The 144,179-nt window shown below is 44.8% G+C and overlaps 2 protein-coding genes across 6 annotated transcripts in view; one reads left to right on the top strand and one right to left on the bottom strand.

Annotated features, from left to right (window-relative positions):
- Positions 1–38,452: 38,452 nt before the first annotated feature.
- Positions 38,453–93,150, bottom strand: LOC110504540 (BTB/POZ domain-containing protein KCTD16). Its single transcript, XM_021583303.3, has 3 exons — positions 91,622–93,150; positions 38,840–39,058; positions 38,453–38,697 (listed from the first exon to the last, which is right to left on the bottom strand). The coding sequence occupies exons 1-3, from the start codon at positions 92,448–92,450 to the stop codon at positions 38,453–38,455; spliced, it is 1,293 nt and encodes a 430-aa protein (XP_021438978.3). The 5' UTR covers positions 92,451–93,150.
- A 12,228-nt stretch (positions 93,151–105,378) lies between these two features.
- Positions 105,379–144,179, top strand: part of LOC110504536 (glucocorticoid receptor) — a 71,847-nt gene continuing 33,046 nt past the window's right edge. The window contains exons 1-4 of one of the 5 annotated variants that reach the window (XM_090220057.1): positions 105,388–105,687; positions 106,573–106,881; positions 111,059–112,020; positions 112,766–113,176. In XM_090220057.1, the coding sequence (XP_090076183.1) occupies positions 106,582–106,881; positions 111,059–112,020; positions 112,766–113,090 (1,587 nt within the window). In that variant the 5' untranslated portion in view covers positions 105,388–105,687; positions 106,573–106,581 and the 3' untranslated portion in view covers positions 113,091–113,176. Of the gene's footprint in view, positions 105,688–106,572; positions 106,882–111,058; positions 112,021–112,765; positions 113,177–144,179 lie in introns of those variants that run through there. The other 4 variants (XM_036970518.2, XM_036970517.2, XM_090220056.1 and 1 more) reach the window with 4 other exon arrangements.

Genomic DNA, 144,179 nt, shown 5'->3' with positions numbered 1-144,179 from the left:
TGTTCACATACAGACTGTATTCTTCACAGTAGCTGCTAATGGTGCTAGCATGCAGTTGTTCACATACAGACTGTATTCCTCACAGTAGCTGCTAATGGTGCTAGCATGCAGTTGTTCACATACAGACTGTATTCTTCACAGTAGCTGCTAATGGTGCTAGCATGCAGTTGTTCACATACAGACTGTATTCTTCACAGTAGCTGCTAATGGTGCTATCATGCAGTTGTTCACATACAGACTGTATTCTTCACAGTAGCTGCTAATGGTGCTAGCATGCAGTTGTTCACATACAGACTGTATTCTTCACAGTAGCTGCTAATGGTGCTAGCATGCAGTTGTTCACATACAGACTGTATTCTTCACAGTAGCTGCTAATGGTGCTAGCATGCAGTTGTTCACATACAGACTGTATTCTTCACAGTAGCTGCTAATGGTGCTAGCATGCAGTTGTTCACATACAGACTGTATTCTTCACAGTAGCTGCTAATGGTGCTAGCGTGCAGTTGTTCACATACAGACTGTATTCTTCACAGTAGCTGCTAATGGTGCTAGCGTGCAGTTGTTCACATACAGACTGTATTCTTCACAGTAGCTGCTAATGGTGCTAGCGTGCAGTTGTTCACATACAGACTGTATTCTTCACAGTAGCTGCTAATGGTGCTAGCGTGCAGTTGTTCACATATTCCTCACAGTAGCTGCTAATGGTGCTAGCATGCAGTTGTTCACATACAGACTGTATTCTTCACAGTAGCTGCTAATGGTGCTAGCATGCAGTTGTTCACATACAGACTGTATGCTTCACAGTAGCTGCTAATGGTGCTAGCGTGCAGTTGTTCACATATTCCTCACAGTAGCTGCTAATGGTGCTAGCATGCAGTTGTTCACATACAGACTGTATTCTTCACAGTAGCTGCTAATGGTGCTAGCATGCAGTTGTTCACATACAGACTGTATTCTTCACAGTAGCTGCTAATGGTGCTAGCGTGCAGTTGTTCACATATTCCTCACAGTAGCTGCTAATGGTGCTAGCATGCAGTTGTTCACATACAGACTGTATTCTTCACAGTAGCTGCTAATGGTGCTAGCGTGCAGTTGTTCACATACAGACTGTATTCTTCACAGTAGCTGCTAATGGTGCTAGCATGCAGTTGTTCACATACAGACTGTATTCTTCACAGTAGCTGCTAATGGTGCTAGCGTGCAGTTGTTCACATACAGACTGTATTCTTCACAGTAGCTGCTAATGGTGCTAGCGTGCAGTTGTTCACATACAGACTGTATTCTTCACAGTAGCTGCTAATGGTGCTAGCATGCAGTTGTTCACATACAGTAGCTGCTAATGGTGCTAGCATGCAGTTGTTCACATACAGTAGCTGCTAATGGTGCTAGCATGCAGTTGTTCACATACAGACTGTATTCTTCACAGTAGCTGCTAATGGTGCTAGCATGCAGTTGTGCAACACTCCAATATGGTTCGTTATTTGTTATTGATCCGGGGTCGTATTCTGACCATAGATATAGCAGGAGAGGAACCTGAACCCGGAAATAATTAGCCTGCATTGGAGGAAGTGGATGGAAACCATTTGATCCAATCCAATTTAAACATATACATACCGATACATATCAAGTTAAATTATATAAACCCCTTAGTACATGTGCAAATAAGTAATGACTGTTTACCATTATGTGAAGATATGAAATCAACACATCTCACAACATCCCATTCAGTTCACAAGGGAGGTTATGTACAATGTACACATCGTCATGTAAAAATGCTGACATGATAGTTACAACGTGAAATATAAAATGTGAATTACATCCAACGTATTTATCTCGTTGTTTGTTACTGTCACGTCCTGACCTCAGTTCCTTTTTTATGTCTCTGTTTTAAGTTGGTCAGGGCGTGAGTTGGGGTGGGCATTCTATGTTTTGTTCTATGTTTGAATTTCTATGTGTTTGGCCTGGTATGGTTCCCAATCAGAGGCAGCTGTCAATCGTTATTTCTGATTGAGAACCACACTCAGGTAGCCTGTTCCCACCTGGTGTTTGTGGGGAGTTGTTTCCTGTCTTTGTGTGTCTGCACCAGACAGAACTGTTTCGTTTGTGCCACTTTGTTGGTTTTTGTTCTAGGGTTCTAGTGTTCTAGTGTTCTAGTGTTTCTTTATTAAATTCACCATGAACACGTACCACGCTGCACCTTGGTCCTCTTCACCTTCTTCCACCTACGACAACCGTTACAGTTACTGAGGAAAAAAAACAGGTATTCGTAATGATTTCTCCTGAGAGACTGTTGGTCCTGTGTGTAAGAGAGGCAACATGACGGGATAATAAGAGTATTGACAGTGTAGCTGCTGGATAGAACCTTCTACTACAGTCTACAACAGGAAGTAGGACGGAGAGACAGAAAGAGGCTTCAGAAATACATATGGGCTTTTCAGTAGCATTCATAGAAAATAATGGAAACTATAATAAGGTGACTTTCTGTTCCTGTTTCCCAGCTACAGGAGCGGTTTCTCCATTCTGGGTAACAACGTCATGCAAAACCCATATCTGGTCATGTGTTTTAGACCCCAATAAACTTCAGGTTCCATGTTACATTTTACAAACTTACAAAATCTGAATGAACAAGCCTCTATAATATGTTACATATGGAGTCAACATGAATGTGTTGAAAATCCCAAATTGTTTGCATAGTCAACTTACACACAGCTCTGACACACACACTTACCCCACCAGACATTTTCACAGTCCCCAAATCCATAAGAAATTCCAGAGAGTGTACAGTATTATATAGAGCTATTACTGCATGGAACTCTGTTCCGTCTCATATTGCTCAAATAAACAGCAAACCTGATTTCAAAAAACAGATAAAGCAACACCTCACGGCACAAAGCCTCTCCTCCATTGGACCTTGATCGTTTGAGTATTTATTGATATGTAGGCTACGTGTGACTTTAAAAATGGTTTTATGTAGTTCTGTCCTTGAGCTCTTCTTGTCTATTAACGTTCTGTATTATGTCATGTTCTGTGTGGAACCCAGGAAGAGTAGCTACTGCTTTTGCAACAGCTAATGGGGATCCTAATAAAATGCCAAAATACCAAAATACCCTCTAAACCTAAATGATAGTTTGATATGAGGAGGCCAGCCATTGACTCATTTCAATTGGAGACCCACCCTCGTCATGTGACCAGTGTGAAGGATTTGTTTTAATTAAACCTGAGACTTTTTATTTTATTTTTTTATTTATAAAATGCTCTCACGCACACACACACATATGTGCGCGCGCACACACACACACACACACACACACACACACACACACACACACACACACACACACACACACACACACACACACACACACACACACACACACAGAGAGAGATCCTTAGTGGCAGGTGCCAGTCCCGTGCTGACCTCAGCAGGTGTTAAGTACTCTGTGGTCTCCTCTCTTCCACTCTGAGGCGCCACATCTCCTCCTCTCTTTTCCTCCCCTCCTCCTCCTCTCCTCCTCTCCCCCTGCCTCTCCTCTCCTCCTTTCCTCCTACCCCTCACAACTCTCCTCTAGCTCTGTGTCAACATTTCTTCTCTTCTCCTCACCTCCCTCCTCTCCTCCGCTCTCTCTTCACTTCCTCCCTTCCTCCTCTCCTCTTCTCCTCACCTCCCTCCTCTCCTCCGCTCTCTCTTCACTTCCTCCCTTCCTCCTCTTCTCTTCTCCTCACCTCCCTCCTCTCCTCCGCTCTCTCTTCACTTCCTCCCTTCCTCCTCTCCTCTTCTCCGTGTCTGATGGCGGCACTAGGCAGCCAGAGCTAAATGCATGATAGATAGCAGACAGACGCTCACTATGAGGGCTTAGACAGCCAATCACTGTATTGTACTATACTGTAGTACGCAGCCAGTCAGCTGCAACAGGAACAGTAGACCACTACAGTCTATACACTGTTTATACAGACAGAACTATTGTAGACTACTACAGTCTCTAAACTGTTTATCCAGACAGAACTAAAGGTAAGACAGACAATCCCTCAGCCAACTGTACTGTCCATGGCTGATCGGAGATAGCAGTATTAGGTGAACAGGAGTCTTCTAGAGTTGTAGCCTCTAGACTTCTGATCCTGGAGATTCTGTAAGACTCCTGCAGAGCAGAAAGCTGCTCCGAATCAAGGTGAGACAAAATGCCCTTGAATCCTGGGAAAATACCCCTTCTCTCACCTGGGGGGTGGGGGGGGGAGCTCTATCTACAGCTGGCTCTCTGTCGGGGAGGAGGAGCTCTCTGAAGGGGAGGAGGGAGAGGGGGAATAAGAGAGAGCTCTATCTACAGCCAGCTCTCTGAAGGGGTGATGGGAGAGGGGGAATAAGAGAGACCTCTATCTACAGCCAGCTCTCTGAAGGTGAGGAGGGAGAGGGGGAATAAGAGAGAGCTCTATCTACAGCCAGCTCTCTGAAGGGGAGGAGGGAGAGGGGGAATAAGAGAGACCTCTATCTACAGCCTGCTCTCTGAAGGGGTGATGGGAGAGGGGGAATAAGAGAGACCTCTATCTACAGCCAGCTCTCTGAAGGGGAGGAGGGAGAGGGGGGGAAAGAGGAGTGCGATGTGATTTAGAGCCCTAGTGTCTTAGCCTCCTAATTTTCCCCCTCATTACCTGGTCCTTTCTCAAGGACTACCCTGGGGAATATACTGGCTCAATTAAGCCTTCTGACTACAAATCCCTCTGCTCATAAATCACCTCCAAGAGCTACTGATCAGCACTGTCATGGCTCACCATATATTCACACACACACGCAACACACACACACACACACACACACACACACACACACACACACACACACACACACACACACACACACACACACACACACACACACACACACACACACGCACATACACACACACACACAAACAGCTCCCTGTATAAGAATGAGCACACGGTGCATTATAAACCAGGGGGTAGAGTACAGAGGTCACGGTGCATTATAAACCAGGGGGTAGAGTACAGAGGTCACGGTGCATTATAAACCAAGGGGTAGAGTACAGAGGTCACGGTGCATTATAAACCAGGGGGCGGAGTACAGAGGTCATGGTGCATTATAAACCAGGGGGTGGAGTACAGAGGTCACGGTGCATTATAAACCAGGGGGTAGAGTACAGAGGTCACGGTGCATTATAAACCAAGGGGTAGAGTACAGAGGTCACGGTGCATTATAAACCAGGGGGTGGAGCACAGAGGTCACGGTGCATTATAAACCAGGGGGTGGAGTACAGAGGTCACGGTGCATTATAAACCAGGGGGCGGAGTACAGAGGTCACGGTGCATTATAAACCAGGGGGTGGAGTACAGAGGTCACGGTGCATTATAAACCAGGGGGTGGAGCACAGAGGTCACGGTGCATTATAAACCAGGGGGTGGAGTACAGAGGTTGCAACCCTACTTTTGACTAGGGCACTACATAGGGAATAGGGTGCCATTTGAGCTGCAAGCATTACAGAGTGTAACGTCAGGAGAGGAAAATATAGCGGAACACCACTGGGCCATCAATATAGAATGAATCACTGTGGTTGTCGACGACAACACCCTATGATATCAGGTCATGAATATAGAATGAATCACTGTGGTTGTCGACGGCAACACCCTATCATATCAGGTCATGAATATAGAATGAATCACTGTGGTTGTCGACGACAACACCCTATGATATCAGGTCATGAATATAGAATGAATCACTGTGGTTGTCGACGGCAACACACTATGATATCAGGTCATGAATATAGAATGAATCACCGTGGTTGTCGACAACAACACCCTATGATATCAGGTCATGAATATAGAATTATTCACTGTGGTTGTTGACGGCAACACCCTATGATATCAGGTTATGAATATAGAATGAATCACTGTGGTTGTCGACGGCAACACCCTATGATATCAGGTTATGAATATAGAATGAATCACTGTGGTTGTCGACGGCAACACCCTATGATATCAGATCATGAATATAGCCAGGACAGGACAGGAATACAGACAGGACAGTAATATAGCCAGGACAGGACAGGAATACAGACAGGACAGTAATATAGCCAGGACAGGACAGGAATACAGACAGGACAGGACAGGAATACAGACAGGACAGTAATATAGCCAGGACTGGACAGGAATACAGACAGGACAGTAATATAGCCAGGACAGGACAGGAATACAGACAGGACAGTAATATAGCCAGGACAGGACAGGAATACAGACAGGACAGGACAGGAATACAGACAGGACAGTAATATAGCCAGGACTGGACAGGAATACAGACAGGACAGTAATATAGCCAGGACTGGACAGAGAATCAACGAAGGTAGTCGGCCATGCGAAGGGGAAACTTGGGCCTATAACCTTTTGATTGTATGTAAGTAGCTAGTCCTTCAAGATTGGATGAACTGGAAATGTTTTGATTCACCTCATCATTATTTTTGCGATAGCGTGTGTGTGTGTGTGTGTGTGTGTTATATTGGTACCCACAACCAAATCAGCTACTAGATTTGTTGACATATGAATGTCAAGGCTCTGATGAGTGAGAGACTGTATGTGTCACTCTCGCTCTCTCTACCTGCAGCTGTTCTCTGGTATATTCAGTGTTACTGTCTCTCTCTACCTGCAGCTGTTCTCTGGTATAGTCAGTGTTACTGTCTCTCTCTACCTGCAGCTGTTCTCTGGTATAGTCAGTGTTACTGTCTCTCTCTACCTGCAGCTGTTCTCTGGTATATTCAGTGTTACTGTCTCTCTACCTGCAGCTGTTCTCTGGTATATTCAGTGTTACTGTCTCTCTCTACCTGCAGCTGTTCTCTGGTATATTCAGTGTTACTGTCTCTCTACCTGCAGCTGTTCTCTGGTATATTCAGTGTTACTGTCTCTCTACCTGCAGCTGTTCTCTGGTATATTCAGCTGTGGGACATCCCACCATGCTGGCTTCAGACAGTTTTTTTTTTTTGGGGGGGGGGTAATTGTGACATTCCTCTATCCCTCTATCCCTCCATCCCTCTCTCTCTCTATCCCTCTCTCTCTCTCTATCCCTCTCTCTCTCCATCCCTCCCTTCCTCTTTCCCTCCATCCCTCTATCTATCCATCCATCTATCCCTCTCTCTCTCTATCCCTCTCTCTCTCATCCCTCCATCCCTCTCTCTCTCTCTATCCCTCTCTCTCTCCATCTCTCCATCCCTCCATCCCTCTCTCTCTATCCCCCTCTCTCTCCATCTCTCCATCCCTCCATCCCTCTCTCTCTCCATCCCTCCATCCCCCTCTCTCTCCATCCCTCCATCTCTCTCTCCATCCCTCCATCCCTCTCTCTCTCCATCCCTCTCTCTCTCCATCCCTCCATCCCTCTCTCTCTCTATCCCTCTCTCTCTCCATCCCTCCATCCCTCTCTCTCTCCATCCCTCCATCCCTCTCTATCCCTCCATCCCTCCATCCCTCTCTCTCCATCCCTCCATCCCTCTCTATCCCTCCATCCCTCTATCCCTCCACCCCTACATCCCTCCCTCTATCCCTCCACCCCTACATCCCTCCCTCTATCCCTCACCCATACATCCATCCCTCTATCCCTCCACCCCTACATCCCTCCCTCTATCACTCCACCCCTACATCCATCCCTCTATCCCTCCACCCCTACATCCATCCCTCTATCCCTCCACCCCTACATCCCTCCCTCTACTCCTCCACCCCTACATCCATCCCTCTATCCCTCCACCCCTACATCCATCCCTCTATCCCTCCACCCCTACATCCATCCCTTTATCCCTCCACCCCTACATCCATCCCTCTATCCCTCCACCCCTACATCCCTCCCTCTATCCCTCCACCCCTACATCCCTCCCTCTATCCCTACACCCCTACATCCCTCCCTCTATCCCTCCACCCCTACATTCATCCCTCTATCCCTCCACCCCTACATCCCTCCCTCTATCCCTCCACCCCTACATCCCTCCCTCTATCCCTCCACCCCTACATCCATCCCTCTATCCCTCCACCCCTACATCCCTCCCTCTATCCCTCCACCCCTACATCCCTCCCTCTATCCCTCCACCCCTACATCCATTCCTCTATCCCTCCACCCCTACATCCCTCCCTCTATCACTCCACCACCACATCCATTCCTCTATCCCTCCACCCCTACATCCCTCCCTCTATCCCTCCACCCCTACATCCCTCCCTCTATCCCTCCACCCCTACATCCATTCCTCTATCCCTCCACCCCTACATCCCTCCCTCTATCCCTCCACCCCTACATCCATCTCTCTATCCCTCCACCCCTACATCCCTCCCTCTATCCCTCCACCCCTACATCCATCCCTCTATCCCTCCACCCCTACATCCATCCCTCTATCCCTCCACCCCTACATCCCTCCCTCTACCCCTCCACCCCTACATCCATCCCTCTATCCCTCCACACCTACATCCATCCCTCTATCCCTCCACCCCTACATCCCTCCCTCTATCCCTCCACCCCTACATCCCTCCCTCTATCCCTCCACCCCTACATCCCTCCCTCTATCCCTCCACCCCTACATCCCTCCCTCTACCCCTCCACCCCTACATCCATCCCTCTATCCCTCCACCCCTACATCCATCCCTCTATCCCTCCACCCCTACATCCCTCCCTCTATCCCTCCACCCCTACATCCCTCCCTCTATCCCTCCACCCCTACATCCCTCCCTCTATCCCTCCACCCCTACATCCATCCCTCTATCCCTCCACCCCTACATCCCTCCCTCTATCCCTCCAGTCCATCCATCCATTCCTTTATCCGTCCAGTCTTATTTGTGTCATTTCCACATCTGGTCTCATTTTAATCCCTTCCGTTGATATGTTCACACATCTGACTTGGCAGAATAAGGCCACTGTAAAGCCCCCATAGTGCCCACAGGCTGTGGTTCTGATCCTGCCTGTCTCAGGCTGTGGGTCTGATCCTGTCTGTCTCAGGCTGTGGTTCTGATCCTGCCTGTCTCAGGCTGTGGGTCTGATCCTGCCTGTCTCAGGCTGTGGTTCTGATCCTGCCTGTCTCAGGCTGTGGGTCTGATCCTGCCTGTCTCAGGCTGTGGGTCTGATCCTGCCTGTCTCAGGCTGTAGGTCCTATCCTGCCTGTCTCAGGCTGTGGGTCTGATCCTGCCTGTCTCAGGCTGTGGGTCTGATCCTGCCTGTCTCAGGCTGTGGGTCTGATCCTGCCTATCTCAGGCTGTGGGTCTGATCCTGCCTGTCTCAGGCTGTGGGTCTGATCCTGCCTGTCTCAGGCTGTGGGTCTGATCCTGCCTGTCTCAGGCTGTCTCAGGCTCTAGGTCCTATCCTAGCTGACCATCTCCATCCTAGCTGACCATCTCCATATCGCTAACCATCTCCATATAGCTAACCATCTCCATATAGCTAACCATCTCCATATAGCTAACCATCTCCATATAGCTGACCATCTCCATATAGCTAACCATCTCCATATAGCTAACCATCTCCATATAGCTGACCATCTCCATATAGCTGACCATCTCCATATAGCTAACCATCTCCATATAGCTAACCATCTCCATATAGCTAACCATCTCCATATCGCTAACCATCTCCATGTAGCTAACCATCTCCATATAACTAACCATCTCCATATCGCTAACCATCTCCATATAGCTAACCATCTCCATGTAGCTAACCATCTCCATATAGCTAACCATCTCCATATAGCTAACCATCTCCATATAGCTAACCATCTCCATATAGCTAACCATCTCCATATAGCTAACCATCTCCAACCATCGCCATATAGCTAACCATCTCCAACCATCTCCATATAGCTAACCATTTCCATATAGCTAACCATCTCCGTATAGCTAACCATCTCCATATAGCTAACCATCTCCAACCATCTCAATATAGCTAACCATCTCCATATAGCTGACCATCTCCATATAGCTAACCATCTCCATATAGCTAACCATCTCCATATAGCTAACTATCTCTCCACTGCTTCCTCCCTAGAGGAGAAAAGAGCATCGCTATCCCTTCACATCTGTCAGTCCCATTATCTCTGCTCAATTTTAATGGGACTTAGACACTTTTTCTGTCAAAACAAATGAACTGATATAATCTGGAAAAGGTTTTCGGATGCAGGGAAATATACCAATGATTCCTCTCTTAGTCATAGTGTGTGTTTCAAATGGCTCCCTCTTCCCTATTCCCTATTGCTACTTTGGACCATGGGCCCTATTGGGGTACCACACTATGTAGGCAATAGGGTGCCATTTGAGACGTATGCAAAGTCATCCTTCGTGTGAAATGTTCATTTTCTGTGTGTGAAGCAGTCCCCTATAGGCTCTGGAACCATCTCAAATTAAATGATCGTACACAAAAAACAACACACACACATACACACACACACACACACAAACACACACACACACACACACACACACACACACAGTGTATACACACATCAGTCATCTAAAATGTGATGATTGAGCATCAAAACAACATGTTGGTTATATCTTGCCTTGTCCCAAATGGCTCCCTTTTCCCTATATAGTGCAGTACAATTGACAAGAGGCCATAGGGCATAGTGTTCCACTTGGGAAGCAGTCTTTGTTCTTTTTCTGTCCATCTGCTGCAGGCTACAGGCCCTCTCCTCATCATCCAGTCAAGACTCAACATTAAAGAGTTTTTTTTTTTTTTTTTTTTACAGCCCAAGTACACATATTACATAACTCTTCAGCTGATCTGTTCGCAGCCTCTGTCATGTGTTACCAACAGTTGGGTCGTACCACCAACAGTTGGGTCGTACCACCAACAGTTGGGTCGTACCACCAACAGTTGGGTCGTACCACCAACAGTTGGGTCGTACCACCAACAGTTGGGTCGTACCACCAATTCGGTGCCTTTTAAGAAGTGTAACTTGCTCTCCCCCCAAAAATATTTTGATTTCACCTAATTGTAACTTTCTGTCATAAAAAGCACATATTCCCTTTCATAAAACGCCTCGAGGTTAAAAGACAATAGTAAAGCCTATTACCGTTTTTGGCTCCTTTCACTTTGGCTCTTAACATTCTCTAAACTGTAAGTGCAATTGTCAACACTGTTTTATGGGACATCACAACTCTATTGCAAGTCTGCAAAATGTAGTAAGTCACCCAAAACATTTCATTCATGCTTCGAAACCTAGTTTTAATGTCAGTAAACTGGCCAATGCCACCAAAATGAAACGTTTTTTTTTTGTCATTGTGTGAGCCGTATTGATGTTTTTTCACCATGGCAGACTCTCCTCTATCCTTCATGTCTCTCTATTCCAGGCCTGGGTAACACTTTTTATCCTCCCAGCCCCAGTTAACACACCGAACTCCAATAAGCAGCTAATCGTGTTCTTTAGTTAAATATGCAAATAATTTAAAAATCAGGTGTGTTTGAATGTTTGTTATTTACACACGTCAGTTTTGTTCTACTTTTTTTGTAGACACTGACTGTTTACTGTGTTATACCAGAAGGTCAGTTTTGTCTAGCTGAATGCTATTGTGTATCACACTGAGCTTTTTAGATTTAAAAGTTTTCTGGGAAAAGTCAATACTGTACAATACTGTAGTACACAGAAAAAGGATATGCACATTTGTATGTATACAGTACATTTATCTTTGTAGCAATGTGTTACATGTAAACAGAAAATTCACATTTGCGTGTCCATTTTTACATATTTCTTACATGTAAAGTCATATGTAGTGAACAGAAAATTTGACACAAAATGACATCCGTGCCCCCAAATACACCCTGCAACTAACAATGAAAAAACATGAGGTAGTTCTGTAAAAAAACTATAAATTATACCTCCTCACAGTACGTCACACTACAAGTCCCCATCTTCTTGGTGGACATCCTGTCGCTCTTGTTGGTCTGGCCAGAGATTGTCATCAACGTTACATGTTATGTTTTCCCTTGTGATGCGCCGGGGTGAAAAACAATCTCCTTGCTTGGCGCGACCATCCCCTGCAATGATCCCCTGCAATGATCCCCTGCAACCATCCCCTGCAATGATCCCCTGTGATGATCCCCTGTGATGATCCCCCTGCAACCATCCCGGGCAATGATCCACTGTGATGATCCCTTGCAATGATCCCCTGCAATGATCCCCTTCAATGATCCCCTTCAATGATCCCCTGTGATGTCCTCACAAGCAGCATTCATGGCATCTAACAGAGACATTTGATCTTGTGCCCGATTTATACGTTAGACCAAAAAAACTCTTCTATCTGATTCAGGAAAGGGGAGGATGGTGGAAGAACTCCATTGTTATCCTTTCATGCACAGCAAACCTTTCCCTAACAATGTTGGTTCGGTGGAAGCTGACATTATCCCACACAATTACAGAATTTGGCAAATCTGGTCTAAGTAAACCTCTTTGGTGTTCTGGTATTATGTCTCTGTAAAGTGTATTTAGGAAGGCCAGGAGAAGTTGGGGTGTTATAGGACCCAATGTGTGGAATATGTGTGCTCACACCAGTCTCAGAAATGGCAGCACACATTGTAATATTGCCCCCACGTTGGCCTGGTGTGCCAGTCGTGGCTCAGTGGCCAATGAGGTTGCGGACACGTCTCCTGCCTTTGGCCAGATTGAACTCAGCCTCGTCCACAAAAACAAGACTGTGGGTCATTTCATGTCCTTCCAGCTCCATTATTCTCTATATAGTAACACAGAAACTAAATATAAAGTTAGTTTTACATAGCCTATTCTAGAATCAGACAGTTTAGTATAGTATAAATGTTTACTGTTCTTATGGGTATCTACAACTTCAAGAAGCATATACAGGCATCATTGAAGTACAGTAAAACTCCCTGTACAATATACCATGTGCACACCAATGGTTTCCCAGGACACCCTGGTACCACAGCTCCTACCAGGACATACTGGTACCTGGACATACTGGTACCTGGACATCCTGGTACCTGGACATACATCCCAGAGAAATATGAAGGGACACCATCCAAATGCCGTGGCTTCCTCCTTCAGTGCTCCCTCTATTTCGCACATCAGAGGGGAGCTCCCATCACCGAGAGGTCTAAGGTTGCCACGGTTATTTCTCTGCTGACTGGGTGTGCATTGGAATGGGCTACGGTCGTCTGGGAGAGAGGAGAGGGGGAGCTTGAGTCTTATGAAGGGTTCATTGTAACGGTTTTCTTCCGCTGAAGGAGAGGAGGACCAAAATGGCAGCGTGGTTAGTGTTCAACATCTTTAATATTTACGATAAACGAGAACACTACAAAATACAAAACAACAAAAGTGAAAACCGAAACAGTCCCATCTGGTGCAAAGACACAAAGACAGAAGACAACCACCCACAAAATACCCAAAGAACATGGCTGCCTAAATATGGTTCCCAATCAAAGACAACGACAGACAACTGCCTGTAATTGAGTACGAGAAAGGAAACAACCCCATAAACATACAAAGCCCCTAGACCAGACAAAACAGATCAATCCCCCATGTCACACCCTGACCTAACCAAAATAAATCCATGGCTTAATCCTTCTTGGACTAGCAAATTTTCCTCACGGGGTGAGGATGGAGGACAAGAAGGTAGATGCAGTAAAGTCATGGCCAGTCCCAACCACAATCAAGGGGTTATAACGGCTTTTGGGGTTTGCCAACTTTTTACCGTGGCTTCATCAGGGACTTCAGTGCCATCGCCGCTGTCGTGACGTTGTATTAGTTAATGTGACGACTGTTGCTCATCGAATGATTACAAGTCTCTAATTCTGTGATTAACTGAATCAAGCAATTTATAACTCATTAACCTGGGGCACCATGGGAAAACTAGTTTTTATGGAGTTTCTATTTCCCAAATTAACTCAAAGAATAACAGAATATCAATTTTACAACAGCTGCTAATTAACCAGTTACCTCTACCAATCTCGTTCTGAACGTCGTATAGCCTGTGAATCTGCACGGACCCGGGTCTCACCAATGAGTTCGGACCCGGGTCTCACCAATGAGTTCCTACCACACCAATCTTAGTTGAATATTTATTTACTAAAAAGCTAAAATGATGATAAAAGATACACATAGACAAAACACATCATAGGCTATTGATTATAACTTAGTATTACGGGTCAACAGACTATGGCACGTGTTACCCAAAATGGGGATTTCAAAGAGAGAGAGAAAAAAATAAAGTACACGAGAGAAATATACATTTGGGTGAATTTGTCAGCTATGCTATTCTAACCCTAGCCTTGCCCCAAACTGCTGCTCTTATGGGTCAGAATATAATGATGTAATTACGTGGGGATGACCTCCGAGGACTCTCTGCGTGGACCGTTCAGGCTGCTCGATGACACACTACTCCGGCGCACTTCTCTGATCGTCCTCCCGATATCAGTGTCCTTTTGGCTTAGGAGTCTGTTCCCTCACCCTTTGCTCTGGAAGGGGTCTTCTGAGGACAGACAGCTCTGTAGCTCAGAGCTCACAGCATAGGAATGAAACCCTTTAGATACCACGGTTCGCTGGGATTGGATGCAAAGGGGTCCAGCTTGAATTCACCCACTTAGACACAGCTACTCATCCGTACCTTGGGTAGAAAATGATTTTTTTGTCTTCAAACTTGTGTTGCGTTCTGGGTTCGTTTACTTTTTAGACCTTGGCTGCAGCTTGGGTCACGTAGTCTTCTCTGTAAATTCTATACTCACAGGTTTTATACCCTTGGGTCAGAAGTGGGCGTAACCGCCTTTAGGGAAGTTCTCTAAGCGTACCAAGTTAATGAGGGAAAGGTCTAGATTTCACTCAAATCCAATTTTAGACAACTAACTTAACATTTCATCTTTACCAAAACATTCCCTTTGATTTGGACATTTTCCACACAACGTACAATGTATAAACATCAAACATATACTAGGAAAACTCTTCACTTTACAATGTTTTCGTAATAACGTCATCCATTAACCTTTAATAACAAAACAAAAATTACATACATTTTAATATTCCATCTATCGTCATGACCACCATTGTGGCTGACGAAAACCATAGTTTTTCCTAGCCACCGTGCTTCTACACCTGCATTGCTTGCTGTTTGGGGTTGCTGTTTAGGTTTTAGGCTGGGTTTCTGAACCTTGAGGGGAGCCCTGCGTACCCGGTCGGATCCCTACTGGTCGGCTCCAGTATCTGGTGGACTGGGAGGGGTATGGCCCGGAGGAACGATGTTGGCTTCCGGTGGAGGACATTCTGGACCAACATCTGTGATTTCCACCTTCGCCACCTAGACCGACCCTCTCCACAGGGTCGTCCCCCTGGTCAGCGTCGTCCTGCGGCTAGTGCCGCACATCAGGGGGGGGGGGGGGGGGGGGGCACTGTCACGTCTGCTCCCGCTCCTCCCCTCCAGCATACAACGTTGCAAGAGTACTTGGGATTCATCATTACGCACACCTGGCAGTCATCATTACGCGCACCAACGAGTCATTTCCTCCCCTTTATATGTCACTCTCCCAGGTTCACTCACCAGTTGGTATTGTTCTTGTGTATTGGCGTTCTGCCTTATGTTCGTGTCGTGTTCTTGGTTTTGTTGTTTTATTTAAAACGTTGCACCTGCTTGCGACTCACCGCTCCATCGTTACACTAACGCCACCACCACGCATTCTTACACATCTTCTTATTTCTCTTCCACGAGCATGTAGCTGCTGTTAAGGGTTGTGATGTTCCTCCATGTTCAAAAATGTGTGGGCAAGCTCCATTGTGCTGTGGGCAAGCTCCATATATATTATTGATTGTGATTCCTATTTCATTACTATGTCAGCTGGCAGGTAATTTGCCACCAAATTAGCAGACATCACAAACATTCCATGTCACAGATATTTATGGAATATACATGTACAGTTGAAGTCGGAAGTTTACATACACCTTAGCCAAATATATTTCAACTCAGTTTTCACAATTCCTGACATTTAATCCTTGTAAAAATTCCCTGTCTTAGGTCAGTTAGGATCACCACTTTATTTTAAGAATGTGAAATGTCAGAATAATAGTAGAGAGAATGATTAATTTCAGTTTTATTTCTTTCATCACATTCCCAGTGGGTCAGAAGTTTACATACACTCAATTAGTATTTGGTAGCATTGCCTTAATTGTTGAACTTGGGTCAAACGTTTTGGGTAGCCTTTCACAAGCTTCCCACAATAAGTTGGGTGAATTTTGTCCCATTCCTGACAGAGCTGGTGTAACTGAGTCAGGTTTGTGGGCCTCCTTGCTTCCACATGCTTTTTCAGTTCTGCCCACAAATGTGATGGCCACTCCAATACCTTGACTTTGTTGTCCTTAAGCCATTTTGCCACAACTTTGGAAGTATGCTTGGCGTCATTGTCCATTTGGAAGACCCATTTGCGACCATGCTTTAACTTCCTGACTGATGTCTTGAGATGTTGCTACAATATATCCACATCATTTTCCTTCCTCATGATGCCATCTATTTTGTGAAGTGCACCAGTCCCTCCTGCATCAAAGTACCCCCACAACATGATGCTGCCACCCCTGTGCTTCACGGTTGGGATGGTGTTCTTTGGCTTGCAAGCCTCCCCCTTTTTCCTCCAAACATAATGATGGTCATTATGGCCAAACAGTTCTACTTTTGTTTCCTCAGACCAGAGGACATTTCTCCAAAAAGTATGATTTTTGTGCAGTTGCAAACCATAGTCTGGCTTTTAAATTTTTTTTTCTGAGGTCTTGGCTGACTTCTTTTGATTTCCCCATGATGTCAAGCAAAGAGGCACTGAGTTTGAAGGTAGCCCTTGAAAAATATCCACAGGTACACCTCCAATTGACTCAAATTATGTCAATTAGCCTTTCAGAAGCTTCTAAAGCTATGACATCATTTTCTGGAATTTTCCATGTTGTTTAAAGGCACAGTCAACTTAGTGTGTGTAAACTTCTGACCCACTGGAATTGTGATACAGTGAATTATAAGTGAAATAATCTGTCTGTAAATAATTGGTGGAATAATTACTTGTGTCATGCACAAAGTAGATGTTCTAACTGACTTTCCCAAACTATAATTTGTTATCAAGAAATTTGTGGAGTGGTTGAAAAACGAGTTTTAATGACTCCAACCTAAGTGTATGTAAACTTCTGACTACAACTGTATGTCTGAGAGATTTTGAAAAATTGAATGGATCATGGTGCATGTGACGGCTCACACGATGAAATAATGTTTAGAAGTTGTGAAGAATATGATCATTTCACTGAGAATCAACTCAGCAGTTTTGATCAGCCATGCATGTAGTTATTGTTATTGTTTATTGTTATTGTTTACTCTTTTGCACATGTGCCAAAACACATGCAATTTGCTTAAATTAATAAGAAATTCAAATCTGGTGTGAACAAAACTAATTGTTCAGAGATTTGAACTTATTGTTTTGAGAATTATTCTCAATCGAGAATTGAGCCAAAGCGATTGAGAAAAAAACTAAGTGCCAAATAAAGTAACAGGATTGAGCGTAACAGACCACAGGGTGACAGATACTGTACCTTTGCATCCTTGAGGAGCCTAGAGGATGTTGGCTGTCGACCATGTGTGAAGACTGGGAGGCTGTCTGGAGCTCCAGGCAGGTGTCCAGTCTATAGACCAGTCCCAAACGGCACCCTATTGCCTATTTAGTGCACTACTTTAAAAGAGTTTGGTCCACTGTAGTGATCTATACTGGTAATAAACCCTGTAGAGCGGGAGGGGAGGGGAGGGGAGAGGGGCGGCCATGAACCTGGGGCTGGGGGTCAGATGGGTTTGTGGGATCGGCCGGTAGGGCCATCAGGGGCCAATATTATCAGCCAGGCAAATGGTGCGACCAAGGCCATGTGTTTGATGCTGGTAGCCGATATGCAAAATCAGATGCATCGATTTGTCATCACTGTATTAGAAGGTTGAGGACATGCTAAGAGCTGGGTTAAGATGCCATGTGATGGGTGGATGGGGATCCGGTGTCAAAGATGAGAAACATAAGTGTTGGGTTTCGTTCTGAGGTTTCCCTCTGGGATTCTATTGAATAGAGGTGTGGAGGCTGAAGAGATAGAGACTGCTTCGCAGCCAGGAGAATAACATTCAATACTCTTTTTTAAAATCCAGTTTAATAGTCAGTCTTTAGACAGATTTTCTTCCACTGGAGGACACAATGCCCTCTCCCCGTATTTCAGCTTCTTATATCCAGTTTTGTTTAGTTATAATCTATATTTCGACACAAGTTCCCAAGCTCAACTGGGAGAATTAAGTCCTGAGAATATAGGAGATGATTTTCACATTTTCCTTCGATGCTGCCGCTGCATATACAATAGATGGATGTCAATCCTTGGTCTTTAGTGACGTGGTTTATGTTGCTCCATTCATAATAGTTCAAGTGAAAGAAAAGTATTTCAAAAAAAATATATATATTTTAAGTATGAAAAAGTCCCTTTTTCGTTTGTCTGTTGGTTTTGTCTTATTAGTTTCACCTGTGTGTATTTTGGTTTAAATTAGCTTCCCTATATGCAGTAGTTTGACCCGCCCTTGTTTTGTGCGGGATTGTCTTCATGTTACGTGTGTACATATTAGGTCGTGGTGTATTTTATTTTCTATACTGGACACCCTGTGGTTTTGGGTTGTCTGGTATAGTGTCCTGCGCCCTGTATTGTATTGGGCTTATCAGTTTGGTGTGCAATAGTAAAGCACTTTACTCCATTACTCTCTCTCTCTCTCTGCGTCTGATTCCTGCACACACACCTAGTCCCGCGTGACAAACTCTTATTCTCTGCACAATACTACACACAGTCTAGCTTGTATACTACACAGCCCAGCTTGTATCCAGTGGTGTAGAGTACATAAGTAAAAATACTTTAAAGTATTACTTAAGTAGTTTTATGGGGTATCTGTACTTTATTTTACTATTTATATTTTGGGCAACTTTTACTTTTACTACAATACATTCCTAAAGGAAATGTACTTTTTACTCCCTACATCTTCCATGACACTCAGAAGTACTCATTACATTTTGAATGCTTAGCAGGACGGGAAAATGGTCTAATTCACGCACTTATCAAGAGAACATCCCTGGTCATCCCTACTGCCTCTGATCTGGAGGACTCACTAAACAGAGAACATCCCTGGTCATCCCTACTGCCTCTGATCTGGCGGACTCACTAAACAGAGAACCTCCCTGGTCATCCCTACTGCCTCTGATCTGGCGGACTCACTAAACAGAGAACATCCCTGGTCATCCCTACTGCCTCTGATCTGGCGGACTCACTAAATGCAAATACATCTTCTATAAATGCTGTCTGAGTGTTGGAATGTCTGAGTGTCGGAGTGTGCCCCTGGCTATCCGTAAATTCTAAAAACAAGAAAATGGTGCTGCTTTGCTAATAGAAGGAATTTGAAATGATCCCGAAAGCCAGCCGCACCAATGTGTCGGAGGCTACACCGTGCACCTGGCAACCTTGGCTAGCGCGCACTGCGCCCGGCCCGCCACAGGAGTCGCTGGTGCGCGATGAGACAAGGAGATCCATACCGACCAATCCCTCCCTTACCCGGACGACGCTAGGCCAATTGTGCGTCGCCCCACGGACCTCCCGGTCGCAGCCGGTTACGACAGAGCCTGGGCACCAGAAATGTGTGGAGTTGTTGAAAAACAAGTTTTAATGACTCCAACCTAAGTGTATGTAAACTTCTGACTTCAACCGTAAGTATATTTTGAACCAAATACTTTTAGAATTTTACTCAAGTCGTATTTTACTGAGTGACTTCCAGTTTTATCTATACTTTTACTCAAGTATGACAATTGGGTACTTTTTCCACCACTGCTTGTATACTACACAGTCCAGCTTATATACGCAGTCCAGCTTGTATACTACACAGTCCAGCTTGTTTACTACACAGTCCAGCTTGTATACTACACAGTCTAGCTTGTATACTACACAGTCTAGCTTGGATACTACACAGTCTAGCTTGGATACTACACAGTCTAGCTTGGATACTACACAGTCTAGCTTGGATACTACACAGTCTAGCTTGGATACTACACAGTCTAGCTTGTTTACTACACAGTCTAACTTGTTTGCCCGTTAGTAGCAACAAAACTTGAACTATCAAGACCCAGCAGTATACCTTCAGTTCATAAGACTATGGAAACACTGTTATTCTGTACTATAGGCCTATACATTACCCAGTATTAGAAACACTGTTATTCTGTACTATGGCCTATACATTACCCAGTATTAGAAACACTGTTATTCTGTACTATAGGCCTATACATTACCCAGTATTAGAAACACTGTTATTCTGTACTATAGGCCTATACATTACCCAGTATTAGAAACACTGTTATTCTGTACTATAGGCCTATACATTACCCAGTATTAGAAACACTGTTATTCTGTACTATAGACCTATACATTACCCAGTATTAGAAACACTGTTATTCTGTACTATAGGCCTATACATTACCCAGTATTGTGCGTCCTTTAGTAGCTACAAAACAAATAGCTTTTTCCAGTGAACTTGTTGGAAGACAAACATCGTCATCGTTCCCCCAAGAGAGAGACAGTTCTTCATCCATCACACACACACACACACAAACACACAAACACACACACACACACACACACACACACAAACACCCACACGCTCCATCCATCACACACTCTCTGTTTTTGGGGTTGTGGTTCTGTGGTCCCTGAGCATCTTCCTAAGCGGATGTAATGTGGTGACACTGCAGAATCTATTTCTAGCTGTTCTGTCCTATAACTGGGGCTTGTGAAGCATAGCTATGACTACATCCCAAATGGCACCCTATTACCTATATTCTGAACTACCTTCTCTCTAGTTAAAAGTAGTGTACTATGAAGGTAATTGGGTATCATTGGGGATGTAGTCATAGCTATGCTTCACAAGCCCCAGTTATAGGACAGAACTATTTTCAGCTAGAAATAGATTCTGCTGGGAAAAAAAGAAGCCTATGTTTCTTCTTCACGTTTCTCTGAGAACCTCTCAACAGGAAGCTATCGATACATTAAGACATCAGCTTCTTCTTCACGTTTCTCTGAGAACCTCTCAACAGGAAGAGATCGATACATTAAGACATCAGCTTCTTCTTCACGTTTATCTGAGAACCTCTCAACAGGAAGAGATCGATACATTAAGACATCAGCTTCTTCTTCACGTTTCTCTGAGAACCTCTCAACAGGAAGCTATCGATACATTAAGACATCAGGACTCTTTTCACTTCTTCTAAACTCAAAAATGTTTGGCAAGAGTGCAAGACTAGGGAGTGTGGGAGGACGAAAGTAGTGGTCGTGTCTGAAAAGGTCCCCGATTCACTACTGTGCACTACTTTTGATGAGGATCAATAGGACTTTGGTCCAAAGTAGTGCACTATATACATGGAACGTGTATAAGATGAAAAAGGGAGGAAGATTTTTGACGGGAATCCAATGGAGCGACATCCCGAGAAATTAGGCATAAACTCTCCAAACTCTGCCTCATTGTCAGGGAAGAAGCCTACTGAATCCTCTTTGGATAATTTCGTATCATCCCAAGCTAATAATATTTAATTCTGTCAACTCAACTCAGTGAGAGGGGTAGCATGAGGATCAGAGGGAATATAACCCTGAAAATAACTTCTGAAATAAATTAGACCTGTGCTGGGAAAAGACACCCTATTCCGCAATACTTCAGACAAGACTAGTCAACAATAGTGCACTACAGAGGGAATAGGGTGTCATAGTGCCCTATAGAGGGAATAGGGTGTCATAGTGCACTGCAGAGGGAATAGGGTGTCATAGTGCACTACAGAGGGAATAGGGTGTCATAGTGCACTACAGAGGGAATAGGGTGTCATAGTGCACTACAGAGGGAATAGGGTGTCATAGTGCACTACAGAGGGAATAGGGTGTCATAGTGCACTACAGAGGGAATAGGGTGTCATAGTGCACTACAGAGGGAATAGGGTGTCATAGTGCACTACAGAGGGAATAGGGTGTCATAGTGCACTACAGACGGAATAGGGTGTCATAGTGCACTACAGAGGGAATAGGGTGTCATAGTGCACTACAGAGGGAATAGGGTGGCATAGTGCCCTATAGAGGGAATAGGGTGTCATAGTGCACTACAGAGGGAATAGGGTGTCATAGTGCACTACAGAGGGAATAGGGTGTCATAGTGCACTACAGAGGGAATAGGGTGTCATAGTGCACTACAGACGGAATAGGGTGCAATAGTGCACTACAGAGGGAATGGGGTGTCATAGTGCCCTATAGGGGGAATAGGGTGCAATAGTGCACTTCAGAGGGAATAGGGTGCCATGGTGCACTTCAGAGGGAATAGGGTGCCATGGTGCACTTCAGAGGGAATAGGGTGCCATAAACCAAATAAAATACAATTTTATTTGTCATATACACATGGTTAGCAGATGTTAATGGTCACATACACATGGTTAGCAGATGTTAATGCGAGTGTAGCGAAATGCTTGTGCTTCTAGTTCCGACAATGCAGTAATAACCAATGAGTAATCTAACCTAACAATTTCACAACAACTACCTTATACACAAGTGTAAAGGGATAAAGAATATGTACATAAAGATATATGAATGAGTGATGGTACAGAACGGCATAGGCAAGATGCAGTAGATGGTATAGAGTACAGTATATACATATACATATGAGATTAGTAATGTAGGGTATGTAAACATTATATAATGTGGCATTGTTTAAAGTGGCTAGTGATACATCTTTTACATACATTTCTATTATTAAAGTGGCTGGAGTTGAGTCAGTATGTTGGCAGCAGCCACTCAATGTTAGTGGTGGTTGTTTAACAGTCTGATGGCCTTGAGATAGAAGCTGTTTTTCAGTCTCTCGGTCCCTGCTTTGATGCACCTGTACTGACCTCGCCTTATGGATGATAGCGGGGTGAACAGGCAGTGGCTCGGGTGGTTGTTGTCCTTGATGATCTTTATGGTCTTCCTGTGACATCGGGTGGTGTAGGTGTCCTGGAGGGCAGATAGAAACTTACTACCCTCTCCACTACTTTCCCGTCGATGTGGATAGGGGGGTGTTCCCTCTGCTGTTTCCCTATGGGGGAATAGGGTGCAATAGTGCACTATAGAGGGAATAGGGTGTCATAGTGCCCTATAGAGGGAATATGGTGTCATAGTGCCCTATAAACGGAATAGGGTGCCATAGTGCCCTATAGAGGGAATAGGGTGTCATAATGTCCTATAGAGGGAATAGGGTGTGTTAGTGCCCTATAGAGGGAATAGGGTGTCATAGTGTCCTATAGAGGGAATAGGGTGTCATAGTGCCCTATAGAGGGAACAGGGTGTCATAGTGTACTATAAACGGATAGGGTGTCATAGTGTCCTACAGAGGGAATAGGGTGTCATAGTGTCCTATAGAGGGAATAGGGTGTCATAGTGTCCTATAGAGGGAATAGGGTGTCATAGTGTCCTATAGATGGAATAGGGTGTCATAGTGCCCTATAGAAGGAATGGGGTGTCATAGTGCCCTATAGAGGGAATAGGGTGTCATAGTGTCCTACAGAGGGAATAGGGTGTCATAGTGTCCTATAGAGGGAATAGGGTGTCATAGTGTCCTATAGAGGGAATAGGGTGTCATAGTGCCCTATAGAAGGAATAGGGTGTCATAGTGTCCTATAGAGGGAATAGGGTGTCATAGTATCCTATAGAGGGAATAGGGTGTCATAGTGTCCTATAGAGGGAATAGGGTGTCATAGTGCCCTATAGAGGGAATAGGGTGTCATAGTGTCCTACAGAGGGAATAGGGTGTCATAGTGTCCTACAGAGGGAATAGGGTGTCATAGTGCCCTATAGAGGGAACAGGGTGTCATAGTGTCCTATAGAGGGAATAGGGTGTCATAGTGTCCTATAGAGGGAACAGGGTGTCATAGTGTCCTATAGAGGGAAAAGGGTGTCATAGTGTCCTATAGAGGGAACAGGGTGTCATAGTGTCCTATAGAGGGAACAGGGTGTCATAGTGTCCTATAGAGGGAATAGGGTGTCATAGTGTCCTATAGAGGGAACAGGGTGTCATAGTGTCCTATAGAGGGAATAGGGTGTCATAGTGCACTACAGAGGGAATAGGGTGTCATAGTGCACTACAGAGGGAATAGGGTGTCATAGTGCACTACAGAGGGAATAGGGTGGCATAGTGCCCTATAGAGGGAATAGGGTGTCATAGTGTCCTATAGAGGGAACAGGGTGTCATAGTGTCCTATAGAGGGAATAGGGTGTCATAGTGTCCTACAGAGGGAATAGGGTGTCATAGTGTCCTATAGAGGGAATAGGGTGTCATAGTGTCCTATAGAGGGAATAGGGTGTCATAGTGCCCTATAGAAGGAATAGGGTGTCATAGTGTCCTATAGAGGGAATAGGGTGTCATAGTATCCTATAGAGGGAATAGGGTGTCATAGTGTCCTATAGAGGGAATAGGGTGTCATAGTGCCCTATAGAGGGAATAGGGTGTCATAGTGTCCTACAGAGGGAATAGGGTGTCATAGTGTCCTACAGAGGGAATAGGGTGTCATAGTGCCCTATAGAGGGAACAGGGTGTCATAGTGTCCTATAGAGGGAATAGGGTGTCATAGTGTCCTATAGAGGGAACAGGGTGTCATAGTGTCCTATAGAGGGAATAGGGTGTCATAGTGTCCTATAGAGGGAACAGGGTGTCATAGTGTCCTATAGAGGGAACAGGGTGTCATAGTGTCCTATAGAGGGAATAGGGTGTCATAGTGTCCTATAGAGGGAACAGGGTGTCATAGTGTCCTATAGAGGGAATAGGGTGTCATAGTGCACTACAGAGGGAATAGGGTGTCATAGTGCACTACAGAGGGAATAGGGTGTCATAGTGCACTACAGAGGGAATAGGGTGGCATAGTGCCCTATAGAGGGAATAGGGTGTCATAGTGCACTACAGAGGGAATAGGGTGTCATAGTGCACTACAGAGGGAATAGGGTGTCATAGTGCACTACAGAGGGAATAGGGTGTCATAGTGCACTACAGAGGGAATAGGGTGTCATAGTGCACTACAGAGGGAATAGGGTGGCATAGTGCCCTATAGAGGGAATAGGGTGTCATAGTGCACTACAGGGGGAATAGGGTGTCATAGTGCACTACAGAGGGAATAGGGTGTCATAGTGCACTACAGAGGGAATAGGGTGTCATAGTGCACTACAGAGGGAATAGGGTGTCATAGTGCACTACAGAGGGAATGGGGTGTCATAGTGCACTACAGAGGGAATAGGGTGTCATAGTGCACTACAGAGGGAATAGGGTGTCATAGTGCACTACAGAGGGAATAGGGTGTCATAGTGCACTACAGAGGGAATAGGGTGTCATAGTGCACTACAGACGGAATAGGGTGTCATAGTGCACTACAGAGGGAATAGGGTGTCATAGTGCACTACAGAGGGAATAGGGTGGCATAGTGCCCTATAGAGGGAATAGGGTGTCATAGTGCACTACAGAGGGAATAGGGTGTCATAGTGCACTACAGAGGGAATAGGGTGTCATAGTGCACTACAGAGGGAATAGGGTGTCATATTGCACTACAGACGGAATAGGGTGCAATAGTGCACTACAGAGGGAATGGGGTGTCATAGTGCCCTATAGGGGGAATAGGGTGCAATAGTGCACTTCAGAGGGAATAGGGTGCCATGGTGCACTTCAGAGGGAATAGGGTGCCATGGTGCACTTCAGAGGGAATAGGGTGCCATGGTGCACTTCAGAGGGAATAGGGTGCCATAAACCAAATAAAATACAATTTTATTTGTCATATACACATGGTTAGCAGATGTTAATGGTCACATACACATGGTTAGCAGATGGTAATGCGAGTGTAGCGAAATGCTTGTGCTTCTAGTTCCGACAATGCAGTAATAACCAATGAGTAATCTAACCTAACAATTTCACAACAACTACCTTATACACAAGTGTAAAGGGATAAAGAATATGTACATAAAGATATATGAATGAGTGATGGTACAGAACGGCATAGGCAAGATGCAGTAGATGGTATAGAGTACAGTATATACATATACATATGAGATTAGTAATGTAGGGTATGTAAACATTATATAATGTGGCATTGTTTAAAGTGGCTAGTGATACATCTTTTACATACATTTCTATTATTAAAGTGGCTGGAGTTGAGTCAGTATGTTGGCAGCAGCCACTCAATGTTAGTGGTGGTTGTTTAACAGTCTGATGGCCTTGAGATAGAAGCTGTTTTTCAGTCTCTCGGTCCCTGCTTTGATGCACCTGTACTGACCTCGCCTTCTGGATGATAGCGGGGTGAACAGGCAGTGGCTCGGGTGGTTGTTGTCCTTGATGATCTTTATGGTCTTCAAATCAAATCAAATCAAATCAAATTTATTTTATATAGCCCTTCGTACATCAGCTGATATCTCAAAGTGCTGTACAGAAACCCAGCCTAAAACCCCAAACAGCAAGCAATGCAGGTGAAGAAGCACGGTGGCTAGGAAAAACTCCCTAGAAAGGCCAAAACCTAGGAAGAAACCTAGAGAGGAACCAGGCTATGTGGGGTGGCCAGTCCTCTTCTGGCTGTGCCGGGTGGAGATTATAACAAAACATGGTCAAGATGTTCAAATGTTCATAAATGACCAGCATGGTCGAATAATAATAAGGCAGAATAGTTGAAACTGGAGCAGCAGCACAGTCAGGTGGACTGGGGACAGCAAGGAGTCATCATGTCAGGTAGTCCTGGGGCATGGTCCTAGGGCTCAGGTCCTCCGAGAGAGAGAAAGAAAGAGAGAATTAGAGAGAGCATATGTGGGATGGCCAGTCCTCTTCTGGCTGTGCCGGGTGGAGATTATAACAGAACATGGCCAAGATGTTCAAATGTTCATAAATGATCAGCATGGTCGAATAATAATAAGGCAGAACAGTTGAAACTGGAGCAGCAGCACAGCCAGGTGGACTGGGGACAGCAAGGAGTCATCATGTCAGGTAGTCCTGGGGCATGGTCCTAGGGCTCAGGTCCTCCGAGAGAGAGAAAGAGAGAAGGAGAGAATTAGAGAACGCACACTTAGATTCACACAGGACACCGAATAGGACAGGAGAAGTACTCCAGATATAACAAACTGACCCTAGCCCCCCGACACATAAACTACTGCAGCATAAATACTGGAGGCTGAGACAGGAGGGGTCAGGAGACACTGTGGCCCACTCCGAGGACACCCCCGGACAGGGCCAAACAGGAAGGATATAACCCCACCCACTTTGCCAAAGCACAGCCCCCACACCACTAGAGGGATATCTTCAACCACCAACTTACCATCCTGAGACAAGGCTGAGTATAGCCCACAAAGACCTCCGCCACGGCACAACTTAAGGGGGGGGGGGGGAGCGCCAACCCAGACAGGATGACCACATCAGTGACTCAACCCACTCAGGTGACGCACCTCCTCCAGGGACGGCATGAGAGAGCCCCAGTAAAGCCAGTGACTCAGCCCCTGTAATAGGGTTAGAGGCAGAGAATCCCAGTGGAAAGAGGGGAACCGGCCAGGCAGAGACAGCAAGGGTGGTTCGTTGCTCCAGAGCCTTTCCGTTCAACCTCCCACTCCTGGGCCAGACTACACTCAATCATATGACCCACTGAAGAGATGAGTCTTCAGTAGAGACTTAAAGGTTGAGACCGAGTTTGCGTCTCTGACATGGGTAGGCAGACCGTTCCATAAAAATGGAGCTCTATAGGAGAAAGCCCTGCCTCCAGCTGTTTGCTTAAAAATTCTAGGGACAATTAGGAGGCCTGCGTCTTGTGACCGTAGCGTACGTGTAGGTATGTACGGCAGGACCAAATCAGAGAGATAGATAGGAGCAAGCCCATGTAATGCTTTGTAGGTTAGCAGTAAAACCTTGAAATCAGCCCTTGCTTTGACAGGAAGCCAGTGTAGAGAGGCTAGCACTGGAGTAATATGATCCAATTTTTTGGTTCTAGTCAGGATTCTAGCAGCCGTATTTAGCACTAACTGAAGTTTATTTAGTGCTTTATCCGGGTAGCCGGAAAGTAGAGCATTGCAGTAGTCTAACCTGGAAGTGACAAAAGCATGGATTCATTTTTCTGCATAATTTTTGGACAGAAAGTTCCTGATTTTTGCAATGTTTCGTAGATGGAAAAAAGCTGTCCTTGAAATGGTCTTGATATGTTCTTCAAAAGAGAGATCAGGGTCCAGAGTAACGCCGAGGTCCTTCACAGTTTTATTTGAGACGACTGTACAACCATTAAGATTAATTGTCAGATTCAACAGAAGATCTCTTTGTTTCTTGGGACCTAGAACAAGCATCTCTGTTTTGTCCGAGTTTAAAAGTAGAAAGTTTGCAGCCATCCACTTCCTTATGTCTGAAACACATTCTTCTAGCAAGGGCAATTTTGGGGCTTCACCATGTTTAATTGAAATGTACAGCTGTGTGTCATCTGCATAGCAGTGAAAGTTAACATTATGTTTTCGAATAACATCCCCAAGAGGTAAAATATATAGTGAAAACAAAAGTGGTCCTAAAACGGAACCTTGAGGAACACCGAAATTTACAGTTGATTTGTCAGAGGACAGACCATTCACAGAGACAAACTGATATCTTTCCGACAGATAAGATCTAAACCAGGCCAGAACTTGTCCGTGTAGACCAATTTGGGTTTCCAATCTCTCCAAAAGAATGTGGTGATCGATGGTATCAAAAGCAGCACTAAGGTCTAGGAGCACGAGGACAGATGCAGAGCCTCGGTCCGATGCCATTAAAATGTCATTTACCACCTTCACAAGTGCCGTCTCAGTGCTATGATGGGGTCTAAAACCAGACTGAAGCATTTCGTATACATTGTTTGTCTTCAGGAAGGCAGTGAGTTGTTGCGCAACAGCCTTTTCTAAAATTTTTGAGAGGAATGGAAGATTCGATATAGGCCGATAGTTTTTTATATTTTCTGGGTCAAGGTTTGGCTTTTTCAAGAGAGGCTTTATTACTGCCACTTTTAATGAGTTTGGTACACATCTTCCTGTGACATCGGGTGGTGTAGGTGTCCTGGAGGGCAGATAGAAACTTACTACCCTCTCCACTACTTTCCCGTCGATGTGGATAGGGGGGTGTTCCCTCTGCTGTTTCCCTATGGGGGAATAGGGTGCAATAGTGCACTATAGAGGGAATAGGGTGTCATAGTGCCCTATAGAGGGAATATGGTGTCATAGTGCCCTATAAACGGAATAGGGTGCCATAGTGCCCTATAGAGGGAATAGGGTGTCATAATGTCCTATAGAGGGAATAGGGTGTGTTAGTGCCCTATAGAGGGAATAGGGTGTCATAGTGTCCTATAGAGGGAATAGGGTGTCATAGTGCCCTATAGAGGGAACAGGGTGTCATAGTGTACTATAAACGGATAGGGTGTCATAGTGTCCTACAGAGGGAATAGGGTGTCATAGTGTCCTATAGAGGGAATAGGGTGTCATAGTGTCCTATAGAGGGAATAGGGTGTCATAGTGTCCTACAGAGGGAATAGGGTGTCATAGTGTCCTACAGAGGGAATAGGGTGTCATAGTGCCCTATAGAGGGAACAGGGTGTCATAGTGCCCTATAGAGGGAACAGGGTGTCATAGTGTCCTATAGAGGGAATAGGGTGTCATAGTGTCCTATAGAGGGAACAGGGTGTCATAGTGTCCTATAGAGGGAATAGGGTGTCATAGTGTCCTATAGAGGGAACAGGGTGTCATAGTGTCCTATAGAGGGAACAGGGTGTCATAGTGTCCTATAGAGGGAATAGGGTGTCATAGTGTCCTATAGAGGGAACAGGGTGTCATAGTGTCCTATAGAGGGAATAGGGTGTCATAGTGCACTACAGAGGGAATAGGGTGTCATAGTGCACTACAGAGGGAATAGGGTGTCATAGTGCACTACAGAGGGAATAGGGTGGCATAGTGCCCTATAGAGGGAATAGGGTGTCATAGTGCACTACAGAGGGAATAGGGTGTCATAGTGCACTACAGAGGGAATAGGGTGTCATAGTGCACTACAGAGGGAATAGGGTGTCATAGTGCACTACAGAGGGAATAGGGTGTCATAGTGCACTACAGAGGGAATAGGGTGGCATAGTGCCCTATAGAGGGAATAGGGTGTCATAGTGCACTACAGGGGGAATAGGGTGTCATAGTGCACTACAGAGGGAATAGGGTGTCATAGTGCACTACAGAGGGAATAGGGTGTCATAGTGCACTACAGAGGGAATAGGGTGTCATAGTGCACTACAGAGGGAATAGGGTGTCATAGTGCACTACAGAGGGAATAGGGTGTCATAGTGCACTACAGAGGGAATAGGGTGTCATAGTGCACTACAGAGGGAATAGGGTGTCATAGTGCACTACAGAGGGAATAGGGTGTCATAGTGCACTACAGACGGAATAGGGTGTCATAGTGCACTACAGAGGGAATAGGGTGTCATAGTGCACTACAGAGGGAATAGGGTGGCATAGTGCCCTATAGAGGGAATAGGGTGTCATAGTGCACTACAGAGGGAATAGGGTGTCATAGTGCACTACAGAGGGAATAGGGTGTCATAGTGCACTACAGAGGGAATAGGGTGTCATATTGCACTACAGACGGAATAGGGTGCAATAGTGCACTACAGAGGGAATGGGGTGTCATAGTGCCCTATAGGGGGAATAGGGTGCAATAGTGCACTTCAGAGGGAATAGGGTGCCATGGTGCACTTCAGAGGGAATAGGGTGCCATGGTGCACTTCAGAGGGAATAGGGTGCCATAAACCAAATAAAATACAATTTTATTTGTCATATACACATGGTTAGCAGATGTTAATGGTCACATACACATGGTTAGCAGATGGTAATGCGAGTGTAGCGAAATGCTTGTGCTTCTAGTTCCGACAATGCAGTAATAACCAATGAGTAATCTAACCTAACAATTTCACAACAACTACCTTATACACAAGTGTAAAGGGATAAAGAATATGTACATAAAGATATATGAATGAGTGATGGTACAGAACGGCATAGGCAAGATGCAGTAGATGGTATAGAGTACAGTATATACATATACATATGAGATTAGTAATGTAGGGTATGTAAACATTATATAATGTGGCATTGTTTAAAGTGGCTAGTGATACATATTTTACATACATTTCTATTATTAAAGTGGCTGGAGTTGAGTCAGTATGTTGGCAGCAGCCACTCAATGTTAGTGGTGGTTGTTTAACAGTCTGATGGCCTTGAGATAGAAGCTGTTTTTCAGTCTCTCGGTCCCTGCTTTGATGCACCTGTACTGACCTCGCCTTCTGGATGATAGCGGGGTGAACAGGCAGTGGCTCGGGTGGTTGTTGTCCTTGATGATCTTTATGGTCTTCCTGTGACATCGGGTGGTGTAGGTGTCCTGGAGGGCAGATAGAAACTTACTACCCTCTCCACTACTTTCCCGTCGATGTGGATAGGGGGGTATTCCCTCTGCTGTTTCCCTATGGGGGAATAGGGTGCAATAGTGCACTATAGAGGGAATAGGGTGTCATAGTGCCCTATAGAGGGAATATGGTGTCATAGTGCCCTATAGAAGGAATAGGGTGTCATAGTGCCCTATAAACGGAATAGGGTGTCATAGTGCCCTATAGAGGGAATAGGGTGTCATAGTGCCCTATAGAGGGAATAGGGTGTCATAGTGCCCTATAGAAGGAATAGGGTGTCATAGTGCCCTATAAACGGAATAGGGTGTCATAGTGCCCTATAGAGGGAATAGTGACACCCTATTCCCTCTATAGGGCACTATGACACCCTATTCCGTTTATAGGGCACTATGACACCCTATTCCTTCTATAGGGCACTATGACACCCTATTCCCTCTATAGGGCACTATGACACCCTATTCCCTCTATAGTTCCCTATAGAGGGCATTGGGTGTCATAGTGCCCTATAGAGGGAATATGGTGTCATAGTGCCCTATAAACAGAATAGGGTGTCATAGTGCCCTATAGAGGGAATAGGGTGTCATAGTGCCCTATAGAGGGAATAGGGTGGCATAGTGCCCTATAGAGGGAATAGGGTGGCATAGTGCCCTATAGAGGGAATAGGGTGTCATAGTGTCCTATAGAGGGAATAGGGTGTCATAGTGTCCTATAGAGGGAATAGGGTGGCATAGTGCCCTATAGAGGGAATAGGGTGGCATAGTGCCCTATAGAGGGAATAGGGTGTCATAGTGTCCTATAGAGGGAACAGGGTGTCATAGTGTCCTATAGAGGGAACAGGGTGTCATAGTGTCCTATAGAGGGAATAGGGTGTCATAGTGCCCTATAGAGGGAATAGGGTGTCATAGTGTCCTATAGAGGGAATAGGGTGTCATAGTGCCCTATAGAGGGAATAGGGTGTCATAGTGTCCTATAAACGGAATAGGGTGTCATAGTGCCCTATAGAGGGAATAGGGTGTCATAGTGCCCTATAGAGGGAATAGGGTGTCATAGTGCCCTATAGAAGGAATAGGGTGTCATAGTGCCCTATAAACGGAATAGGGTGTCATAGTGCCCTATAGAGGGAATAGGGTGTCATAGTTCCCTATAGAGGGCATAGGGTGTCATAGTGCCCTATAGAGGGAATATGGTGTCATAGTGCCCTATAAACAGAATAGGGTGTCATAGTGCCCTATAGAGGGAATAGGGTGTCATAGTGCCCTATAGAGGGAATAGGGTGTCATAGTGCCCTATAGAGGGAATAGGGTGTCATAGTGCCCTATAGAGGGAATAGGGTGTCATAGTGTCCTATAGAGGGAATAGGGTGTCATAGTGTCCTACAGAGGGAATAGGGTGTCATAGTGTCCTACAGAGGGAATAGGGTGTCATAGTGCCCTATAGAGGGAACAGGGTGTCATAGTGTCCTATAGAGGGAATAGGGTGTCATAGTGTCCTATAGAGGGAACAGGGTGTCATAGTGTCCTATAGAGGGAATAGGGTGTCATAGTGTCCTATAGAGGGAACAGGGTGTCATAGTGTCCTATAGAGGGAACAGGGTGTCATAGTGTCCTATAGAGGGAATAGGGTGTCATAGTGCCCTATAGAGGGAATAGGGTGTCATAGTGTCCTATAGAGGGAAAAGGGTGTCATAGTGTCCTATAGAGGGAATAGGGTGTCATAGTGCCCTATAGAGGGAATAGGGTGTCATAGTGTCCTATAGAGGGAGTAGGGTGTCATAGTGTCCTACAGAGGGAATAGGGTGTCATAGTGTCCTACAGAGGGAATAGGGTGTCATAGTGTCCTATAGAGGGAACAGGGTGTCATAGTGTCCTATAGAGGGAATAGGGTGTCATAGTGTCCTACAGAGGGAATAGGGTGTCATAGTGCCCTATAGAGGGAATAGGGTGTCATAGTGCCCTATAGAGGGAATAGGGTGTCATAGTGCCCTATAGAGGGAATAGGGTGTCATAGTGTCCTATAGAGGGAATAGGGTGTCATAGTGCCCTATAGAGGGAATAGGGTGTCATAGTGCCCTATAGAGGGAATAGGGTGTCATAGTGTCCTATAGAGGGAATAGGGTGTCATAGTGTCCTACAGAGGGAATAGGGTCCATTTCAGACCAAACCCTGTACTTATTTAATTCATTTGATCCTGGAAACACAACTGCACAGTCAACCGGTCAAAGAGTCAGTAGAGTCCCACAAGTAATTGCATTTTCAACTCATTTAATAGATTTTTTAGCACACTTACAATCGGGGGGGTATTCTTTGAATACCCATCAGCATTACGTTCTGCAGCCTACCTACATATTTTCCTATGCTACACACACATGACATTTTGACAAATTCAGACAAGAATGTTTACAATAGCAAATGGAAAATCTAGGCAGTGCTCTCATAGACGTAGTTGGCCTCACTTAAGTCCCCACGACATAGAGTATTGAGTGTGTCCCCAAATGGCGCCCTATTCCCTATATATAGTGCACTACTTTTGAAAAGTAGTGCACTATATAGGGAATATAATGTTACTTCGGATGCACCCTTGGATTTATATACCACACATAATAAATGAACAGCATCTAATGATGTGAGTCTCAGACCATATTACCGACACTATAGTCTAATGATATGAGTCTCAGACCATATTACTGACACTATAGTCTAATGATATGAGTCTCAGACCATATTACTGACACTATAGTCTAATGATGTGAGTCTCAGACCATATTACTGACACTATAGTCTAATGATATGAGTCTCAGACCATATTACTGACACTATAGTCTAATGATATGAGTCTCAGACCATATTACTGACACTTTAGTCTAATGATATGAGTCTCAGACCATGTTACTGACACAATAGTCTAATGATGTGAGTCTCAGACCATATTACTGACACTTTAGTCTAATGATATGAGTCTCAGACCATATTACTGACACAATAGTCTAATGATGTGAGTCTCAGACCATATTACTGACACTATAGTCTAATGATATGAGTCTCAGACCATATTACTGACACAATAGTCTAATGATGTGAGTCTCAGACCATATTACCGACACTATAGTCTAATGATGTGAGTCTCAGACCATATTACTGACACTATAGTCTAATGATGTGAGTCTCAGACCATGTTACTGACACTATAGTCTAATGATGTGAGTCTCAGACCATATTACTGACACTATAGTCTAATGATGTGAGTCTCAGACCATATTACCGACACTATAGTCTAATGATGTGAGTCTCAGACCATATTACTGACACTATAGTCTAATGATGTGAGTCTCAGACCATGTTACTGACACTATAGTCTAATGATATGAGTCTCAGACCATATTACCGACACTATAGTCTAATGATGTGAGTCTCAGAACATATTACTGACACTATAGTCTAATGATGTGAGTCTCAGACCATATTACTGACACTATAGTCTAATGATATGAGTCTCAGACCATATTACCGACACTATAGTCTAATGACATGAGTCTCAGACCATATTACTGACACAATAGTCTAATGATGTGAGTCTCAGAACATATTACTGACACTATAGTCTAATGATGTGAGTCTCAGACCATATTACTGACACTATAGTCTAATGATATGAGTCTCAGACCATATTACCGACACTATAGTCTAATGACATGAGTCTCAGACCATATTACTGACACTATAGTCTAATGACATGAGTCTCAGACCATATTACTGACACTATAGTCTAATGATGTGAGTCTCAGACCATATTACTGACACTATAGTCTAATGATATGAGTCTCAGACCATATTACTGACACTATAGTCTAATGACATGAGTCTCAGACCATATTACTGACACTATAGTCTAATGACATGAGTCTCAGACCATATTACTGACACTATAGTCTAATGATGTGAGTCTCAGACCATATTACTGACACTATAGTCTAATGATATGAGTCTCAGACCATATTACCGACACTATAGTCTAATGACATGAGTCTCAGACCATATTACTGACACAATAGTCTAATGACATGCAGTTGTGTTGTTGTAGTACAATAAAGAGATGTGACATCTTCTGTGATGGTTCTGCCTGACACAGAACCATTCTGATACATCCACAGACATAGTGCTTTCCTTCTGTACAGAACCCCATACAAACTGACACATCCATAGAAAACACCGCAATGTGGCGACTGACTCGTTCCCTATCAAGCACTAGCGAGCTGTAACTGAACGTGTGGGATGGAGCTTGTGATGAGGATGGATCTTAGAGCTGATTACGGTGTATCCCATTGCCCCTGAGGTTGGTTCTTGGCTTGAACAGGTGAAGTAGCCTTTAGCTCAACAGGCTAATCATGACTTTCTCCACAGGGAGTGTGGCTATAGTGTCCCTTGCAGTGACCGGGATTTGAACAGCAACAGGAGTGACCTGGTTAACACGCGTGCCTATCACAAAAAGACACTGTGCACACATCACAAACCCTTGACAAATGTGGCCTCGTTTTGTGCTAGATTCACTGTGCTTTGCTATGCATGCTGGCAATACAGTGTCCTTGATTTCTTCAATTTCTCTAATATAGTACATGATTGTCTTTGAGAGTGTTGCAGTCTATTAGTCTTTAGCGAATACCCTGCAAGGAAATTGAGCCCTCCATCCATCCCTCCCTCAACTACCTCATACCCTTCATCCATCCCTCCCTCAACTACCTCATACCCTCCATCCATCCCTCCCTCAACTACCTCATACCCTCCATCCATCCCTCCCTCAACTACCTCATACCCTCCATCCATCCCTCCCTCAACTACCTCATACCCTCCATCCATCCCTCCCTCAACTACCTCATACCCTCCATCCATCCCTCCCTCTTTCTTTCTCTCTTCCTGTGCCTTTGTTTATAGCCTCATTGTTTTAATCATGTTACTATTTCCTGTGTTACTTTTTTTTTTATTACCTAGTCACTTTAACCCCTACCCACATATATATACTGTATTACCTCAATTACCTCAACTACCTCATACCCTTGGACATTGACTCAGTACTGGTACTCGTTGTATATAGTCTAGTAATTACCTCAACTACCTCATACCCCTGGGTATTGACTCAGTACTGGTACTCGTATCAAGTCTAGTAATTACCTCAATGACCTCATACCCCTGGGTATTGACTCAGTACTGGTACTCGTTGTATATAGTCTAGTAATTACCTCAACTACCTCATACCCCTGGGTATTGACTCAGTACTGGTACTCGTTGTTTAAAGTCTAGTAATTACCTCAATGACCTCATACCCCTGGGCATTGACTCAGTACTGGTACTCCTTGTATATAGTCTTGTAATTACCTCAACAACCTCATACCCCTGGGCATTGACTCAGTACTGGTACTCCTTGTATATAGTCTAGTAATTACCTCAACGACCTCATACCCCTGGACATTGACTCAATACTGGTACTCCTTGTATATAGTCTAGTAATTACCTCAACGACCTCATACCCCTGGACATTGACTCAATACTGGTACTCATTGTATATACACTACCGTTCAAAAGTTTGGGGTCAAATGTTTTTGAAAGAGTTCCTCTGTCCGGTGTCTGTGTTCTTTTGCCCATCTTAATATTTTTTTTTAATTGGTCAGTCTGAGATATGGCTTTTTCTTTGCAACTCTTCCTAGAAGGCCAGAATCCCGGAGTCGCCTCTTCACTGTTGACGTTGAGACTGGTGATTTGTGGGTACTATTTAATGAAGCTGCCAGTTGAGGACTTGTGAGGCGTATGTTTCTCAAACTAAACACTCAAATGTACTTGTTCTCTTGCTCAGTTGTGCACCGGGGCCTCACACTCCTCTTTATATTCTGGTTAGAGCCAGTTTGCGCTGTTCTGTGAAGGGAGTAGTACACAGCGTTGTACGAGATCTTCAGTTTCTTGGCAAATTCTCGCATGGAATAGCCTTCATTTCTCAGAACAAGAATAGACTGACTTTCAGAAGAAAGTTCTTTGTTTCTGGCCATTTTGAGCCTGTAATCAAACCCACAAATGCTGATGCTCCAGATACTCAACTAGTCTAAGGAAGGCCAGTTTTATTGCTTCTTTTATCAGTACAACAGTTTTCAGCAGTGCTAACATAATTGCCAAAGTGTTTTCTAATGATCAATTAGCCTTTTTAAAATGATAAACTTGGATTAGCTAACACAACGTCCCATTGGAACACAGGAGTGATGGTTGCTGATAAAGGGCCTCTGTACGACTATGTAGATATTCCATAACAACATTAACAATGCCAACATTATTTCTGATCAATTTGATGTTATTTTAATGGACAAAAAAAATTGCTTTTCTTAAAAAAAACAAGGACATTTCTAAGTGACCCCAAACTTTTGAATGGTAGTGTCGTGTAGTTATTACCTCAACTACCTCGTACCCCTGGGCAGTGACTCAGTACTGGTACTCCTTGTTTATAGCCTCGTTATTGTTTTTATTGTGATATTATTTCCTTTTGTTGTGCAAATATTTGTCTTACTTTTTAACTCTGCACTGTTGGGAATGGGCTTTATCCCTCCCTCCTTCCCTAACTCCCCGCCTCCCTCCTTCCCCCTCCCCTTCTTCCCCTCCTCCCTCCCTCCCTCCCACCCCTGCCTTCCCTTTCCCTCCCTCCCACCCTTCCTCTCCCTCCCTCCCCTGCCTTCCCTTTCCCTCCCTCCCACCCTTCCTCTCCCTCCCTCCCCTGCCTTCCCTTTCCCTCCCTCCCACCCTTCCTCTCCCTCCCTCCCCTGCCTTCCCTTTCCCTCCCTCTCCCTCCCACCCCTGCCTTCCCTTTCCCTCCCTCCCACCCTTCCTCTCCCTCCCACCCTCCCCCTCCTTCCCCTCCTCCCTCCCTCACCCTCCCCATCCTTCCTCTCCCTCCCTCCCTCCCCTGGCTCCCCTCCTTACCCTCCCTCCCTCCCTCCTTCCCCCTCCCCTCCCTCCCTCCCTCCCTCCCTCCCTCCCCTTAGAGACGGTACTTCCTCAGCAGTTCTTGTTGCCACATGTACTTCCTCTCCGGGAAGCGTTCAGGAATCCTGATCCTGTGGAAGTCCTGGATGCACCTCTCCAGCTCCTGCTCCGGTGTTAACTTCTCCTTGTTGGCCTTCCTCTTGGCTGCAGCGTCCCGGTGCTCCCTGATCCCCATGGTCCTCACACGGAGCAGGTCCGTCTTCCTCCTCACCTCCGACGGCTGGAGCAGCTGAACGGGACCTTTATTGAGGAGGGGGGAGTAGAAGAAGAAGAACAAGAGATTTTATTTGACAGATGCCTTTCAAAACACCCAAGGTCACCCAAGGTCACCCAAGGGGAAAGGTGTAAAACAGGAGGTACAAGAGGAGAGGTACACCCACACCTTTCTTCAGTGGCCGTTCCAGGGTCTGGGCGATGGGGTGAGGCTGTCGGCTGACCGAACCACAGATGACAGTGCCCTGAGGGGAGCTGGCTTCTGATTGGGTCTCGGAACAGGAAGTAGAGAGCTCGTTCAAAGAAGTGCCGCTCTCTCCCTCACGCTCGCTCCTGTGGCTCTTGCAGCAGCAGTCGCAGTGGGACGAGGACCACCTGGATGGGCCACCTGGAGAAGACAGGTGTGTAGACACGCAGACACACAACATTGAGTTTCATCTTGAATGACACCTGATTTCCATAACTGAAGTGACAAAAGAAGATAGAGACTGCAGGCTATAGTTCACAAATGACTCACATATTGAATTCATCAATTATCATAGAAGTGAGTAAATGTGAGGGAATCCTCACACAATACGTCATTATTAGTTAACGAGCTCTCGGCCTACACTGACAGATGTATAATCAAACAGACCAGTTACTAAACAGACAAATCCTGACAAATGACCATAGCCCAATGTCATCAAGACATCTTCAATAGGAAGCATCACTGACCTTTCCTTACTGAGCCTCTGAGTGTGTGTGTGTGTGTGTGTGTGTCTGCTGGATGAACTACACATTACTAAAAGTATTTGGACACCTACTTGTCGAACATCAACCAATCAAATTAATTTATAAAGCCCTTTTTACATCAGCCGATGTCACAAAGTGCTACACAGAAACCCAGCCTAAAGGCGCTCTTTAGTCCAGAGGCGCTCTTTAGTCCAGAGGCGCACTTCAGTCCAGAGGCGCCCTTCACTCCAGACTCGCCCTCCAGTCCGGAGCCTGCAGTGCAGCCCCTCAGTCCAAAGGCGCCCCTCAGTCCAGAGGCACCCTTCAGTCCAGTGGCGCCCTCCGGGGCTCTCTACGAGGGTCTTCAGTCCGGGGTCGGCGGTGATGGTCCACTTCCCTCACCAGAGCCGCCACCGCGGAGTAATGCCCACCCAGACCCTCCCCTATAGGTTCAGGTTTTGCGGCCGGAGTCCGCACCTTTGGGGGAGGTACTGTCACGGCCTGACCGTAGAGAGCTTTTTATGTCTCTATTTTTGGTTAGGTCAGGGTGTGATTTGGGTGGGCATTCTATGGTCATGTTTCTATGTTTTCTATTTCTTTGTGTTTGGCCAGATATGGTTCTCAATCAGGGACAGCTGTCTATCGTTGTCTCTGATTGGGAATCATACTTAGGTAACGTTTTTCTCTCCTTCTGTGTGGCATCTTGTTCTTCGTTTGTGACCAGGTAGTTTGCACTACGAAGCTGTTCGGTCGTTGTTTTCTTTATTGTTTTGTTTTGTCTAAAAGTTTCACTTCAACAATAAATATTATGTGGAACTCAAGGAACGCTGCGCATTGGTCTCATCATTCCGACGACAGCCGTTACAACATGGGCTTGCTCCTACCTATCTTTCCAATTTGGTCCTGCTGTACATACTTACATGTACGCTACGGTCACAAGACGCATGCCTCCTTATTGTCCCTAGAATTTCTAAGCAAACAGCTGGAGGCAGGGCTTTCTCCTATAGAGCTCCATTTTTATGGAATGGTATGCCTATCCAGTTGAGTCACTGACGTGATCTCCCTGTCCGGGTTGGCACCCCCCTCGGATTCGTGCCGTGAAGAGATCTTTGTGGGCTATACTCTGCCTTGTATCAGGGTAGTAGGTTGGTGGTTTGAAGATATCCCTCTAGTGGTGTGGGGGCTGTGCTTTGGCAAAGTGGGTGGGATTATATCCTGCCTGGTTGGCCCTGTCCAGGGGTATTGTGGGACGGTGCCACAGTGTCTCCCATCCCCTCCTGCCTCCAGTATTTATGCTACAATAGTTTATGTGTTGTGGGTCTACGGTCAGTCTGTTATATCTGGAGTATTTCTCCTGTCTTATCTGGTGTTCTGTGTGAATTTAAGTATGCTCCCTCTAGTTCTTTCTTTCTTTCTTTCTTTCTTTCTTTCTTTCTTTCTTCTCGGAAGACCTGAGCCCTAGGACCATGCCTCAGGACTACCTGTCCTCCAGTTTCAACTGTTCTACCTGCGGCTATGGAAACCTGACCTGTTCACCGAACGTGCTACCTTGTCCCGGACCTGCTGTTTTCGACTCTCTCTCTCTCTACCGCACCTGCTGTCTCTAACTCTGAATGATCGGCTATGAAAAGCCAACTGACATTTACTCCTGAGCTGCTGGCCTGTTGCACCCTCTACAACCACTGTGATTATTATTATTTGACTTAATTAACGTCATTTTTCTCATTTCGTAGCAGATTAGGATAATTTACTCAGCAGGTTAGGAGAATTTACGTAGCAGGTTAGGGGAATTCGGTTAAGGTTAGGAAAAAGGTTAGGGTTAGCTAAAATGCTAAAAAAATATATACTTTTGACGTTAATTTGACAAAAGCTGGATCCTTTTAGCCATGACCCCTTTTTGGCCTAGATTACATGGTTGCATTCAAGACAAGGTCGTTTTTATTGATCTGTCGTCAGTGTTGGCAGAGTAGGCCTAGACTACAATCACATTAAAAAAGATTATGCTAATATCTCCAGTTATATAAAGTGTAGTAGAATTGCATGAAATGTTTATCAAAATCCAAATTTTTCCAGTGCAAAGGAAAGAAACGTCTCTGCCATAGCCTATAATTCCTATGCCAATAGAGTTTATTAATAGCCTAAATTATCACTATCCAATCTTCTCATCACATTAGGAATAGTAGACCTACATTAGTCTGTAAATGCGATGATTGACACATGCAATCCTTTGTTATAAAGGTGTATAAAAATTGCTTCCCCAAAACTTGAAACTCACGCAACACATGCTAATAGCTAGACTACATGCTAATAGCTAGACTACAAGCTAATAGCTAGACTACTTGCTAATAGCTAGACTACAAGCTAATAGCTAGACTACATGCTAATAGCTAGACTACAAGCTAATAGCTAGACTACAAGCTAATAGCTAGACTACAAGCTAATAGCTAGACTACATGCTAATAGCTAGACTACATGCTAATAGCTAGACTACATGCTAATAGCTAGACTACATGCTAATAGCTAGACTACATGCTAATAGCTAGACTACAAGCTAATATCTAGACTACAAGCTAATAGCTAGACTACGTGCTAATAGCTAGACTACGTGCTAATAGCTAGACTACGTGCTAATAGCTAGACTACATGCTAATAGCTAGACTACATGCTATCTAGCTAGCTAATTTTGGCTAATTTAGTGTAGTGTTGTTGTGTAATACCTGGCTAGCATAGCTAAACTAAACTCAAAATTGATCCGACTTGACTTACCAGTCAGTGATGAAATGATCACTGCAGACCCTGTACTGACTGCTGTCGGACAAAAAGGTTTCTTGGCTTTTCTGACAGTTCTTGAGACTTATCTTATTGGTGTCACCAACGGTGTTTCATGATTGCGGGGAATCTGTAAACATATATTTTCCTGTTGTCTTTCCTGCCTTGTTAGAGCAGCCAAATACTCCACAGAAAATGACCGTGGTGATGAATCAACTTATTTTAGGCACTTGTTGTTGTTGTTGTTGTTGTTGTCAGAAGAATTAACGCGGTGATCTTCCAACATGGCCGCCAGGAGGCATCATACGTCATCTGCAAGCCCTAAAGGGTTCTACCTGGAACCACAAAGGGTTCTACCTGGAATCAAAAAGGGTTCCACCTGGAACCAAAAAGGGTTCTACCTGGAACCACAAAGGGTTCTACCTGGAATCAAAAAGGTTTCCACCTGGAACCAAAAAGGGTTCTCCACCTGGAACCAAAAAGGGTTCCACCTGGAACCAAAAAGGGTTATCCTATGGGGACAGCCGAAGAACCCTCTTGGAACCCTTTTTTTCTATGAGTGTACATAGTGCACTACTTTTGGCTGTCTAAAGGGTATGGGTTGCCATTTGGGACGAAACTTAAAACATCATTAATCTTGAGTGTTACACATGCAGTAGGAGCAGATTGAGGTTGCTGAGATGAAGGAGGAGGAGTGAATTGTGTGGGTCAGAATGTCTTTTTGACCTGCTGTCAGTGAGGATTGATACGAGCAGTAAAACTGACAGTGGTTCAACTGCCTGTGGATATGCCCTCATACACACACTTAAACACTCATTCACAGACACTCACACAGCCTCTGGATATGCTCTGAATAGGATGTTTTTCAGTAGACGCCTTACCAAGATAAAATGTTACTGTCTTCTGAACCTGACCAGCTAATGAAAGAAGGCGAAGGTGCTGGGAAGGTTAGGAGGAAAACAGAAGACTACAGCTGGGAAGGTTAGGAGGAAAACATAAGACTACAGCTGGGAAGGTTAGGAGGAAAACAGAAGACTACAGCTGGGAAGGTTAGGAGGAAAACAGAAGACTACAGCTGGGAAGGTTAGGAGGAAAACAGAAGACTACAGCTGGGAAGGTTAGGAGGAAAACAGAAGACTACAGCTGGGAAGGTTAGGAGGAAAACAGAAGACTACAGCTGGGAAGGTTAGGAGGAAAACAGAAGACTACAGCTGGGAAGGTTAGGAGGAAAACAGAAGACTACAGCTGGGAAGGTTAGGAGGAAAACAGAAGACTACAGCTGGGAAGGTTAGGAGGAAAACAGAAGACTACAGCTGGGAAGGTTAGGAGGAAAACAGAAGACTACAGCTGGGAAGGTTAGGAGGAAAACAGAAGACTACAGCTGGGAAGGTTAGGAGGAAAACAGAAGACTACAGCTGGGAAGGTTAGGAGGAAAACAGAAGACTACAGCTGGGAAGGTTAGGAGGAAAACAGAAGACTACAGCTGGGAAGGTTAGGAGGAAAACAGAAGACTACAGCTGGGAAGGTTAGGAGGAAAACAGAAGACTACAGCTGGGAAGGTTAGGAGGAAAACAGAAGACTACAGCTGGGAAGGTTAGGAGGAAAACAGAAGACTACAGCTGGGAAGATTAGGAGGAAAACAGAAGACTACAGCTGGGAAGGTTAGGAGGAAAACAGAAGACTACGACTGGGAAGGTTAGGAGGAAAACAGAAGACTACAGCTGGGAAGATTAGGAGGAAAACAGAAGACTACAGCTGGGAAGGTTAGGAGGAAAACAGAAGACTACGACTGGGAAGGTTAGGAGGAAAACAGAAGACTACGACTGGGAAGGTTAGGAGGAAAACAGAAGACTACAGCTGGGAAGGTTAGGAGGAAAACAGAAGACTACGACTGGGAAGGTTAGGAGGAAAACAGAAGACTACAGCTGGGAAGGTTAGGAGGAAAACAGAAGACTACAGCTGGGAAGGTTAGGAGGAAAACATAAGACTACAGCTGGGAAGGTTAGGAGGAAAACAGAAGACTACGACTGGGAAGGTTAGGAGGAAAACAGAAGACTACGACTGGGAAGGTTAGGAGGAAAACAGAAGACTACAGCTAGGAAGGTTAGGAGGAAAACAGAAGACTACAGCTGGGAAGGTTAGGAGGAAAACAGAAGACTACAGCTGGGAAGGTTAGGAGGAAAACAGAAGACTACAGCTGGGAAGGTTAGGAGGAAAACAGAAGACTACAGCTGGGAAGGTTAGGAGGAAAACAGAAGACTACAGCTGGGAAGTTTAGGAGGAAAACAGAAGACTACAGCTGGGAAGGTTAGGAGGAAAACAGAAGACTACAGCTGGGAAGGTTAGGAGGAAAACAGAAGACTACAGCTGGGAAGGTTAGGAGGAAAACAGAAGACTACAGCTGGGAAGGTTAGGAGGAAAACAGAAGACTACGACTGGGAAGGTTAGGAGGAAAACAGAAGACTACAGCGGGGAAGGTTAGGAGGAAAACAGAAGACTACAGCTGGGAAGGTTTATTTTCATATTTGTTTTATATTCACTCATGTCTTTGTAGCTCCTCTGAAGAAACACTTTCCATTTCAACTTTCCAAGTTCTGTTTTGTCAATTTCCTATATCCTGTCTGGGAAGACTTCTCTCTGCTCTCCGTGGCTTACACGAATACAACTCTATTAAACAATAATCAAACTACTCACGCATAGACAGTCTAAATGGACAAAAACATCCTACATGTAATTGTTTTCCCAATATCAGGCTCTAGTCTCAACCGTAATAACGGTCTCACTAAGAGCAATCATTGGGCCATTACCTGCAGAGAGCACATGCATACAGTGTCTACATCCCAAATGGCACCCTATTCCCAACACAGTGCACTACTTTTGACCAGGGGCCCATAGAGCTCTGGTGAAACGTAGTGCACTGTGTATGGAATAGGGTGCCATTTGGGACGTGGACAGTGTGTACACCAATTGATATGGAACAGGGAGCTTAGTTCAACCGGGATTTGAGCCTCTCAGCTTTTCACTGTAATTACAGCCTTATCTCTGCATGTTGATGTGATTGCATTAGTCTGATAGCGGAGAGAGAGCGAGACAGTGGCTAACAGCTTTTTTAATGACTAATCCATGGCAGAGTCACAAATGGCACCCTATTTCCTATATAGTGCACTACTTTTGGCCAGAGCCCTATGAGTCCTGCACTATAATAGGGAATAGGGTGCAATTTGGGACGGGATCTGTGAGGAAAGAGGCAAATCAGACCACCTCCTCAGAAAGAGAATCAGACTGCATCGGGGGCTGTGCCCACCAACATTCAGGCATGATGGACGTTTTACTGGAGAGAGAGGGGAGAACGGGGAGTAGAGAGAGAATCCTGTTCCTGAAATGACGTTGGGTTTTTTCTGTAGTGTTAAAGGTTTGTTTACATCATGAATTTTCTGTATAGAAAATAAACCTTCAACAGCACAGAAAAAAACATGTAACTGCCCTGAAATGTCTATGATGCTATTATGGGTTTCTGGGAGAGTGAGAGAGAGAGATAGAGATATAGAGGGGGTGGTGAATGTCCTTGTGACATTCCAGGCTATATTCTTTCACAGTACAGAACTCTCCCCTCCTCCCCACTCCTCTACCTCTGCCCTCTTCTCCTCTGCCCTCCTCTCCTCTACCTCTCCCATCCTCTCCACTCCTCTACCTCTCCCCTCCTCTCCTCTGCCCTCCTCTCCTCTACCTCTCCCCTCCTCTCCTCTGTCCTCCTCTCCTCTACCTCTCCCCTCCTCTCCTCTGCCCTCCTCTACCTCTCCTCTACCTCTCCCCTCCTTTCCTCTGCCCTGCTCTCCTCTGCCCTGCTCTCCTCTGCCCTGCTCTCCTCTGCCCTGCCCTCCTCTCCACTCATCTCCACTCTTCTCCCCTCCTCTGCCCTCCTCTTACTCTACCCCTCCCCTCCTCTCCTATCCACTCAACTCCCCTCCTCTGCCCTCCTCTTCCTCTCCTCTACCTCTCCCCTCCTCACCTCTCCCTCTCCCCTCTGTTATTGATGAGATTGCTCACACACAGTCAGTAAGTCAGCGAGGTAGCTCTGCTCTGCAGGAGAGCCCCACACATGCAGCCTCTATAATGGTGCTGGAATATGATATATGTGAGGCTACATAGATTTATCCTAGAAGATACATGGAGTTGTTAGTTGTGTTGACTTCGGAAAATGTAAAGCATTAGAATTCTTTATATCGTTCACAAAACTCCATTCATGATGTTTCACAAAAATCCCATAACACACCTCCTCAGTCAACTTCTCTGCTCAGCCAATAGAAACATCACAATTAATTTCCATGTAATGGCCCTGAAATGTGTATGATGCTATTATCTGGTTTCTGGCCTTGTTCCTAGACGATCAGGCCTTGTTCCTAGACGACCAGGCCTTGTTCCTAGACGACCACGCCTTGTTCCTAGACGACCAGGCCTTGTTCCTAGACGACCACGCCTTGTTCCTAGACGACCACGCTTTGTTCCTAGACGACCACAATATTTCATCTCTTCCTCTACATTAGCGAGATATCATTTTTGTAAAACATGTGATCTGCTATTCCACCCCTGACACAGTCAGACACACCCAGGTAGACTCACCCAGAGAACCCTACCCAGAAAGACTCACCCAGAACCACACACACAGCTGAGGGGTGTGAATAAGTCTGAATAAATCTGAATAATCTAGAATAAGGCTGATTGTCTTGGTGCTGCCTGGTGCAGTAAACTTCTCTATTTCATCATGAAGTAGCCCATCTGTTCTGACATCATCTCCAAACCAACCTCTCTCTCTCTCTTTCTAACACACCACACACTCTTTCTAACACACCACACACTCTTTCTAACACACATTAGATATTCTGTCCCCCTATTTTCCAACTGACTCCCTCTGTCTCCAGTGAGTTCCTCCGACTGACTCCCTCTGTCTCCAGCGAGTTCCTACTCCAACTGACTCCCTCTGTCTCCAGTGGTTTCCTCCAACTGACTCCCTCTGTCTTCAGTGGTTTCCTCCAACTGACACCCTGTCTCCAGTGAGTTCCGCCAACTGACTCCCTCTGTCTCCAGCGAGTTCCTACTCCAACTGACTCCCTCTGTCTCCAGTGGTTTCCTCCAACTGACACCCTGTCTCCAGTGAGTTCCGCCAACTGACTCCCTCTGTCTCCAGCGAGTTCCTACTCCAACTGACTCCCTCTGTCTCCAGTGGTTTCCTCCAACTGACTCCCTCTGTCTCCAGTGAGTTCCTCCAACTGACTCCCTCTGTTTCCAGTGAGTTCCTCCAACTGACTCCCGCTGTCTCCAGTGAGTTCCTCCTCCGACAGACTCCCTCTGTCTCCAGTGAGTTCCTCCTCCGACAGACTCCCTCTGTCTCCAGTGAGTTCCTCCTCCGACAGACTCCCTCTGTCTCCAGTGAGTTCCTCAAACGGACTCCCTCTGTCTCCAGTGAGTTCCTCAAACGGACTCCCTCTGTCTCCAGTGAGTTTCTCCAACTGACTCCCTCTGTCTCCAGTGGTTTCCTCCAACTGACTCCCTCTGTCTCCAGTGAGATCCTACTCCAACTGACTCCCTCTGTCTCCAGTGAGTTCCTACTCCAACTGACTAACTCTGTCTCCAGTGGTTTCCTCCAACTGACTCCCTCTGTCTCCAGTGAGTTCCTACTCCAACTGACTCCCTCTGTCTCCAGTGAGTTCCTACTCCAACTGACTCCCTCTGTCTCCAGTGAGTTCCACCAACTGACTCACTCTGTCTCCAGTGGTTTCCTCCAACTGACTCCCTCTGTCTACAGTGGCTTCCTCCAACTGACTCCCTCTGTCTCCAGTGAGTTCCTCCAACTGACTCCCTCTGTCTCCAGTGGTTTCCTCTGACTGACTCCCTCTGTCTCCAGTGGTTTCCTCCAACTAACTCCCTCTGTCTGCAGTGAGTTCCTCCAACTGACTCCCTCTGTCTCCAGTGAGTTCCTCCAACTGACTCACTCTGTCTCCAGTGGTTTCCTCCAACTGACTCCCTCTGTCTCCAGTGAGTTCCTCCAACTGACTCCCTCTGTCTCCAGTGGTTTCCTCTGACTGACTCCCTCTGTCTCCAGTGGTTTCCTCCAACTAACTCCCTCTGTCTGCAGTGAGTTCCTCCAACTGACTCCCTCTGTCTCCAGTGGTTTCCTCCTTCGAGTGACTCCCTCTGTCTCCAGTGAGTTCCTCCTCCGAGTGACTCCCTCTGTCTCCAGTAGTTTCATCCAACTGACTCCCTCTGTCTCCAGTGAGTTCCTCCTCCGACTGACTCCCTCTGTCTCCAGTGAGTTCCTCCGACTGACTCGCTCTGTCTCCAGTGAGTTCCTCCTCCGACTGACTCCCTCTGTCTCCAGTGAGTTCCTCCTCCGACTGACTCCCTCTGTCTCCAGTGAGTTCCTCCGACTGACTCCCTCTGTCTCCAGTGAGTTCCTCCTCCGACAGACTCCCTCTGTCTCCAGTGAGTTCCTCAGCCAACTGATTCCCTCTGTCTCCAGTGAGATCCTCCTCCGACAGACTCCCTCTGTCTCCAGTGAGTTCCTCAAACGGACTCCCTCTGTCTCCAGTGAGTTCCTCCAACTGACTCCCTCTGTCTCCAGTGAGTTTCTCCAACTGACTCCCTCTGTCTCCAGTGGTTTCCTCCAACTGACTCCCTCTGTCTCCAGTGAGATCCTACTCCAACTGACTCCCTCTGTCTCCAGTGAGTTCCTACTCCAACTGACTAACTCTGTCTCCAGTGGTTTCCTCCAACTGACTCCCTCTGTCTGCAGTGAGTTCCTACTCCAACTGACTCCCTCTGTCTCCAGTGAGTTCCTCCAACTGACTCACTCTGTCTCCAGTGGTTTCCTCCAACTGACTCCCTCTGTCTCCAGTGGCTTCCTCCAACTGACTCCCTCTGTCTCCAGTGAGTTCCTCCAACTGACTCCCTCTGTCTCCAGTGGTTTCCTCTGACTGACTCCCTCTGTCTCCAGTGGTTTCCTCCAACTAACTCCCTCTGTCTGCAGTGAGTTCCTCCAACTGACTCCCTCTGTCTCCAGTGAGTTCCTCCAACTGACTCACTCTGTCTCCAGTGGTTTCCTCCAACTGACTCCCTCTGTCTCCAGTGGCTTCCTCCAACTGACTCCCTCTGTCTCCAGTGAGTTCCTCCAACTGACTCCCTCTGTCTCCAGTGGTTTCCTCTGACTGACTCCCTCTGTCTCCAGTGGTTTCCTCCAACTAACTCCCTCTGTCTGCAGTGAGTTCCTCCAACTGACTCCCTCTGTCTCCAGTGGTTTCCTCCTTCGAGTGACTCCCTCTGTCTCCAGTGAGTTCCTCCTCCGAGTGACTCCCTCTGTCTCCAGTAGTTTCCTCCAACTGACTCCCTCTGTCTCCAGTGAGTTCCTCCTCCGACTGACTCCCTCTGTCTCCAGTGAGTTCCTCCTCCGACAGACTCCCTCTGTCTCTAGTTAGTTCCTCCGACTGACTCCCTCTGTCTCCAGTGAGTTCCTCCTACGACTGACTCCCTCTGTCTCCAGTGAGTTCCTCCGACTGACTCGCTCTGTCTCCAGTGAGTTCCTCCTCCGACTGACTCCCTCTGTCTCCAGTGAGTTCCTCCTGCGACTGACTCCCTCTGTCTCCAGTGAGTTCCTCCGACTGACTCCCTCTGTCTCCAGTGAGTTCCTCAGCCAACTGATTCCCTCTGTCTCCAGTGAGATCCTCCTTCGACAGACTCCCTCTGTCTCCAGTGAGTTCCTCTGACTGACTCCCTCTGTCTCCAGTGGTTTCCTCCAACTGACTCTCTCTGTCTCCAGTGAGTTCCTCCGACTGACTCCCTCTGTCTCCAGTGAGTTCCTCCTCCGACTGCCTCCCTCTGTCTCCAGTGAGTTCCTCCTCCAACAGACTCTCTCTGTCTCCAGTGAGTTCCTCCGACTGACTCCCTCCGTCTCCAGTGAGTTCCTCATCCAACTGACTCCCTCTGTCTCCAGTGAGTTCTTCCAACTGACTTCCTCTGTCTCCAGTGAGTTCCTCCTCCGACTGACTCCCTCTGTCTCCAGTGAGTTTCTCCTCCGACAGACTCCCTCTGTCTCCAGTGAGTTTCTCCTCCGACAGACTCCCTCTGTCTCCAGTGAATTCCTCATCCAACTGAATCCCTCTGTCTCCAGTGGTTTCCTCCAACTGACCCCTCTGTCTCCAGTGAGTTCCTCTGACTGACTCCCTCTATCTCCAGTGGTTTCCTCCAACTGACTCCCTCTGTCTCCAGTGGTTTCCTCCAACTGACTCCCTCTGTCTGCAGTGAGTTCCTCCAACTGACTCCCTCTGTCTCCAGTGGTTTTCTCCTCCGAGTGACTCCCTCTGTCTCCAGTGAGTTCCTCCTCCGACTGACTCCCTCTGTCTCCAGTGAGTTTCTCCTCCGACAGACTCCCTCTGTCTCCAGTGAATTCCTCATCCAACTGAATCCCTCTGTCTCCAGTGGTTTCCTCCAACTGACCCCTCTGTCTTCAGTGAGTTCCTCTGACTGACTCCCTCTATCTCCAGTGGTTTCCTCCAACTGACTCCCTCTGTCTCCAGTGAGTTCCTCCTCCGACAGACTCCCTCTGTCTCCAGTGAGTTCCCCCTCCGACTGACTCCCTCTGTCTCCAGTGAGTTCCTCCTCCGACAAACTCCCTCTGTCTCCAGTGAGTTCCTCATCCAACTGACTCCCTCTGTCTCCAGTGAGTTCCTCCTCCGACAGACTCCCTCTGTCTCCAGTGAGTTCCTTCGACTGGCTCCTTCTGTCTCCAGTGAGTTCCTCCAACTGACTCCCTCTGTCTCCAGTGAGTTCCTCCTCCGACTGACTCCCTCTGTCTCCAGTGGTTTCCTCCAACTGACTCCCTCTGTCTCCAGTGAGTTCCTTCGACTGACTCCCTCTGTCTCCAGTGAGTTCCTCCTCCGACTGCCTCCCTCTGTCTCCAGTGAGTTCCTCCTCCGACTGCCTCCCTCTGTCTCCAATGAGTTCCTCCTCCAACAGACTGCCTCTGTCTCCAGTGAGTTCCTCCGACTGACTCTCTCTGTCTCCAGTGAGTTCCTCCTCCGACTGACTCCCTCTGTCTCCAGTGAGTTTCTCCTCCTACAGACTCCCTCTGTCTCCAGTGAATTCCTCCTCCGACTGAATCCCTCTGTCTCCAGTGAGATCCTCCTCCGACTGACTCCCATCTGTCTCCAGTGAATTCCTCCATCTGACTCCGTCCCTGTCACCGCCTTAGGACATGCCTTGTTTATGTGCTTGTTAAGTCACAAATTAGGCCAGAGCATCCTTGCAGGGGTATGAGCTAGCTAGCCTGGCAGAGATAGCAGGCATGAATGTCCTTGTACAGACAGAGAGACAGAGGGGGGGTGGGTAGGGGAGAGAGAGCGAGCGAGAGAGAAAGTGGGAGACAGAGAGAGAGAGGGGAAGAGAGAGAGGGGGAGAGAGAGAGGGGGAGAAAGAGAGAGAGAGAGGGGGGGATAGAGAGAGGAGAAAAGAGAAAGAGGGGGACAGAGAGAGAGGGGGAGAGAAAGATAGATAATGGTGGTCCAAAAAAGGTCCAGTCTCCAGGACCACGAATACAAATTCCTTCTAGACACCGTTGCCCTAGAGCACACAAAAAACTATACATACCTCGGCCTAAACTTCAGCGCCACAGTTAACTTCCACAAAGCTGTGAATGAGCTGAGAGACAAGGCAAGAAGGGCCTTCTATGCCATCAAAAGGAACATATAATTCAACATACCAATTAGAATCTGGCTAAAAATACTTGAATCAGTTACAGAACCCATTGCCCTTTATGGTTGTGAGGAATTCATAAATTGAAACTCTGCATGCAGAATTCTGCAAAAATATTCTCAGTGTACAACATAACACACCAAATAATGCATGCAGAGCAGAATTAGGCCAATACCCGCTAATTATCAAAATCCAGAAAAGAGCTGTTCATTTCTACAACCACCTAAAAAGAAGTGATTGCCAAACCTTCCATAGCAAAGCCATGACCTACAGAGAGATGAACCTGGAGAAAAGTCCCCTTAGCAAGATGGTCCTGGGCTTCTGTTCACAAACACAAACACATCCAACACAACCCCAGGACAGCAACACAGTCAGACCCAACCAAATCATGAGAAAACAAAAAGATAATTACTTTACACATGGGAAAGCATTAACAAAACAACAGAGCAAACTAGAATGTTATTTGGCCCTAAACAGAGAGTACATAGTGGCAGAATACCTGACCACTGTGACTGACCCAAACTTAAGGAAAGCTTTGACTATGTACAGACTCAGTGAGCATAGCCTTGCTATTGAGAAAGGCCCCCGAAGGCAGACCTGGCTCTCAAGAGAAGACAGGCTATGTGCACACTGCCCACAAAATGAGGTGGAAACTGAGCTGCACTTCCTAACCTCCTGCACAATATATGACCATATTAGAGACATATATTTCCCTCAGATTACACAGAGCCACAAGGAATTCGAAAACAAATCAAATTTTGATAAACTCCCATATCTACTGGGTGAAATGGGCCCCCGAGTGGTGTAGTGGTCTAAGGCACTGCATCTCAATGCTTGAGGCAACACTACAGACACCCTGGTTTGATTCCAGGCTGTATCACAACCGGCCTTGATTGGGAGTCCCACAGGGTGGGGCTCAATTTAGCCCAGCTTTCTCCAGGTTTGGCCGGTGTAGGCCGTCATTGTAAATAATAATTTGTTCTTGACTGACTTGCTTCGTTAAATAAAGGTTAAAAAAATAAAAATACCAAAGTGTGCAATCACAGCAGCAATCACCATTGTAAATACCCTTTTCCACTGTAACTATTTGCAAATAATATGACATTTGAAATGTCTTTATTCTTTTTGAACTTTTGTGAGTGTAATGCTTACTATTAATTTGTATAGTTTATTTCACTTGCTTTGGCAATGTCAAAAATATGATTCCCATGCCAATAAAGCCCTTCGATAGAAATGTAAAATAATTGAGAGAGAAAGAGGTAGAGAGAGAGACAAGGAAATCCAGCATACTCAGACAGTTAAGCACAATAAGTATGGGTAGTTTTCAGTGTCTCAGTGTTAGCCACAATAAGTATGGGTAGTTTTCAGTGTCTCAGTGTTAGCCACAATAAGTATGGGTAGTTTTCATAGTGTCTCAGTGTTAGCCACAATAAGTATGGGTAGTTTTCAGTGTCTCAGTGTTAGCCACAATAAGTATGGGTAGTTTTCAGTGTCTCAGTGTTAGCCACAATAAGTATGGGTAGTTTTCATAGTGTCTCAGTGTTAGCCACAATAAGTATGGGTAGTTTTCATAGTGTCTCAGTGTTAGCCACAATAAGTATGGGTAGTTTTCAGTGTCTCAGTGTTAGCCACAATAAGTATGGGTAGTTTTCAGTGTCTCAGTGTTAGCCACAATAAGTATGGGTAGTTTTCAGTGTCTCAGTGTTAGCCACAATAAGTATGGGTAGTTTTCAGTGTCTCAGTGTTAGCCACAATAAGTATGGGTAGTTTTCATAGTGTCTCAGTTTTAGCCACAATAAGTATGGGTAGTTTTCAGTGTCTCAGTGTTAGCCACAATAAGTATGGGTAGTTTTCATAGTGTCTCAGTTTTAGCCACAATAAGTATGGGTAGTTTTCAGTGTCTCAGTGTTAGCCACAATAAGTATGGGTAGTTTTCAGTGTCTCAGTGTTAGCCACAATAAGTATGGGTAGTTTTCAGTGTCTCAGTGTTAGCCACAATAAGTATGGGTAGTTTTCATAGTGTCTCAGTGTTAGCCACAATACGTATGGGTAGTTTTCAGTGTCTCAGTGTTAGCCACAATAAGTATGGGTAGTTTTCAGTGTCTCAGTGTTAGCCACAATAACTATGGGTAGTTTTCAGTGTCTCAGTGTTAGCCACAATAAGTATGGGTAGTTTTCAGTGTCTCAGTGTTAGCCACAATAAGTATGGGTAGTTTTCATAGTGTCTCAGTGTTAGCCACAATAAGTATGGGTAGTTTTCAGTGTCTCAGTGTTAGCCACAATAAGTATGGGTAGTTTTCAGTGTCTCAGTGTTAGCCACAATAAGTATGGGTAGTTTTCATAGTGTCTCAGTGTTAGCCACAATAAGTATGGGTAGTTTTCATAGTGTCTCAGTGTTAGCCACAATAAGTATGGGTAGTTTTCAGTGTCTCAGTGTTAGCCACAATAAGTATGGGTAGTTTTCAGTGTCTCAGTGTTAGCCACAATAAGTATGGGTAGTTTTCAGTGTCTCAGTGTTAGCCACAATAAGTATGGGTAGTTTTCAGTGTATCAGTGTTAGCCACAATAAGTATGGGTAGTTTTCAGTGTCTCAGTGTTAGCCACAATAAGTATGGGTAGTTTTCAGTGTCTCAGTGGTAGCCACAATAAGTATAGGTAGTTTTCAGTGTCTCAGTGTTAGCCACAATAAGTATGGGTAGTTTTCAGTGTCTCAGTGTTAGCCACAATAAGTATGGGTAGTTTTCATAGTGTCTCAGTGTTAGCCACAATAAGTATGGGTAGTTTTCAGTGTATCAGTGTTAGCCACAGTAAGTATGGGTAGTTTTCAGTGTCTCAGTGTTAGCCACAATAAGTATGGGTAGTTTTCAGTGTATCAGTGTAGGAGGGCTGATCTAAGATCAGTCCCCATCTTTCCATGTAATCTCATTCCTCATAATATAAAGTCAAAATGTATCTTAGATCAGCACTACTCTAGCACAGAAAGAGCAAGGCTCATTTGAAGAGGTCAGGATTGGGGGTGACTCCAGGGTACCGCCAGGGGTTGATTTGATTTAAAAAGGACCTCTTTGGACCAATCCAAGGACAAGTTAGATGGTTAGAAGCCCACCAGTCTATACATTAGAGTTAGATGGTTAGAAGCCCACCAGTCTATACATCAGAGTTAGATGGTTAGAAGACCACCAGTCTATATATCAGAGTTAGATGGTTAGAAGCCCACCAGTCTATATATCAGAGTTAGATGGTTAGAAGACCACCAGTCTATATATCAGAGTTAGATGGTTAGAAGACAACCAGTCTATATATCAGAGTTAGATGGTTAGAAGACCACCAGTCTATATATCAGCGTTAGATGGTTAGAAGCCCGCCAGTCTATATATCAGAGTTAGATGGTTAGAAGACAACCAGTCTATATATCAGAGTTAGATGGTTAGAAGACCACCAGTCTATATATCAGCGTTAGATGGTTAGAAGCCCGCCAGTCTATATATCAGAGTTAGATGGTTAGAAGACCACCAGTCTATATATCAGAGTTAGATGGTTAGAAGCCCACCAGTCTATATATCAGAGTTAGATGGTTAGAAGCCCACCAGTCTATATATCAGAGTTAGATGGTTAGAAGCCCACCAGTCTATATATCAGAGTTAGATGGTTAGAAGCCCACCAGTCTATATATCAGAGTTAGATGGTTAGAAGCCCACCAGTCTATATTTCAGAGTTAGATGGTTAGAAGCCCACCAGTCTATATATCAGAGTTAGATGGTTAGAAGACCACCAGTCTATATATCAGAGTTAGATGGTTAGAAGACCACCAGTCTATATATCAGAGTTAGATGGTTAGAAGCCCACCAGTCTATATAGCAGAGTTAGATGGTTAGAAGCCCACCAGTCTATATAACAGAGTTAGATGGTTAGAAGCCCACCAGTCTATATATCAGAGTTAGATGGTTAGAAGCCCACCAGTCTATATAGCAGAGTTAGATGATTAGAAGCCCACCAGTCTATATATCAGAGTTAGATGGTTAGAAGCCCACCAGTCTATATATCAGAGTTAGATGGTTAGAAGCCCACCAGTCTATATATCAGAGTTAGAAGCCCACCAGTCTATATATCAGAGTTAAATGGTTAGAAGCCCACCAGTCTATATAGCAGAGTTAGAAGCCCACCAGTCTATATATCAGAGTTAGAAGCCCACCAGTCTATATAGCAGAGTTAGAAGCCCACCAGTCTATATAGCAGAGTTAGATGGTTAGAATCCCACCAGTCTATATAGCAGAGTTAGATGGTTAGAAGCCCACCAGTCTATATAGCAGAGTTAGAAGCCCACCAGTCTATATAACAGAGTTAGATGGTTAGAAGACCACCAGTCTATATAGCAGAGTTAGATGGTTAGAAGCCCACCAGTCTATATAACAGAGTTAGATGGTTAGAAGACCACCAGTCTATATAGCAGAGTTAGATGGTTAGAAGCCCACCAGTCTATATAGCAGAGTTAGAAGCCCACCAGCCTATATAACAGAGTTAGATGGTTAGAATCCCACCAGTCTATATAACAGAGTTAGATGGTTAGAAGCCCACCAGTCTATATAACAGAGTTAGATGGTTAGAAGCCCACCAGTCTATATAGCAGAGTTAGATGGTTAGAAGACCACCAGTCTATATAGCAGAGTTAGAAGACCACCAGTCTATATATCAGAGTTAGATGGTTAGAAGACCACCAGTCTATATAGCAGAGTTAGATGGTTAGAAGCCCACCAGTCTATATAGCAGAGTTAGAAGCCCACCAGTCTATATAACAGAGTTAGATGGTTAGAAGACCACCAGTCTATATAGCAGAGTTAGATGGTTAGAAGCCCACCAGTCTATATAGCAGAGTTAGAAGCCCACCAGTCTATATAACAGAGTTAGATGGTTAGAAGACCACCAGTCTATATAGCAGAGTTAGATGGTTAGAAGCCCACCAGTCTATATAGCAGAGTTAGATGGTTAGAAGCCCACCAGTCTATATAGCAGAGTTAGAAGCCCACCAGTCTATGTAGCAGAGTTAGAAGCCCACCAGTCTATATAGCAGAGTTAGAAGACCACCAGTCTATATAGCAGAGTTAGAAGACCACCAGTCTATATATAGCAGAGTTAGATGGTTAGAAGCCCACCAGTCTATATAGCAGAATTAGAAGACCACCAGTCTATATAGCAGAGTTAGAAGACCACCAGTCTATACAGCAGAGTCGTGCCAGTCTGACTCATCACCAGCCTTGCTGTCCACTTGCAAAGTGACAATTACATCTTTCTGATTGACAATGACAAGTGGAAGTTGGAAGACACACACTTTGAGTGTTGTCGGGCTGGCTGTGTGTCTTACTGGGGGGATGAAAAAACATGCAAGGCGATGTCCCTTCCTCAGTCCTAGATCCCCCATCCCTTCCCCCCATTCCTCCATCCCCCCTTCCTCCGTTGCTCCTCGCTGATGGCGTGAGATGAGAGAGGGATGAGACAGGGAGAGAGGGATGAGACAGGGAGAGAGGGATGAGAGAGGGAGAGAGGGAGAGAGGGATGAGACAGGGAGAGAGGGATGAGAGAGGGATGAGACAGGGAGAAAGGGATGAGACAGGGAGAAAGGGATGAGACAGGGAGAGAGGGATGAGAGAGGGATGAGACAGGGAGAGAGGGATGAGAGAGGGATGAGACAGGGAGAGAAGGATGAGAGAGGGATGAGACAGGGAGAGAAGGATGAGAGAGGGATGAGACAGGGAGACAGGGATGAGAGAGGGGTGAGACAGGGAGACAGGGAGAGAGGGATGAGAGAGGGAGACAGGGAGAGAGGGATGAGAGAGGGATGAGAAAGGGATGAGACAGGGAGAGAGGGATGAGAGAGGGATGAGACAGGGAGAAAGGGATGAGACAGGGAGAAAGGGATGAGACAGGGAGAGAGGGATGAGACAGGGAGAGAGGGATGAGACAGGGAGAGAGGGATGAGACAGGGAGAGAGGGATGAGACAGGGAGAGAGGGATGAGACAGGGATGAGACAGGGATGAGACAGGGAGAGAGGGGTGAGACAGGGAGAGAGGGATGAGACAAGGAGAGAGGGATGAGACAGGGAGAGAGGGATGAGACAGGAGAGAGGGATGAGACAGGAGAGAGGGATGAGACAGGGAGAGAGGGATGAGACAGGGAGAGAGGGATGAGACAGGGAGAGAGGGAGAATCAGAGAGAGGAAGTAGCATTAGGCAGATAGAGAAGGATACTGTCTGGAGAATTGTCATAACATAAATTATGCTGAGAGAGAGAGAGAGAGAGGTGGGGGGAGATATGTGAGACAGGGAGAGAGGCATAATTGCAGGGAGCAAGGGAGAGGGATAATGGCTGGGAGAGAGGGAGAGTGATAATGGCAGGGAGAGAGGGAGAGGGATAATGGCAGGGAGAGAGGGGGGGGTAATGGCAGGGAGAGGGATAAGACAGGGAGAGGGGGAGAGGGATAAGACAGGGAGAGGGGGAGAGGGATAAGACAGGGAGAGGGGGATGAGACAGGGAGAGAGGGATGAAACGGAGAGAGGGGTGAGAAAGGGAGAGAAGGATGAGACAGGGAGAGAGGGATGAAACGGAGAGAGGGGTGAGAAAGGGAGAGAAGGATGAGACAGGGAGAGAGGTATGAGAAGCCCACTATTTTGTGGGAAGAGTCACCTAAGCAAGCTGGTCCTGGGGCTCTGTTCACAAACAGACCCCACAGAGCCCCAGGACAGCAACACAATTAGACCCAACCAAATCATGAGAAAACTAAAAGATAATTACTTGACACATTGTAAAGAATTTACAAAAAAAATGCACAAACTTGAATGATATTTGGCCCTAAACAAAGAGTACACAGTGGCAGAATACCTGACCACTGTGACTGACCCAAAATTAAGGAACACTTTGACTATGTACAGACTCAGTGAGCATAGCCTTGCTATTGAGAAAGGCCGTTAGGAAAGCTTTGACTATGTACAGACTCAGTGAGCATAGCCTTGCTATTGAGAAAGGCCGTTGGGAAAGCTTTGACTATGTACAGACTCAGTGAGCATAGCCTTGCTATTGAGAAAGGCCGCGGAAGGCAAAACTGGCTCTCAAGGGAAAACAGGCTATGTTCACACTGCCCACAAAATGAGGTGGAAACTGAGCTGCACTTCCTAACCTCCTGCCCAATGTATGACCATACTAGAGACACATATTTCCCTTAGATTACACAGACCCACAAAGAATTTGAAAACAAACCCAATTTTGATAAACTCCCATATCTACTGGGTGAAATACCACAGTGTGCCATCACAGCAGCAAGATTTGTGACCTGTTGCCACAAGAAAAGGGCAACCAGTGAAAAACAAACACCATTATAAATACAACCTATATTTATGTTTATTTATTTCCCCTTTTGTACTTTAACTATTTGTACATCGTTACAACACTGTATATAGACATAATATGGCATTTGTAATGTCTTTATTCTTTTGGAACTTGTATGAGTGTAATGTTTACTGTTCATTTTTATTGTTTATTTCACTAGTTCACATGTTTTGTAAATGTAAACATATGTTTCCGATGCCAATAAAGCCCCTTGAATTGAATTGAATTGAATTGAGAGAGAGAGTAATTATTATTAGGCAGATAGAGAAGGATACAGTCTGGAGAATTGTGAGAGCGAGTGGAGGGAGAGAGAGATGAGACGGGGAGAGAGAGAGACAGGGGAAGAGAGAGAGGTAGGGGGAGAGAGAGAGACGTGGGGGGAGAGAGAGAAAGGGGTGGGGGGAGAGAGAGGTGGGAAAGAGAGAGAGAGGTGGGGGGAGAGCGAGGGGGGAAAGAGAGAGAGAGGTGTGGGGCGAGAGAGAGAGAGGTGGGGAGAGAGAGAGAGAGGTGGAGAGAGGTGGAGAGAGAGAGAGAGAGAGGTGGAGAGAGAGAGAGAGAGAGAGAGAAAGAGGTGGGGAGAGAGAGAGAGAGAAAGAGGTGGGGAGAGAGAGAGAGAGAAAGAGGTGGGGAGAGAGAGAAAGAGGTGGGAGAGAAAGAAAGAGGTGGGGAGAGAGAGAAAGAGGTGGGGGGAGAGAGAGAAAGAGGTGGGGGGAGAGAGAGAAAGAGGTGGAGGGAGAGAGAGAAAGAGGTGGAGGGAGAGAGAGAAAGAGGTGGGGGGAGAGAGAGAAAGAGGTGGGGGGAGAGAGAGGGGGGTGGGGGGAGAGAGAGAGAGAGGTGGGGAGAGAGAGAGAGAGGTGGGGAGAGAGAGAGATGGGTGGGGGGAGAGAGAGAGGTGGGGGAGAGAGAGATGGGTGGGGGAGAGAGAGAGGTGGGGGAGAGAGAGAGATGGGTGGGGGAGAGAGAGAGGTGGGTGGGGGAGAGAGAGAGGTGGGTGGGGGGAGAGAGAGAGGTGGGTGGGGGGAGAGAGAGGTGGGTGGGGGGAGAGAGAGGTGGGAGAGAGAGAGAGAGAGAGGTGGGGGAGAAAAGAGAGAGGTGGGGGGAAAGAGAGAGGTGGGGGAGAGAGAGGTGGGGGAGAGAGATGGGGTGGGGGAGAGAGGGGGAGAGAGAGGAGGGTGAGGAGAGAGAGAGAGGTGGGGAGAGAGAGAGGGGGAGAGAGAGAGGTGGGGGGAGAGAGAGAGAGGTGTAGGGAGATGGGGGGAGAGAGATGAGACAGGGAGAGAGAGAGAGAGAGAGAAGTGTGGGGAGAGAGAGAGGTGTGGGGGGAGAGAGAGAGAGGTGGGGGAGAGAGAAAGAATAAAATATTTCCCCTTTATTTAACCGGGTAGGCAAGTTCTCATTTGCAACTGCGACCTGGCCAAGGTAAAGCATAGCAGTTCGACCCATACAACAACACAGAGTTACACATGGAATAAACAAACATACAGTCAATAATACAGTAGAAAAAAAAGTATATATACATTGAGTGCAAATGAGGTAAGATAAGGGAGTTAAGGCAATAAATTGGCCATGGTGGCAAAGTAATTACAATATAGCAATTAAACACTGGAATGGTAGATGTGTGCAGAAGATGAATGTGCAAGTAGAGATACTGGGGTGCAAAGGAGAAAGATAAATAAATAAATACAGTATGGGGATGAGGTAGTTGGATGGGCTATTTAAAGATTGGCTATGTACAGGTGCAGTGATCTGTGAGCTGCTCTGACAGCTGGTGCTTAAAGCTAGTGAGGGAGATAAGCATCTCCAGCTTCAGTGATTTTTGCAGTTCGTTCCAGTCATTGGCAACAGACAACTGGAAGGAAAGGCAGCCAAAGGATGAATTGGCTTTGGGGGTGACCAGTGAAATATACCTGCTGGAGCGGGTGCTACGAGTGGGTGCTGCTATGGTGACCAGTGAGCTGAGATAAGGCGGGGCTTTACCTAGCAAAGACTTGCAGATGACCTGGAGCCATAATGATGGCCCACATTCATCTGTGCTCTTGGGATCCTTCAATGCTGCAAAAATGTTTTAGTACCCTTCCTCGAATCTGTTCCTCGACGCAATCCTGTCTCGGAGCTCTACGGACAATTCCTTTGACTTCATGGCTTGGTTTTTGCTCTGACATGCACTGTCAACTGTGGGACCTTATATAGACAGGTGTGTGCCTTTCTAAATCATGTCCAATCAATTGAATTTACCACAGGTGGACTCCAATCAAGTTGTAGAAACGTCTCAAGGAAGATCAATGGAAACGGGATGCACTTGAGCATAATTTTGAGTCTCATAGCAAAGGGCCTGAATACTTATGTAAATAAGGTATTTCTGTTTTTTATTTTTATACATTTGCAACAAATTCTAAAAACCTGTTCACAGAGTCCCCTCTAGCATACCAACACAGAGGATACCCATGGCTCCACACACACACACACACTCACTAAAACACACACACACACACATACAAACACACACACTTCCTTCTGCCTTTTCACACTACATCCTGCCTCCTCAGACCTCCTCTCACCTCCCCACACCTCCTTTCCCCTCCTCTCACCTCCTCACACCTCCTCTCACCTCCTCTCACCTCCTCTCATCTCCTTTCACATCCTCACACCTCCTTTCACCTCCTCTCACCTCCTCACACATCCTCTAACCTCCTCACACCTCCTCTCACCTCCTCACACCTCCTCACACTTCCTCACACCTCCTCTCACCTCCTCACACCTCCTCTCACCTCCTCTCACCTCCTCACACATTCTCTCACCGCCTCTCACCTCCTCTCACCTCCTCTCATCTCCTTTCACCTCCTCACACATCCTCTCACCTCCTCTAACCTCCTCACACCTCCTCTCACCTCCTCACACCTCCTCACACTTCCTCACACCTCCTCTCACCTCCTCACACCTCCTCTCACCTCCTCTCACCTCCTCACACATTCTCTCACCGCCTCTCACCTCCTCTCACCTCCTCTCATCTCCTTTCACCTCCTCACACATCCTCTCACCTCCTCTAACCTCCTCACACCTCCTCTCACCTCCTCACACCTCCTCACACTTCCTCTCACCTCCTCACACCTCCTCTCACCTCCTCTCACCTCCTCTCATCTCCTTTCACATCCTCACACCTCCTTTCACCTCCTCTCACCTCCTCACACATCCTCTAACCTCCTCACACCTCCTCTCACCTCCTCACACCTCCTCACACTTCCTCACACCTCCTCTCACCTCCTCACACCTCCTCTCACCTCCTCTCACCTCCTCACACATTCTCTCACCGCCTCTCACCTCCTCTCACCTCCTCTCATCTCCTTTCACCTCCTCACACATCCTCTCACCTCCTCTAACCTCCTCACACCTCCTCTCACCTCCTCACACCTCCTCACACTTCCTCACACCTCCTCTCACCTCCTCACACCTCCTCTCACCTCCTCTCACCTCCTCACACATTCTCTCACCGCCTCTCACCTCCTCTCACCTCCTCTCATCTCCTTTCACCTCCTCACACATCCTCTCACCTCCTCTCATCTCCTCTCACCTCCTCACACCTCCTTGCACCTCCTCTCACTTCCTCACACCTCCTCTCACCTCCTCACACCTCCTCTCACCTCCTCTCACCTCCTCACACCACATCTCACCTCCTCCTACCTCCTCACACCACATCTCACCTCCTCACACCTCCTCACCCTCTACAGCACAGCGTTAAAATGCCAAAATGGCAGGATTTGTGTAAGAAAAGGTATAGAAGTACTGAACTCACTGAGATTAAAGGTAGACTCGGAGAAATGACGTTGTCACGAGCAGCACCGCAGATATTGAGATGAGCGAGATGCAAGATTTCACTCTCACACAGTCACATGCACTTAGTTGTGGAAATGAACCTACTGTGCTGTTTATTTCTGCGTCTGTCTCATATCGCTGAATCTACCTTTTAATATAATGTCAGGTAATGCATCTCTCATCTCTGTCTACCTTTGAGTCTACCTTTGAGGTCCACTGGGTAAAAATAAAAAAAGTGCTACCTAAAATTCTGAGTGTGTGTGTTGGTTTAATGATAGGTTGTGAGAGTGTGTGTTGGTTTAATGATAGGTTGTGAGAGTGTGTGTTGGTTTAATGATAGGTTGTGAGAGTGTGTGTTGGTTTAATGATAGGTTGTGAGAGTGTGTGTTGGTTTAATGATAGGTTGTGAGAGTGTGTGTTGATTTAATGATAGGTTGTGAGAGTGTGTGTTGGTTTAATGATAGGTTGTGAGAGTGTGTGTTGGTTTAATGATAGGTTGTGAGAGTGTGTGTTGGTTATTAATGATAGGTTGTGAGAGTGTGTGTTGGTTTAATGATAGGTTGTGAGAGTGTGTGTTGGTTTAATGATAGGTTGTGAGAGTGTGTGTTGGTTTAATGATAGGTTGTGAGAGTGTGTGTTGGTTTAATGATAGGTTGTGAGAGTGTGTGTTGGTTTAATGATAGGTTGTGAGAGTGTGTGTTGGTTTAATGATAGGTTGTGAGAGTGTGTGTTGGTTTAATGATAGGTTGTGAGAGTGTGTGTTGGTTTAATGATAGGTTGTGAGAGTGTGTGTTGGTTTAATGATAGGTTGTGAGAGTGTGTGTTGGTTTAATGATAGGTTGTGAGAGTGTATGTTGATTTAATGATAGGTTGTGAGAGTGTGTGTTGGTTTAATGATAGGTTGTGAGAGTGTGTGTTGGTTTAATGATAGGTTGTGAGAGTGTGTGTTGGTTTAATGATAGGTTGTGAGAGTGTGTGTTGGTTTAATGATAGGTTGTGAGAGTGTGTGTTGGTTTAATGATAGGTTGTGAGAGTGTGTGTTGGTTTAATGATAGGTTGTGAGAGTGTGTCACGCCCTGACCATAGAGAGCCCTTGGGGTTCTCTATGGTGCAATAGGTCAGAGCGTGACTATGAGTATGGTTCCCATTTGGAGGCAGCTGATGATCGTTGTCTCTAATTGGAGATCATACTTAGTGTGGTCCTTTTCCCACCTGTGTTTGTGGGATATTGTTTTGTTTTGGTTCGGTGCTCTGTGAGCTACGAACTTCACGTTTGTTTATTCTGTGTTTGTTTTTTTGAAGCTTCACTTTAATAAATATGTGGAACTCAACTCACGCTGCGCCTTGGTCCGCTCATTGTGTATACAACGAACGTGACAGTGTGTGTTGGTTTAATGAGAGATTCTGAGAGTGTGTGTTGGTTGTGGTGATAGACTGCATTTTAGTCAAAAAAAAAACTCTATTTAGCATATATCACCATCCTTTCAAACCTCATTTTTGCCTTATACAATTTTCAGAATGCTTGAAACTCCCCCAAGCTCACCTACAAAATGATACATGGCAGGCATTGGCAGCCAGACTATTTCAGAGGAACGATTGATTACCTCATCCCCTCTCCCACTGTACCTCTCTTTCTCTCCCTTTCTCCCCCTCTATGTCCCTCCCTCTCTCTCCCTTTCTCCCCCTCTATGTCCCCCTCTTTCTCTCCCTTTCTCCCCCTCTATGTCCCTCCCTCTCTCTCCCTTTCTCCCCCTCTATGTCCCTCCCTCTCTCTCCCTTTCCCCCCCTCTATGTCCCTCCCTCTCTCTCCCTTTCTCCCCCTCTATGTCCCTCCCTCTCTCTCCCTTTCTCCCCCTCTATGTCCCTCCCTCTCTCTCCCTTTCTCCCCCTCTATGTCCCTCCCTCTCTCTCCCTTTCTCCCCCTCTATGTCCCTCCCTCTCTCTCCCTTTCTCCCCCTCTATGTCCCTCCCTCTCTCTCCCTTTCTCCCCCTCTATGTCCCTCCCTCTCTCTCCCTTTCTCCCCCTCTATGTCCCTCCCTCTCTCTCCCTCTATGTCCCTCCCTCTCTCTCCCTTTCTCCCCCTCTATGTCCCTCCCTCTCTCTCCCTTTCTCCCCCTCTATGTCCCTCCCTCTCTCTCCCTCTATGTCCCTCCCTCTCTCTCCCTTTCTCCCCCTCTATGTCCCTCCCTCTCTCTCCCTCTATGTCCCTCCCTCTCTCTCCCTTTCCCCCTTTCGCCGTTGCTGCTCACAAATTCATTATGGCCACAAATCATCCCATTCAGGGCCATAATGATCCATATCCCATGTGTATTAGCAGATCAGAGTACACATGGGGTGGGAGTAATCTTTCTCTGAGAAAATGTCTCCGATTTTTTTTTGACAGCCCCCCCGTTGATTTGCACAGAATTATAGTGGAAAATATAATTGTCTTTGTCATTACAGACCTGCTTCCTGCTGGTTGCTATTCAATGACACCGATCTCTATGTGACTGCAGTACTCGTGGGGACATTCTATTGCCAGGGTATGTGTCTGAAACCACACCCTATTCACTAGAATGTCCACTACTTACCAGGGCACATAATGCACCATAGAGGGAGTAGACTTCCATTTTGGACACGGAAGTGAGTGTTATGGGCTTTTGTTACCTGGAAAGAACACTGCCTAGTCAGTAGGCCTCTACGTGTAAAGGAGACCCAGGATCACTTTTAAATATAAATAATCCTGGTCAAATTAGAATAATGAAAGTCTTGATAAATTGAACATCTACTATAATATATAGATTCTTACTTTAAACTGGGGCCATCTTAGTGTCACTCTTCAAAATGATTCCTCTCTTTAAAAGGTCTCGGAAAATGCCTATGATAATGATGTGAATGTCTTGATAATGATGTGAATGTCTTGAGAATCAAATCAAATCAAATCGAATCAAATGTATTTGTCACATACACATGGTTAGCAGATGTTAATGCGAGTGTAGCGAAATGCTTGTGTTTCTAGTTCCGACAATGCAGTAATAACCAACGAGTAAGCTAACCTAACAATTCCAAAACTACTACCTTATACACACAAGTGTAAAGGGATAAAGAATATGGACATAAAGATATATGAATGAGTGATGGTACAGAACGGCATAGACAAGATGCAGTAGATGGTATCGAGTACAGTATATACATATGAGATGAGTAATGTAGGGTATGTAAACAAAGTGCCATAGTTTAAATTGGCTAGTGATACATGTATTACATAAAGATGCAGTAGATGATATAGGGTACAGTATATACATATTCATATGAGATTAGTAATGTAGGGTATGTAAACATTATATTAAGTAGCATTGTTTAAAGTGGTTAGTGATATATTTAACATCAATTTCCATCAATTCCCATTATTAAAGTGGCTGGAGTTGAGTCAGTATGTTGGCAGCAGCCACTCAATGTTAGTGGTGGCTGTTTAACAGTCTGATGGCCTTGAGATAGAAGCTGTTTTTCAGTCTCTCGATCCCTGCTTTGATGCACCTGTACTGACCTCGCCTTCTGGATGATAGCGGGGTGAACAGGCAGTGGCTCGGGTGGTTGTGGTCCTTGATGATCTTTATGGCCTTCCTGTGACATCGGGTGGTGTAGGTGTCCTGGAGGGCAGGTAGTTTGCCCCCGGTGATGCGTTGTGCAGACCTCACTACCCTCTGGAGGGCCTTACGGTTGTGGGCGGAGCAGTTGCCGTACCAGGCGGTGATACAGCCCGACAGGATGCTCTCGATTGTGCATCTGTAGAAGTTTGTGAGTGCTTTTGGTGACAAGCAGAATTTCTTCAGCCTCCTGAGGTTGAAGAGGCGCTGCTGCGCCTTCTTCACGACGCTGTCTGTGTGAGTGGACCAATTCAGTTTGTCCGTGATGTGTACGCCGAGGAACTTAAAACGTACTACCCTCTCCACTACTGTCCCATGGATAGGGGGGTGCTCCCTCTGCTGTTTCCTGAAGTCCACAATCATCTCCTTTGTTTTGTTGACGTTGAGTGTGAGGTTATTTTCCTGACACCACACTCCGAGGGCCCTCACCTCCTCCCTGTAGGCCGTCTCGTCGTTGTTGGTAATCAAGCCTACCACTGTAGTGTCGTCCGCAAACTTGATGATTGAGTTGGAGGCGTGCATAGCCACGCAGTCATGGGTGAACAGGGAGTACAGGAGAGGGCTTAGAACGCACCTTTGTGAGGCCCCAGTGTTGAGGATCAGCGGGGTGGAGATGTTGTTACCGACCCTCACCACCTGGGGGCGGCCCGTCAGGAAGTCCAGTACCCAGTTGCACAGGGCGGGGTCGAGACCCAGGGTCTCGAGCTTGATGACGAGTTTGGAGGGTACTATGGTGTTAAATGCTGAGCTGTAGTCGATGAACAGCATTCTCACATAGGTATTCCTCTTGTCCAGATGGGTTAGGTCAGTGTGCAGTGTGGTTGAGATTGCATCGTCTGTGGACCTATTTGGGTGGTAAGCAAATTGGAGTGCGTCTAGGGTGTCAGGTAGGGTGGAGGTGATATGGTCCTTGACTAGTCTCTCAAAGCACTTCACGATGACGGAAGTGAGTGCCACGGGGCGGTAGTCGTTTATTGATACTGATGTGGAAGTTTTGCTAATGATGTGGAAGTTTTGATAATGATTGGGAAGTTTTGGTAATGAATTGGAAGTTTTGATAATGATGTTCAAGTCTTGATACTGATGTGGAAGTCTCCAGTGTATCACTACAAAACATGCAGGATAATATTTTGTGCTGCTTTTGGAAAACATTCTAGCCACTGCCTGAGATAATTAGCCATATTGAGGTAACATCCCAAATGGCACTCTATTCCCTACATAGTGCTCCCCTTTTGTCCTTTTGACCAGAGCCCTATGAACCCTGGTTAAAAGTAGTGCCATTTGGGATGCATCCTGAGTCTGGTCCCTAACGTAAAAACAACGTCATTTAGATCCATTTATCTCCAAGGCAATCGCATTGTCAAGCCTAATCTAATGCATAATAGTCCTAATTAAAACGTACAACCTACATCTGTACTTTTAACACATATGCCCCTGTCTCTTACAATGGGGTGGTTCTTTACAGTGACACAAGCACTGAGGGGCAGTTTTTTTTAAAATCCATATTTACACACACACACACACACACAACTAACCTTGTGGGAGGACACAATTCTGTCCCGTTCAAAATCCTATTTTCCCTAAACCCTGACCCGTACCCTTACCTTAACCTTAGCCCTAACCTTAACCCAAAAATATATTCTATACCCTAACCCTAGCTCCTAACCCTAAAATTAACCCTAGCTCCTAACCCTAAAACTAACCCTAGCTCCTAATCCTAAAACTAACCCTAGCTCCTGACACTAAAACTAACCCTAGCTCCTAACCATAAAACTAACCCTAGCTCCTAATCCTAAAACTAACACTAGCTCCTAACCCTAAAACTAACACTAGCTCGTAACCCTAAAACTAACACTAGCTCCTAACACTAAAACTAACCCTAGCTCCTAACCATAAAACTAACCCTAGCTCCTAACCCTAAAACTAACCCTAGCTCCTAATCCTAAAACTAACCCTAGCTCCTAACCCTAAAACTAACCCTAGCTCCTAATCCTAAAACTAACACTAGCTCCTAACCCTAAAACTAACCCTAGCTCCTAACCCTAAAACGAACCCTAGCTCCTAATCCTAAAACTAACCCTAGCTCCTAACCCTAAAACTAACCTTAGCTCCTAACCCTGAACCTAACCCTCGCTCCTAACCCTAAACCTAACCCTAGCTCCTAACCCTAAACCTAACCCTAGCTCCTAACCCTAAACCTAACCCTAGCTCCTGAGTGCAAGGACACTCATCCATACTGAATGTCTATGTGTGTGACCTCATCCATACCGAATGTCTCAGTGTGTGACCTCATCCGTACCGAATGTCTCAGTGTGTGACCTCATCCGTACCAAATGTCTCAGTGTGTGACCTCATCCATACCGAATGTGTCAGTGTGTGACCTCATCCGTACCGAATGTCTCAGTGTGGGTCCTCATCCATACTGAATGTCTCAGTGTGGGTCCTCATCCATACCGAATGTCTCAGTGTGGGTCCTTATCCATACCGAATGTCTCAGTGTGGGTCCTAATCCATACCGAATGTCTCAGTGTGGGTCCTCATCCATACTGAATGTCTCAGTGTGGGTCCTCATCCATACCGAATGTCTCAGTGTGGGTCCTCATCCATACTGAATGTCTCAGTGTGGGTCCTCATCCATACCGAATGTCTCAGTGTGGGTCCTTATCCATACCGAATGTCTCAGTGTGTGACCTCATCCATCCCAAATGTCTCAGTGTGTGACCTCAACCATACTAAATGTCTCAGTGTGGGTCCTCATCCATACTGAATGTCTCAGTGTGGGTCCTCATCCATACCGAATGTCTCAGTGTGGGTCCTCATCCATACTGAATGTCTCAGTGTGGGACCTCATCCATACTGAATGTCTCAGTGTGGGTCCTCATCCATACTGAATGTCTCAGTGTGGGTCCTCATCCATACCGAATGTCTCAGTGTGGGTCCTTATCCATACCGAATGTCTCAGTGTGTGACCTCATCCATCCCAAATGTCTCAGTGTGTGACCTCAACCATACTAAATGTCTCAGTGTGGGTCCTCATCCATACTGAATGTCTCAGTGTGGGTCCTCATCCATACCGAATGTCTCAGTGTGTGACCTCATCCATCCCAAATGTCTCAGTGTGTGACCTCAACCATACTAAATGTCTCAGTGTGGGTCCTCATCCATACTGAATGTCTCAGTGTGGGTCCTCATCCATACCGAATGTCTCAGTGTGGGTCCTCATCCATACCGAATGTCTCAGTGTGGGTCCTCATCCATACTGAATGTCTCAGTGTGGGTCCTCATCCATACCGAATGTCTCAGTGTGGGTCCTCATCCATACCGAATGTCTCAGTGTGGGTCCTCATCCATACCGAATGTCTCAGTGTGGGTCCTCATCCATACTGAATGTCTCAGTGTGGGTCCTCATCCATACTGAATGTCTCAGTGTGGGTCCTCATCCATACCGAATGTCTCAGTGTGTGACCTCATCCATCCCAAATGTCTCAGTGTGTGACCTCAACCATACTAAATGTCTCAGTGTGGGTCCTCATCCATACTGAATGTCTCAGTGTGGGTCCTCATCCATACCGAATGTCTCAGTGTGGGTCCTCATCCATACCGAATGTCTCAGTGTGTGCTGCTGCCAGCCGCTGTGTTTGCCCTTTTGTAATGTTCTGAACAGAAGATAAACTCAGCTTGCATCCCAAATTGTACCCTAATGGCACCCTAATGGCATTACAGCCCTATGGGCCCTGGTCAAAAGTAGTGTACTATAAAGGGAATGGGGTGGTCCATTTGACATGGTCCATTTGGCACATGATGATATCATTGAAAGAACAACAATTCCTTTTCGTAAAAGGGGTTAGAGTTAGCAAGGGATTGAATCTCATGACTGACTGTTAGACTCACCACAGATGAGTCATTAACAATCAATCAGGCCAGGAAGTAAAGTAAATTGTTAACAGCTGTTCTGGTGCCTGCTGGGAAATGAAGTCAATTCTGGTTTCAGTTTCAGTGTTGCAATAATTTCCTTCTCGGATTATCCCGACTACCCTGGGTCCAGGGAAATGGAGAAGAACAGGGGGTAGAGAAATAGATTAAGAGAGGGTGAGAGAGTGGAGCGAAGGAGAGGAAAGTAAACAGAGGGAGTGATAGAGTGGAGAGAAGGAGAGGAAAGTAAACAGAGAGAGTGATAGGAGACTGAACAAGAGGGGACTCAGAGGAGACAGAGAGTTGAGTTTGAGGCAAAGAGGGAGAGAGAGAGGGCTGAGGCACAGAAGCAGAGAGAGAGGACTGAGGCAGAGAAAGAGACAGAGAGAGAGAGAGAGAGAGAGAGAGGACTGAGGTAGAGAAAGAGACAGAGACAGAGAGAGAGGACTGAGGCAGAGAAAGAGACAGAGAGAGAGAGAGAGGACTGAGGCAGAGAAAGAGACAGAGAGAGAGAGAGGACTGAGGCAGAGAAAGAGACAGAGGGAGAGAGAGAGAGAGGGGAGAAGCAGAGAGAGAGGACTGAGGCAGAGAGAGAGAAGACTGAGGCAGTTATCAATTCAAAATGGAGATGTATGGATAAACCACTTCTCCACTTAGAATCAACTATTAAAGACTACCAGAAGGCATCGGATTCTCCAATTACATTGAATGAACTACAGGACAAAATAAAAACCCTCCAACCCAAAAAGGCCTGTGGTGTTGATGGTGTCCTAAATGAAATGATAAAATACACAGACAACAAATTCCAATTGGCTATACTAAAACTCTTTAACATCATCCTTAGCTCTGGCATCTTTCCCAGTATATGGAACCAAGGACTGATCACCCCAATCTACAAAAGTGGAGACAAATTTTACCACAATAACTACTGTGGGATATGCGTCAACAGCAACCTTGGTAAAATCCTCTGCATTATCATTAACAGCAGACCCGTACATTTCCTCAGCAAAAAGAATGCACAGCAATGTACTGAGCAAATTTCAAATTGGCTTTTTACTAAATTACCGTACGACAGACCACGTATTCACCCTGCACACCCTAATTGACAAAGTAACAAACCAAAACAAAGGCAAAGTCTTCTCATGCTTCGTTTATTTAAAAAAAGCTTTCGACTCAATTTGGCACGAGGGCCTGCCATACAAATTGATGGAAAGTGGTGTTGGGGGAAAAACATACGACATTATGAAATCTGTGTATACGAACAACAAGTGTGTGGTAAAAATTGGCAAAAAACACATTTCTTTCCACGAGGCCTTGGGGTGAGTCAGGGATGCAGCTTAAGCCCCACCCTCTTCAACATATATATATATATATATATATCAACAAATTGGCGAGGCACTAGAACAGTCTGCAGCACCCGGCCTCACCCTACTAGAATCTGAAGTCAAATGTCTACTGTTTGCTGATGATCTTCTGCACAGATTCTGTCAGACCTGGGCCCTGACAGTAAATCTCAGTAAGACAAAAATAATGGTGGTCCTAGAGCATACAAAAAACTATACATGCATTGGCTTAAACATCAGCGCCACAGGTAACTTCCACAAAGATGTTAACAATCAGAGAGGGCCATCTATGCCATCAAAAGGAACATACAATTCGACATAACAATTAGGATCTGGCTAAAAATACTTGAATCAGTTATAGAACCCATTGCCCAAAATTTGGCCAATGGCCAAATAAAAAGTATCCTGTTTCAGGCTCAATGTATAGACCATTCGAACCAATAAAAATGTGCCACATGTAGCTATGAGTCTAGGACTGAAACCCCCACACCGATTCTAATCAGATATTGAACTGAAAAACAACAAACACAAACAGACCCCACAGAGCCCCAGGACCCAACCAATCATGAGAAAACAAGAAGATAATTACTTGACACATTGGAAAGAATTTACAAAAAAACAGAGCAAACTAGAATGCTATTTGGCCCTGAAACAGAGAGTACACAGTGGCAGAATACCTGACCACTGTGACTGACCCAAAATTAAGGAAATCTTTGACTATGTACAGACTTATTGAGCATAGCCTTGCTATTGAGAAAGGCCGCCGTAGGCAGACCTGGCTATCAAGAGAAGACAGGCTATGCTCTCGTGTTTGTCTATAAAACACTTCTGAATAAACTACCTTCTTATTTATCATCACTCATCAATATTAGAATTAGAATTCCTAAAACCAGGTCTCAAGCATGGATTACACTTGAGGCATGCGATTTCCACATGGCTGCCTTTTCCTGCTATGTTCCTTGCCTGTGGAATAGCCTGCAGACTAAACTTAAACTTGAGACTCTTGTCCCCCAGTCGCCCATTTTAAATATTTATTGGAGGATTTGTATTTTTGTATTGCTTGTAACTGTTTCGGGTAATGCTAGTTCTTGTGCTGTTAGGGGAATAACCTGTTAGGGGAATAACCTGTTAGGGGAACAACCTGTTAGGGGAATAACCTGTTAGGGGAATAACCTGTTAGGGGAATAACCTGCTAGGGCAATAACCTGTTAGGGGAATAACCTGTTAGGGGAATAACCTGTTAGGGGAATAACCTGTTAGGGGAATAACCTGCTAGGGCAATAACCTGTTAGGGAATAACCTGTTAGGGCAATAACCTGTTAGGGGAATAACCTGTTAGGGGAATAACCTGTTAGGGGAATAACCTGCTAGGGCAATAACCTGTTAGGGGAACAACCTGTTAGGGCAATAACCTGTTAGGGGAATAACCTGTTAGGGGAATAACCTGTTAGGGGAACAACCTGTTAGGGGAACAACCTGTTAGGGGAATAACCTGTTAGGGGAACAACCTGTTAGGGAATAACCTGTTAGGGCAATAACCTGTTAGGGCAATAACCTGTTAGGGGAATAACCTGTTAGGGGAATAACCTGTTAGGGAATAACCTGTTAGGGCAATAACCTGTTAGGGGAATAACATGTTAGGGGAATAACCTGTTAGGGGAATAACCTGTTAGGGGAATAACCTGTTAGGGGAATAACCTGTTAGGGGAATAACCTGTTAGGGGAATAACCTGTTAGGGAATAACCTGTTAGGGCAATAACCTGTTAGGGCAATAACCTGTTAGGGGAATAACCTGTTAGGGTAATAACCTGTTAGGGGAATAACCTGTTAGGGGAATAACCTGTTAGTAGGATACCCTGTTAGGGGAATAACCTGTTAGGGGAATAACCTGTGTGTAAATGTAACAATCTGCTGCTGTATTTTTTGTGTTATCTGTGATGGTTTTGTTTGTCTTGTGTAGTTCCTTAATCATTGTACCTAACCTGTATGTGTAACATGTATACGCAGGGCCCAGCTGAAACAGATACCTTGGTCTCAGTCTATGTTCCTTGTTGAATAAAGGTATAATATCTGCACACAGACCCACAAAGAATTAGAAAACAAATCCAATTAAGATTTTTTTTTTTTTAAATGTCAATTAAAAATAAAGTACATTACAATAATATATTTCACAGTATGGGGACTGAATGCTTTTTGAACCCATTCTTTCTAAAATTATCTGTCGAAATTGTTGCCACCCCTATTACTAGCCTGTTCAACCTCTCTTTCGTGTCGTCTGAGATTCCCAAAGATTGGAAAGCAGCTGCGGTCATCCCCCTCTTCCAAGGGGGGGAACACTCTTGACCCAAACTGCTACAGACCTATATCTATCCTGCCCTGCCTTTCTAAGGTCTTCGAAAGCCAAGTCAACAAACAGATTACTGACCATTTCGAATCCCACCATACCTTCTCCGCTATGCAATCTCGTTTCAGAGCTGGTCATGGGTGCACCTCAGCCACGCTCAAGGTCATAAACGATATCTTAACCGCCATCGATAAGAAACAATACTGTGCAGCCGTATTAATTGACCTGGCCAAGGCTTTCGACTTTGTCAATCACCACATCCTCATCGGCAGACTCGATAGCCTTGGTTTCTCAAATGATTGCCTCGCCTGGTTCACCAACTACTACTTCTCTGATAGGGTTCAGTGTGTCAAATCGGAGCGCCTGTTGTCCGGGCCTCTGGCAGTCTCTATGGGGGTGCCACAGGGTTCAATTCTTGGACCGAATTCTCTTCTCTGTATACATCAATGATGTCGCTCTTGCTGCTGGTGAGTCCACCTCTACGCAGACGACACCATTCTGTATACTTCTGGCCCTTCTTTGGACACTGTGTTAACAACCCTCCAGGCGAGCTTCAATGCCATACAAATCTCCTTCCGTGGCCTCCAATTGCTCTTAAATACAAGTAAAGCTAAATGCATGCTCTTCAACAGATCGCTGCCTGCACCTGCCTGCCTGTCCAACATCACTACTCTGGACGGTTCTGACTTAGAATACGTGGACAACTACAAACACCTGAGTGTCTGGTTAGACACTAAACTCTCCTTCAGACTCACATTAAGCATCTCCAATCCAAAGTTAAATCTAGAATTGGCTTCTTATTTCGCAACAAAGCATCCTTCACTCGTGCTGCCAAACATACCCTTGTAAAACTGATCATCCTACCGATCCTCGACTTCGGCGATGTCATTTACAAAATAGCCTCCAATACCCTACTCAATAAATTGGATGCAGTCTATCACAGTGCCATCCGTTTTGTCACCAAAGCCCCATACACTACCCACCACTGCGACCTGTATGCTCTTGTTGGCTGGCCCTCGCTTTATACTCGTCGCCAAACCCACTGGCTCCAGGTCATGGCCAGGACGCAATTGTAAATGAGAACTTGTTCTCAACTTGCCTACCTGGTTAAATAAAGGTGTTCTCAACTTGCCTACCTGGTTAAATAAAGGTGAAATAAAAAAATAATAAAAAAAATGCTGAGTTTAGGCTAGACCAGATACATCTTCAATTAGCACTGAGGTGTGAAGTAAGAGGTGTAGAGGCCTTTGGGCCCAACAAGTGGCAGGAGTCTTTGAAGCCCACTCCAGCTGTTCAAAGACCATCCACTGGTATTTTCTACAAGAAATCTGCCTCCAGAAATAAAAGCTTCTCCCAAGTGGGTGACACCTACTCCTGTTACCTGCTTACCTGCTGCACTGCTGCTTGGATTCCACCTGGCAATCTGTTCACCGTCTGTCCTGGCCTGTCTCCCATGTCTGGTACAGGTACCTCCACCACATTCACCCCTCTCTCCCCCTGTCTGGTACAGGTACCTCCACCACACTCACCCCTCTCTCCCCCTGTCTGGTACAGGTACCTCCACCACACTCACCCCTCTCTCCCCCTGTCTGGTACAGGTACCTCCACCACACTCACCCCTCTCTCCCCCTGTCTGGTACAGGTACCTCCACCACACTCACCCCTCTCTCCCCCTGTCTGGTACAGGTACCTCCACCACACTCACCCCTCTCTCCCCCTGTCTGGTACAGGTACCTCCACCACACTCACCCCTCTCTCCCCCTGTCTGGTACAGGTATCTCCACCACACTCACCCCTCTCTCCCCCTGTCTGGTACAGGTACCTCCACCACACTCACCCCTCTCTCCCCCTGTCTGGTACAGGTATCTCCACCACACTCACCCCTCTCTCCCCCTGTCTGGTACAGGTACCTCCACCACACTCACCCCTCTCTCCCCCTGTCTGGTACAGGTACCTCCACCACACTCACCCCTCTCTCCCCCTGTCTGGTACAGGTACCTCCACCACACTCGCCCCTCTCTCCATGGCCTGTCTCCCCCTGTCTGGTACAGGTACCCCCACAACACTCACCCCTCTCTCCCTGTCCTGTCTCCCCCTGTCAGGTACAGGTACCCCCACCACACTCACCCCTCTCTCCCTGTCCTGTCTCCCCTTGTCTGGTACAGGTACCTCCACCACACTCACCTCTCTCTCCACGGCCTGTCTCCCCCTGTCTGGTACAGGTACCCCCACCACTCTCCCCCATACCCTTCCTCTCTCCCCCTGTCTGGTACAGGTACCTGTACCACACTCCACCCTCTCTCCCGAGCTTTAGCTCGCCTCCAGCACGCACTGTTGGGACGAGTGACTCTGAAGTTACAATGGCCAGCACCAAGTTGTTATATATTAATTTTTTTTCTTGTGCATTTAGTTATTTTGGTATTTGCCTCACGACTCCTTTATGCTTTGTTGACTATGAACTTTCTTGTTTACCCAACCGTGGGACAGACTATGTTTGTTCCCACACTCGGGACTCTGGCCTCACATCCTATTCTAACCAACTCTCGCTGGCTTTGTATTCATGTTACCTGATGAAATTGCTGTATAATATGATCTTGTTGCCATCTGATGCACATTCAAATGTCATAAATCAACACTGCAGAGCTCTCCCTGTCCTCTGCAGTGCAGGGATTGTATTACTACTGATGATATCTAGAAATGTGCATGTACACCCTGGCCCATCTACTGTTGCTAGCCCCAATTCTGACTTGTGCTCTGATATCTGCTTCACTGATTTCTGCTCTCGTAAAAGCCTGGGTTTTCTGCACGTTAACACTAGAAGTTTATTACCTAAAATTGATCAATTGAAAGTGTGGGTTCACAGCTCCAATCCAGATGTGTTGGTCAATACTGAGACGTGGTTAAGGAAGAGTGTTTTGAACACTGATGTTAACCTTTCTGGTTATAACCTTTTTCTGCAAGACAGATCTTCCAAAGGTGGGGGAGTGGCAATCTTTACCAAGGATCACCTTCAGTGATTGATTGTCTCCACCAAGTCTGTGCAAAAACAATTTGATTTTCTGGTTTTAAGCATTAAACTTTCAAATTTCAACTTTGTTGACTGGTGCTATCATCCTCCGTCAGCACCGGCCTGCACCCTACCTGCCCTAAGCTCTCTCCTGACCCCTTACAGTAAGTTCAAACTAGGTGACCTAAATTGGGACATACTTAACCCATCTGACCAAGTCCTAAAGCAATGGGACTCCCTAAATCTTCCTCAGATTATTACCAATCCCACAAGGTATGACTCCAAACACTCAGAAAAGGCTATTCTTCTTGATGTTATCCTCACAGATAATCCTGATAGGTATCAGTCTGGTGTTTTCTGTAATGACCTTCGTGATCACTGTTTGACAGCTTGTGTTCGGAATGACTGCTCAGTGAAATTACCTGTCCTGATTTGTCATAGACGCTGTGGTGGTAATGTAAACAAACACGCCCCAATAATGAAAATTTGAATTAAAAACAGGTTCAGCCCCTGGTTCGACAGTGAACTTGCAGAGTTACTCCACTTCAATAATTGCATTTGATGAAAGACTTGGCACATCCATACTCAGGCTGACTGGTTCTCGTTCAGACAAATGAAAAATAAGTGCACTCTGGCTATCCGAAAGGCCAAAGTTAGTTGCTTTAAGGAGCAGTTCTCTCTCTGTGGGTCTAATCCCAAGAAGTTCTGGAAATGGTTAAAGACCTGGAGAATAAACCCTCCTCCTCACAGCTGCCCATGTCCTTTAATGTTGATGTGGTTGTTACTGACAAGAAGCACATGGCTGAGCTCTTTAATCACCACTTAATTAAGTCAGGATTCCTAATTGACTCAGCCATGTCTCCTTGCCCGTCCAACATGTCCTCATCTCCCACCCCTTCTAATGCGACTATCCCCGACACTTCTCCATCTTTTTCCCCTTCCCTGGAAAATAATTCTCCCTGCCGGCAGTCACCTGAGTCCGAGGTGCTAGAGGAGCTCCTGAAACTTGACCCCAAAAAACACCTGGGTCAGATGGTTTAGACCCTTCCATCCTTAAGGTTGCTGCCCCCATCATCGCCAAGCCCAACTCTGACCTTTTTAGCCTATCTCTTCTCTCTGGGGAGGTTCCCATGGCTTGGAAGGCAGCCAAGCAGTGATCCTAACTGTTATAGGTCTATTTCTATGTTGCCCTGTTTATCAAAAGGGTTGGAAAAACTTGTCAATAATCAACAGACTGGCTTTCTTGATATCTATAGTATTCTCTCAGGTACGCAATCTGGTTTCCACTCAGGTTCTGGATATGTCACTGCAACCTAAAGGGTCCTCAATTATGTCACCATTGCCCTTGATTCTAAGCAATGCTATTTTATTGACTTGATCAAAGCTTTTAATACGGTAGAACATTCCATTCTTGTGGGCCGGCTAATGAGTATTGGTGTCTCTGAGGGGTCTTTGACCTGGTTTGCTAATTACCTCTCTCAAAGAGTGCAGTGTATGAAGTCAGAAAATCTACTGGCTCAGCCACTGCCTGTCAGCAAGGGAGTACCCCAAGGCCCAATCCTAGGCCCCGCGCTCTTCTCAATTTACATCAACAACATAGCTCAGGCAGTAGGAAGCTCTCTGATCTATTTATATGCAGATGGTACAGTCTTATACTCAGCTGGACCCTCCCCAGATTTTGTGTTAAACGCTCTACAACAAACCTTTCTTAGTGTCCAACAAGCTTTCTCTACCCTTAACCTTGTTCTGAACACTTCCAAAACAAAGGTCTCCCCACAGGTGTGATTACTACCTCTGAGGGTTTAGCGCTTGAGGTAGTCACTTCATACAAGTACTTGGGAGTATGGCTAGACGGTACACTGTCCTTCTCTCAGCACATATCAAAGCTGCAGGCTAAAGTTAAATCTAGACTTGGTTTCCTCTATCGTAATCGCCCCTCTTTCAGCCCAGCTGCCAAACTGACCGTGATTCAGATGACCATCCTACCCATGCTAGATTACGGAGACATAATTTATAGATTGGCAGGTAAGGGTGCTCTCAAGCGGCTAGATGTTCTTTACCATTCAGCCATCAGATTTCCCACCAATGCTCTTTATAGGACACATCACTGCACTCTATACTCCTCTGTGAACTGGTCATCTCTGTATACCCGTCGCAAGACCCCCTGGTTAATGCTTATTTATAAAAACCTCTTAGGCCTCTCTCCCCCTATCTAATATATCTACTGCAGCACTCATACTCCACATACAACACCTGTTCTGCCAGTCACATTCTGTTAAAGGTCCCCAAAGGTCACACATCCATGGGTCGCTCGTCTTTTCAGTTCGCTGCAGCTGGCGACTGGAATGAGCAGCAACAAACACTCAAACAGTTTTATCTCAATCTCTTCATTCAAAGACTCAATCATGAACACTTACTGACAGTTGTGGCTGCTTTGCGTGATGTATTGTTGTCTCTACCTTCTTGCCCTTTGTGCTGTTGTCTGTGCCCAATAATGTTTGTACCATGTTGTGACCATGTTGTGTTGCTACTATGTTGTTGTAGTGTGGTCATGTGTTGCTGCCTTGCTATGTTGTTGTCTTAGGTCTCTCTTTATGTAGTGTTGTGTTGTCTCGCTTGTCGTAATGTGTGTTCTATCCTATATTTATATATTTATTTAAAATCCCAGCCCCCGTCCCCGCAGGAGGCCTTTTGCCTTTTGGTAGGCCGTCATTGTAAATAAGAATTTGTTCTTAACTGATTTGCCTAGTTAAATAAAGGTGAAATAAAATAAAGTAAAAAGCCTTGCTATTGAGAAAGCCAGCCCAAAGGCTGACCTGGCTCTCAAGAGAAGACAGGCTATGTGCACACTGCCCACAAAATGAGGTGGAAACTGAGATGCACTTCCTAACCTCCTGCCAAATGTATGACCATATTAGAGACACACATTTCCCTCAGATTACACAGACCCACAAATAATTCTAAATAAATCACATTTTGATGAACTCCCATATCTATTGGGTGAAATACCACAGTGTGCCATCACAGCAGCAAGACTTGTGACCTGTTGCCACAAGAAAAGGGCAACAAGTGAAGAACAAACACCATTGTAAATACAACCTATATTTCTGTTTATTTATTTTCCCTTTTGTACTTTAACTATTTAACTATTGTACTTTAACAACACTGTATGTATACATAATATGACATTTGAAATGTCTTTATTATTTTGGAACTTTTGTGAGTGTAATGTTTACTGTTCATTTGTTATCTATTTCACTTGCTTTGAATTCAACCTGAATTGAGTGAGTGAGTGAGTGAGTGAGGACTGATGCAGAGAGTGGGACAGAAAGAGAGACAGAGAGAGAGTAATGAGGCAGAGAGAGAGAGAGAGAGAGAGAGAGAGAGTAATGAGGCAGAGAGAGAGAGAGCGAGAGAGAGAGAGAGAGAGGACTGAGGCAGAATGACAGAAAGGACTGAGATAGTGTGAGAGAGGGGGGGACTTAGACAGACAGAGAGAGAGAGAGGACTGGGGCAGAGAGAAAGACAGAGGATTTTTTTTGGGGGGGGGGCAGAAAGAGAGAGAGAGAGAGAGAGAGAGAGGACTGAGGCAGAATGATAGAGAGAGGACTGAGAGAGAGGGGGGCTGAGACAGAGAGAGAGAGACAGAGAGAGAGAGAGAGCGAGAGAGAGAGAGAGAGAGAGAGAGCGAGAGAGAGAAAGAGAGAGAGAGAGAGAGAGAGAGAGAGAGAGAGAGAGAGAGAGAGAGAGGGAGAGAGAGAGGACTGGGGCAGTAAGAACAGCCCTCTCCGACACAGCACAGCAACACTCAGCACAGGTCTCTATGTTTTTGGTTGGACAGGTTTCTCAATTTCTTTCTTTTTGCATTCTTCATCAAATCATTTGTCACTGTTGTTCATTTTCTTCGGTTTCTTCTTTCAATTTGAGATTTTTCGATTTGATAGGGAAGCTGACAGGTCAAATATACTGTTAACATTTTCTACTGCCAAGTTTACACCTTCACTATTACAGTGGAACGTTTTGTACAGGAAGTTGTCTTAAAGGGTTGAATTTGTTGTTGTCTAATTGTTTTTTGGTAGTTTCCAAACTACCTTCCTTCCATCTATAGCATTTCTTAATATTCCTTTGGCTTTGATGCCTCGTGATTGAGTATTGCTCTGTTCAAGTAGACTGCTATTGCTGTGGTCTGATAGGGGTGTCAGTGGGCTGGCTGAGAACGCTCTGAGAGACTCTGTGTTGAGGTCAGTGATAAAGTAGTCTACAGTACTACTGCCAAGTAAAACCGCCATAAAAAAAGCCAGACTACGATTTGCAACTGCACATGGGGACAAAGATCAGACTTTTTGGAGAAATGTCCTCTGGTCTGATGAAACAAAAATAGAACTGTTTGGCCATAATGACCATTGTTATGTTTGGAGGAAAAAGAGGGAGGCTTGCAAGCCCAAGAACACCATCCCAACTGTGAAGCACGGGGGTGGCAGCATCATGTTGTGGGGGTGCTTTGCTGCAGGAGGGCCTGGTGCACTTCACAAAATAGATGGCATCATGAGGGAGGAAAATTATGTGGATATGTTGAAGCAACATCTCAAGACCTCAGTCAGGAAGTTAATAAAGCTTGGTCGCAAACGGTTCTTCCAAATGGACAATGACCCGAAGCATACTTCCAAAGTTGTGGCAAAATGGCTTGAAAAAACTTGTCGGGGGGGATGTTGATTGGTGGGGGTGTGTGGATTGGTGGAGGCACAGTCACGGGAAATACTTGCGTTTACCCGCTGTATGGATGCAGGGTGGCGATAAACACTTGTGCATTGGGGAAAGTAGAAGAAGCTTTTTCAATCACTCCCTTCAGTGCTGTGGCCACCCTTTCCTGCTGTGTTCTCAGGTCGTTTGTGCCTGTGTGTATTATTATGTGGCTGGCTGAACCTAGTTGGTCCTCAGACAGAAGGTCTAGGGCGCGCTGGGTGTTTGGACACCAGAGTTTAGACACACTGTGTTTGGGAAAAAGTTTTGTATATATTTCCCATTTGAGTCCATAAGGAGTACAATCTTTGTCTTGTGTATGTCCTCAGTGGGTGTGTGGGTGTGTGTGTGTGTGGGGGGGGGGGGGGGGGCTTTTATGCGGGGGTGGCCACCTCTCTAGTGGGTTCTTCTTTGTCACACGCCATCCCCCTCACCCTCTCCCCCAGCAGTCTGATCCTCTCCTCCACCCCCCTCACCCTCTCCCCCAGCAGTCTGATCCTCTCCTCCATCCCCCTCAACCTCTCCTCCAGCAGTCTAATTCTCTCCTCTAGTGCTCTGTTCTTCTCCTGCTCTTGCTTTTTATATTGTTGAAGTTGTCTCACCAGTCCAGAGTGCAGATATGTCTCACCACAGTCCAGAGTGCAGATATGTCTCACCACAGTCCAGAGTGCAGATATGTCTCACCACAGTCCAGAGTGCAGATATGTCTCACCACAGTCCAGAGTGCAGATATGTCAATTCAATTCGATTCAATTTGCTTTATTGGCATGACGTTACAATGTACATATTGCCAAAGCTTACTTTGGATATTTAAAATATTATGATAATAAGAATCAAAATTGTCAACGGGACAACAGTAACAACAATAACCAAGGGTCAAAATAACCACACATTGAACTATAACAATAAGCATATAGTAGAGTATATGTGCAGGTTGATTGGTCTGTCAGACACTGTCCCTCATCTTATGGAAGGAAGCAATGTAGTGCGCTGCCAACCCACAGCTCTCTGCGTCCTCCCCCAACAGGACAGCCTATTCTCATCAGAGAGGTCTTTGAAACCTTGTATAAGGGTTTCAAATTTGGGGAAATGACACTCTCTAATTGTTTTATATTTATAAACATTTTGTCAGGAAATGCAGCTCTGTCTCATGTTCTGCTGTGGTGCAGTGGTTGCACAGCCTTTCCTCTACAGGGAGCCAGGTTTTCCTGTGTCTACCCTTCTCAATGGCAAGGCTGTGCTTACTGAGCCTGTACTTTGTCAAGGATTTTCTAAGGTTTTGATCAGTAACCATGGTAAAATAGTTAGCCACGGTGTACTGTTGATTTAGGGCCAGATAGCACTGCATTTTGCTTGGTGCTTGTGCTTATGTTTCCCAATAAGCAATGTAGTTTTAGTTTGACTGTGTAATAATGTGTTTTATTCTGATGGATTCAAGGTTCTGGTCCTGAGGCTTCAGTGTGTTAGTAGAACAGGTTTGTGAACTCAGCTCCAGGACCAGCTGGATGAGGGGACTCTTTTCTTTGCTCAGCTCTTGGCATTGCAGGGCTTGGTAATGCTATGAGAGGGGATAACTGTATTTTAGATGTTTCCCAAACTTAATTTCTCTTTTTTGAGTTTTTATTATTAGTGGATATTGGCCTAATTCTGCCCTGCATGTATTGTTTGTAGTTGTCCTCTGGACATGTAGGAGACTCTTATAGAACTCTGCATGCAGGGTTTCATTGGGGTGTTTGTCCCATTTGGTGAAATCTTATTTTGCAAGTGGACCCCACACCTCACTGCCATAAAGTGCAATTGGTTCAATGACACATTCAATTAGTTTTAGCCAAATTTGAATAGGTACTTCAATTTGAATTAGTTTTTTAATGGCATAGAATGCCCTGCGTGCTTTCTCTCTCAGTTCTTTCACTGCCTCATTAAGGTGTCCAGCTGAGCTTATTTTTAAACCTAAGTAATTGTAGCATGTGCAGTACTCTATATATTTTGTAGTAATTGAGAACTTTGGTCTAATTCCCTGAGATCTGGATCTTCTCTGGAAAATCATTATTTTAGTCTTTTTGGGGTTTACTGCCAGGGCCCAGGTCTAGCAGTACTGCTCTAGCAGGTCCAGGCTTTGCTGTAGGCCAGGTGCTGTGGGTGACAGCAGGCATAGGTCATCTGTGAAAAGTAGGCATTTAACATCTGAATTGTGGAGACTAACACCAGGGGCTGAGTATTTTTGTAGAATAGTGGCCAATTCGTTGATGTAAATATTGAAGAGTGCAGGGCTCAGATTGCAACCCTGGCGAAGGCCCCGCCCCTGGTTAAAGAATTCTGTTATTTTCTTGACAATTTTAATGCTGCACGTATTGCCAGTATACATTGAGTTCATTTTGTCATATGTTTTACCCCCTTCGCCACTCTCAATAACTTTGTAGAACAGTCTTGTATGCCAAATAGAATCAAATGCTTTTTGGAAGTCGATAAAGTAAGCGTATATTTTGGTGGACATGTTTATCTATCAGGGTGTGTAGGGTGTAAATATGACCAGTCGTGTGATGTTTTGGTATGAATCCAATTTGGCTTTTACTCAAGATATTGTGCTTATTAAGGAAGTTTAGAACTCTTACATTTATAATACTACAGAAAACCTTCCCCAGGTTACTGTTCACACAAACTCTGTTCTTAAAGATTGGGGTTATGATTCATCCTTGATTCCAGATGTCAGGGAAATAACCTACATTCAGGATCAAATTAAACAGTTTTAATACAGCAAATTGTAATTTTGCACTAGTGAGTTTGAGCATCTCATTTAGGATGCCATCAGGTCTGCATGCTTTTTTAAATTTGAGGGCCTGAAGTTTCTTATAGAGCTCCTGGTCAGTAATTGGGGGGTCCAATGGATTTTGATTGTCCTTTATAGCTTTTCCTAATCCATTCAACTTCTCATAAATTTAGCATTGCTCTGCATTTGTGTCAATTTGAACGGTTTTATAGAGTGTTTTAAAATGGGTTGTCCATACGTCACCATTTTGTATCATTCATTTTGCCAGAAGTTGTTTGTGTTTATGGACTCCTCAATTAGTGTCAGCTGCTTGCTGTTGTACAATGCTTTTTTGCTTCTGAGTGTTACGTTTATAGAGTTTTAAAGTCTCACAGTAATGAAGGCGTAATTCACCATAATTTGGGTCTCTGTGCTTTTGGTTAGATAGTGTTCTAAGTTGTTTCCTTATAATTTTACCATCTGCATCAAACCAGTCGTCATCTGTGGGCTTTTTTGGTTTGTTTTTTATCCATTTCAGTTGTGCTTCTTTTGCCGCTTGCCTGAATATATAGTTGATGTTTTTTACTCTTAGATTGATGCCTTCTTCACTGTGAGTGAATGTGGTCTGAATATATAGTTGATGTTTTGTACTGCCAGATTGATGCCTTCTTCACTGTGAGTGAATGTGGCCTGAATATATAGTTGATGTTTTGTACTGCCAGATTGATGCCTTCTTCACTGTGAGTGAATGTGGTCTGAATATATAGTTGATGTTTTGTACTGCCAGATTGATGCCTTCTTCACTGTGAGTGAATGTGGCCTGAATATATAGTTGATGTTTTGTACTGCCAGATTGATGCCTTCTTCACTGTGAGTGAATGTGGCCTGAATATATAGTTGATGTTTTGTACTGCCAGATTGATGCCTTCTTCACTGTGAGTGAATGTGGTCTGAATGTATAGTTGATGTTTTGTACTGCCAGATTGATGCCTTCTTCACTGTGAGTGAATGTGGTCTGAATATATAGTTGATGTTTTTTACTCTTAGATTGATGCCTTCTTCACTGTGAGTGAATGTGGCCTGAATATATAGTTGATGTTTTTTACTCTTAGATTGATGCCTTCTTCACTGTGAGTGAATGTGGTCTGAATATATAGTTGATGTTTTGTACTGCCAGATTGATGCCTTCTTCACTGTGAGTGAATGTGGCCTGAATATATAGTTGATGTTTTGTACTCTTAGATTGATGCCTTCTTCACTGTGAGTGAATGTGGTCTGAATATATAGTTGATGTTTTGTACTGCCAGATTGATGCCTTCTTCACTGTGAGTGAATGTTTGTCTGAATGTATAGTTGATGTTTTGTACTGCCAGATTGATGCCTTCTTCACTGTGAGTGAATGTGGTCTGAATATATAGTTGATGTTTTGTACTGCCAGATTGATGCCTTCTTCACTGTGAGTGAATGTGGCCTGAATATATAGTTGATGTTTTGTACTCTTAGATTGATGCCTTCTTCACTGTGAGTGAATGTGGTCTGAATATATAGTTGATGTTTTTTACTCTTAGATTGATGCCTTCTTCACTGTGAGTGAATGTGGCCTGAATATATAGTTGATGTTTTTTACTCTTAGATTGATGCCTTCTTCACTGTGAGTGAATGTGGTCTGAATATATAGTTGATGTTTTTTACTCTTAGATTGATGCCTTCTTCACTGTGAGTGAATGTGGCCTGAATATATAGTTGATGTTTTTTACTCTTAGATTGATGCCTTCTTCACTGTGAGTGAATGTGGTCTGAATATATAGTTGATGTTTTGTACTGCCAGATTGATGCCTTCTTCACTGTGAGTGAATGTGGCCTGAATATATAGTTGATGTTTTGTACTCTTAGATTGATGCCTTCTTCACTGTGAGTGAATGTGGTCTGAATATATAGTTGATGTTTTGTACTGCCAGATTGATGCCTTCTTCACTGTGGGTGAATGTTTGTCTGAATGTATAGTTGATGTTTTGTACTGCCAGATTGATGCCTTCTTCACTGTGAGTGAATGTGGTCTGAATATATAGTTGATGTTTTGTACTGCCAGATTGATGCCTTCTTCACTGTGAGTGAATGTTTGTCTGAATGTATAGTTGATGTTTTGTACTGCCAGATTGATGCCTTCTTCACTGTGAGTGAATGTGGTCTGAATATATAGTTGATGTTTTGTACTGCCAGATTGATGCCTTCTTCACTGTGAGTGAATGTGGTCTGAATATATAGTTGATGTTTTGTACTGCCAGATTGATGCCTTCTTCACTGTGAGTGAATGTGGTCTGAATATATAGTTGATGTTTTGTACTGCCAGATTGATGCCTTCTTCACTGTGAGTGAATGTGGTCTGAATATATAGTTGATGTTTTGTACTGCCAGATTGATGCCTTCTTCACTGTGAGTGAATGTGGTCTGAATATATAGTTGATGTTTTGTACTGCCAGATTGATGCCTTCTTTACTGTGAGTGAATGTGGTCTGAATATATAGTTGATGTTTTGTACTGCCAGATTGATGCCTTCTTCACTGTGAGTGAATGTGGTATCCAGAATCTCAGAGTGTTTGGATATTTTGGTTCCAGGTTGCTTCCTGGTTTTCTTCTGTTCTGTTTTGTGCCCATCTGTATGAATTTCTAATGTTGTATAGCTTACTGGGCTATGAACGTGTGGTTGTTTCAATGCCTGTCCTTTTGAGGAACAAGGTAATTTGGCTGTGATCAGACAGAGGTGTTAGTGGCTTGACAGTGAATGAGCTGAGAGATGCCAATGTCTGTAATCATACAGTCTACTGTACTGTGGCCAAGAGGTGAGCAGTAGGTGAATCTCCCCAAAGAGTCCCCCGTAACCTACCTTTGACAAAGTAAAGTATGTCTTTGTCCACCTCCAGTACATAGTCAAAGGTTAACTTCATTTTGAGTCAGTCACAGTGGTCAGGTATTCTGCCGCAGTGTACTCTCTGTTTAGGGCCAAATAGCATTCTAGTTTGCTCTGTTTTTTTGTAAATTCTTTCCAATGTGTCATGTAATTATCTGTTTGTTTCTCATGATTTGGTTGGGTCTAATCTGTCCTGGGGCTCTGTGGGGTCTGTTTGTGTTTGTGAACAGAGCCCCAGAACCAGCTTTATCTCTCTCTCTCCCTCTGCCTCTGCCCCTGTCTTTTTATTTTTCCCCCTCTCCCCTTCTCTCTATCACTCTCTCTTTCTCCATCTGTCTCCTCTCCTTCTAGTCTTCATCCCTCTGCCTCATCCATCTCCTTCACAGTATCTTTTTCCTCCCTGTCTCCCTTCTCTCTGTCTCTATCTCACTCCCTCCCTTCTCCGGCTCTCTCTCTCCCTCCCTTCTCTCCCTTCTCTCTCTCTCTCTCTCTTTCTCTCTCTTTCCCTCCCTCTCATATCTCTCTTTCTATTTCTCTCCCTCATCTCTCTCCCTTCTCTCATTCTACCTCCCTCTTCTCTCTCTCCCTCCCTCCCTCTCTTCTCTCTCTCTCTCCCTCCATCCCCCTCTCTCTCTCTCCCTCCCTCTCTCTCTCCCTCCCTTCTCTCTCTCCCTCCTTCCCTTCTCTCTCCCTCTCTCTCCCTCTCTTCCTCCCTTCTCTCGTTCTCTCGCTCTCTCTTCCTCCCTTCTCTCGTTCTCGTTCTCTCTTCCTCTCTCCCTTCCCTCTCCCTTCTTTCTCCCTCCGTCCCTTCGCTCTCCCTCTGCCAGTCTCCTCTACTTCTGACCCAGTCCACCTTTCTCTCTTCCCCGCTCTCTCCTCCTCTCCCTCTCTGTCCTTTCCCTCTGTCCAGGAGAAGCGTCTGTCAGTGAGGCTAGAGGTTGTCAGTGATCACCTACGCCGTATGCCCAGTCTCCATTCTCCACAAGACTCCATAATGACTCAGTAAAAATGCCTCTAAAATTGGTGTTAGGAGGTCAACATCCACATATTCTATTTTAATTATAGGCAAATCAAACCGTAGGCAAATCATTAGCCAACCATATGTCTTCCTCAGCTGCAGTTATTCCATCTCCCTAAAACCCTCCACCACATCAACCCTCAACCTTGACCTGCCAGCTGGATTTCACCCCCCAAAACACCCAACCCCCAACCTTGACCTGCCAGCTGGATTTCCTTCAGGAATCTGAGGGGAACCATTTTGAATTACGAACAAAGTGTCTTTTAATTGGCCATATGGTGCAACATCTCCATCCTCTCTCTGCACAGAGGAAGCAAGGGATGAGGAGAGAGAAAGCAAGGGATGAGGAGAGAGAAAGTAAGGGATGAGGAGATACCAGAGAGGGTTTAGACCAGAGAGGGTATAGACCAGGGAGGGTATAGACCAGGGAGGGTATAGACCAGGGAGGGTTTAGACCAGGGAGGGTTTAGACCAATCAGTGTGCTAACTCTTCTTCCGTCATGCAGGCGGCTGGGGATTGATCTCTGATTGGTTACATCCCAGTGTAATTTAGTGCACTTACACTGAGTGTACAAAACATTAAGCACACGTGCTCTTTCCATGACATAGCTTTCACCTGGATTTACGGAGGGTTTAGACCAGAGAGGGTATAGACCAGGGAGGGTTTAGACCAGAGAGGGTATAGACCAGGGAAGGTATAGACCAGGGAGGGTATAGACCAGAGAGGGTATAGACCAGAGAGGGTATAGACCAGGGAGGGTATAGACCAGGGAGGGTATAGACCAGGGAGGGTTTAGACCAGGGAGGGTATAGACCAGAGAGGGTATATACCAGGGAGTGTTTAGACCAGAGAGGGTATAGACCAGGGAGGGTATAGACCAGGGAGGGTATAGACCAGAGATGATATAGACCAGGGAGGGTATAGACCAGGGAGGGTTTAGACCAGAGAGGGTATAGACCAGGGAGGGTATAGACCAGGGAGGGTTTAGACCAGAGAGGGTATAGACCAGAGAGGGTATAGACAACGGAGGGTTTAGACCAGAGAGGGTATAGACCAGGGAGGGTATAGACCACAGAGGGTTTAGACCAGGCAGGGTTTAGACCAGAGAGGGTATAGACCAGGGAGGGTATAGACCAGGGAGGGTATAGACCAGGGTTCCCAGTTGTTTTGAACACAGCAACACACACACACACTAGAACACACACACACACACACCGTGACATACACACACACTACTGTTAAAGTGGTGTACAGAATATAAATGATGTTGGTCGATGCAGTGGTAACGTTACTATTTTATTCATGATATAGCCCTACCTCTATACTGACAGCATGAGGTGTGTGTGTGGCAGAGGAGGTTTGAAGAATAGGCTTGTGTGTGCTGTACCTTGCCTGAGACTTGAAGTGACGCCTGGTGTTTTAAATCAGTGTGCTAACTCTTCTTCCGTCATGCAGGCGGCTGGGGATTGATCTCTGATTGGTTACATCCCAGTGTAATTTAGTGCACTTACACTGAGTGAACAAAACATTAAGAACACCTGCTCTTTCCATGACATAGCTTTCACCTGGATTCACCTGGTTAGCCTATGAGCCCTTATTGATTTCACCTTCACTTAAATCCACTTCTATCAGTGTAGATGAAGGGGAGAAAACCAATTAAAAAGGATTGTTAATTAAGCCTTGAGACATGGATTATGTATGTGTGCCATTCAGTGGGTGAATGGGCAAGACAAAATATTGAAGTGCCTTTGAATGGGGTATGGTAAAAGGTGCCGGGCGCACCAGTTTGAGTGTGTTAAGAACTGCATCGCTGCTGGGTTTTTCACGCTCAACAGTTTCTCATGTGTATCATGAATGGTCCACTACCCAGAGGACATCCAGCCAATGGCAGGCCAGTGGTCGAAAATGGGTCATTGATGAAAGAGGACAAGAGGAGGCTGACACGATGGGCTACAGTTAGTCAATTGACAATCTAGTACAATATTACCATAAAAGAATGCACAACTCATTGTACCTTGACACGAATGGGGTATGGCAGCCGACGACCTTACAGACTTCCACTTCTTTCAGCCCAAAAATAGACAATGGGCTAAAGAACAAACACTGAGGAATTTGAAAAATATTTGCCTGGTCTGATGAATCCCCGTTCCTGCTTTTTCACGCTGATGGGAGGACTAGGGTATGGAGAAAACCACGAGTACATGCGTCCGTAATTCCACGTGTCGACATTACAGGCTGGTGGTGTGATGGTGTGGGGTGTGTTCAGGGCCCACATTGGGCCTTTGGATAAAAGTGAAGCAAAGTTTGAATGCCACAGGATATCTGAACATCACTACCAATCAGGTGCTTCCCTTCATGTCAGCAGTGTATCCATCTGTATATTGAGCATCAGTGGGATGAGATGGAACAACCTAGTCACAGTAGAGATACACTCCCAGACAACTTGACACAACTGTGGGAAGCATTGGAATCAACATGGGACAACATCCCTGTGGAACGCTTGGAATCAACATGGGCCAGTACCCCTGTGGAACGCTTTCCACACCTTGTAGAGTCCATTCCCTGACAAATGGAAGCTGTTCTGAGGGCAAAGGGGGCTGCAATTCAATACTAGGAAGATGTTCCTAATGTTTTGTACACTCAGTGTATATAATCACAAACTTGAAAAGCTAGTTAAAACCAGGTGCAGGGATGATAGCAAAGGGAACCATATAGGCCTGAGACAACTATATTTCTCCTATTGAGTCTGTCAGACATCCGTAGTCTAACATACTTAACTATTCCCTTTACTAAATCCACTTAAACAATTGATTGTGACATGGCGTCAACCAGTGGCCTAACCTAAAAGTCATTACTAAAGAAGGTTTATGGTGTTTTATGTGGGAAATCACTTACGGTAGAAGACGTACTGCGTGAAGTTGGACCAGACTTTCTCGGGTGCGTAATGGCTGATGGAAGAAGCGGTGATCGACGAGTTACAGGCAACGATGTGGAATCCGCTCTCCGACAGCATGTCAAAGGCCCGCTCCAAGTGACGGAACCGGAGGAAGAACCGGGAGGTGTACCTGTCCGCAGGCCTGTCCGCGTCTCGGCTCTCATTCAGGGTGTTTCCAAACACCTCTTTGGCGAGGCCGATCCTTCCGCTGATGAAGATTCTGGGTACAGCTTTTGGGGATTTGGGGTCAATCTGGCTGTCCTTGCCTCCCGGTGCCGCACACGTGCCTTTGAAACCGACGGTTATGTATCCATACCTCCGGTCCAGAGAGTACGAGGAATATATCCTCTGGTCGCTGCCTAGCGACGCGTCGTCGAAATCACTGTGAAAAGGGTCGTCTTCAAACTGTTTAGATTCCTCGGACGCCAACAGTTTGACCAGTTTGGGGAGTTCAAAGTATTCCGCTTCCCGTTTTAACCTCCCTTTCTCTGGGAAGTGGTCCGGTAGAACGACCTGCTTATCTCTCAGATAATCCAATACATATCGGAACAGAAAACCATCTCTGTCGATAAAATAACGTCCCCGGAGGTCCCGTGCCAAATCATTCGAGGACCCCTTCTTGGTGGAGAATAACCGTCCCAGTAAGGAATTGGGGATGCTTGTTAAAGTATGGAGACGAGTATAGTATACCTGACCTCCTACGTTTAGTTCAATAACATCAGACGGCGGGTTTTGCACCGAACCTGTTTCTTTTGCCTGCTGGGTTTTACAATTCTCAATCAGTGCCATTTTTTTTTATTCATGCACAAAACCAAATCCCGGTCACCGTTAGGCGCGCAGATGTTTCCGAAAAAGTTTTCAATCTATATGGGATGGAATAGCATGTCTTCTGTGTGCTGATTAGGTCTACATACCAAGGACACCGTTGACCACCATTTACAAACCTCCCCAACATTATTCAAGACAAGTGCTGTAAAAAAAAAAAATAACTCAGGTGCCTCAGTTAATTAAGCCGCCCGTGAAATGCCTGCCGATCGTGCAAGTCTTCTGTTGAATGAAATCGATCAGCGCATCCAATGCATGCATCATTTTACTCACGTCCATTGCTATGTCCTATTGCTGTGAGTCCATTGATATAATCCTACAGTGAAATCAAAGTGAAATCACTATTATTCCATCATCAATTGAACAAATGATTCAACACCTCTGTACTTCAGTCCGTTCTGGATAAAAATGTCAAACTTCTTTGATTCTGCAAGGCAAGCTCCTGTCCCTGTTTATTTTAACGGTCCAATGTAACTTAATTTGCCGGAAGCAACTGCACGTTCGCTGTTCACTGAGACCGTGCTGAAATTGCCATGCGCGTGCAGTTATTTTCTTAAAGTGAAGATGGGAATCTGGACGCCAGTGAAGCGCGCGCCCATCTCTCCGTCTCCAAACTGCTATGCAGAGAGGAGAAGAGAAGTAACCGCCAGGCTGGCACCGGAGTGAAGAAGGTTAACATGAGGATTCTCCAGCGGTTGCGCGGGGAAAAAAACATTATGGGGAGTTACGTCTTACATCATTATCTTAAAGGAAAATGACATTTGAAAACGTGTGACGTAGAGTAGATTAACCTACATTCTGAATGACATTAAGAAAATAGAAGAACATTCTGCAAAGTAGCCTAATAGGCGATGATAACATATGACGTTGAATTTAATTAGGGAATTTGCAAATGCTTAAACTTATCAGGTGAATATTTAAAAACCATGAATTATATTATTTGCTAAAAGAAAATACCCACACCTTATGTTTCTTTGCTCCCCATTATTTATCTATGCAAATTAATAATGTCTCAATTGTCAATCACTAGCTATTATTCCACGTTGTGAAGATGAGCTGCCCTATGGGGGTACAGTGATTGGACTGGGTGAGTGGGCGTCACTTCAGCACCATGGACAGGTATCGTTCCGCAACAAGTGGCCATTGTAATGAGTGCGCAGCCCGTTGTCTGCACATGCGAAGGCATACTTTCAATCCATGATGGTGGCAGTGCACGAATACTTAGGCCTACTTGTCACAGTAATTATCTTTAAATAGCTCATATGTTGCAATGCATCTCGGCCATTTCCAACATATTATCTTGTTTGCTCTTTAAGGGCTGGCTTGGATGAGTCAAATACACTGAGAATACCACACATTAGGAACACCTTCCTTATAATGAGTTGCACCACTCCCCCTTTGCCCTTAAAACTGTTTCATTTCGTCAGGGCACGGAATCTGCAAGGTATTGAAAGCATTCCACAGGGATGCTGCTCGCCCACGTTGACCCCAATGCTTCCATTCATGATACACACGGGAAACTGTTGAGCATGAAAAACCCAGCAGTGTTGCAGTTCTTGGCACAAACGGGTGCGCCTGGCACCTACTACCATACCCCGTTCAAAGGCACTAAAATATTTTGTCTTGACCATTCACCCTCTGAATGGCAGGCATACACAATCCATGTCTCAATTGTTTCAAGGCTTAAAAATCCTTCTTTAACCAGGTCTCCTCCCCTTCATCTACATTGGTTGAAGTGGATGTAACAGGTGACATCAATAAGGCATCATAGCTTTCACCTGGATTCACCTGGTCAGTGTGTCATGGAAAGAGCATGTTTTAAAAACCTCTACAGGATAGTTTAGTTTAGTAGAAATGTACTCTTTAGTAGGCCTGTACTCGTTAGTAGGCCTATACTCTTTAGTAGGCCTGTACTCTCTTTAGTAGGCCTGTACTCTCTAGTAGGCCTGTACTCTTTAGTAGGCCTGTACTCTTTAGTAGGCCTGTATTCTCTTTAGTAGGCCTGTACTCTTTAGTAGGCCTATACTCTTTAGTAGGCCTGTACTCTCTTTAGTAGGCCTGTACTCTCTAGTAGGCCTGTACTCTTTAGTAGGCCTGTACTCTTTAGTAGGCCTGTATTCTCTTTAGTAGGCCTGTACTCTTTAGTAGGCCTGTACTCTTTATTAGGCCTGTACTCTTTAGTAGGCCTGTACTCTTTAGTAGGCCTGTACTCTTTAGTAGGCCTGTACTCTTTAGTAGGCCTGTACTCTTTAGTAGGCCTGTACTCTCGTTAGTAGGCCTGTACTCTCTTTAGTAGGCCTGTACTCTTTAATAGGTCTGTACTCTTTAATAGGTCTGTACTCTTTAATAGGTCTGTACTCTTTAGTAGGCCTGTACTCTTTAGTAGGCCTGTACACTGTAGTAGGTCTGTACTCTTTAGAAGGCCTGTACTCTCGTTAGTAGGCCTGTACTCTTTAGTAGGCCTGTACTCTCTTTAGTAGGCCTGTACTCTTTAGTAGGCCTGTACTCTTTAGTAGGTCTGTACTCTTTAGAAGGCCTGTACTCTTCTTTAACCAGGTCTCCTCCCCTTCATCTACATTGGTTGAAGTGGATGTAACAGGTGACATCAATAAGGCATCATAGCTTTCACCTGGATTCACCTGGTCAGTGTGTCATGGAAAGAGCATGTTTTAAAAACCTCTACAGGATCGGTGTGTTTAGTAGAAATGTACTCTTTAGTAGGCCTGTACTCTCTTTAGTAGGCCTGTACTCTCTAGTAGGCCTGTACTCTTTAGTAGGCCTGTACTCTTTAGTAGGCCTGTATTCTCTTTAGTAGGCCTGTACTCTTTAGTAGGCCTGTACTCTTTATTAGGCCTGTACTCTTTAGTAGGCCTGTACTCTTTAGTAGACCTATACTCTTTAGTAGGCCTGTACTCTTTAGTAGGCCTATACTCTTTAGTAGGCCTGTACTCTTTAGTAGGCCTGTACTCTTTAGTAGGCCTGTACTCTTTAGTAGGCCTGTACTCTTTAGTAGGCCTGTACTCTCGTTAGTAGGCCTGTACTCTCTTTAGTAGGCCTGTGCTCTTTAATAGGTCTGTACTCTTTAATAGGTCTGTACTCTTTAGTAGGCCTGTACTCTTTAGTAGGCCTGCACACTGTAGTAGGTCTGTACTCTTTAGAAGGCCTGTACACTCGTTAGTAGGCCTGTACTCTTTAGTAGGCCTGTACTCTCTTTAGTAGGCCTGTACTCTTTAGTAGGCCTGTACTCTTTAGTAGGTCTGTACTCTTTAGAAGGCCTGTACTCTCGTTAGTAGGCCTGTACTCTTTACTAGGCCTGTACTCTCTTTAGTAGGCCTGTACTCTTTAGTAGGCCTGTACTCTGTAGTAGGTCTGTACTCTTTAGAAGGCCTGTACTCTTTAGTAGGCCTGTACTCTTTAGTAGGCCTGTACTCTTTAGTAGGCCTGTACACTTTGTTAGGCCTGTACTCTTTAGTAGGCCTGTACTCTTTAGAAGGCCAGGACTCTCTTTAGTAGGCCTGTACTCTTTAGTAGACCTGTACTCTTTAGTAGGACTGTACTCTCTTTAGTAGGCCTGTGCTCTGTAGTAGGCCTGTACTCTCTTTAGTAGGCCTGTACTCTCTTTAGTAGGCCTGTACTCTTTAGTAGGCCTGTACTCTCTTTAGTAGGTCTGTACTCTTTAGTAGGTCTGTACTCTTTAGTAGGTCTGTACTTTTTAGTAGGTCTGTACTCTTTAGTAGGTCTGTACTCTTTAGTAGGTCTGTACTCTTTAGTAGGCCTGTACTCTTTAGTAGGGCTGTACTCTTTAGTAGGTCTGTACTCTTTAGTAGGTCTGTACTCTTTAGTAGGTCTGTACTCTTTAGTAGGCCTGTACTCTTTAGTAGGTCTGTACTCTTTAGTAGGTCTGTACTCTTTAGTAGGTCTGTACTCTTTAGTAGGCCTGTACTCTTTAGTAGGCCTGTACTCTTTAGTAGGCCTGTACACTGTAGTAGGTCTGTACTTTTTAGAAGGCCTGTAATCTCGTTAGTAGGCCTGTACTCTTTAGTAGGCCTGTACTCTCTTTAGTAGGCCTGTACTCTTTAGTAGGCCTGTACTCTGTAGTAGGTCTGTACTCTTTAGAAGGCCTGTACTCTCGTTAGTAGGCCTGTACTCTTTAGTAGGCCTGTACTCTTTAGTAGGCCTGTACTCTTTAGTAGGCCTGTACTCTTTAGAAGGCCAGGACTCTCTTTTGTAGACCTGTACTCTTTAGTAGACCTGTACTCTTTAGTAGGACTGTACTCTCTTTAGTAGGACTGTACTCTGTAGTAGGCCTGTACTCTCTTTAGTAGGCCTGTACTCTCTTTAGTAGGCCTGTACTCTTTAGTAGGCCTGTACTCTCTTTAGTAGGTCTGTACTGTTTAGTAGGTCTGTACTCTTTAGTAGGTCTGTACTCTTTAGTAGGCCTGTACTCTTTAGTAGGTCTGTACTCTTTAGTAGGTCTGTACTCTTTAGTAGGTCTGTCCTCTTTAGTAGGTCTGTACTCTTTAGTACGCCTGTACTCTTTAGTAGGCCTGTACTCTTTAGTAGGCCTGTACTCTTTAGTAGGCCTGTACTCTCGTTAGTAGGCCTGTACTCTCTTTAGTAGGTCTGTACTCTTTAGTAGGCCTGTACTCTTTAGTAGGCCTGTACACTGTAGTAGGTCTGTACTCTTTAGTAGGCCTGTACTATTTAGAAGGCCTGTACTCTCGTTAGTAGGCCTGTACTCTTTAGTAGGCCTGTACTCTCTTTAGTAGGCCTGTACTCTTTAGTAGGCCTGTACTCTGTAGTAGGTCTGTACTCTTTAGAAGGCCTGTACTCTCGTTAGTAGGCCTGTACTCTTTAGTAGGCCTGTACTGTGTAGTAGGCCTGTACTCTCTTTAGTAGGCCTGTACTCTCTTTAGTAGGCCTGTACTCTTTAGTAGACCTGTACACTTTAGTAGGAGTGTACTCTCTTTAGTAGGACTGTACTCTGTAGTAGGCCTGTACTCTCTTTAGTAGGCCTGTACTCTCTTTAGTAGGCCTGTACTCTCTTTAGTAGGTCTGTACTCTTTAGTAGGTCTGTACTTTTTAGTAGGTCTGTACTCTTTAGTAGGTCTGTACTCTTTAGTAGGTCTGTACTCTTTAGTAGGTCTGTACTGTTTAGTAGGTCTGTACTCTTTAGTAGGTCTGTACTCTTTAGTAGGCCTGTACTCTTTAGTAGGTCTGTACTCTTTAGTAGGTCTGTACTCTTTAGTACGCCTGTACTCTTTAGTAGGCCTGTACTCTTTAGTAGGCCTGTACTCTTTAGTAGGCCTGTACTCTCGTTAGTAGGCCTGTACTCTCTTTAGTAGGCCTGTACTCTTTAGTAGGTCTGTACTCTTTAGTAGGCCTGTACTCTTTAGTAGGCCTGTACACTGTAGTAGGTCTGTACTCTTTAGTAGGTATGTACTGTTTAGAAGGCCTGTACTCTCGTTAATAGGCCTGTACTCTTTAGTAGGCCTGTACTCTCTTTAGTAGGCCTGTACTCTTTAGTAGGCCTGTACTCTGTAGTAGGTCTGTACTCTTTAGAAGGCCTGTACTCTCGTTAGTAGGCCTGTACTCTTTAGTAGGCCTGTACTCTGTAGTAGGCCTGTACTCTCTTTAGTAGGCCTGTACTCTCTTTAGTAGGCCTGTACACTTTAGTAGGCCTGTACTCTTTAGTAGGCCTGTACTCTTTAGAAGGCCAGGACTCTCTTTAGTAGGGCTGTACTCTTTAGTAGACCTGTACTCTTTAGTAGGACTGTACTCTCTTTAGTAGGTCTGTACTCTTTAGTAGGTCTGTACTCTTTAGTAGGTCTGTACTGTTTAGTAGGTCTGTACTCTTTAGTAGGTCTGTACTCTTTAGTAGGTCTGTACTCTTTAGTAGGTCTGTACTCTTTAGTAGGCCTGTACTCTTTAGTAGGCCTGTACTCTTTAGTAGGCCTGTACTCTTTAGTAGGTCTGTACTCTTTAGTACGCCTGTACTCTTTAGTAGGCCTGTACTCTTTAGTAGGCCTGTACTCTTTAGTAGGCCTGTACTCTCGTTAGTAGGCCTGTACTCTCTTTAGTAGGCCTGTACTCTTTAGTAGGTCTGTACTCTTTAGTAGGCCTTAACTCTTTAGTAGGCCTGTACACTGTAGTAGGTCTGTACTCTTTAGTAGGTCTGTACTCTTTAGAAGGCCTGTACTCTCGTTAGTAGGCCTGTACTCTTTAGTAGGCCTGTACTCTCTTTAGTAGGCCTGTACTCTTTAGTAGGCCTGTACTCTGTAGTAGGTCTGTACTCTCGTTAGTAGGCCTGTACTCTTTAGTAGGCCTGTACTCTCTTTAGTAGGCCTGTACACTTTAGTAGGCCTGTACTCTTTAGTAGGCCTGTACTCTTTAGAAGGCCAGGACTCTCTTTAGTAGGCCTGTACTCTTTAGTAGACCTGTACTCTTTAGTAGGACTGTACTCTCTTTAGTAGGCCTGTACTCTGTAGTAGGCCTGTACTCTCTTTAGTAGGCCTGTACTCTCTTTAGTAGGCCTGTACTCTTTAGTAGGCCTGTACTCTCTTTAGTAGGTCTGTACTCTTTAGTAGGTCTGTACTCTTTAGTAGGTCTGTACTTTTTAGTAGGTCTGTACTCTTTAGTAGGTCTGTACTCTTTAGTAGGTCTGTACTCTTTAGTAGGCCTGTACTCTTTAGTAGGTCTGTACTCTTTAGTAGGTCTGTACTCTTTAGTAGGTCTGTACTCTTTAGTAGGTCTGTACTCTTTAGTAGGTCTGTACTCTTTAGTAGGTCTGTACTCTTTAGTAGGCCTGTACTCTGTAGTAGGTCTGTACTCTTTAGTAGGTCTGTACTCTTTAGTAGGCCTGTACTCTTTAGTAGGCCTGTACTCTTTAGACTATTTTTCTTATCTTGGAAGAAAAGCAGTGAAAGACTAAATCCTTTGAAGTAATAGAAACTCTTCATCCCTGTAGTATACAGAATGGTGTACTCTTCATCCCTGTAGTATACAGAATGGTGTACTCTTCATCCCTGTAGTATACAGAATGGTGTGGTCTGCTTAGAGGTGCGTCAGAGAATCACCAGCAGCACCAGCATATAAACTCTTCATCCCTGTGCTCTCTGATAGGACATTGGTGGTTTGAGTCAGCATGGAGTGATTTTCTCCCTGACTGGTGGATCATTTCACCGACTCAAATTCCTGTACATTCAGATGTATGTGGTGGATAAAGGTGATTCTGACTCTGGGATGTGAGAAGCCAACACTGGTCATGCTTTACCCTGCATGATAATTCACTGTTTAGTGCTGGAGAGGGGTTGCTAAGCAGCCACATGGGGGGGGGGGGGGGGGACCAGCTTCAGTGAGTGGGATTCAAGCAGAAGGGATTGAAAGCTGTGTGCCACTGCTGTTGCTGATTCTTCAGCCAGAGTTTTATTTATTTTTTCCATTTTAATGTGAGATTTTCATTTTATTTTCCTGTATATTTTTAAGGAAACTGCTGTTTTGTGTTGTTGTGGCTGGGCTTGGGCAACATGTGGGGTGCAGACAGCGAGTGAGTGTTGGCTACTTTGTTGTGATGTGTTATGGATATTCAACCTATTTCATAATGCATTTTATCTTTGGAAACAAAACAATCAAAATGGATGAAACATTTCAGAGTGTGTTGGACTGCCGACTAACGACAACAACAGATGCCATTAATCCTCAGCAGAGAATCCTTAGTTCCTGTTTTTAAACCAAGCTGTTCCTGTACAAACAAACAAACACACTGCTATACTTTCATATTTATAATACTCTCTCTCTCTCCCTCTTTCTCTCTCCAGGTTGGTGTAACACTACCAGTTTCAGATTTTTAGGAGGGGTTGAATTTCATGCCAGCTCAGCATGAATAGTAGACGACAATATGAGTCTCCAGCTGAGAGTGATGTTAGACATTCTAGAATTTCCATTATGTAACATAACTTAATCATTTGGAATAGTTGAAAGATCCTGTTGTTGAAATCTTTGGTTAAATATCATTGACTGGAAAAGCCAAAAATGCCCTCCAAACAACAAAGTGTTAAGGAATGTGGTAAACAATATACTTAAACTAACAAATAAGTCAGACATATTTAGAGTAAAGTACATAAACGTAAACATATTTCTTTAGACCTTGTATCTCTAAGACAAATCACATCTAATGTTATTGACAGTATCTCTACTATCGCATCTCATCTAATCTCTTCTCATTTCTCAAATCCTCTCATCTCCTCTCTAAATTGAGTCTTGGTGGTGAGTTGGTAAGGCAGTTTAGCAGCCTGGCAGCTGAGTCTTGGTGGTGAGTTGGTAAGGCAGTTTAGCAGCTGAGTCTTGATGGTGAGTTGGTAAGGCAGTTTAGCAGCTGAGTCTTGCTAGTGAGTTGGTAAGGCAGTTTAGCAGCTGAGTCTTGCTAGTGAGTTGGTAAGGCAGTTTAGCAGCTGAGTCTTGGTGGTGAGTTGGTAAGGCAGTTTAGCAGCTGAGTCTTGGTGGTGAGTTGGTAAGGCAGTTTAGCAGCTGAGTCTTGGTGGTGAGTTGGTAAGGCAGTTTAGCAGCTGAGTCTTGGTGGTGAGTTGGTAAGGCAGTTTAGCAGCTGAGTCTTGCTAGTGAGTTGGTAAGGCAGTTTAGCAGCTGAGTCTTGGTGGTGAGTTGTTAAGGCAGTTTAGCAGCTGAGTCTTGCTAGTGAGTTGGTAAGGCAGTTTAGCAGCTGAGTCTTGGTGGTGAGTTGGTAAGGCAGTTTAGCAGCTGAGTCTTGGTGGTGAGTTGGTAAGGCAGTTTAGCAGCTGAGTCTTGCTAGTGAGTTGGTAAGGCAGTTTAGCAGCTGAGTCTTGGTGGTGAGTTGGTAAGGCAGTTTAGCAGCCTGGCAGTCTCTCTCATATTATCTAGGCAACAATACAACAGCATGCTGAAGCTCAAACACTTCAGTCACTGGCTATATGGGTTATTATCTTTATCCACACAGCATTACACTGACCTACATTCTATCTCTTCTCTTGCATGCCACTCATACACTAATTTCCCTTCGAGAGAGAGAGAGGAGGGAAGAGGGAGAGAGAGAGAGAGAGAAGAGAGGGAAGAGGGGGAGAGAGAGAGAGAGAGAGAGAGAGAGAGAAGAGAGAGGGAAGAGGGAGAGAGAGAGAGGAGAGGGAAGAGGGAGAGAGAGACAGAGAGAAGAGAGGGAAGAGGGGGAGAGAGAGAGAGAGAGAGAGAGAGAAGAGAGAGGGAAGAGGGAGAGAGAGAGAGGAGAGGGAAGAGGGAGAGAGACAGAGAGAGAGAGAGAGAGAGGGAAGAGGGAGAGAGAGAGAGAGACAGAGAGAGAGAGAGGAGAGGGAAGAGGGAGAGAGAGAGGAGAGGGAAGAGGGGGAGAGAGAGAGAGAGAGAGGGAAGAGGGAGAGAGAGAGAGAGGAGAGGGAAGAGGGGGAGAGAGAGAGAGAGGGAAGAGGGAGAGAGAGAGAGAGGAGAGGGAAGAGGGAGAGAGAGAGAGAGGGAAGAGGGAGAGAGAGACATTTATGTGAATCTGCATATACTGAGAAATTACATCGATTTTTTTCTTTGCAGTTTAAAATTAGATTAGTAAACTACATGTAATGTAATATCCTTCCTCTTTGGTGGTGAGGCCTCATTGGTTCACATTGCTCCACATGAAGCCAATGTGAAATATCTACTATCACTTAAAAATGTCCCTGTTTGGATAAAGAGAGATATTCTGTGTTTCTAATGACTGTGTGTGTTTTTGTTTTCACACATGTAATCTTTACACCAATTATAAATACTTGTTTTCCCAAAGAGCCTACTATGGAATCAAATTAGACTATGGCTTCAATTATCCAACTGTCACAGTGTTCCACTGCTGATAGGTCCCATATAATTAGGTCTTGCCCAACAATTATGTATTGTGTCAGGCACAATGGCTTGTGACCATGGGTAACTAACTGTGTGCTGAGTTTATTATGCGTTGAAGAGCAGTGTAATCTACAGTCACAAAATGTCTAAACCCAGACGCGCAACATCTCGAGACTTCCCGGGAACGCTTGCAAGACAGACCAAGCAGACCAGGCCGGGGTTTGAGAATTCGAAGAGAGAAATGAAAAACTATTTCTTAAGTTTTAAATTTTCTCAACATCTAAAGGCACAAACTAGATTCGAACCAATGTCTTATGAACATGTTTTTACTCCCAACCTTGTGAAAGTGACAAACTGACACGTTTTTATTTTCGTCAAAAACTAGTTTATATTGAAGGAATGCATTTGATTTGACGGAATGCCTTTGATTTGACGGAATGCCTTTGATTTGACGCAATGCACATGCGCAGTTCGGCGCGAGAGACCGTTCACCCGATGACGAGAATCTGTGTTTAGGTTAGATGGCCAAAGTCGTCATGGCATCGCCTACAAAAGCAGTCAAAAACTGCTTCTCCGATAGAAATCCCCTATCTCCATAATGTACTGTCTTTGTTACAGTATTCAGTTACACTGAGTATTCATACACGATGAACAGTACCAAGGTCAGCCACTAGATGGGAGTGTTCAGTAGGGAATGGAGCATTGCAGAACTGTGGAATGGAGTGGGAAGGAGAGGAGATACCTTCACAACAGCGAAAATATTTCCCCTATTCATGCGTCTTGTGGGTTGCCATTGCACTGTGAAGGTGTCGTTAGTTGCAATGACAACAATGCAGATACATATTTGAGATTCAAATGAATAATACAAATGTGATACAGATCTGTCTCTGTGTGTCTAAATGAGGACAAATTATTGATTTGAGTATTCGGTCAGGACTCAGGAAGAACTGTCGACACCATTGACGTGGCACCCTCATTCATAATCAGGGTTGAATGACTCCCTGACTAACTCTCATCAGAGTCACGTTGAGTCATCAGCGCAGTTTTGTGCGATGGTAACACATAGACTTTTGGGCTCCCGAGTGTCGCAGCGGTCTAAGTCGCAGAGTCACTACAGACACCCTGGTTCAAATCCAACCAGCCGTGAGTGGGAGTCCCATAGTGCGGCGCACAATTGGCCCAGTGTCGTCTGGGTTTGGCTGGTGTAGGCGGTCATTGTAAATAAGAATTTGTTCTTAACTGACTTGCCTAGATAAATAAAAAAAAAAGTTTGTTTAATCTCTATTTAACTAGGTTAGTTAAGAACAAATTCTAATGTATGGCAAATGGCAAATGTGTTAACATCGTGCGCTGGTATGAAAGCATCAGCACTAGAGACAAACCATTGGGAACAAACATCTGGACCTTGTCTGATGCAACAACGAAAAGCTGGCATCCTGCAAAACATTTATGTGATTGTAGGAAACAAATACGAGTTTAGGCCTACATCATTTGTAGAAATTACTCATTCAAAATATTTTGTTCTCAACTTTAATTGAATCAAGAGTAGTAGGTACATTTTCAATGATTAACCCATTTGTACAAGTCGTGTTCGATTTATATGTGATGTTAACCTTGAAGACCGATTGCTTTTAGATAAAAATGTTTTATGGTTTCACAGCCTACAGCCAGGCTACTTAATCAAAGTGTACTACTTCAACTACTTACATTCAAATGGGGTGGGATGAGCTGGTACATTCAAATGGGGTGGGATGAGATGGCACATTCAAATGGGGTGGGACGAGATGGCACATTCAAATGGGGTGGGACGAGATGGCACATTCAAATGGGATGGGATGAGCTGGTACATTCAAATGGGGTGGGATGAGCTGGTACATTCAAATGGGGTGGGATGAGATGGCACATTCAAATGGGGTGGGACGAGATGGCACATTCAAATGGGGTGGGACGAGATGGCACATTCAAATGGGGTGGGATGGGATGAGCTGGTACATTCAAATGGGGTGGGATGAGATGGCACATTCAAATGGGGTGGGACGAGATGGCACATTCAAATGGGGTGGGACGAGATGGCACATTCAAATGGGGTGGGACGAGATGGCACATTCAAATGGGGTGGGATGGGATGAGCTGGTACATTCAAATGGGGTGGGATGGGACGAGCTGGTATATTCAAATGGGGTGGGATGGGATGAGCTGGTACATTCAAATGGGGTGGGATGGGACGATATGGTACATTCAAATGGGGTGGGATGGGATGAGCTGGTACATTCAAATGGGGTGGGACGAGCTGGTACATTCAAATGGGGTGGGACGAGCTGGTACATTCAAATGGGGTGGGACGAGCTGGTACATTCAAATGGGGTGGGTCAAGCTGGTACATTCAAATTGGATGGGTCAAGCTGGTACATTCATATTGTGTGGGACGAGCTGGTACATTCAAATGTGATGCGTAGCGACATACATTCTGATTGGTACATTCTGATTGGTACATAGGTATTGTGTGTAAACAGATATCTTCTTACCTCTTCATACACATATTACATGTCCATTCCAAACCAGGTTAAATCCAGTGTCCATGTTTAACCAGGGCTTATAGATCCCAATTATGGGCATAGACATACAAATATATTTTCAGATCATTTTTTTAAATAAGCGGTATTGTCCTATGCGTTATTCTTATCTGGCTGACGATACCTCATCAAGTTTCATACATAGCCTACGATTCGATATACATCTGTCTAGCTGGCTACTATACCGCAGGTAACCCAGTGCGTTGAGCGAAGGACTAATAACCGAAAGGTTGCTAGATCGAATCCCCGAGCTGACAAGGTAAAAAGTAATTCTGCTCCTAAACAAGGCAGTTAAACCCACTGTTCCTAGACCGTCATTGAAAATAAGAATTTGTTCTTAGAAACTGACATGCCTAGTTAAATAGGCTGCATTGGCCAAATGACAACCAATGGCTATGCATACCTACTGTAAGTGGAGCATGTAAGTTGCAGTATCTCGTCTTCGCCAACAGGTTGCACTACGTATTGTAAACAGTGAGATCTCCATTTTGTATGTTCCCCCCCTCCCTCCCTCCCTCCCTCCCTCAGAGGTTAGCGCCTACTTTCCTTTTGGCTGTGAACAGCACAGCTAATTCCGTGCATTTCGGACGCAATTGGATACCTAACACATTGTAGTGGATTGGATGATCCGATCGATTACTTGCTTCTTCGTGTCCTGATACGATTTGCAAGGAGAACGCAATCGGATGTTTTCGTGTTTCTAGCCGGTTTGCAAGCAAAACAATACCAAACAAAAACAACCATGCATGGAGTCACAACTACAAAACGCCTGAGGGGTAGGCAAACGCTTTAGATGTATAGTATTTGAAGTCATATAATGTACCATACATTAATTTGGAATGAATAACCAGAGATGGATTATGTTAGCCACTAGCTCGTTAGCTCAACATGTCTCTCAATGACATTTGGGGGGACGCATTTGCAGGAGCTAACGTAGCTAACTAACTCATGTGAGCTGCTTAAATAGCTAAATGTGCTGTTGCAAAATATATGAACATGGTTAACTAGTTAGGTTGCAGAAACACTTAATTCAATTCATACGCCACGATGCTTGTTTTTGTTGCTTTCAAATAATAAAGTAAAGCAAAGGGAATAGTTAGCCACTTAGCTAGGTAGCTAATATCTAACCAGCAATGCGCCCCAGCAGCAGGGGACTTCGGAGAATTCAGGTCAACTTCATAGAATGGATCAATTTGTCAACAATTATAAACACATGAAGTGTATGCAAATTAACTTCACACGTCACATGTGTAATGTCATTTTAACTAAGTAACTTAAAAGTACATATTATTCATTCATTGAAACCATAATATTAGGACAGATGTTGATGATACAGCTGGTATATTAGGTATAACTTGCCACGTGTGTAGTATGTTTGTGTCTTTACACTTAGGCAGGTTATTTGATACATGTCCATATTAGCCTACACGTGGCAGACACCGATCTAGCGCCGCACCAGGGGTATATTCATTATGCCGATTGCAACAGAAATAGGTTTACTCCAAATGGAAAACGTTTCAGGTAGGTCACTCCCCGTTTGGCGATGATTCATTATGTTAGGTACTTAAACTGTAAACGGTTTCCATTTCGAGATGTAATGAATACACTAGCATCCATGCTAATGACATTACCCACTCGGTCTTTTCCCTCTCTCTACCCAGGATCATAAGATGGATCAGGGAGGAGTGAAGAAGAGCAGGAGTAACAACGACAACAGCCGAGTTAAGCTCCTTCTGGGCGAAACACCCTCAGAGAGAACCCCTCTCACTGGTGCTCCCTGCAGTGCCATGTCCGTTGCTTTGGCAACCACCACCACCTCCTTCCTTCCATCCAGCCAGCTGATGCAACCAGGTGAGGTGCCCAGCGGACTCAGTAACAGCCCTCCTCCCTCAGGTGAGGACCTCGCCTCAGCCTCCGTCACGGCCTCCGTGGGCCTCTACCTGGAAGACCCAGAGCCTCCCACCACAAAGGTACTGCTACTCATTTGTTGTACTAACGCTCTAGCACTGGACTCTACCCCCACACCCACTGGACTCTATCCCCACACCCACTGGACTCTACCCCCACACCCACTGGACTCTACCCCCACACCCACTGGACTCTACCCCCACACACCCACTGGACTCTACCCCCACACCCACTGGACTCTACCCCCACACACCCACTGGAATCTATCCCCACACCCACTGGACTCTATCCCCACACCCACTGGACTCTACTCCCACACCCACTGGACTCTATCCCCACACCCACTGGACTCTATCCCCACACCCACTGGACTCTACTCCCACACCCACTGGACTCTACTCCCACACCCACTGGACTCTACTCCCACACCCACTGGACTCTACTCCCACACCCACTGGACTCTACTCCCACACCCACTGGACTCTACTCCCACACCCACTGGACTCTACTCCCACACCCACTGGACTCTACTCCCACACCCACTGGACTCTACTCCCACACCCACTGGACTCTACCCCCGCACCCACTGGACTCTACTCCCTCACCCATTGGAATTTACCCCGACACCCACTGGACTCTACTCCCACACCCACTGGACTCTACTCCCACACCCACTGGACTCTACCCCCACACCCACTGGACTCTACCCCGACACCCACTGGACTCTACCCCCACACCCACTGGACTCTACCCCCACACCCACTGGACTCTACCCCGACACTCACTGGACTCTACCCCCACACCCACTGGTCTCTACCCCCACACCCACTGGACTCTACGAACACGCTGGACTCTACCCACACACCCACTGGACTCTACTCCCACACCAACTGGACTCTACCCACAACCACACCCACTGGACTCTACTCCCACACCCACTGGACTCTACTCCCACACCCACTGGACTCTACCCACAACCACACCCACTGGACTCTACTCCCACACCCACTGGACTCTAGTCCCACACCCACTGGACTACCCCCACACCCACTGGACTCTACCCCCACACCCACTGGACTCTACTCCCACACACCCACTGGACTCTACTCCCTCACCCACTGGACTATACCCCCACACCCACTGGACTCTACTCCCACACCCACTGGACTCTACCCCCACACCCACTGGACTCTACTCCCACACCCACTGGTCTCTACCCACACACGCTGGACTCTACGAACACGCAGGGCGCTACCCACACACAATGGACTCTACCCACACACACTGGTCTCTACCCACACACACACTGGACTCTACCCACACACACACTGGACTCTACCCACACACACTAGACTCTACCCACACACACTGGACTCTACCCACACACTCACACACACACACAGTAACTCTACCCACACTGCCTACATGCTGGACTCTACCCACACACACAGTGACTCTACCCACACACACTGGACTCTACACACACACACACACACACACACACAGTACATTTTCCCACACACACATAACATGCATCCTGATGCCCCATACACTTTCGCACTCACCACATACACTGCTGCTACTGTGTATTATCTATCTTAGTCATTTTACAGTAAATATACAATGCAAAGCTACCTCAATTACTTCGACTCCCTGTATATAGCCATGTTATTACCTGGTACTCCCTGTATATAGCCATGATATTACCTGGTACTCCCTGTATATAGCCATGTTATTACCTGGTACTCCCTGTATATAGCCATGTTATTACCTGGTACTCTCTGTATATAGCCATGTTATTATCTGGTACTGTCTGTATATAGCCGTGATATTACCTGGTACTGTCTGTATATAGCCATGATATTACCTGGTACTGTCTGTATATAGCCATGTTATTACCTGGTACTCCCTGTGTATAGCCATGTTATTACCTCCCTGTATATAGCCATGTTATTACCTGGTACTCCCTGTGTATAGCCATGTTATTACCTCCCTGTATATAGCCATGATATTACCTGGTACTCCCTGTATATAGCCATGTTATTACCTGGTACTCCCTGTATATAGCCATGCTATTACCTGGTACTCTCTGTATATAGCCATGTTATTACCTGGTACTGCCTGTATATAGCCATGTTATTACCTGGTTCTCCCTGTATATAGCCATGATATTACCTGGTACTGTCTGTATATAGCCATGATATTACCTGGTACTGTCTGTATATAGCCATGTTATTACCTGGTACTCCCTGTGCATAGCCATGTTATTACCTCCCTGTATATATCCATGTTATTACCTGGCACTCCCTGTATATAGCCATGTTGTTACCTCCCTGTATATAGCCATGTTATTACCTGGTACTCCCTGTATATAGCCATGTTATTACCTGGTACTCCCTGTATATAGCCATGTTATTACCTGGTACTCCCTGTATATAGCCATGTTATTACCATGTTATTACCTGGTACTCCCTGTATATAGCCATGTTATTACCTGGTACTTCCTGTATATAGCCATGTTATTACCTGGTACTCCCTGTATATAGCCATGTTATTACCTGGTACTTCCTGTATATAGCCATGTTATTACCTGGTACTTCCTGTATATAGCCATGTTATTACCTGGTACTCCCTGTATATAGCCATGTTATTTCCTGGTACTCCCTGTATATAGCCATGTTATTACCTGGTACTGTCTGTATATAGCCATGTTATTACCTGGTACTGTCTGTATATAGCCATGTTATTTTCTACTCCCTGTATATATCCGTGTTATTACCTGGTACTCCCTGTATATAGCCATGTTATTACCTGGTACTCCCTGTATATAGCCATGTTATTTTCTACTTCCTGTATATAGCCATGTTATTTTCTACTTCCTGTATATAGCCATGTTATTTTCTACTTCCTGTATATAGCCATGTTATTACCTGGCACTCCCTGTATATAGCCATGTTGTTACCTCCCTGTATATAGCCATGTTATTACCTGGTACTCCCTGTATATAGCCATGTTATTACCTGGTACTCCCTGTATATAGCCATGTTATTACCTGGTACTCCCTGTATATAGCCATGTTATTACCATGTTATTACCTGGTACTCCCTGTATATAGCCATGTTATTACCTGGTACTTCCTGTATATAGCCATGTTATTACCTGGTACTCCCTGTATATAGCCATGTTATTACCTGGTACTTCCTGTATATAGCCATGTTATTACCTGGTACTTCCTGTATATAGCCATGTTATTACCTGGTACTCCCTGTATATAGCCATGTTATTTCCTGGTACTCCCTGTATATAGCCATGTTATTTCCTGGTACTCCCTGTATATAGCCATGTTATTACCTGGTACTCCATGTATATAGCCATGTTATTACCTGGTACTCCCTGTATATAGCCATGTTATTACCTGGTACTCCCTGTATATAGCCATGTTATTACCTGGTACTCCCTGTATATAGCCATGTTATTACCTGGTACTCCCTGTATATAGCCATGTTATTACCTGGTACTCCCTGTATATATCCATGTTATTACCTGGTACTCCCTGTATATAGCCATGTTATTACCTGGTACTCCCTGTATATAGCCATGTTATTTTCTACTTCCTGTATATAGCCATGTTATTTTCTACTTCCTGTATATAGCCATGTTATTTTCTACTTCCTGTATATAGCCATGTTATTACCTCCCTGTATATAGCCATGTTATTACCTGGTTCTCCCTGAATATAGCCATGTTATTACCTCCCTGTATATAGTCATGTTATTTTCTACTTCCTGTATATAGCCATGTTATTTTCTACTTCCTGTATATAGCCATGTTATTTTCTACTTCCTGTATATAGCCATGTTATTTTCTACTTCCTGTATATAGCCATGTTATTTTCTACTCCTTATTTTTTTATTCATTATTCAAAATGTATTATTTTTCTTGTCACTATTTCCGTTTAATTTTTTTATCTTATCTTTAATTCTGCATTGTTGGAAAAGGACCCGTAAGTCAGCATTTCACTGTTGTCTACAAAGCGTGTGACAAATACGATTTGGGTTCGGGTCAATTCTGTTTCAGTAATGCAGGATTTTTTTTCTCATAGAGAACCACTGGAATGTCAGGTTACTTGCTGAATTGACAGAATTTTAAATGTTTTCTTGTTTTTTTCTCCCCCTTTGTAGTGATTTGACAAACCAATGTTCCCATCTGTTATTAATGGAGTATTTCTTCTTATCTAAGCTCCTGCCCCAACAGACTAACACGTCCCTGGGCCTTGGACTCTTCACCCTTGGGGATACCTACTCCCGCCTGGAAGACAGCATCGCTGACTTCCACCGCTCCTCACCCAGCATGGACTCTCTGATCGGGGGCTCGGACCCTAACCTGTTCCCCATGTCCATGAGGACGGAGACAGACTTCTCCCGGGACCAGGACCTTATGGATATGGACCAGGAAGGGTACATTGGAAAAGACCAGAAACTGTTCAACGACAACACTCTGGATCTCCTCCAGGACTTTGAGTTGACAGGCTCCCCCTCAGACTTTTACGTAGGGGACGACGCCTTCCTTTCCTCCCTGGCTGATGACACTCTGCTGGGGGATGAGAGCCAGGATCGTGGGGTCTCCAACTCCACCTCCAAGCCAGCTGCTACTACGACCAATAGTGGTGGTTGTAGCGGTTCCAACACCACCACGTTGAATGGTAGCAATCTTCTAACATGTCAGGATGAATCCAACTCCAGCACCCCTATGACAGGCAACTCCCCGACCCCCAACACCTTTCCCGTGGTGAAGCTCGAGAAGGAATCTGGCTTCATCCAGCTGTGTACTCCAGGAGTGATCAAACAGGAGAAGACCTCGGCCATTCGTAGCTACTCCTGCCGAATGAGTGGTAGTACCGGCGGCTCCACTTCCTCCTCCCCCTCAGAGCTGTCCAGCGCCAGCCCCATCTCCATCTGTGGGGTGAGCACCTCTGGAGGACAGAGCTACCACTTTGGAGTCAACAGCAGCATTAACACCCCCTTGGCTTCCACTACCAGTGGAGCTTCTCCGCAAAAGGACCAGAAGCCCTCTGTGTTCAGCCTGTATCCTCCGTTGGTGACCGTAGGAGAGGCTTGGAACAACAGTAGCTATGGGGACGGAGCTTCTGGAATGCAAGGTCTCTCCAGCCCTACCTCCTCTTTCTCCAGCAGCTTTGCAAGGTAAGGAGAAGAATTGAAAGAATGTTGCTAATAAAAAAGCAGTCCTGTAGTTGGTCTGGTGGTAGTTTGGTGGTGGTCGTCTGGCCAGCCTGCTGCGTTGCGACAGTGAGGCTGGTCTAGGGTTGGAATCTTTCCGGTAAATTTCCTGAATTTTTCCAGAAATTTTCCATGGGAAGTTAAACCCCCGGGATTTGGGGAATTTTGCTTCAATTCATTAAAAAAGTTAGCTTATAACAGGGAACCTTTTTTTGTGTGGGATACACACAAGGCAATTCCTTATTTTGGTTCAACTATCCCCAATTCAATGCAATTGCAACCCTCTGCACGCACAGTGCATTCTTCCATCACATGTACAGCTGTTTCTCAAGATCTTGCACACTAATGAGATGCTATTGAGCCCACACTACTACACTGTCTGAGCCAAGGACTACATGCTTTCTGGTAAGTTTTGATGACAATACTGGGAGGGGTGAATATATTTTATATGATTGTTTGTTCACTAGTAAATAGTAGCCTACTACAAAGTGTGTTTAAATAATTTCTAACTTGTTAACAATTTCTGCTATTTTTGTTTTAGCTTGCTTGAGCCTGCTAACTGTGTGTTAATTCACCTGTTTCCATACCAGTTTCATTAAAAAAGAAATATATTAAACAAGGAGTTTTTTTAATCTAACTGCTTAACTATTTAAACTTGTACATGGAATTGTATATATTTTTTTTACATTTTCTTTTACAATATTTACAGGAAAATGCCACAGGCACTATCTGATGTGTGGAGACATTTCACTGCAGCTAATGTAGAAGGAAAAGTTGTGTACATTTGCAAATACTGTGCCAAATCATATGTGAAGAATGCAACGAAGATGCAGAATCATCTGGCCAAGTGCATAAAGTTCCCTCAGTGCTCACGACAAACAACCTCTGACAAAAGTCCCTCTACTTCTATTCGAGGTGAAGATTATACATCAGATACCTTATCGATAGCAACAGCTCATGGTCCTCCTGGAATCAGACACCTTATCGATAGCAACAGCTCATGGTCCTCCTGGAATCAGACACCTTATCGATAGCAACAGCTCATGGTCCTCCTGGAATCAGACACCTTATCGATAGCAACAGCTCATGGTCCTCCTGGAATCAGACACCTTATCGATAGCAACAGCTCATGGTCCTCCTGGAATCAGACATCTTATCGATAGCAACAGCTCATGGTCCTCCTGGAATCAGACATCTTATCGATAGCAACAGCTCATGGTCCTCCTGGAATCAGACACCTTATCGATAGCAACAGCTCATGGTCCTCCTGGAATCAGACATCTTATCGATAGCAACAGCTCATGGTCCTCCTGGAATCAGACATCTTATCGATAGCAACAGCTCATGATCCTCCTGGAATCAGACACCTTATCGATAGCAACAGCTCATGGTCCTCCTGGAATCAGACACCTTATCGATAGCAACAGCTCATGGTCCTCCTGGAATCAGAAGTTTTTTTGACTCATTGGAGGAATGTAGCCAGAGAAATGCTCATGAATGTCTTGCTTGAGCTGTGTATTATTATTATTATTATTATTATTATTATTATTTATTATTATTATTATTATTATTATTATTATTTATTATTTTTTATGCAACTGGTTCACCTCTAATGGTCACAGGCAATGTATATTGGAAGATATTTCTGAATGTTCTTCGCCCAGCATACACCCCTCCAACCAGACATGCTTTATCTACTAATTTGCTGGATGTAGAGTTCAACAGAGTTCAAGTGAAGGTCCAGCAAATCATAGTGAAAGCAGACTGTATTGCAATCATCTCTGATGGGTGGTCGAATGTTCGTGGGCAAGGAATAATTAACTACATAATTTCCACCCTCAACCAGTATTCTGCAAGAGCACAGACACAAGGGACAACACACACACCGGTCTCTACATTGCAGATGAGCTGAAGGCGGTCATCAATGACCTTGGACCACAGAAGGTATTTGCACGGGTGAAAGACAATGCTGCAAACATAAAGGCTGCTTGGTCTAAAGTGGAGGAGTCCTACCTTCACATCACACCCATTGAATCTGCTCCTCAAGGACATCATGGCACTGAAAACAATGGGTAGACTCTACAAGGGAGCCAAGGAAATGGTTAGGTATGTGAAGGGTCATCAAGTTATAGCAGCAATCTACCTCACCAAGCAATGTGAGAAGAATAAGAGCACGACATTGAAGCTACCCAGCAACACCCGTTGGGGTGGTGTTGTCATCATGTTTGACAGTCTCCTGGAGGGGAAGGGGTCTCCAAGAAATGGCCATATCACAGTCTGCCGATTAAGGACAGCCCCATCAAGAGGATCCTCCTGGATTATGTATTTTGGGAGAGAGTGGTAAGCAGCCTGAAACTCCTGAAACCTACAGCAGTAGCCATTGCACGGATTGAGGGGGACAATGCCATCCTGTCTGATGTTCAGACTCTGCTTGCAGATGTAAGAGAATAAATCTGTACTGCCCTTCCCACTTCACTGTTGCTCCAAGCAGAGGAAACTGCATTTCTGAAATACATCAAAAAGTGTGAAGACTTCTGGCTGAAACCCATACACACCGTGTACATGTTGGACATGTATGCTGGCAAGAGCATCCTGTCTGGTGCAGAGATCAACAAGGCCTATGGTGTCATCACTACCGTGTCTCGCCACCTTGACCTGGATGAAGACAAGGTCCTTGGCAGTCTAGTGAAGTATACTTCCAAGCAAGAGCTTTGGGATGGAGATGCAATATGGCAGTTGTGTCAACATATCTCATCAGCCACCCTGGTGGAAGGGACTTTGTGGATCTGAGGCTCTTTCCCCTGTTGCCTCATCATCCTCCAAATCCCACCAACATCAGCCGCCTCAGAGCGCAACTGGTCCTTGTTTGGGAAAACGCACACCAAAGCATGCAACAGGCTGACCAATACAAGGGTTGAAAAATTGGTGGCCACCCGGGAAAATTTGAGGCTTTTTGAGCCTGACGACAAGCCACCCTCAACAAGGTTGGAAAGTGACAGTGAAGATGAGGCCTCCGAGTCTGATGTTAAGAGGTGGACATTGAGGAGGTCCAGGGAGAAGACATGGAAGCCAGAGAGGAAGACAACCAAAGCTTTAGTTTCTAGACTATCATTTTACAGATGTATGTTGAAGACGTTTTTGGGAGATGCGATGGATCATTGGGGATCATTCAATATTCCCCTTTTTTTTCAGTGAAATTATCCCATGTGAAGAGTCAACTCATTTCATTAAAGTTCAGTTCAACTAAATCGTTTAAAAATAATTATTTTGTAAGGATTTAATCATTTGTAATTATGTCTACTTATGATGAGGTAAAATGTTTATGTTTCTGTCTCCATATGATATAGTAAATATATCCAATGCAAAAAAACATCTACATTTAAATGGTATTAATTTGCATATAAATCTGTTAATTCCCATATATTCCCGTTAATTCCCACGGAAACTTTACACCTCTGAATATTCCCCAAAATGTGCAACCCTAGGCTGGTGTCACAGTGTTATGTTGAAAACTGTGGAATAAAACTAGTGTTCAGGGCAGGGGAGATTTCTGGAACATATTACTGACAGCGGGATTCTAAGAGCTCCTCCTTGGTTTTTCAACATGTCAAGGCAACTCTGTCCAGTCAGTTACTGAACTGGAGACGGTTAGAGATTATCCTAGTGTTTTCCCCCCATTTTTTTTTATTTTGCCTGTATCAACATGCCCTTAAACACTTGTGCAGGGGAATGAAATATCACAGATGAATATTGTAGACGCTTTCAGTCACCAGACCAATCAATTTTTTTATCTTGTCTTATCTTTTCAGCAGAGCTATTGCAGAGCTATTGCCTCTAAAGCGATAGATAGTAGAAAATGGGTCATGTGTTTCTGTGATACCATAATGTTGTCTTACCGCAGGCATTAGAAATGTTTTCTAAATAATTGCCACATTTCACAGTCTGTGATCTAAAAAGGGCACACTATTCCACAGTCTATAGGGCTCTGGTCAAAAGTGAAGGAGTGCACTATATAGGGGAATCGGCTACCATTTGGAACACATATATAGTTACGGTACAGTAGACCACTGTCATGAAGGGCTCCGGGGACTAGAGGACACAATCAGTGTCTATATAGACATAGGCCCAGCTAGGGGAATTCCACTTTAACCTCACAGAGACATGTCATTGTTACATTCACATCTAGGGGCCTGTTCTACTACACAGTTGCTTTGTCTGCCTACTCTCTGTTTTCTTAATTACAGATACAGTAGTACTAGTATAGACTAGTTGTTATTTACTGTTAGGTCTACAGTAATACTAGTGTAGACTAGTTGTTATTTACAGTTAGGTCTACAGTAATACTAGTATAGACTAGTTGTTATTTACTGTTAGGTCTACAGTAATACTAGTATAGACTAGTTGTTATTTACTGTTAGGTCTACAGTAATACTAGTGTAGACTAGTTGTTATTTACTGTTAGGTCTACAGTAATACTAGTGTAGACTAGTTGTTATTTACTGTTAGGTCTACAGTAATACTAGTATAGACTAGTATAGATATTTTCCTTGCCCCCCCAAAAATACGATATTGAAAACTGATATTTAACATTTCAGCGGCCTTTTAAGCATTCTAGTAGAGTTAAATAGTTAACACACACACATGGGCACAGCGGTCTAAGGCACATCTCAGTGCAAGAGGTGTCACTACAGTCCCTGGTTCGAATCCAGGCTGTATCATATCCGGCCGTGATTGGGAGTCCCGTAGGGCGGCGCACAATTGGCCCAGCGTCGTCCGGGGTAGGCCGTCATTGTAAATAAGAATTTGTTCTTAACTGACTTGCTTAGTTAAATAAAGGGTACACACACACACACGTTATTTTGTTGTCATTTACGTTGCCGTTTACGTATGCCCCCATTACAAGTAAAACATCATCAAACCCTATTTCTTTCACTTACTTGCTGTGCTGTTTCGTTGTTCAGTCCTTTCATTCTCAACCAGGATTTCTTATACTATTGAACGCCGTTTGGGTCTTTAGTATGGAAAGCGGTTTGGGTCGTTGCTATGGGAAGCCGTTTGGGTCGTTGCTATGGGAAGCCGTTTGGGTCGTTGCTATGGAAAGCCGTTTGGGTCGTTGCTATGGGAAGCCGTTTGGGTCTTTAGTATGGAAAGCCGTTTGGGTCGTTGCTATGGGAAGCCGTTTGGGTCTTTAGTATGGAAAGCCGTTTGGGTCGTTGCTATGGGAAGCCGTTTGGGTCGTTGCTATGGGAAGCCGTTTGGGTCGTTGCGTGTCAAAAAAGATACACGTCATATAACACTATTTGACGTGTCGAATAAGCTTGTTGACCAATCAGGACCTGAATATGACTGCATGTCACACATTAATTTAACACGTTCATTAAAATAATGTACATAGTTATTACACATTGATTGCACTGTCACAATGATTCATCTATACGTATGCTATGATGCTGGTAAAGTTGTCACCTCATGATAACACACGGCCCCATGTCTCAAGGATCTGTACACAAGTCCTGGAAGCTGAAATTTCCCAGACATGTCACCCGTTGAGCATGGGTTCGGTTGCTCTCGATCGACTTGTACAACGGCGTGTTCCAGTTTCCGCCAATATCCAGCAATTTTGCACGGCCATTAAAGAGGAGTGGGGCAACATTCTACAGGCCACAAACAACAGCCTGGTCAACTCTATGTGAAAGAGATGTCGCGCTGCATGAGGCAAATGGTGGTCACACCAGATACGGACTGGTTTTATCATCCACGCCCCTACATTTTTTTTTTTTTTTTCGGTTTCAAGTTTTAATGTCACAAGTAAAGTGAAATGGCTTTCTTGCAAACTCAAAACCCAACAATGCGATAATCAATAACAATGTATTATCAGATAGGATAAATAATAGTAAGTAATACGCAGTAGGTATCTGTGACCAACAGAATCATATCTGTATTACCAGTCATGTGAAATCCATAGATTAGGACCAAATGAATTTATTTAAATTGACAGATTTCCTTTATATGAACTGTAACTCTGTAAAATCGTAGAAATTGTTTCATGTTTTTATATTTTTGTTCAGTGGATTTTGACCCTTCTGGTCATCTATGAACGATGTACTCTTATAATATCCACTGGCACAGTCAGAACAGGACTGGCCACCCCTCGGAGCCTGGGTCCTCTCTAGGTTTCTTTCTAGGTTCCTGCCTTTCTAGGGAGTTTTTCTTATTTCTTGTGTACATCTGCATTGCTTGCTGTTTTGGTGTTTTAGGCTTGGTTTCTGTATTAGCTCTTTGTGGCAACTGCTGATGGATAGCCTACTTAACTGTATTGTTAGTTGCTAGGCCTATTCCACTTCTTCTCATAAAGCCCCAAGCTTGTTTTAGGCCAAGTGTAAATGTACTATCAACCCAAGTTAGTACCATGTCATTGTTAGTTTGAGGCCTCAATGCTTTCCTTGATGACTTTACCTAGCTAGCTGCAGACAGATACTAGTCTGAGTTTCAGGCTGTGTCTGAAAACGTTACTGGCCGTCAAATTCTTGTTCTCCGTCTTTGTCTCCTCGATTCCTCCCAAAGCTAATTTTGAGAGGAATTAGCGCTCTGACCTCCAATGAGCTTTGAGAATAATTGCGGAAACGAGGACGGAGGAAGCAAGGATTTGACACCAAGTAGTAATGTATTTAGACAGACCTAGTATCAACTGTGTCCCAAACACCCTATTCCCTATATAGTGCACTACTTTTGGCCAGAGCCCATTAAGGAAGTTGTGCACTATATAGGGAATAGAGAGCCATTTAGAACATAACCCTAGTCTGAGGCTAACAGGAAGTATCTGGTCTTGTGGGCACATCCTCCTGGCCTGGTCCACCAGTTGCATGATGCCAGAAATTAACACCAGAGGTTGATTGGGTTCAAATACTATGAAATTGTTCAACTACCTTGAGTGTTTGCTCTAGCCTGGCTAGATTGCCAGATGAGAGGAGTTTGCATTTAGGATACTTTTCCATTAGATCTAGTTCTAACAGGCAAACTCAATCAAGCACAGATAAAGTATTTGAAATGATTCATAATATTATTTGAACCCACCCCTGGCCTGACTTCACTGTATGAGTGACGTGACTGCTGTCAATACAAGCCCGGCCTACAGGATAGGGGTTGAGGTTTGAGGTGTTGACTACAGTCAATACAAGCCCAGCCTACAGGAAAGGGGTTGAGGTTTGAGGTGTTGACTACGGTCGAATCAAGTCCAACCTACAGGAAAGGGACTGGGGGTTGGGGGTTGAAGTGTAGGGTTCATTCAACAATACAATGCCGATGATTGATTGAACGAGGTTTGTTATTGTCCCTCAGAAGGGAAATTCTTTGTTAGGAGGTAGTTGGATTGTAGACCAGTGGATAAAGCCTATGTGGGGATGAATGAGTCAGCCTACATATAATATTGTATTGGTGTAAAGTAATTAATTATTGTTTCGGCTTAATAATGTAGACTTTTTAACCACTCACACATACAGCGCTTTTGGAAAGTATTCAGACCCCTAAGACTTTTGTTTTGTTTTGTTACGTTACAGCCTATTTCTAAAATGGATTCAAATGTCGTCGTCCCCCCCCTTATCAATCCCTACACAATACCCCATAATGACAAAGCAAAACATGTTTTTTGTTTTGATGCAAATGTATAAAATAAGTTAAACATTTTACATAAGTTTTCAGACCCTTTACTCAGTACTTTGTTGAAGTACCTTAGGCAGCGATTACAACCTTGAGTCTTCTTGGGTATGACGCTACAAGCTTGACACACCTGTATTTGGGGAGTGTCTCCCATTCTTCTCTGGAGATCCTCTTTTAAGCGCTGTCACTCCAGAGATGTTCGATCGGGTTCAAGTCCGGGCTCTGGCTGGGCCACTCAAGGACATTCAGAGACTTGTCCCGAAGCCACTCCTGCGTTGTCTTTGCGGTGTGCTTCGGGTCGTTGTCCTGTTGGAAGGTGACCCTTCACCCCAGTCTGAGGTCCTGAGCGCTCTGGAGCAGGTTTTCATCAAGGATCTCTCTGTATTTTGCTCCGTTTACATCGGCTGATATATATATATATATATATATATATATATATATATATATATATATATATATATATATATTATAAATATATATATATATATTATAAATATATATTATAAATATATATATATATTATAAATAAATTCCATTGATGGATCTTTCCCTCGATCCTGACTGGTCTCCCAGTCCCTGCTGCTGAAAAACATCCCCACAGCATGATGCAACTGCCACCAACATGCTTCACCGTAGAGATGGTGCCAGGTTTCCTCCAGATGTGACGCTTGGCATTCACGCCAAAGAGTTCATTCTTGGTTTCATCAGACCAGAGAATCTTGTTTCTCATGATCTGAGTACTTTAGGTGCTTTTTGACAAACTCCAAGCGGGCTGTCGTGCCTTTTACTGAGGAGTGGCTTCCGTCTGGCCACTCTACCATAAAGGCCTGATTGGTAGAGTGCTGCAGAGATGGTTGTCCTTCTAGAAGGTTCTCCCATCTCCACAGAGGCACTCTGGAGCTCTGTCAGAGTGACCATCGGTTTCTTGGTCACCTCCCTGACCAAGGCCCTTCTCCCCTGATTGCTCAGATTGGCCGGGCGGCCAGCTCTAGGAAGAGTCTTTGGTTCCAAACTTCTTCCATTTAAGAATGATGGAGGCAGCTGTGTTCTCTGTGCCTCGACACAATCCTGTCTCGGAGCTCTACGGACAACCTCATGGCCTCATGGCTTGGTTTTTGCTCTGACATGCACTGTCAACTGTGGGACCTTATATAGACAGGTGCGTGCCTTTCCAAATCATATCCAATCAATTGAATTTACCACAGGTGGACTCTAATCAAGTTGTAGAAACATCTCAAGAATGATCAATTTCGAGAAACCTTCCGGTTACTAGTCCAACGCTCTAACCACTAGGCTACCCTATATCTTACCCGTCATATGAGTATCCTTTTTCTGACTCATAACATTTCCTCAACTTTGCTCTGAAGTCCAAAAGCTTTCAGGTCGAAATGTTGTTGTATAAAACATTTTTTAGAGGTTGCATATATTTGAAAATGAAAATCGCTTTTGAATTTATGTCATGGAAATAATTGTATTTCCTTTTATCAAGTCATTTACGGTTTCTATAAGCCTTTTTAGTTTTCCATGTGGGCCAATTTATCGGTGAATTCTGAAAAGCTGTCCAAGGATTCTTCCAATGGTGGTGTGTTTTTATGGAGTGAAAGAGGTTCTTGTACAAGTCGTAAAATGTTGTTTATAGTGTTCTTATTAACTAGGAAGTTGTTCATGTTATTAGCTTTATCCTGTGAAAACAGACATGGAAAGTTGTGGGGATGAGCAGGCACATCTTCAATATGTACCCATTGTTCCTCTTTAGTGCGTTTTAACTATATGTCTGTAGTAAAAGCCCTGGGTGGCGAGTTGATACAATTCCAAATCTGGAAGGTTAAAGGTTAAAACCACCCTCAGATTTAGGGACATGTTTGATAATGCTGTGGGTTTGCTTGGCTGCCTTTTTAGTACTGGGGGCCTTTAAATGTGTGCAAGAAATCATTAAATCGGCAGATTATCAACATGTTTTGGAGTGCAATGTTCAACCTAGTGTCCAAAAACTCTCTCTTGAAAGTTGTATGTCTTCCAGTAGGGCAACAGCCCAAAACACACACAAAAAGCATCCTGGAATGATTCATGAAGAAACGCTGGTCTGTCCTGGAGTGGCCAGTGAAGAGTCCAGATGTAAATCAAAACCTATGGTGAGAGCTGAAAACAGCAGTTGGTGGAGGGCACCTCTCAAACATTGAAGAATTTAAAACCGTTTTCTGCTGAAGAGTGCAGCAAGCTCATTGATGGTTACAAGAAGTATTTGTGGCAGTTATTTTGGCCAAAGGCTTTGCGATCAAGTACTGTTTCCAGGGTGCTAATAATTTTTATTTTCTAAATTCAAATTGTAAACTTAAGTTTGCAAAAATAAAATTGGTTCTGCGATGTTGAAAATCCAATAACCAGGTGTGGAGACAAAGTTTTTTTTTGTTTGTTTGTTTTTTTGAAGAAGAAATAGGTAATTATTTAAGTAAAGTAAAATCAAATGTTATTTGTCACATGCTTGGTAAACAACAGGTGTAGACTAACATTGAAATGCTAAATAATGAGAGAAAATAAGTAATAGGAAAAGAGTAACACGAGGAATAAATCCACAATGAGTAAGGATAACTTGGCTATATACACAATGAGTATGGATAACTTGGCTATATACACGCGGTACCAGTATCGAGCCCATGAGTAGGCAGCAATATGTACATTGGGGAGAACAAGTATTTGATACACTGCCGATTCTTCAGGTTTTCCTACTTACAAAGCATGTAGAGGTCTGTCATTTTTATTATAGGTACACTTCAACTGTGAGAGATGGAATCTAAAACAAAAATCCAGAAATTCCCATTGTATGATGTTTAAGTAATTAATTGTATTTTATTGCATGACATACGTTTTTGATCACCTACCAACCAGTAAGAATTCCGTCTCTCACAGACCTGTTCAATTTTCTTTAAGATGCCCTCCCGTTCTCCACTCATTACCTGTATTAACTGCACCTGTTTGAACTCATTACCGGTATAAAAGACACCTGTCCACACACTCAATCAAACAGACTCCAACCACTCCACAATGGCCAAGACCAGAGAGCTGTGTAAGGACATCAGCGTTAAAATTGTAGACCTGCACAAGGCTGGGATGGGCTACAGGACAATAGGCAAGCAGCTTGGTGAGAAGGCAACAACTGGTGGCGCAATTATTAGAAAATGGAAGATGTTGACCGTCATCTTGACGGTCAATCACCCTCGGTTTGGGGCTCCATGCAAGATCTCACCTCGTGGGGCATTAATGATCATGAGGAAGGTGAGGGATCATCCCAGAACTACACGGCAGGACCTGGTCAATGACCTGAAGAGAGCTGGGACCACAGTCTCAAAGAAAACCATTAGTAACACACTACGCCGTCATGGATTAAAATCCTGCAGCGCACGCAAGGTCCCCCTGCTCTAGCCAGCGCATGTCCAGGCCCTTCTGAAGTTTGCCAATGACCATCTGGATGATCCAGAGGAGGAATGGGAGAAGGTCACGTGGTCTGATGAGACAAAAAAATAGAGCTTTTTGGTCTAAACTCCACTCGCCGTGTTTGGAGGAAGAAGAAGGATGAGAACAACCCCAAGAACACCATCCCAACCGTGAAGCATGGAGGTGGAAACATCATTCTTTGGGGATGCTTTTCTGCAAAGGGGACAGGACGACTGCACCGTATTGAGGGGAGGATGGATGGGCCCATGTATCGGGAGATCTTGGCCAACAACCTCCTTCCCTCAGTAAGAGCATTGAAGATGGGTCGTGGCTGGGTCTTCCAGCATGACAACGACCCGAAACACACAGCCAGGGCAACTAAGGAGTGGCTCCGTAAGAAGCATATCAAGGTCCTGGAGTGGCCTAGCCAGTCTCCAGACCTGAACCCAATATAAAAAAAGCTGAAAGTCCGTATTGCCCAGCGACAGCCCCGAAACCTGAAGGATCTGGAGAAGGTCTGTATGGAGGAGTGGGCCAAAATCCCTGCTGTAGTGTGTGCAAACCTGGTCAAAAACTACAGGAAACGTATGATCTCTGTAATTGCAAACAGGTTTCTGTACCAAATATTAAGTTCTGCTTTTCTGATGTATCAAATACTTATGTCATGCAATAAAATGCAAATTAATTACTTAAAACTCATACTAATGTGATTTTCTGGATTTTTGTTTTAGATTCCGTCTCTCACAGTTGAAGTGTACCTACGATAAAAATTACAGACCTCTACATGCTTTGTAAGTAGGAAAAACTGCAAAATCGGCAGTGTATCAAATACTTGTTCTCCCCACTGTACATGTAGGTAGGGATAAAGTGACTAGGCAACAGGATAGATAATAAACAGTAGCAGAAGTGTACGTGACGAGTCAAAAGATTTCGTACAAAAAGGGTCAAAGCAGATAGTCCGGTTAACTATTTAACTAATTTAGCAGTCTTATGGCTCGGGGGTAGAAGCTGTTTGGGATGCTGTTGGTTCCAGACTTGGCGCGTTAGTGCCGGTGCGGTAGCAGAGAGAACAGTGTATGACTTTGGTGGAAGAGTCTTTTTTAGGGCCTTCTTCTGACACCGCCTGGTGTAGAGGTCCTGGATGGCAGGAAGCCATACGCACTGCTTTTTTTTTGTCTGTTGTCATCCGATGAAAATGAAGCTATTTTCTGCTGAATGTCTTGCACTAATGTATTTTCTGTGATGAAAAACTGTAGTTGCACGTCCCTGATCACTCTATTGAAGCAAAAAAAAAACACAGTTGACTTTCAATATACAACACGACCTCCTGTCAATAATACCCAGCTGGACTCACCTGCTCCCGCTTTCTCCTGTTGTGCTATTTACAAACAAACACGTGACTGTCTCAACTGTTCTGGGGAACTACGGTAAACTTCATCATGTAAAATAATGTGTCAGGAGACATGAAGAATATGTGGACTGCAGGTATTTACTTAAAACGTATTATGGCTGCAGGGGCAGTATTGAGTAGCTTGGATGAAAGGTGCCCAGAGTAAACGGCCTGCTCCTCAGTTCCAGTTGCTAATACATGCATATTATTATTAGTATTGGATAGAAAACACACTGAAGTTTCTGAAACTGTTTAAATGATGTCTGTGAGTATAACAGAACTCTTATGGCAGGCAAAAACCTGAGAAGAAATCCAAACAGGAAGTGGGAAATCTGAGGTTGGTTGATTTTCAACCCAGCCCCGATTGAATACACCGTGGGATATTGGTTATGTTGCACTTCCTAAGGCTTCCACTAGATTTCAACCGTCTTTAGAAACTTGAAAGAGGCTTCTACTGTGATGTGGGGCCGGATGGGAGCTCTTTGAGTCAGTGGTCTGGCAGAGAGCCAGGTCCTGGTTACGCGCATTTCACAAGAAAGCGACCTGTGTTCCATGGCTTTTCTACAGACAATGGAATTCTCCGGTTGGAACGTTATTGAAGATTTATGATAACAACATCCTAAAGATTGATTCTATACTTCGTTTGACAAGTTTCTTCGACTGGTAATATAACTTTTTGAAGTTTTCGTCCGATGTTCGGCTGGACCTGCACGAGCGTTTGGATTTGTGTACTAAACGCGCTAACAAAAGTAGCTACTTGGACATAAATAATGGACATTATTGAACAAAACAAACATTTATTGTGGAACTAGGATTCCTGGGAGTGCATGCTGATGAAGATCATCAAAGGTAAGGGAATATTTATAATGTTATTTCGGATTTCTGTTGACTCCAACATGGCGGATATAAAAAATGTTTTTCTTAGCGCCGTTCTCAGATTATTGCATGGTTTGCTTTTTCCGTTTTCCGTTTTTTTTAAATCTGACACAGCGGTTGCATTAAGGAGAGGTATATCTACATTTCCATGTCTAACAATTGTATTTTCATCAACATTTTATAATGAGTATTTCTGTAAAATGATGTGGCTCTCTGCAATATCACTGGATGTTTTTGGAACTAGTGAACGTAACGCGCCAATGTGTACTGAGATTTTTTAAATATAAATATGAACTTTATCAAACAAAACATACATGTATTGTGTAACATGAAGTCCTATGAGTGTCATCTGATGAAGATCATCAAAGGTTAGTGATTCATTTGATCTCTATTTGTGCTTTTTGTGACTCCTCTCTTTGGCTGGAAAAATGGCTGAATTTTTCTGTGAGTTGGTGGTGACCTATCATAATCGTTTGTGGTGCTTTCGCTGTAAAGCCTGTTTGAAATCGGACACTGTGGTGGGATTAACAACAAGATTACCTTTAAAACTGTATAAGATACATGTATGTTTGAGGAATTTTAATTATGAGATTTCTGTTGTTTTGAATTTGGCGCCCTGCACTTTCACTGGCTGTTGTGATATCGATCCCGTTAACGGGATTGCAGCCCTAAGAAGTTTAAAAAAAGTAGCTACAAATATGAAATGTATTGAAAAACGTAAAATAAATAGTTTCAACCGTAATGAATCCTGTGGCTATTTCCAAATACTCCGGTATAAGGCATATACAGTATACTGTCCAAGCCTAGTGAGCGCAGCTCTAACTAGGAACAGATGGACGAGACACAAGATAGGTCTTGTCTTCAACTTACATCTGGGTTTAATCACGCTTGTGTGCGTTTGTCTCTCCGTCTGTGTATCTGATGAGTAGGAGTAAGTATGGTTTCATTTGTGTGCCTGTCTGCCTGCGGTGACGTGTGTCTCAACCTGTGTGACATTTTAGCGGCTTGCTGTTAGCTGAGCCCCAGCCCTCTTCCTCCAAGCTTGGCCCCAGGTCATCACCCTTGCTCCTCTGCCTTCTCACGCAACACTGCTGAACTGCAGGCAGAGCAGACACTGATGGACTGGGCATGGCTCGGAACTGTGGGTGCGTTCCAGGTTTACTTCATTGCAGCCGCAACTGATTGATAATGTCATATTCATGTGGGTTCACTTCCTCCAGAGATGGGTTTTTCTTTCACTTCGTCAGGTGTTATGAAATGAGCTGTGGTAAAGACGGTCTGGAACACACCCTTTTAAGTAAGCTTGGCCTCCGGGTCTTTTCCGTCTGTCTGTCATGAGGCTGTAGTACGGAACCCTCTGGAAAGCCTCCACAATGCATCCTGCATGTAGTTTTGGCCTCAGTCATTAGCCGTTTACAAGCTGGCACTAATACCTAATGAAACACTCATCTCTGTTTTGATTCTCAATCTTTTCTGGGAAATGACTTCATGCCACACCCTTATACCCTGTGACTCAGCTGTTTGAAATTGCACCCTATTCCCTACATAGTACACTACTTTGGATCCTTTTTAAAGACCATTTTACATCAGCAGCAGGGTTAGCAACATTAGCTTTCAGAAATGTGCATTTTTAAAATGCAGACTGTAAAAAAAAAAAAACATCTGCCTTTTTAAGCCACTTCACCTGCGTTTTATATTGAACGTCAACCGCTTTTTTCCCCGACCAGAGTGATCAGGGGCGTGCACCTATAGTTTTACTTCACACAACACAAAGGAATGCAACGCATTCCGCAGAAAATATATTTGCATTTCATCAAATGACAGCAGAAGTGCAACGCTATTTGGCTAGCAACCACACACATAAGTTAGCTTACAATTTGTATTTATTATGGATCCCCATTAGTTCATGCCAAGGCAGAAGCTACTCTTCCAGGGGTTTATTATGGATACCCATTAGTTCATGCCAAGGCAGAAGCTACTCTTCCAGGGGTTTATTATGGCTCCCCATTAGTTCCTGCCAAGGCAGCAGCTACTCTTCCTGGGGTTTATTATGGATACCCATTAGTTCCTGTCAAGGCAGCAGCTACTCTTCCTGGGGTTTATTATAGATCCCCATTAGTTCCTGTCAAGGCAGCAGCTACTCTTCCTGGGGTTTATCATGGATCCCCATTAGTTCCTGTCAAGGCAGCAGCTACTTTTCCTGGGGTTTATCAGGGATCCCCATTAGTTCATGTCAAGGCAGCAGCTACTCTTCCTGGGGTTTATTATGGATACCCATTAGTTCCTGTCAAGGCAGCAGCTACTTTTCCTGGGGTTTATCAGGGATCCCCATTAGTTCATGTCAAGGCAGCAGCTACTCTTCCTGGGGTTTATTATGGATACCCATTAGTTCCTGTCAAGGCAGCAGCTACTCTTCCTGGGGTTTATTATAGATCCCCATTAGTTCCTGTCAAGGCAGCAGCTACTCTTCCTGGGGTTTATCATGGATCCCCATTAGTTCCTGTCAAGGCAGCAGCTACTTTTCCTGGGGTTTATCAGGGATCCCCATTAGTTCATGTCAAGGCAGCAGCTACTCTTCCTGGGGTTTATCATGGATCCCCATTAATTCCTGTCAAGGCAGCAGCTACTTTTCCTGGGGTTTATCAGGGATCCCCATTAGTTCCTGCCAAGGCAGCAGCTACTCTTCCTGGGGTTTATCATGGATCCCCATTAGTTCCTGTCAAGGCAGCAGCTACTCTTCCTGGGATTTATCATGGATCCCCATTAGTTCCTGCCAAGGCAGCAGCTACTCTTCCTGGGGTTTATCATGGATCCCCATTAGTTCCTGTCAAGGCAGCAGCTACTCTTCCTGGGGTTTATCATGGATCCCCATTAGTTCCTGTCAAGGCAGCAGCTACTCTTCCTGGGGTTTATCATGGATCCCCATTAGTTCCTGCCAAGGCAGCAGCTACTCTTCCTGGGCTCCGGGAAAATTTGAAATACATTCATTACAGAATTCACCTCACACTGTGTGCCCTCAGGCCCATACTTCACTACCACATATCTACAACACAAAATCCATGTGTACGTGTGTTTAAAGTGCACATGTTATCATGTGTGTGTCTGCATGTGTCTGTGTCTATGTTTGTGTTGCTTCACAGACCCCGCTGTTCCATAAGGTGCATTTTTATCTGTTTATTAAATCTGATTCTACTGCTTGCGTCAGGTACTTCATGTAGTCATGGCTCTATATAGCACAGTGTGCCTCCCATAGTCTGTTCTGGACTTGGGGACTGTGAAGAGACCTCTGGTGGCATGTCCAGTCTGGGTATGCGTGGATGTCTGAGCTGTGTGCTAGACGTTTAAACAGACAGCTCGGTGCTTTCAACATGTTTGGGTTGGTTTTAATAGTCACAGTGGGTACAACATCTCCTATACATTTCCTGATGAAGGCTATATACAGGGGGTACCGTACAATAAGAAGCATTTTATACCTTTGTTTACAAAACGCAGGAAGATATTCTTTCAGCGTTTTTATCTTTCCTGTGTTATTGGGTCCAGATTGTCACAGAGTGCTTTTAAAGATATTCACCGTAAAACTCCAGAGAGCATTCAATACAGAAGGCAGAAGCATAGTTTGTGTTACAGGTTTTGGTTTTTCCATTTATGTTTTGAGGTTGCACGTTTAGCACAAAGGATGCACCGATTGGTGTCACCTCGTTAGTATTTGTTACGCCTGTGCTGGCTTGTCCTTTTCTTTAGTCCGAATGTGTTTCACCTGTTTTGTTTTGTTCCATAGTTGTTTTACTCCCTATCCTAAGTTGTTCTAGGTTTTTCTTTTACAACTGAATGAACACTTCATTTAACGTAATATAATACATCAATAAAATCAATTTAGCCTCAAATAAATAATGATACATGTTCAATTTGGTTTAAATAATGCAAAAACAAAGTGTTGGAGAAGAAAGTAAAAGTGTAATCTGTGCCATGTAAGAAAGCTAACGTTTAAGTTCCCTGCTCAGAACATGAGAACATATGAAAGCTGGTGGTTCCTTTTAACATGAGTCTTCAATATTCCCAGGTTAAAAGTTTTAGGTTGTAGTTATTATATGAATTATAGGACTATTTCCCTCTATAACATTTGTATTTCATTAACCTTTGACTATTGAGTGTTTTTATAGGCACTTTTAGTATTGCCAGTGTAACAGTATAGCTTCCGTCCCTCTCCTCGCTCCTCCCTGGGCTCGAACCAGGAACACAACGACAACAGCCACCCTCGAAGCAGCGTTACCCATGCAGAGCAAGGGAAACAACCACAGCGAGTGACGTTTGAAACGCTATTAGCGCGCGCTAACTAGCCAGCCATTTCACTTCGGTTACACCAGCCTCATCTTAGGAGTTGATAGGCTTGAAGTCATAAACAGCGCAATGCTTGACGCACAACGAAGAGCTGCTGGCAAAACGCACGAAAATGCTGTTTGAATTAATGTTTACACGCCTGCTTCTGCCTACCACCGCTCGGTCAGATACTTGTATGCTTGTATGCTCAGTCAGATTATATGCAACGCAGGACACGCTAGATAATATCTAGTAGTATCATCAACCATGTGTCGTTAACTAGTGATTATGTATGATTGTTTTTATAAGATAAGTTTAATACTAGCTAGCAACTTACCTTGGCTTACTGTATTCGCGTAACAGGCAGTCTCCTTGTGGAGTGCACAAGGATTAGTTAACTGTAAGGTTGCAAGATTGGATCCCCCGAGCTGACAAGGTGAAAGTCTGTCGTTCTGCCCCTGAACCAGGCAGTTAACCCACCGTTCCTAAGCCGTCATTGAAAATAATGTGTTCTTAACTGACTTGCCGAGTTAAAATAAAGATTAAATAAAGGTGTAAAAAAAATATACATATTTCCAATTGTTATGAAAACTTGAAATCAGCCCTAATTAATTGGCCATTCTGATTAATCGGTCGAACTGTAATCCATCTTTTAGAGCCCCTTACTAGTGGCTTTGCCAACTTTCAGTGGGCACCCACATGGGTGCTTTTCAGAACCCCTTTCTGTTTAGTTTAGGCTGTTTTTAAAGTGATTTTCTTTATTGGTTCCCTTTTGTTGTTGTGAGCGACATTTTGAGTTTGTGTTGTGGCAACGTAACAGTTTGGCACCCTTGGTTCAGTTTGGAAGGTTTAGTGACGGGTCAATAGATCTGTTGTCTCTGCCTTGTCTTGTGAAAGCCACGCCCTCATTGTGAACGTGTAAGTTGTTTGTTTGATGGGTTGTCTGGTTAGTGTGGTGTAATGATTAACAGGCCTATCTTGTCTTCTTCTTATGAAATTCACTCACTCATTGGACGCTTATTATTTGCGCCACAAACATAACAGGAAGTGGTTGTTGACAAGGAAGTGGTTGTTGACAAGGAAGTGGTTGTTGACAAGGAAGTGGTTGTTGACAAGGAAGTGGTTGAATTGTCTGCATAGCAACACCTTTTATTCATTTCCATTTGATAGACAGACTTATTTACGAGACATTCCCGGTCATCCTCTCGTGCCAAAGCCAAGCCTTTATTGCTTGTAATAGATACTGTATTTATGAGAAATAATCTCTCTTTACATAAAACCACAGCCACCCAGTGTGACTCCCAACTCAACCACACATTGTATGTATGTTAGAGAGGCCTTTGTACTATGAATGTCTAATATAAGCGATTAAACACAGCGTTAATGATTTTCCCGCTTGTTTTTACGATATACAGAAGAGTTAATTTATGTCAAATGGCCATAAAACGCTTTATCCTGCTACTACTAACTCCCCAGTCCGTGAACTCCCGTGTGGGTGTGTGTGTGTCATGGAGAGTTGTTGATATCACTGTCTTGGACAAAAATGTTTTTTTTTTGTGGTATCATATGATGGTGTAGACAGACCATTTTATGTTTTTGTGGGTCTAAATCCAAACATTGTTCATTCACTAAGACTAGACTATGCCTTTTTTTGCTGTCAGGTTGTTATGGATACTCAGGCATGTTGACTAGCCTACTACCTTCAGTTAGCACTATAGCAGAGCCTAGATCTCTCACTGCAGCAGAGCCTAGATCTCTCACTGCAGCAGAGCCTAGATCTCTCACTGCAGCAGAGCCTAGATCTCTCACTGCAGCAGAGCCTAGATCTCTCACTGCAGCAGAGCGTAGATCTCTCACTGCAGCAGAGCCTAGATCTCTCACTGCAGCAGAGCCTAGGTCTCTCATTGCAGCAGAGCCTAGATCTCTCACTGCAGCAGAGCCTAGATCTCTCACTGCAGCAGAGCCTAGATCTCTCACTGCAGCAGAGCCTAGATCTCTCACTGCAGCAGAGCCTAGATCTCTCACTGCAGCAGAGCCTAGATCTCTCACTACAGCAGAGCCTAGATCTCTCACTGCAGCAGACCTGTATGAGACAGTTGTTTCCTATGTGTATAAGCAGTTAGGAATCATTTGGGGGGGGGGGGGGGTATAATTTCCCCATATGCAAATTGTGAATTTTCACTGTGTCCCAAATGACACCATTTTCCCTACATAGTGCACTACTTTTGACCTGGAGCAGATGGTTGGAGTATGGTGCTGGGTCCTGGCAACACCTTGTCTGACCGCTCACCCTGAATTTAATTCCGCTGCTCTATCTATCGCTCCATACATTCAGTCTGAAACTGCTATCCTGGAAGCAATTGGATCGTCTCTAACCAGTCAAGAGTATTAGAGCCAACGATGAGATTCATGATTAGTGTAGGCCGGCTCTAGCCCAATCCATCAGTTTCTGGGACCAATCAGAATGTTTGCACCAATGTTTGCATTCTACAAGACGTCGGGAGGGAAACTGAATCCAGACTCCAGAGCGATGTTGATGGCTATGCAGCAGCAGGGTTGTGGGTTTGATTCCTAAGAAGGCTGCGTATGTGGCTTTGGATAAAGTGTCTGGCAGCATTTGAATTTTCCGGACATTTGAGAAATGTACAGGACCCATATGCATTGGGTACGTAACCTGATTAGGATGTCCACCCACGGTGTTCAGAATAATTAACCTGATTACATTAGTACCCCAGGTCATCTTAGGTTTCATTACATACAGTCGAGAAGAACTACTGAATATAAGATCAGTGTCAACTCACCATCAGTACGACCAAGAATATGTTTTTCGCGACGCGGATCCTGTGTTCTGCCTCACAAACAGGACAACGGAGTGGATCCTATGCAGCGACCCAAAAAAACGACTCCGAAAGAGAGGGAAACGAGGCGGTCTTCTGGTCAGACTCCGGAGACGGGCACACCGTGCACCACTCCCTAGCATTCTTCTTGCCAATGTCCAGTCTCTTGACAACAAGGTTGATGAAATCCGAGCAAGGGTAGCATTCCAGAGGGACATCAGAGACTGTAACGTCCTTTGCTTCACTGAAACATGGCTCACTGGAGAGACTATCCGAAGCGGTGCAGCCAACGGGTTTCTCCACGCATCGCGCTGACAGAAACAAACATCTTTCTGGTAAGAAGAGGGGCGGGGGCGTATGCCTCATGGCCAACGTGACATGGTGTGATGAAAGAAACATACAGGAACTCAAATCCTTCTGTTCACCTGATTTAGAATTCCTCACAATCAAATGTAGACCGCATTATCTACCAAGAGAATTCTCTTTGATTATAATCACAGCCGTATATATCCCCCCCAAGCAGACACATCGATGGCTCTGAACGAACTTTATTTAACTCTCTGCAAACTGGAAACGATTTATCCAGAGGCTGCATTCATTGTAGCTGGGGATTTTAACAAGGCTAATCTGAAAACAAGACTCCCTAAATTTTATCAGCATATCGATTGCGCAACCAGGGGTGGAAAGACCTTGGATCATTGTTACTCTAACTTCCGCGACGCATATAAGGCCCTGCCCCGCCCCCCTTTCGGAAAAGCTGACCACGACTCCATTTTGTTGATCCCTGCCTACAGACAGAAACTAAAACAAGAGGCTCCCACGCTGAGGTCTGTCCAACGCTGGTCCGACCAAGCTGACTCCACACTCCAAGACTGCTTCCATCACGTGGACTGGGAGATGTTTCGTATTGCGTCAGACAAGCGTCAGAGAATGCGTCAGGCATTCAACACCATAGTACCCTCCAAGCTCGTCATCAAGCTCGAGACCCTGGGTCTCGACCCCGCCCTGTGCAACTGGGTACTGGACTTCCTGACGGGCCGCCCCCAGGTGGTGAGGGTAGGCAACAACATCTCCTCCCCGCTGATCCTCAACACTGGGGCCCCACAAGGGTGCATTCTGAGCCCTCTCCTGTACTCCCTGTTCACCCACGACTGCGTGGCCACGCACGCCTCCAACTCAATCATCAAGTTTGCGGACGACACAACAGTGGTAGGCTTGATTACCAACAACGACGAGACGGCCTACAGGGAGGAGGTGAGGGCCCTCGGAGTGTGGTGTCAGGAAAATAACCTCACACTCAACGTCAACAAAACTAAGGAGATGATTGTGGACTTCAGGAAACAGCAGAGGGAACACCCCCCTATCCACATCGATGGAACAGTAGTGGAGAGGGTAGCAAGTTTTAAGTTCCTCGGCATACACATCACAGATAAACTGAATTGGTCCACTCACACAGACAGCCTACGCCCAGTAGGCCTAGGCTACATTATAAAATAAACTTGCAACAGATCAGAACGTTTTGGCTTAAAATGTTGATAAACGATTATCTCTTCACATTATATGCGCACGAGGCAGTACGCTGCACACACGTTCGTTCCATAATGCAATTAGCAGGAAAACACATGCCGAGCGGGCTTCATGTTACAGAGGTGAAAATATCTGTTATAAATTTAAGAGGGGAGATCTAAGGATGCAACAACTAGCATTTGGTTGCCAATATGAGTAGTATTGTGCTTTTGGCTACTGGACAATGAAAGAAAGTTGATTTGAAAACTAATAGAACATGAGAGAAATAGGCTACTGATCCAAGTTGTGCATTCTAAGAGCATGTCGAGTCATACGGTTTTTTTCAAGTCAAGTAAAAAAAAAAAAAAAAAAATCTATATGTGCAATGACTTGTTTAACTCCAAATCTTTGTCTATTTATTGAATCTACCAGACAGGCCTTTTCATTATTTTGTCTACAACACATTTTAATGATGTCATTGAAAAACAGGGATCTTGTAGCAGCCATAAGGGCATAAAACCAGCAGAAGGCAAAGCAGGTTCACGTGCTCACTGTAGACTTATTTACAGGTTTTGGTGATCAAATGGTGAAAGTGCCAAATCATACAAAACATACAAGTACATCGACAAGTACAATATACACGGGTAATAGCCCTTGTCAAATAGCCTCTGTATCTGGCTTAACCTGTTCCATCTGAGCAGACACAGCCTTCCCTTGAGTAACCAAATGGAATCTCTCTAACAGGAGTTCAACGGGTACATATACTGTAAGCACTTGGCTCCTCCCCAATTGGCAATTACAACTAATAATCTGGTTCTACAATGCAAAAGGAAATTTCCACATCCATTCTTACATTGAACACAGCTGTCTTAATCAGACTTAATGATTATTAGCCATGGAACATCTTTATTTCTGTTGTTCAACGTACTGACTCCAAAGCGTGGCTCGCAGGCCACATGGCTGGTTTAGATGTTTCTGGGGTGCAGTACTATTACAGAGACCATAGAGATTAAAATAGAGGACTCATCTTTTGTATTTGTGCTATTTTAAAGCGTCTGTGACTACCTGCTGCCCATGCTATCTTCATTTTGAAGTAGTCACTTTTCTTCATCACGATTGGCTGAAATCACCTGATGAACCGGTCACCAGGAGGGATCAGCCAATGAAGTCCCACCCAGTTGACTACATTTTAAAATGGTGGAAGCCCTCAATAGTCCTCAATGGTGCTGTTATTTCTCTACCCCCAACCCCCCGCAATAACATCTTCTAAACACGTGTATGAGACCAATATCATTTGATTTGATTTGATTTTGTTATACGAGCTTTTGGCCACTAGAGGACTCTATCATTCTCTGTGCATAGACACACAGAACTACGACATAACCTGGGAAAATATGAACAAAGGAAACCATACATATGAATTAAATAAACAGTCCGTTCCTGCGAACGTTCATGTGCACAATAAACATGGCGCCCACTCAGAGGGTAAGAAATGGTCCATGGAAATGCACTGTAATAAAACAGGAAACAGAAATGTCTTTGTGTTCTAATAGCTGAAACGGGGATGGAATGGATGAAACACTGTGTTACTGTAGAACTAGATGGAATATAGATTTGCCACATGCATTTTAAACGTGTGAAGGCAACAGCAAACATTTTCAACAAGAGAAACAAAACGCTCTCCACAGAGTTTGAAGAGCCCAAGTGGAGAGATGCACCTATGGTGGGTCTTCACCACAGTAGGCTCATTTAAATTTGAACAACCAATTTCAAGTGCAAGCTTCATAAGTAAATGATCAATTTCAAGAAATTTTGACATACCAAAAGACCAGTAGGCCAAGTCTAGCAATTGTTGCTTGATAGCCAATTGCCGGTGAACTTGCAAAGGAAACAGTTAATATTCTTGACCACCCAAATGTTTTCATATTTATTGTCCAATTTTTTCATATTTATTGTCCAATTTTTTCATGTTTATTGTCCAATGTTTTCATGTTTATTGTCCAATGTTTTCATGTTTATTGTCCAATGTTTTCATGTTTATTGTCCAATTTTTTCATGTTTATTGTCCAATTTGTTCATGTTTATTGTCCAATGTTTTCATGTTTATTGTCCAATTTTTTCATGTTTATTGTCCAATTTGTTCATGTTTATTGTCCAATGTTTTCATGTTTATTGTCCAATGTTTTCATGTTTATTGTCCAATTTTGTCATATTTATTCATGGAAATTCTCTCTTCCTACAATATGACGTTTGTGCTGCACCCGATCCTATAGCTGTACAGCAAATCAACAATCTGTTTGCTAGCTCACCCAATCTCTGTTAATTGACAGTTTGATAGTCCAATCAGTGTGCTTTTCACAAGTCAATCTGTGACACGTTTTTTTTTGCGAGGGAGATAGATGCTGCTGTTGCTACTGTCTCTGGCTGCGGGGAGAGTAGTTCACGGAGACTCTGTGCCACAAAATGAGTGACAAAGCATTTGAAACCATTTCAAGTCATCAGTTTCAAGTCAAAGTTGAGACCCGAGTCTTGAGGCTTCAAGTCAAGTCTCAAGTTATAAACTTTTCTGTCGAAGCTCAAGTCATCAAATTTATGACTTGAGTCCACATCTCTGGCATATGGAAGTATATCAAATAATTTCCTGCACGTTTGGTTAGATTTTAGCTAGGCTACTTTGAAGCAAGGCAAGACATGCCTCATAATATAAAGGAAAACTTTCAGGTTTCAAACAATTAAGTATATGTTTGTTTTCAAAATGCGTACTGCCTCCAGCTCATTGCAAAGTGGTGTGTACAGTGCTGAAGCCTGCCTTCTGTTGCCTAAATGCACTTGAATGGTGAATGGGAAGCGCGCTTCAATTACCAGTTGAGAAATAAAAATAGTAGCTAATTTTAATCGTGGCCATCAAAACTGTTTTCAACACGCGATTGCATTTAGAATTGTTATGCAGTGATTGGGCTTATAATAGCACATTTTCACTAAATCAGCAAAAAATGAGCCGTTTGAGAGGCTTTAGCAGCAGCTCCAGATCTGCCAGATTTCTGCTCATAGGCCCTGTATTGGTAGCCTGGTGGTTAGGAGCATTGGGCCAGTAACCAAAAGGTTGCTTGATCGAATCCCCGAAGCTGACATGGTAAAAATCTGTCTTTCTGGGCCCTGAGCAAGGCAGTTAACCCGCTGTTCCCCTGAGCAAGGCAGTTAACCCACTGTTCCCCTGAGCAAGGCAGTTAACCCACTGTTCCCCTGAGCAAGGCAGTTAACCCACTGTTCCCCTGAACAAGGCAGTTAACCCACTGTTCCCCTGAACAAGGCAGTTAACCCGCTGTTCCCCTGAGCAAGGCAGTTAACCCGCTGTTCCCCTGAGCAAGGCAGTTAACCCGCTGTTCCCCTGAGCAAGGCAGTTAACCCGCTGTTCCCCTGAGCAAGGCAGTTAACCCGCTGTTCCCCTGAGCAAGGCAGTTAACCCGCTGTTCCCCTGAGCAAGGCAGTTAACCCGCTGTTCCCCTGAGCAAGGCAGTTAACCCACTGTTCCCCTGAACAAGGCAGTTAACCCGCTGTTCCCCTGAGCAAGGCAGTTAACCCGCTGTTCCCCTGAGCAAGGCAGTTAACCCGCTGTTCCCCTGAACAAGGCAGTTAACCCACTGTTCCCCTGAACAAGGCAGTTAACCCACTGTTCCCCGGGCGCCAACGACGTGGATGTCGATTCAAGGCAGCCGCCCGCACCTCTCTGATTCAGAGGGGTTGGGTTAAATGCAGGAAGACACATTTTATTTGAATGCATTCAGTTGTACAACTGACTCGGTATCCCCCTTTGACTCTGCATTCTACTAATTTATGCAAATTAAGCTATAGACTGATAACCATGACGGTCTAATGTATTTCCTTCCACTGGTATTTCCATAATGAATAGGCCAAAGAGCATTATTTTGCAATGGGATTTCTATTTTGCAATGGCGTTTCTTTCTCCTGGACAATTGGATTGTGCCGGTTTTATTTATCATCTTTAAAAAACATATATATTGTCCAAAAGTTTTCTAAAGGAAGTCCTGAGATCAAGCTACACGCGACAGAAACAGGATATATTGCTATGGGTGATTCTCACTCAGGCAAGGCTACTTATCAATTTTCAGGCCTAAGGGTCCTGTATTGGTTATTATTGCTTTGCTAGGTCTGCTGGCAACACCACAGTCGTGGCTTTGATTCCAACTTGGGCCATATATACTGGACGTCTGAGTGTGTACAGTGTCTTTGGAAAGTATTCAAACCCCTTGACATTTTCCACATTTTGTTACGTTAGTCTTATTCTAAAATGTATTCAAATGTTGTTTTTTCTCCTCAATCTACACACAATACCCTATAATGACAAAGCACATTTTGTTTTGCAAATGTATTACGAATAAAAAAAACGGAATTATGACATTTACATAAGTATTCAGACCATTTACTCAGTACTGTAATCACCTTTGACAGTGATTACAGCCACAAAGTATTTTGGGGTATGATGCTACAAGCTTGGCACATCTGTATTTGGGGACTTTCTCACATTCTTCTCTGCAGGTCCTCTCAAGCTCTGTCAGGTTGGGTGTGGAGCGTCGCTGCACAGCTATTTTCAGGTCTCTCCAGAGATGTTAGATCGGGTTCAAGTCCGGGCTCTGGCTGGGCCACTCAAGGATATTCAGAGACTTCTTCATTGTCTTGGCTGTGTGCTTAGGGTCGTTGTCCTGTTCGAAGGTGAACCTTTGCCCCAGTCTGAGGTCCTGAGCGCTCTGGAGCAGGTTTTCATCAAGGATCTCTCTGTACTCTTTCCCTCGATCCTGGCTAGTCTCCCAGTCCCTGCTGCTAAAAAACATTCCACAGCATGATGTTGCCATCACCAAGCTTCACCATAGGGATGGTGCCAGGTTTCCTCCAGATGTGATGCTTGTCATTCAGGCCAAATAATTAAGAGAATCTTGTTTCTCATGCTCTGAGAGAGTCTTTAGGTGCCTTTTGGCAAACTCCAAGCGGGCTGTCATGTGCCAATTACTAAGGAGTGGCTTCTGTCTGGCCACTCTACCATAAAGGCCTGATTGGTGGAGTGCTGCAGAGATGGTTGTCTTTCTAGAAGGTTCTCCCATCTCTACAGTTCAACTCTGGAGCTCTGTCAGAGAGACCATCGGGTTCTTGGTCACCTCCCTGACCAAAGCCCTTCTCCCCTGATTGCTCAGTTTGGCCGGGCGGCCAGTTCTAGGAAGAGTCTTGGTGGTTCCAAACATTTTCCATTTAAGAATGATGGAGGCCACTGGGTTCTTGGACCTTCAATGCTGCAGAAATGTTTTGGTACCCTTCCCCAGATCTGTGCCTCGACACAATCCTGTCTCGGAGCTCTACGGACATGCCTTTGACCTCATGGCTTGATTTTTGTTCTGACATCCACTGTCAACTGTAGGACCTTGTATAGACAGGCGTGTGCCTTTCCAAATCATGTTCAATCAATTGAATTTACCACAGATCGACTCCAATCAAGTTGTAGAAACATCTCAAGGATGATCAATGGAAACAGGATGCACCTGAGCTCAATTTCAAGTCTCATAGCAAAGGATATGAATACTTATGTAAATAAGGTATTTCTGTTTTTCATTTTTAATACATTTGCAAACATTTCTAGAAAACTGTTTTCACTTTGTCATTACGGGGTATTGTGATGTCATTATGGGGTATTGTGATGTCATTATGGGGTATTGTGATGTCATTACGGGGTACTGTGTGTAGATTGCGATTTTTGTTTTATTTAATCAATTTTAGAATAAGGCTGTAACATCACAAAATGTGGGAAAAGTCAATGGGTCTGAATACTTTCCAAAGGTACTGTATGTATGAGTCACTTAAGATAATATATGATAAATGGTTGTATCATTAATATAAATTATACAGAACAGTATTACTCAGGCAGGCCTATAAGCTCTCAGGCCTATACGGTCCTGTATTGTTGGCTCTCAGGCCTAGAAGATCCTGTATTGTTGGCTCTCAGGCCTATACGGTCCTGTATTGTTGGCTCTCAGGCCTAGAAGATCCTGTATTGTTGGCTCTCAGGCCTATAAGGTCCTGTATTGTTGGCTCTCAGGCCTATACGGTCCTGTATTGTTGGCTCTCAGGTCTATAAGGTCCTGTATTGTTGGCCCCCAGGCCTATAATGCCCTGTATTGTTGGTCCCCAGGCCTATAAGGTCCTGTATTGTTGGCCCTCAGGCCTATAAGGTCCTGTATTGTTGGCTCTCAGGCCTATAAGGTCCTGTATTGTTGGCCTCCAGGCCTAGAAGGTCCTGTATTGTTGGCCTCCAGGCCTAGAATGTCCTGTATTGTTGGCCTCCAGGCCTAGAATGTCCTGTATTGTTGGCCTCCAGGCCTAGAATGTCCTGTATTGTTGGCCTCCAGGCCTAGAATGTCCTGTATTGTTGGCCTCCAGGCCTAGAATGTCCTGTATTGTTGGCCCCCAGGGCTAGAATGTCCTGTATTGTTGGCCCCCAGGCTTAGAATGTCCTGTATTGTTGGCCTCCAGGCCTAGAATGTCCTGTATTGTTGGCCCCCAGGCCTAGAATGTCCTGTATTGTTGGCCTCCAGGCCTAGAATGTCCTGTATTGTTGGCCCCCAGGCCTAGAATGTCCTGTATGGTTGGCCTCCAGGCCTATAATGTCCTGTATTGTTGGCCTCCAGGCCTAGAATGCCCTGTATTGTTGGCCCCCAGGCCTAGAAGGTCCTGTATTGTTGGCCCCCAGGCCTAGAAGGTCCTGTATTGTTGGCCCCAGGCCTATAAGAGATGTGTCCCAAATGGCACCCTATTCCCTTATTTTGTGCACTACATTTGGTCCTGTATTATCGGGACTGTCCTCAGGCCTGTAAGGTCCTGTATTATCGGTATTGTGTGTGTAGCATGTATGATGCGCTGTAGTATTTATCAGACCACTGCTCTGAGCTGTAGAATACATCAGACCACAGACCACTGCTCTGAGCTGTAGAATACATCAGACCACAGACCACTGCTCTGAGCTGTAGAATACATCAGACCACAGACCACTGCTCTGAGCTGTAGAATACATCAGACCACAGACCACTGCTCTGAGCTGTAGAATACATCAGACCACAGACCACTGCTCTGAGCTGTAGAATACATCAGACCACTGCTCTGAGCTGTAGAATACATCAGACCACAGACCACTGCTCTGAGCTGTAGAATACATCAGACCACTGCTCTGAGCTGTAGAATACATCAGACCACATACCACTGCTCTGACTGTAGAATACATCAGACCACTGCTCTGAGCTGTAGAATACATCAGACCACTGCTCTGACTGTAGAATACATCAGACCACTGCTCTGACTGTAGAATACATCAGACCACTGCTCTGACTGTAGAATACATCAGACCACTGCTCTGAGCTGTAGAATACATCAGACCACTGCTCTGAGCTGTAGAATACATCAGACCAATGCTCTGAGCTGTAGAATACATCAGACCACAGACCACTGCTCTGAGCTGTAGAATACATCAGACCACTGCTCTGAGCTGTAGAATACATCAGACCACTGCTCTGAGCTGTAGAATACATCAGACCACTGCTCTGAGCTGTAGAATACATCAGACCACATACCACTGCTCTGACTGTAGAATACATCAGACCACTGCTCTGACTGTAGAATACATCAGACCACTGCCCTGACTGTAGAATACATCAGACCACTGCTCTGAGCTGTAGAATACATCAGACCACTGCTCTGACTGTAGAATACATCAGACCACTGCTCTGAGCTGTAGAATACATCAGACCACAGACCACTGCTCTGAGCTGTAGAATACATCAGACCACATACCACTGCTCTAACTGTAGAATACATCAGACCACTGCTCTGACTGTAGAATACATCAGACCACTGCTCTGACTGTAGAATACATCAGACCACAGACCACTGCTCTGAGCTGTAGAATACATCAGACCACTGCTCTGAGCTGTAGAATACATCAGACCACAGACCACTGCTCTGAGCTGTAGAATACATCAGACCACTGCTCTGAGCTGTAGAATACATCAGACCACATACCACTGCTCTGACTGTAGAATACATCAGACCACTGCTCTGACTGTAGAATACATCAGACCACTGCCCTGACTGTAGAATACATCAGACCACTGCTCTGACTGTAGAATACATCAGACCACTGCTCTGACTGTAGAATACATCAGACCACTGCTCTGACTGTAGAATAGATCAGACCACTGCTCTGAGCTGTAGAATACATCAGACCACTGCTCTGAGTTGTAGAATACATCAGACCACTGCTCTGACTGTAGAATACATCAGACCACTGCTCTGAGTTGTAGAATACATCAGACCACATACCACTGCTCTGACTGTAGAATACATCAGACCACTGCTCTGACTGTAGAATACATCAGACCACTGCCCTGACTGTAGAATACATCAGACCACTGTTCTGAGCTGTAGAATACATCAGACCACTGCTCTGAGCTGTAGAATACATCAGACCACTGCCCTGACTGTAGAATACATTAGACCACTGCTCTGACTGTAGAATACATCAGACCACTGCTCTGACTGTAGAATACATCAGACCACTGCTCTGACTGTAGAATACATCAGACCACTGCTCTGACTGTAGAATACATCAGACCACTGCTCTGAGCTGCTGAATACATCAGACCACAGACCACTGCTCTGACTGTAGAATACATCAGACCACTGCTCTGAGCTGCTGAATACATCAGACCACAGACCACTGCTCTGAGCTGTAGCGTGCATCAGGCCACAGAACAGAAGCATTTTCCCCTGACGTGCTTTCCCTATCTCACGCTATCTCTCTCATGCTCGTTCTCTCTCCCTCCCTCATGCTCGTTCTCCCTCCCTCCCTCTCACGCTCGTTCTCTCTCCCTCCCTCCCTCTCATGCCCGTTCTCGCTCCCTCCCTCCCTCTCACGCTCGTCCTCTCTCCCTCCCTCCCTCTCACGCTCGTCCTCTCTCCCTCCCTTTCACGCTCGTCCTCTCTCCCTCCCTCTCACGCTCGTTCTCTCTCCCTCCCTCTCACGCTCGTTCTCTCTCTCTCCCTCCCTCTCACGCTCGTCCTCTCTCCCTCCCTCCCTCTCACACTCGTCCTCTCTCCCTCCCTCCCTCTCACGCTCGTCCTCTCTCCCTCCCTCCCTCTCACGCTCGTCCTCTCTCCCTCCCTCCCTCTCACGCTCATCCTCTCTCCCTCCCTCCCTCTCACGCTCGTCCTCTCTCCCTCCCTCCCTCTCACGCTCGTCCTCTCTCCCTCCCTCTCACGCTCGTCCTCTCTCCCTCTCTCTCACGCTCATTCTCTCTCCCTCCCTCTCATTCTCTCTCTCTCCCTCCCTCCCTCACGTTCATTCTCTCTCCCTCCCTCTCGTGCTCATTCTCTCTCCCTCCCTCATTCTCTCTCTCTCCCTCTCTCTCACGTTCATTCTCTCTCCCTCCCTCATTCTCTCTCTCTCCCTCTCTCTCGCGCTCTTTCTCTCTCCCTCCCTCATTCTCTCTCCCTCTCTCTCACGCTCATTCTCTCTCCCTCCCTCTCGCGCTCATTCTCTCTCCCTCCCTCATTCTCTCTCTCTCCCTCTCTCTCACGCTCATTCTCTCTCCCTCCCTCTCGCGCTCATTCTCTCTCCCTCCCTCATTCTCTCTCTCCCTCCCTCATTCTCTCTCCCTCCCTCTCGTTCTCTCTGTGAAGTTGTACAGCTATATCCTAGGGATTCTACTGGTATGAACTGTAAAAAAGCTAAATGTTTTTTTTTTATGGTTTTGAATGTACAGCACACAATATCTTATCCATCAGCTTTCTATAAGAATTGGCTGGTGAGGGACACTAATCATCAATTTCCATATATAGGCTACATATCATTACTGTTGTCATGATACAATATTTGATTTTATAATTAATTATGTTTACATTTGAGTCATTTAGCAGACACTCTTATACAGAGAAACTCACAGGAAAAATACAGGGGATGAAATGCCTGTCATTCAAATTGTTTTCACGTTATTGAAGACGACATGTTTGAGTGTTGTTTTCGTTGTGTGTGTGTGTTTCATGTTGATTTTGTC

The sequence above is a fragment of the Oncorhynchus mykiss genome, chromosome 25 (assembly GCF_057628025.1).
Source record: "Oncorhynchus mykiss isolate SJ-2025 chromosome 25, ASM5762802v1, whole genome shotgun sequence".
Taxonomy (NCBI): Eukaryota; Metazoa; Chordata; class Actinopteri; order Salmoniformes; family Salmonidae; genus Oncorhynchus; species Oncorhynchus mykiss.
The sequence above is the reverse complement of the archived record's forward strand: the minus strand, read 5'-3'. Positions and strand labels throughout refer to the sequence as shown.

Bases quoted from the DNA above. Each gene is read 5' to 3' on its own strand.
- LOC110504540 (XM_021583303.3), bottom strand. From the start codon at position 92,450: ATGGCACTGATTGAGAATTGTAAAACCCAGCAGGCAAAAGAAACAGGT. The intron at 39,059-91,621 runs GTAAGTGATTTC...TGTCTTCTCCAG, and splicing joins CACGCAGTACGTCTTCTACC to GTGGCCCATCCAGGTGGTCC. The intron at 38,698-38,839 runs GTGTGGGTGTAC...TCCTCAATAAAG, and splicing joins GGAACGGCCACTGAAGAAAG to GTCCCGTTCAGCTGCTCCAG.